Raw genomic sequence first — 144,179 nt, 5'->3', positions numbered from 1 at the left:
AAGACCCTAAGCAACAACACGGCTGTAAGAGGAAAGGGCTGTGTGAGGGAGGGTCAGGAGAGAGGGAGGGGCTGTGGGGGGAGGGTCATGTGAGAGGGGGTTCCCTGATGGGGGCTCTGGGAGGGAGGGGTGACAGTGAGATGAGACAAGATAGCTGCTGCTTGGGTTTGTATCTTCAGGGGACTCTATTTCTGGCTCATTTAATTTATATTATTATTATTATTATTATTTATTATTATTATTATTATTATTATTATTATTATTATCTGGGGATGGAACATAGATAGATCTCTGTCCATGCTATGCCAGTGCTCCACCACCCCACAACATGCCTAGCCCTCTTTGTACAGTTTATTTGAGACAGGGTCACACCCTCTGCCCACAGTGACCTTGAACTCACTTCGTACAGACAGGCTTCAAACTTGCTACCCTGCTTCGCCTTCCAGGTAGCTGAGATGACAGGGTCTGTACCACCATGCCTAGCTCATGTCTGGCTTCGTCTGTCTCCCTGCTCTGAGGTTACCCTGGTTACAGTTTACATGTGGCATTTATCCATCCCGCTGGAACTGTCCAAAAGCAGCTTTTGCCTGTTCTCAGGAATTTACATCAAAGCACACCTGTGGAGATCTGTGTCCCTCAGAGGCTCAGTGAACAGTTCAGTCTTAAAGGTCATGACAAGTCCTGCAGGGGAGATGCTTGCTGTTCTTAGGTGACTCCCCCTTTAGACTAAGATTTTCCTGGATAAAGAGCACTCAGAGGCTGATGAGACAGTGTGGCCTGCAATGTGCTTGTCCAGAAAGCATGGGGACCTGAGTTAGATGCCAGCACCTGCATAAAAGTCCAGGATCACTGCCTCATCTTGTGATCCAGTCCTGAGAGTGACAGATAAGACTACCCCAGGGCTTGTGGTGAGCGAGTCTAGCCTAACTGGTGAGCTCCAGATAAATGAGATGCAAGCCTCGGAACATAAGATGTGGAGTGACCCAAGAAGACACCTGCTGTTGCCCTCTGCAATCTACACACACCCCAGAGTACACATATATCACACACACCACACACAAACACCATGTACACATGTATCACACACCACACACACCACACACACACTCACACACACACCACACATACACTCACACACACACCACACATACACTCACACACACACCACACATACACTCACACGCACACCACACATACACTCACACACACATACACATATATAACACACACCTATATATCACACATACCATACACACACCACACATGTACACACATATCACACATACCATACACATATATCAAACCACACACACCCCACATACACATATCTCACACACACACACACACACACACACACACACACACACACACACAAACTACCCAGGAACTACTGGGCCCACATCAGAAGCCCATCTTCAAAAAGAAGGAGTCCTACTGTGTGTATAAAAAAGTGAGAAACTCAAAGCAAGTGAAAACTCTACCCAACTTCACACTGCCTGCCAAGCAAGCGTGCGCTGGAGCTGAATCTGAAGATGGATCAAAGTCTGAGATATTGACGGCCAGACAGCACCACGCCGTCCTTCCTGCTCCACTCTCTCTTGGGGACACCAGCTTGCAATGTTCAGTCGATCGTGAAGCTGTCTACACTAACTGCAGCCTGCCCTGCTCTGTGCTCTGCCTCCTGTAATGAGTCCCTCTGTGGGAGGCTGTGCCCTTAACCCCGTCTCTGCCAGCTGATGCAGACTCTTCAGGGCTCCAATGCAACCTGTGCCCACTGTCTCTGAGCAGTCAGAATTGCATGGCTTCCCAGGCTCCTAGCATCCCAATTACAGGCTTTTCATATGACCAGCTTTCCGGCAGTCCTCTGGTGAGCAAGGACAGTGCTTACCTTCCCTCCAAAGAGGCCTCTCTAACTTAGAAACAGAAGAACTGCCTTGCCTTTGTCCACAACCAACTGTAAGTCAATTCCATCTCAGAATTCTCAGGCCCAGGTTCCCACCTTTAAGTTCTCATTACAACGTCTGGTCAGCAAGTTCCATGTGAGGATGTTTCCTCCCCAGGATCTCAGGCCTGCTGCCCTGAGCATCCTTCAGGAACCTCCCCATTGGCTGGGAACTGCAGATGTATCCCAGAGGGAATGGGTCAAGGATTTCTTGCTCCCACATTTGGGATGTGAACCCTGGAACTGTTGCTTAGCTATGTGGCCGCTGGGGCTGGGAGGCTTTGATGAGAGTCTGTGGCTCCCAGAGAGTGGCTGACATGTCTTAGCCCAATTCCAGGGTCTGCACAGAAAATCTCACACAGCCTCTTCACCCACCTGCCTCATCTCCAGTTTGAACTTAACTTCTAGACATGGACCTCCAATCCTCACCATGGAGAAGAATCTGTCCAATACGAAAATGTGTTGCCTAAGGTTTTCTAAGCAGCTGCTGCATGCGGGATGCCTGGTCAGTGATATAAGAGGCAGACACATTGCTCCCAGGTCTAGAAAGAAGCCGCAAGAGGTGAGCTGTAAACACACATGGCCACATGTACTAGTGGGACTGTGCCAAGGCTGTGGTTGATCTTGTTTGCCACAGCTTGTGTTTGGAGAGCTGTCCCTTCTAAGTCCACTTGGTTCTTCAAGACCCATGAATCCTAGTAGGCTATGGAAATGGTCATGTGACCCAGTTCTGGTCCACTGTAGTTCTCTGTGTGACACAGACAGGTGTCTGCCTGAGCTGGAGTTGATTTATGCTCTTGATGGTGTGAGAACAGACTTCTTGCTGGAAATGAGGAGCTGTGGGATTGCTTGTACAGAGCCAATAAAGAAGCGAGGTCTCGAGCTGAGCAAACACAGACCATAGTCCCTTGCAAGCCTAGAGGGTCTTCGTCTTACACTGAATTGGTTTGTCACTTCCATTGGTCACAGCCCTGACTCTGTCCTTTGCTGTCACTTTCTCTCTCTGCCACATGGAAGAGCCCTAAGTGAAAAGTGAGGGAAGAGAATGCATACAGAGGGTGACAACAAAGAGAACCCCCAAACCTTATGGGGCTCCTGAGCCCAGCCGTGCCTGCAGCATGGTTTTCAAGTATGAAGCTAATATGGTGAATTGACTTTCTGTCCCTGTGCTGGGTAGTTTCTGTCAACTTGAAACAAACCGGGGTCATTCTGGAAGAGGAAACCCCTGTGGAGAAAATGCCTCTGCCAGATTGGTCTGTGGATAAATCTTCAATGCATTTTCCTGATTAATGGTTGATGTGGGAGGGCCCGCTTAGTGTGGTGATGTCACCCCTGGGCTGGTCATCCTGCATGCTATAAAAAAGCAGCATGACCATGAGGAGGGAGCCAGTAAGCAGCATCCTTCCGTGGCCTCTGTGTCATTTACTGACTCCCGGTTCCTGTTTATGGTGGTATTTTGCTTATGATCTAATAACACTTGCCTGAGGATCAGAGTGCAGAGCTAAGCCACTGGTTAGCCACACACACCTTAGCCACTATTTAGCCATAGAAGACAGGCGGTGGTGGCCACACCTTTAATGCCATCACTCTGGAGACAGAGGCAGATGGATCTCTGTGAGTTCAAGGCAACCCTGGGCTACTTGAGATTGAGCCATTCTAAAAGAGAAACGAAGCTCACACAAAGGTGATCCCAGCACTTGGGACCACAGGCCTTTAATCCCAGCACTTGAGAGGAATATAAGGCAGGGGCAGTCTAGGAAGTCTGAGGTTTGGTGAGAAACAGTGCAGTTGGGATTGGGATTCAGTCTGAGGATTCATGGAGACAGGATCACTGTTTCATCTGTCTGAGGCAGAGGCAACAGCTAGTGGTTGGCCAATTTGCTGACCTTCAGCTTGAACCCCAAATCTGTCTCTGGTTTTTAGTCATCCATGCTGCACCTGCTCTTTTTGCATTTCTGTCCTGACGTCCCTTAACAGAGGAGTGTGATCCAAGAGTTGTAAGTGGAAATGAACCCTTTCCTCCCCAACTTATTTATAATCATGATGTTTTACCACAGGAACAGAAAACCTAAAAGAGACCTAATCATGCCTAGGCAGAAGCTGGTAACTTTATGTGAGATGAGGTGTTGGCTAAAGTAAGGGGAAGAGTGGGTTCCCATGGGGTGGATGGTGGCTGTGACGCACAGGTTTCACTGTTGTGAGCTCTATCTGGGGGGCGGTAACCCATGAGTCCCTGTGGGTGTTAATGAGGCTTCATAGAGCTCTGTGGGTTGATCAGCCAGGCCTCAGAACAAGGAGGGCTCTGCAAGCTGACCGACCTCAGGACCAGAGCAGACAAAAGTTTTCTTCCTGAGTATTTGTCTAGAGAGTGCACTGGATTTAGCTGCACTGGATTTAGCTGCACTGGATTTAGCTGCACTGGATTCAGCTGCACTGGATTCAGTTGCTCTGGATTCAGCTACACTGGATTCAGTTGCTCTGGATTTAGCTGCACTGGATTCAGCTGCACTGGATTCAGCTGCTCTGGATTCAGCTGCACTGGATTCAGCTCTACTGGATTCAGCTGCACTGGATTCAGCTCTACTGGATTCAGCTGCTCTGGATTCAGCTGCACTGGATTCAGCTGCACTGGATTCAGCTGCACTGGATTCAGCTGCTCTGGATTCAGCTGCACTGGATTCAGCTGCACTGGATTCAGCTGCTCTGGATTCAGCTGCTCTGGATTCAGCTGCACTGGGTTCAGCTGCACTGGATTCAGCTGCTCTGGATTCAGCTGCTCTGGATTCAGCTGCACTGGGTTCAGCTGCTCTGGATTCAGCTGCACTGGTTGGCACCCATGAAGATCAATCACCCTCATCAGTATGTTGCCTTTTTCTTGGGTTATTTCAAGGTAGATAACAGCCATTGAAACCAGGGAGTTCTGCTGAAGAGGATGGGAATCCAATGTAACACAGGCTGAGAACTCAGCTCCTTGGGGCCAGGTGTCTGTCCCCAGAGCTAGAATGGCCTGACCATGTTAGGCCCCAGCCAGCTGTGAAGAAATGACGAAGGGTATGCGCAGACTTCCTCCTGTCAGACATTGTTGTGGAATATTTAACAATATAAAAATGTGTTACATTTGTTTATGCTGCATTTGTTTAGTTAGATAAAGATGTGTTGCTGCTTGACCTTGTCTGCCTAAGGGAAAGCCGTATGGCCAATAGCTAGGCAGTGAAGGGATAGTTGGTGCAGGAGGGCAGAGAGAATAAGTAGGAGGACGAATATAGGCTTGAGATGGACTTTTGGAGCCTCTGTGGAAAGCACAAAGGGAAGGCTGGGTCTCCAGGGGTCTGTCTCCTCTTAGCTGTGTGTCCTGAATCCCTGAGTGGTTTGCTGGGGTGAAAGTGGTGGTGACTTCTGGTTTACCTTTGTCAATTGTTTCCACTCCTGCTTTTGTTCCCAAGACAACCCTTGATGTTGTTCCCCTCAGGCTCTCTGGGAGACCTCTTCTCTGTGATGTAATGTCCTCAGCTATCTTAGGTGTCATTAAATAGTGAGTGAATGAGACACTCTGTCTCCCTCCCTCAGTTATGTTAAATTATACATTACCCGAGATCATCCCCCATTACTCCATTATTTAAGTAGGAAGAGCTAAATAAAGGAGACCCCTATTCTTCATTCTGAATTCATGGAAAAGCACAAATACGATGACTTTTTTCAGAGCCTCGGAACCAAAGATCCACTAGCACAGGGATAGTCAGCTCCCTTTGTGTAGAAATGGATTTCAAAGCCCCAAACTTGTAACAAAGATTATTCCTGGTGCATGCTGTGCTATGTTTGGGAGAATCCCTCACCCAGGCATTCTCTGGTGGCTGTCACTGAAAAGCCTAGGTGGAGCCTGCAGAAGGTAGCATCTTCCTTCTCCGGGTGACCCTTGTATGTGGCCCTAGAGCTGGTGACCACCCAGGAAGTGTCCATACCATGCATCTTGGCAATGCACACAGACATTGTGCTCACACACTGGCCTTCAGCAGGTCCAGCGTGAGCTTCTCTCTGGGCTTTGAATGAGTCCCTCCCTACTCATGGATCTCCTTGCTGACCTCAGGGACTTTCTAGTTGAGTGGTAACTCAACCAAAGGGAAAGGCCACGGCTCCAAAAAGCAATCAGTGTCCACTGAAACCTACATTCAGTTCAGTAACAGATTAGAGCGTGCAATAAGAGCGAAACACAGCAGGAAAGTCGTGTAGCTCAGTCATTAGAGCAGAGTGCTTGCCTAGCCTAGCCTGAAATAAACCAGGTCTGGTGGCACACACCTGTCATCTCAGTTTGGAAGCTAGAGACAAGAGGGTCCAAGGTTCAAGGTTATTTTTGGTCACATAGTGAATTAGAGACCAGCCCATGCTACAGCAAACTCAGTCCTAAGCATGAAACAAAAATAAAAACTTAAGAAACCAAAGATAAACAACCACTGTGCAACATGAATAATAAAAACTCACAGAAAGATATTGGGGTTCAAGCTGAAAATCAGAAAAGCAAAGCAGCCAGCCACTAGCCCTTACCTCTACCTCAGACCGAAATGGGTGATCCTGTCTCCACTAATTTTCAGAATGCAATGTTCCTCAAACTGCACTGCACTCCACCAAGCCTCAGACTGCAATCTTCTCAGGTTCTATCTCTTCCCGCCTTATATTCCTCTCTGAAATTTTGCTAGTCTTGTGAATCATAGTGTAAATATCTGATAAGTGAACCTCAAAGGGGTCTCCACCCACAGGTTAAGATCCTCTGACTTAGGGAAAAGCTAAGCCTTGATGAAGGCTTCGTGAATGTCACTGTAACTGCTTTGGAAATATGGGTCTTATACAGGCAGCCAGCACAGGTCGTCCTGATTCCATCCACTTGCTGATTCACTCATACCCTATGCTGGCTTTGTGTCTGTGCTCTGGGGGCAGTGCCACGTGTGGGTGTGGCTGTCTTGTGGAGTCCTTCCTTTGAAAAAGCTCAGCTTCCCTCATCCAGATGAGACTGGAAGAAAGTCTTCTTCCACCTTTGAGCTGTTTGTCTGTCTCCTGCCATGCACACAGCTCCAGAGTTGCAATTCCCATAGCTATGATCCAGGGGTGACTTTGCATGATTTGACCTTGGAAGTAGCCACATTTATGCAAATATCTCCAATAAAATCACCAAGTTGTACTTTAGTAGCATCTGTACTTTGGTCTGTTGTTGGTTCTCTACCTGAGGTCAGTAAACATTTGTTCACATCTCTCCAAGAACAGTGCCACACAACAGCACCAAAGATAGGAGGTCAGTTAAAGGAGAAAGGGGACACAGGTGTCTGGGAAGAGTGGGTGTTTCGCTGTTCACAGCCTTTCCAGACCTTTTAAAATCTCAGCAGCCCTGGGTCTTCTGCAACTGAAATTGATGAAGGACAGACTCAGGGTTTAGTCATTACAGCATAACAAGTGCACTGTGGACACCATGAAGGTTTGGGAGGGCAGCATGCGACATAAACAGGAATGTGTTTTCTTCTCAGCAGCAGTATGAAGTTCCTATCTGGGGGCAGGGAGATGGGGCTTCACAGCTGTGGTGATGCTAGCTACTAGGAACACATCCCCAAGAAAGCAGCCAGGGAGGAAAAGATGTGGCCAGCATCACCTGGACACTGTCTCTGACTTCCCTCGCCATTGCAGACACTGGCTCTGTGGCTGTGGCTGAACAATTGTTTTTATGATACGTGACGGAGATTTCCCCCTGTAAGAAAATAGGATCAGCGATGCTACACCCACTTGGTGCAGATAATCAAATTACATGTTTCCTTTCTTCTTGAAATTTAATCAGGGCATCATCCATCTGCCCAGGAAGAGACAGCCCTGTTAGCACCACCCTCCAAGCAAAGGCATCCCTCCTGACTCACCGAGGATTTCAGAGCACTAATTAATTATCCCATCCTTCTAAAGCAGTGTCCTGAGATGACAGACACCACGTGCTGCAGGGGAAGCAGGATGCAGGGGAGACAATAGAATGCATTAAGAAGTCTTTTCCAGGACTCGGGGACTAGCACACACATTTGACAGAGTGTGTGCATTTCTCTCAGGACCGCATAGGTTTGACCTCAGTCCTGAAAAAAAGATAATGTCATTTTGGATAGTTTTTCTCTATTAGTGCAAAAGTTTGATTAAAAAAGCAAAACAAACTAAATCAGGCATCGTCTGCCCAGAGTGTCAGGGCTGATGTGTGGATGCGTACCTTCCTTTCACTAACAAAACTGTCTCCTTGCACTACTTGAACTCTAGAATGCATGAACTTGTGTGTGCAATATGTGTGTGCAGCTACACTCAAGTGTACAGGTGCACATACAGAGGCGTGAGTGTGCCTGTGGAGGTCAGAGGTCAACCTCAGTGATGCTCCTCCCTTGTGCTTTGAGGTAGGCAAACCTTGTTGGCCTGCCAGCCTCAAGGAGATGCCTATGGGTAAGCTCTTGACTGAGTGTCATGCCAGCCCTGACTGCTCAAACTCCCAGTGCCATTAACATAGGCAGAGTTGGGGGGAGCATTTGAGTGCAGCCACTGTCACATCTTGACTTGCTAAGCCATCTCATAAACAATGGGGAAGAATTTAAAGCAATGACATCACAGCCATTGGTTGTGTCATAAACATAAGGATAGTTTTTATAAACATAGACAGTAACTGTGCACTGAACATTTACTGCTTCCTGTCCAATGGGGCAGCAGTCTGTGGTAGCTGTGGGAGCAATGATGCCATGCTTTGGTTCTAGGGCATAGGACATGTCCAGATGGACACACACTGCAGAGAATATGATCCAAATATGGCTGTTGGCATTTTGTGTTAGTTTTGGAAACCACAGGGCTCCATTATCAGGTTAGAAAAACACACCAGAAGAAAAGAGGTGTTCACAAGGTCCTCCAGCCATCAGCCACACAGCCAAGGTGTTCACAAGGTCCTCCAGCCATCAGCCACACAGCCAAGGTGTTCACAGGGTCCTCTAGCAGTCAGCCACATAGATAGGGTATTCACAGGGACCTCCAGCAGTGTTCTACATAGCCAAAGTGGTCACTGTGTCCTCTAACAGACAGCTGAATATCCAAAGTGTCCACAGACTCTGCAAAAAGTCAGCTGCAGGGCCAAGGTGTTTGCAGTGTCCTCAAACAGGCAGCTGCATTGCCAAGTGTCCTCTGGCAGTCAGCTGTATAGCCCAGATGTTCAGTGTCCTTCATCAGTCAGCTGCATAGCCAAGGTGTTCACAGGGTCTTCTAACAGGCAACCACATAGCTAAGCTACTCCAGTAGCCAGTCAAATAGCCAGGGTGTTCACAGCATGTTCTCCAGCAGTCAGCTCTATAGCCCAGGTGTTCACAAGGTCCTCCAACAGTCAGCTCCACAACCAAGGTGTTAATGGGGTCCCCCAGCAGTCAGCCCTGTAGCCAAGGTGTTTAAAGAGCAGTGGTAAGCTCTATAGCCAAGGCGTTCATAGTGTCCTCCAGCAGTCAGCCACATAGCCAAGGATGGAAACAACCCCTTGTCCCTTCTCACCCACATTCTGCAAACAATCAAGTTTGCAGGTTTTTCCAGCCCTGCCTTCTGGGGTCTAAGTTAAGGCAGCAGGCACTCTTGTCAGTCCAAGTGTTCCTCAGGTGGATTTATGTAAGAAAGATAATTAGGTCACTTGATTCCACATGAGCCTCACTCAAAGTCATTTTTTTTCCAGCCATGAGACGCCAAAGGTCAGGGGGAGTGGCTGGCTTCTGTGGTTTCCAAGGTGTGTTGTGGCATAATCTTTTTGTACATTGTGAAGGTCTGTTATTCTGATTGGCTTAATAAAAAGCTGAATGGCAAATAGCTAGGCAGGGTTTCCAGGCACAGGGGACACTGGGAAGAAGGGCAGAGTCGTCACGAGCAATGGAGGAAGCATGCCATGTAGGAGATGAGCCACATGGCAACACATAAATGAATAGGAAGAGGTTAAGTAATAAGAGCTAGTTAGCAAGCCTAAGCCTGAGACCTGAGTCTGTCCCTTTGGGCCTGGGGACTCATGACAGCATGCTGGGGTGCTTGGCAGAGGAAAACTACTAACATCACAGCCTGGAAACCACAGGGAAAGGGTCAGAGACCAAGGCCCACAGACTCTTCAAGAGCACCAAAATGGGCGAGTCCCAAATCCAGCCATAGAGGTCACCTCACAGCAGTGCCTCGGGAGACACAGCCTCCTACACAAGAGCCTTCAGGGGCTGCTCAAGCTCTAAGCTAAAACAATTTCTTCCTGCAGATCTCTGTGTTTTGGTACTGGTTCTGGCTCCCAGGCTGTAGGCTGGCAGAAACAGGGGAAGAGTGGAACAATAAGTTGGTGGAAGAATATGACTCCCAGATAGGGCTCTGGAATCACTCCTCGCAGCCCAGGACACATCCCGGATCCCGATATTCCTATTTAAAATATCTCTATGCTTTTGCCTGTAAAAGTGTTTGTTAAGGAGTGGGAGCCAGGCACACACATTCACACAAGGTCAGGGTGATCAGTGTCACCATTCTTCTGTCCTCATCTCGTTCCACTGCAAAGTCTTCTGGGATGAGGGTTGGGTATGCCTGGGATGGCCTGGGAGAAGCACCTGTGGAGAAGACCGTTTTCTGTAACCCTCTTGGCGGCTACCAAGGCTGCTTCAGGGCCATTATGCTTCTCTGTAGTTAATGATGAAAGCTATGGTATGTAAACCTGTAAACCACAATCTCAGCTATCTCTTGTCACATGGCTTGTAGCTGTGTGCTGAGGCCCTGCATGGCTGGCAGCCTAGCAAGGGTGCTTTCACTAGCATTACCCCAGACACGAATAGCTGGAGGATATCACATCCAGGCAGCTGTCACACTGGTAGGCAAGAGGTGTTTTCCAGAGTCCTTAGGACACCACGGGGTCCTCTTTGTATCTGTGGTCTGTGTTGGTCAAGCCATCATTCCACGGCACATGACTGTGTCTCAAGATTCATGCGGGAGTTACCTGCTCCTTCCTGGATCCTTCAAAGGAGAAAGGGGAATTAAGTAGTACAGAAACCTGGGTATCTGCAGGTCAGGAATGGTGGTCTCAGTGAAACTGCGGTCATCATAGCAGCCAGTGGGGCAGGGTTAGCTAGGGTAGAGGCAGAGGTATGCAGAGCCTGAGTGAGTCCTTTGGAGACACCATGTCACTGAGGAGAAGTCAGGCTGTGTCTCAGGGCAAGCCCTCTAGTCACAGGGTGCATGCTGGACTCAACATCCCAACCCCCATCCCCACCCTGGACTGTGTGAGAGCAAAGTTCATGACATGAAATTTGAAAACAGCCACACATGTGAGTTTTGGGGTGGCATTGGATACGAGGTACCCAGCCCAGAACCCAGCACACAGGGCCATCATCATGGTCAGCGCCCAAGCACTCTGGCATCATCAATCCCAAGTCTGTGTGTTCGAACGTCGGTCTGGTGCCAAATACTCAACAGTCATGGCCCAGGAGTCACAAGCCGAATGTGTCTGGATCTCTGCTCCGTTCCCTCTCCTCCATAGCATCCCCTACTTTGGGGGACTCACAGAAGCGTGCCCCAAATTGCCTGCCCTAATGCATTTATGTAGTTTTTCCACAGAAGGTGTTAAACACTACCGCCTCTATTTCACACTTGAAGTGCAATTCTTCAGCCTTTTAGCTCCACCGCAGTTGTGAAAATCGGGGCATGTTATCTGGCCACCAACAGAAAAAGCCAAAACAGCTCTTCTTCAGGAGTGGCGAATTCCTAGCTAATGAAATAACGGGGTGACTTGAAGTAGCCCCAGTTCTGTAATCACCCTAATTACCCAGTGTGGAAGGTTTTATCTAAGTCCTCCGGTATAAAATGCAACAATGGTGGGTGTAGTGGGCAATTAGCAACGGTGAGGTCTCAGAACACTGATTGGAAGGCAAAGAGCTCTTCAGTTATTTTTCATTTCTTAAAATAGACTCGCCACACTGCAGAGGCACAGTAAAGGAAAAGTGGGCAAACCAAAGCGACCGTGACTTGGAGATTATTATGAATGTTTTTGGGTTTCTCTCTCTCTCTCTCTCTCTCTCTCTCTCTCTCTCTCTCTCTCTCTCTCTGTGTGTGTGTGTGTGTGTGTGTGTGTGTGTGTGTGTGCACTTGCGAGTGCACACATGAGTTCAGATGTCAGGTCCCCTCCTCAATCACTTTCCAGCTTTATTGTTTTTAAATAAAAAATTCAGTTTATGTGTGTGGGGTGCTTTGTCTGCATTTTCTCTGTGCACCACTGTCATACAGATGCTGGGATTTGATCCCAGGTCCTCCAGAAGAGCAACCGGTGCTCTTAACTGCTGAGCTACCTCTTCACCTTACTTTTGGAGACAGGGTTTCTCTGAACTTGGAGCTTACTGACTTAAGTAGACCATTTGGTCCCAGAAATATTCCTGCTTCCACTTTCCCAGTGCCGAGATCACACACTGGTACAAACACATTTCATGGTTGTCTTATTTTGCTTTGTTTTGTTTTTACAAGAGTTCTGAGGCTTGAACTCATGTCCTCATGCCTGCAGAGCAAGCACTTTACCACACGAGCCATTTTCAGCTCAGCACAGTGTCTTCTTCCTTACCATGCAGTGGTTTTGCGTTTGATACCTATGGACACATGTGGGGGAAGTTGCCAGCTTAGGGGCGTGCCTGACCACGCCTGCAAGGGCATGGTCAGGATGATGTAGAGTGAGAGTTTCAGGTGGCTGGGTTTCGCTTTCGGTTTCACCTTTTCTGCTGGCTAGGTCGTTATGTAAGTAAGGCTTTTTTTCTATAAGAAACCCTTATATTTCCACCTGAATCCGTATTGGTAATTTCCCACTTTGGACACACCTCTTCTAAATCCAGAGTAATTGGCTTATTTTAGTTTATCAGTGGCTAATGCAGGTGGATTGCAAGTTTAAGTTTTTGCATAAATTCAAGACAAGCCTGGGCACTTAATGTGACCCTATCTTAAAATGAAGACCTAAGAAGATAGCTAGAAGCCACATCACTGGGTAAAGACTTTTGCCGCTGAGATTGAAGAGTTGGGTTAAACTCCTGGGTCCCCTGTGGTGGAAGGAGATAACTGACTCTTGAAAACACACACACACACACACACACACACACACACACACACACACACACACACAATTATAAAAAGAGACTGGGGTATATCTCAGCTGTGAGTGCTGGTCCAGTACATACAAGGCTACAAGGGTAGCTTAAATTTCTAGAAAAAAAAAAAGCAATAACAAAAAACTGTTTCTGACTATCCCAATGTCTGTCAGGACATTCATATATGGGAAACAGCAAAGCCACTTGGGTACTGAATGTCTGAAGCCAGGCACATGGAACAAATGTCACAATTAAAGGCGTTGTGAGGACTTCTTTTGCAAGCATGATGCCTGAAGACACAGTCTAGTCCTTAGCTGACTGATGAAGATGAACACAAGTGGTTCCACAAATGCAATGTTTTGGGAGAAATCTGAACCTTACAAATTCTCAGGTTAAGAAACCCTACTACAATCCCTTGAAATTTGGAGGAAGACCATGCCGGGGAGCCCAACATGCTTTGGGAGCTGAAAATCACTGTGGTCCATTATTTCCATCAAGGCTTGCATCATGTGGATTAGCCCTGAGTCCACAGAGAGAAGACCACTTGAGGTACTGAAGGGTTGGTTCTGAGAGATGTTCTGAAGGTCGTGGCTCTGTCCTCCTCATGGCTACCTGCCAATCTGTGCCCCTGCATTGCCTGTTTTCACCATGGGAACGAAAAGCTGTCATGAGCAAGAGTTCCCCATCCCCAAATCTGCATGCACAGAACACATTTCATGCCGTGTCAACTAACAGGAAAAGCCCTCATGCTATCTATGGGAGAGTCAAGCAAAGCACAGAAGACACACAGCAACCACCTAGAGTTCCATGTGTCTGGATGGAACCATGGGAAGAATTCTCCCCCTGAAGTGATAATGCCTGTCATCTGTCCCCAGCCTTTCCCTGTCTGTTTGCCATTTGAAATACACATTCCAGATCTGTTTACCTAGAAGAAAGGGCGATTGTAGTTTCTGTGATTAAGCAGCTCCTTCTTTAACTCCACTTGCTTGATTGCACTGCGTGCCTCCCTGGCTTTTCTGTGACTGATGGAGCCATTCACAAGGCCTGATTGCAGCAGTGGGCAGGGCGGAGAGAGAAGCCGCTTCAGTCTGATTTCAATCACTGTAAAGTGGCAATAGGTGAATTGGGGGTAAGGAATAGAGGAAAACAAATACAGGTAAATTAAGGTAGAATAAAAAGTAGTAAGACAGATAGCTAGGTTATTTAAATTGTGCCCTTTTCATTCAGTGGGATAGAAGAGAGAAAAAGAAAGTGTTCTAACCTAAAAAACAAAGTAATTTTAAGGTTCAAATACCATTGAGTGCCATGAAATATTATAAACAGAAAATAATCTGCTAACTGTGTTTGCCAGGCCTGATGTACACAGCAGTCTCTTTCATTTTTGTTTTACCTTTTCCTATTGAGTGTTTCTGCCTGTCCCTTCCATTAACTCTTTCCTAGACAATTGACACATAGAAGTAAATTGACTTTGCCCACAGCCAGATGACAGTGCTGGCTGCTTGAGTAGATAGAGACAGGGGTTCCTGGCCAAGGGATCCTGGTCAAGGGGTGTCCAGCCCATCACTGACCCATCATTATCTGAGCTCCAGTATCTCCAGAAGGATGGTCTGAACTGTGAGTCTCTTCCAGGGAGACAAACTCCCCCTCTGGCTACACCAGCTACAGCTGTTTCCTTCCACAGCATGAGACTCCTGGGCCAATTCTTTGAGGCCATTGTTTCATAAGTCTGATAGACAGAGGAAGAGTGGACACCCAAGTCTCCTCACAAGACTTTATTGCCCTGGAGCATGGTTCAAAGGTGAACACAGCAGTATCAACCCCTCCAGAATACAACTTATAATTATTCTCTGTGTTACTGTTTAATTATCTCTCTATCATTTCACAAAAAAATCAAGAAATTCTCACAATCTCTTAAATATTCCCTCTGGATTTCAAGGAAAGAGAGAGAGAGAAAAAAAACTAAACCCAGTATGTCAAAGGAAAAGATAACCAACACACCATGTGCCTTTGAGTCTGGGTGCAGAGTTTCCAAAAATATATTTCAGATTCCCGAGTACAGAACTGTCTGCTCAATGATATGTGGTTTGGAGTAAACAGTTCATTTTTCTCCTAAATGAGTACTTGGTTTACAGAGATGAGAGAGCTGTGTGGTTTTCCGCTGCCAGAAACAACCTCCGTGTGTCCGAGACCTTGCTGATGATTTTGCAGTAATAGTGTTTATCCTATTCAGACCCCAAACACCAAAATCATGGGGATTTTTTTTTTTTGGTTACTCCCTTGGGTCCTCTAGAATTTGCTTCCCCAATCTGGCTTTAAAATAAAGCTTCAGACTTAACCATAAAGTCAACAGACGGACATGTGTGTTCACCTCTGACACATGTGGTTTCCACGTACAGAGGTGGCATCCCAGGTCCTCAGAGATGGGAGAATTCCAATTCTTGTGATCACTCATTTCCCTTTCTGAAAGCCACTGCTAGCTGAAGCCCAAAGAGATGGGCAGAGGAGCAGGGTGAAGCCGTACCCAAATGCTGCTCACGATGGACCGTGCGTGTAAAGTCAGCTGTGTGCAGGGTTTGCTCACGCACTGATCTTCAGTGCCCACTCACCTGTAAGGACATCTAACTCGGGCCTAACACATGCCTGCTAGCACCAGGCCACACCCTCAGCCTTCACAGGCTTGTGTGTTTGAGCTGTGTTGGTTTTCATGCTATGGGATATTTGTTGCTTCTGTCAGCATTGGGAGTCAGGATCTGGTGTGTTCATCACGAGGCTGTGCATTGGTGGATGGCAGTCCGGGTCTTTTCACCTCTTTGTCTTCTTTCCTACAGGATTTACTCTTTACCCCACACGCCCCTCAAGCCTCGAGTCCTTCCTGGCCGGCTCATATGATCATCTTCCCTTTAAAGATTGGTTTTTATTGTTTATATGTACATGCATTTGAGTTTGTGTGTGTGTCTTTGTCACATATATGTAGGTGCCCACAAAGATCAGAAAAGGGAAGGCATCAGATCCCTAGAGGTGGAATTTTGTGTGGTTTGTGTCACCCACTATAGATGCTGGAAACTGAACTTTGAGTCCTCTGGAAGAATAGCAAGCATTTTAGTGGCTGAATCATCTCTCCAGTCCCACACAATGTATATTCTACAATTCTTTTAGTTTTAGTCTTTTCGGACCTCATGTTTTAGACTTTTCTTTTATAGCTAGTACATTGTTGACTTGTAAAAACATAAAATTTGTATTTTTAGCTTCCAAAAAGAAGGAACAATCTATTTCCCTTCTTTTTCTAAATGTAGAATTTTTTAACATAATCTTAATGTGTTTGTGATCCCTGTTCCTGTGACATATTATCCTGAGTAAGATATTTTCTTTCTCTTCATCCCTTACTTCAATCTTTTATCAAACTTGGCAATTTTACCTTCCCCCTTCCCTTTATGGGTAGTCCTGAAAAATTTAAGATATTCAACTTTCAAAGTCTAAAGTGAATAAATATTTATGTTCTCTTTTCAAAGAACACACAGACCTTAGAATCCCGGGACTCTCATCAGTCCCTCTTAGATCTTCATGTTCTCATTATGTTTAATTTCCCCCTTCTCATATGCCACCCACATTAGACAGTTCTGAGGTCCAAGTGCAAGGATTTAAGGGGTTGGAGACTAAGATGCAGGAGCTCTGAGAGTATGAGGGCAAAGCCAGGGGCTCGGCGGTGACAGAGAGAGAAGGCAGAAGTCGTAATTAGAGTTAATGCTCTGGAGTTTCGCCTCTGGAAGCCAGAGACAAGGATCCATACATCTAAGAGGCACAAGGAACCCTGAGCTGCACAAATGGTGCAACTCCCAATTAATCCTCCCAGGCACCAGCAGCCAGAGGCGACAGACACTCGGGCATCTCATCAGCAACCACAGGAAAAGCCAGCAAGAGGACCCAACAGCTCATGTCAGGAAGGTGTCGGGTCGGGTCTCCATACAGCCCAGGAGCTGTGTAGGAGTTTAAGATCACTGGCATTTGTCTACACCACACACACCATTGCCAAGAGCCTTTCGACATGAAGAAACTGATTTTTTTATATATATCATTAAATGAATTTCTCACATGAGATTTTCAGGAGAATCCAGATGTTGTTTTAATAAGAAATTAAATCTGAATTCTTAATGAAGTTACAATTTCTCACTTTGTCTTATCTTGATGCACAATATGGAGTGGAACCAACAAGATTTGATGTGTGTGTACATATGCATATATGGTCTGAACATGGGAACATATGTGTGTACACATGCACTGTGTGTACGCATGCACTGTCTGTACTCATGCACTGTGTGTACACATGCACATGTGTGTACGCATGCACTGTCTGTATGCATGCACTGTGTGGGTACACATGCACTGTCTGTACTCATGCACTGTGTGTACACATGCACATGTGTGTATGCATGCACTGTCTGTACGCATGCACTGTGTGTGTACACATGCACTGTCTGTACGCATGCACTGTGTGTACGCATGCACATGTGTGTACACATGCACTGTCTGTATGCATGCACTGTGTGTGTACTCATGCACTGTCTGTACGCATGCACTGTCTGTACGCATGCACTGTGTGTACGCATGCACTGTGTGTACTCATGCACTGTGTGTACGCATGCACTGTCTGTACGCATGCACTGTGTGTACGCATGCACTGTGTGTACGCATGCACTGTGTGTATGCATGCACATGTGTGTACGCATGCACTGTGTGTACGCATGCACTGTGTGTACTCATGCACTGTGTGTACGCATGCACTGTGTGTATGCATGCACTGTGTGTACGCATGCACTGTGTGTATGCATGCACATGTGTGTACGCATGCACTGTCTGTACGCATGCACTGTCTGTACGCATGCACTGTCCTACGCATGCACATGTGTGTATGCATGCATATGTGTGTATGCATGCACTGTCTGTACGCACGCACTGTGTGTGTACACATGCACTGTCTGTATGCATGCACTGTGTGTCTACACATGCACTGTCTGTACGCATGCACTGTATGTACGCATGCACTGTGTGTGTACACATGCACTGTCTGTACGCATGCACTGTGTGTATGCATGCACATGTGTGTACGCATGCACATGTGTGTATGCATGCACTCACTGTCTGTACGCATGCACTGTGTGTGTACACATGCACTGTCTGTACGCATGCACTGTGTGTCTACACATGCACTGTGTGTACGCATGCACTGTGTGTACACATGCACTGTGTGTGTATGCATGCACTGTGTGTGTACGCATGCACTGTCTGTACGCATGCACTGTCTGTACGCATGCACTGTCTGTACGCATGCACTGTCTGTGTATTCATGCACGTGTGTGAACACCTGCACTGTGTACATACACATTTTTGTATATTCTGGTGTACTTGTGTTCAGAGGGACATGCACGATACATGCTTGTATGTATATGTGGGGAGATTCAGAGTAAAGCCTCAGTTGTCATTTCCAGACTAAGCCCACTTTGGTCTTCTGTGTGGTTTTGTGGATCACACTGAGGTCTTTTTGTGGGGGTTTGTGGATCACACTGGTTCCTGTGTGGGTTTGTGGATCACACTGGGTCCTTCTGTGTGGGTTTGTGGATCACACTGAGGTCTTTCTGTGTGGGTTTGTGGATCACACCTAGGTCCTTCTGTGTGGGTTTGTGGATCACACTGAGGTCCTTCTGTGTGGGTTTGTGGATCACACTGAGGTCCTTCTGTGTGGGTTTGTGGATCACACTGAGGTCCTTCTGTGTGGGTTTGTGGATCACACTGAGGTCTTTCTGTATGGGTTTGTGGATCACCTTGGGTCCTTCTGTGTGGGTTTGTGGATCACACAATTCAGCAACTCAGCTGCCTCCTTGGAGCCAACAAGACTTATTTTTCTGTTCACATGTAGTTTAATGTTTGGGCCACTATTTTCCTCGGGTCATAAGAAGGAACTCTAATGAAATATTAACCGAATGAGTAACTTCTAGAATATTCCCTAGCGACTGTAACCCACGTATACAAGTATTCTGTGGATAGATATGATGGCTTATTATTCTTATAATATAAAATTTAAAGCAATTTTAGAAAATAGAGTAATTATGAAATGGACAAAATTTGTTAGACAATGTAATTCTAGAGAGCAAGGGTTAAAAATGTTTCTGTGGCCTCCAAAGTCTGAAATATCTGCTCTCTATTCCTGGAAGAGTAAGTGCCCCAGCCCTGTGTGGAGCACTTAAGATGCAGTGGTGGAGGCCCATCTAAGACTATAAAAAATTCAGGGTGGTGGGAAAGGAGAAAAGGCAAGATTCAAAAGGAGACACTCAGTGTGATCTACTATTTTAATTAAATATAAAGCATAGAATAATGACCTGGTACACACAGAAAAGAAGGCAGAAAGCATTTACGGAGGGGAGGAGGGAGGGAGGCAGAGAAGGCAGGAGGGAGAGAGAGAGAGGGGAGGCAGAGAGGGAAGGAGGGAGAGGCAGGGAGGAGAGGAGGGTGAGGGAGTTAAAGGCATCTGAACCCAGGAGGAGAGAAGGGAAGACCTGGGAGGAAGGAGTGCAATATTACTGCTGTATTTACAGGTATTTATTGCTTCCTTCCCATGTTATTTAAACTGTTCTGTGGTCCAAGCGTGCAGCTCAGTTGGTTGAGCACTTCCATGGTGCGCACAGTGCCCTGGGTTCTGTCCACAGCACTGCATAAACTGGACACAGTGGCGCACACTTGTGACCCCAGAGGTACAGGCAGGGATCAGGTATTTGGGGTAGGTCATCCTGGGCTACAGAAGGAATTTGAGGCCAGCCTGAGAATTCAAGAGACTGACTCAAAAGCAAAACAAAACAAAGGCCGTCTGTTTTGTACAGTTAAGCTGTTCCATAATTAATTCAGAATTTTTAAAAATACAAGATAAAACTGAGTAAAAAGGAAGTAACCAGACAGGAAGGAATGCTGCAAACAAGCAGAGCCCGGCAGCTACGCCAGGGCAGAATGCCTAACTTGAGCACCAAACTCTGGCTGGATTCAGGAAGGGACAGCATGTTGACATAGGAGTGATATTTGAAATAGCCTCTTGTCTGGGCAGAGGGAACAGGACCCTAGAGCTGTGCTGTATTCTACAGTACCACAGGGCTCATCTCTGTATGCCATGCCTCCTCCAACCACCACACACACGGATGACACCTAGGGCATCCTCCCAGGCCAAGCAAGGTCCCACCTGTCAACTGTATCCTGTCCTTTTGCACGGCTCTTACTCTGAGACAGAGTTTCACTCACTTTCCAGAACAGCCCTGAACTGACTCTGTGGCCCAGATTGGCCAGATAAAGATGTCTTTGTCCTTCAGCTCTCTTGTATGTTTCTACTTTTTTATTCCTGGCATCTGTCACTGTCCCTCAGAAAAGCTGGCTGTTTATCCTACCTGGGTTGAGATGAATTCAAGACTCTATGTTCTTCATGAGCTTAAAATATTGATTTGAAAAAAATGTTAGCTGTGCATAAGAAAAGTACACAGCAACCATCTGGTGCTTTTCATCCCTGAAGTTTAGAAGTCTGTTGAACCCTCAGAGCCCACAGGACTGCGTGGAAGAATAGAAATAAGATAGTTGCATCCCTACATGGCAGCACGTGTTAGGAGACATTTTAATGCCAAACAGGTCAATCAGGGCATAATTGCCTCTGATAGGCACTCTAGAAATCAGAAACATTCTTTACCTAGACCCGAGTGCCACTTGAAAAGATGACAGCCTTCCCTTCCTTTGAAAATATCAAAGACAATCAAAACCCCGAGTCCCAGGCTGAGCCTCAGAATCCAGTGACGACGAGAGCAGAATGAAGGGAGAAGTGGCCGCAGGAGGACACAGCCCGCAGCTGCTGGTCAAGTCACAGACAAGCCCATCTACGTCTCAGCGAGGTGCTCATGGGCAGACTTCAGCCTGACTCTCAAGCAAGGGAGGCCAGGCTTGGAGACAGGTGGGGTGTGTGACTGCTGCAACCACCTCTCTGGCACACGGCCTTGCTGTCCCTGATGAAATGCACACAGTGCTAGGGAGAGATGATGCCATTACGTGGGGCATTGCTGTCTAACTGGAATGTACTTTGTTGGTTACTTGGCCGGGAGCTGAATCAAAGCTGAGGGACTGTCAACAAGCAGTGCCATTCCTCCGGGTAAGCTGTGGTCACTTGCATGTGTGTGCTAGAGATGGTTCTGTCAAAGGTAAACACACAGATAATCCCAGTAAGCTTGAGCTTGCAAAGCTATGGGTACAGATTGGTAGTATCAGAATTGCCTAGTGTGTAAGAATCCCAGTTTGAGCTGCACCACTGGAAAAACTAATTTAGGTTGTTCACTTAGTCTTACAATCCAGATTTTCCAACATTGCCTTCAAAGAAGCTTAATTTCAAAAGATATGTCAAGCTGAGCACAGACATACGCTCTTGTAATTCAGAACATGGGAGGCTGAGAGTGGTGGGTTGTGAGTTCAAGGCCAGCCTGGTTTACACAGCAAGAACCTGTTTCAAGGAAACCAATGATAGGGACTGGGGTGATAGATTGATGCTCAGGTTTTGAAGTCCTTGCCTTGCCAACCTGAACATCCCAGTTCAACATTCAAGGACCCACCTGTCAATAAAACAGACATGGTGAACACATGTGCAATCGTGGAGCTGGAGAGGCAGAGACAGGCAGATCCCTGCTTCTCTCTGCCCAGGACAAAGAGAGATCATTTCAAAGAAGGAGGCAGTTGTTACTTGAGAACAATCATTGAGGTTGTACATGTATACACACACATATGCATATGTATGCCCCTGCACACACAGAACTAAACAATACTTGTACACATAGATGCATATTTAAAAATCATCGTAATAATAATTAAGTAATATGATCTGTCAATACGCTCCAGGATTTAGTTATTTTAGCATGTGCACTCCTTGCATGCATTACCGGGCGAGGCCCCAAGAGGATATTGGATCTCCTAGAATGGGATCTATAGACACTTGTGAGGCACAACCTGGATGCTGAGAACAGAACCAGCTCCTCTACAAGAGCAGCCAGTGCCCTTAACCTCTGAGCCACCTCTCCAGCCCCAGATTTTTCGATGTGTTTTTAGTTGAGTGTTTACTTTGCAGAAGCTGTGAATCCTTGTGCAAGCGTGTGTTATAACAGACTGCCTATTACAGATGCCGTGTGTCTAGGTGAGAATGCCCTATGGCACAACCACATGCTGGGTTGGCACACTGATACCGATAACTGAATCTCTCTCACCAAAATCCGTCACGTGGTCACTCACCCTTCCCTATCCCTCTCCTCAGCAGCCACAGCCACTTCTCATTTTCTAGAAGTTGCCATTTTAAGAACACCGTGCAAATGAAAATTTACTCGCAGGCCTGAGGAGCTGTGGTTTTTCCACACCCTGTAATTCCCTCCATGCTCATGCAAACTGTTGTGTCCGGAGCTTGTAAGTTTGTATTGCTGAGTAACATCCGGTAGGATAAGAGCAACTACAATGTGTTTGAGCTCTTGTTCCTGGATGGTCTGGGTTCTTTCCACTCTGGAGCCATGCAGAGGGAGGTTACTCTCAGCATCCATAGACAGGATGCAGTGTGAACTCATGCTTTCATTTTTGTCTGGAATAAATGCCCCCAAAGTGTGATGGCTGGCTGTGTGGTAGAGGAATGTTCAATTTTTATAAGAAATCACCATTCCAGATTTGATTTATGGTGTGCTGTGTTTTATGGGTTAAGAAAAATGTCCTGTGCCTTTTTACCTAGCAATCTCACTTCAGGGGACAGGCCCTAAGGTGGCAGTTTAAATTATGGAAAGAGACACGATTAAATTCTTTTGCATAGCCTACTGTCTAGCTGTTTGGAAAAACATAGGCTCATTTAGAAGCTATTTTGTACTTGAGTCTAGGAAAAAAAACAGTTAAAACTATATTTGGGGAAAAGTATTGTCAAGAGGAGAAACAGGAGGCTGGTTTGTGTTTCTCAGGCAGTAATACTTCTGAGAAGCGGGTTTTGAGCATGTGGTCAAGTTCTTCCCACCTCTGCTCATGCACACTCCAGAGAGCTCCTCAGTAAAATGCCACCGGGTGGAGAGAGACAGGACACAGCCAGGTGGTGGCCTGGAGATGGCTGAGAGGCTGTGTGACACCTCTGTCCTGATGCCCAGAGATGGCTGTATTGAGGGACAGCAGGCGCTGGAGACCTATCTTCTTTCTCACAGCCCATGGGAGAGACAGCGGCTCAGCTGCAGTAGGTGGAGGGTGACAAATTCACACTCTTCAAAGACAAACTTTAACCAACAAGATCACTTCTCAGTAGTTTTGATTTACAAAGTTTTAAAACAGTTTTTTGGTGGGTATTTGGTTTTTATTTTATTTTAATTAACACAAGTTGGAATTTATTCTTTTATTTTTAGTCCCAAATGCAGTTTCCCCTCCCTCCTCTCTTCTCATTCCCTCCCCCACCTTTACCTCCTCAATCTACTCTCCCTCTGTTTCTGTTCAGAAAGAGGCAGGCCTCCCCTGGGTGTCAACAAAGCATGGCCTATCAAATTGAGGTAGGACTAAGCTCATCCCCTTGTATTAAGGCCAGACAACCCAGTTCAAAAAATAGGTTCCTGAAAGCAGGCCAAGGCATTAGGGACAGCCCCTGCTCCCTCTGCCAGGAGTCTCACAAGCAGACCAAGCTTCACAACTGTCACACATATAGAGAGGGCATAGGTTGGTCCCATGCAGACCCCCTAGCTGTCTATCCTGAGTCTGTGGGCTCCTATGAACCCAGCTAAGTTGTTTCTGTGGTTTCCCATGTGATGACCTTGACCAAATGTATGAGTGTTTCACCTGCATGTATGTCTGTGCACCACAAGCATCCAGTGCCTGAAGAGGCCAGAAGAGGGCATCATATCCCCTGCAACCTGGGTCCTCTGGAAGAGCAGCCAGTGTTCTTACTTCCTGGCTATCTCTTCAGTCACAGTTTTATTACTTCAGAAGAATAAAACAAAACCCTAACCAGTGTTGGAGGGGTACTTTAAAATACCCACTGGGTTTTGGGGTCACATGGGGACTGTTGATTTTAAGCTGAGACCCAGTGCAGGACCTTTGGGTCCCTCACAATATGTCTAGGGAGCATTATCAAGTCTTAACTCTGAGTCTGCTCACTTAAATATGCCTCCTACAGAAAGAACCTGGGTATCAGAGAGAGCCTGGGAAGCCTGGGTGGGCTGGTAGGGAGGAGAGAGATGCAGCCTCTTCCCAGACCACATGGCACACAGGAACCTTGAAGTCTTTTAGAAGAAGGAGGTGGAGTCAGGACCTAAAAGCAGCTTCTGTCCTCAGACTCTTCCTGATCCCACAAGACTGTTTATCTATCGGGCAGCTTTTCTTCCCTGAAGAAAAAGGAAAAGCTATCTAGTTGTGTTTGGAGTGTGGTGGTTACCTTTCTTGCCTCTATGACCCAATGCATGACAACAAGTTCATCAAAAGAAGAAGGGTGTGTCTTGACTCACTGTTATAGGGGATACAGTCTATCAAGGCAGAGCATGGGGGTGGATACCTCTTAGTGTGATAGAGTGGGCGCAAGTTTGCTGTCACTTCAGGACATCAAAAAGCAGAGAGATTGGAGTCAGAAGTGGGGTGGGCTATGAGCTTTTGGGCCACCTGCCCGCATCCCACTTCTAGCCAGGCCTCCTCTCCTACAACCCCCTAAAAGGTACCACCTGCTGGGGAACAGAATGTGTTCAAACATATGAGCCAGTGGGGGCATTTCACATTCAGATTGTCACATATCAGTTAAATAAAGCTGGGCCTGTGTGGTCTCGGAAATCATAAACAAGTCTCTCTCACTGGCCTTCAGGAAACTTCTAGGAGTGAGGAGAATATTAGCCTACCTGCAAGGCTGTTCTGAGAGTCGCCTCCGTGTGTATATGGGCGTGGCTGCCTTGCTTGCATGTGTGGGTGACACTACCGTACTGGCTTCTCTCTTGCCTGGGACTTGCCCAATGGTGGTGCTGATGGCTATCCATGTTTTCCCTAAGACAAACTCATAGTATAAAAAGTGTTCTCAGCTCTTGCCATGCACCAGGTTCAGGTCAAGGAGTGAGCTCCAAGATCCCTCTGCTTACAGAAGAGAGGGCTGCAGTGGCAATCACATGCGTGCACCAGGTATGAGAGAAAGGAAACAAAACTCAGGCCCAGAAAGTGGGTGAAAGAGCCCAGCAAGGTGATGTGTAAGTGAGGGCCTGGGAAAAGCAAGATTACAAGGAGAACTGCCAGGGGCCTGTTGTGTGATGATCTGAAAACTGACCAATCTGCCAAGGAACTGGTGTCTATTGAGAAGAAACCTCACAGCCGTGTCTGTGCTACATCTGTACCTGTCTGTCTGTCCACATCTCTGACTGCAGCATAGCACCACAGGCTGGGACTTAGTCTTTCTCACTTCATCCTACTTGGTGTCTGACATGGCATTTCTTACGTCATAGACTTTTCTTCTGGAGCCGGTGTGAGTATCTTAGTCACTGTTCTATTGCTGTGAAGAGATACCATGACCAAGAAAGACAACTCTTGTGAAAGAGAGCATTTCAATGGGGGCTTGCTTACAGGTTCACAGGCTAAGTCCATTATTATCGTGGCAGGGCCATGATGGCACACTTGGTGCTAGAAAAGTCACTTGAAGCCACACCCTGAACTAGAGAGGGGGGAGGGTGCAAGGGAGAGAGACTGAGCATGGCATGGGTTTTTGAAACTTCAAAGCCCACCCCCAATAATACATGTCCTCAGAAAAATCAGACCTCCTAATCCAATTCTTCTAATCCTTTCAAATGGTGCCACTCCCTCCAGCCCTATTGGCTAAAATATTCAAATGTATGAGTCCATGGGGGGCATTCTTATTCAAACCACCACAGTGAGCCACTGAGGACAAAGAAGAAAGGGTTGACCAATCTAGCTTTTAGTCTCCAACCATCTCTTTGGTAATAGCAGACTTTTTTTCTATGACCTTTGGTGACTTTGTCAGGACAGAAATGCTCCTAACCAATGTGAGACATGGAGTAGGAAACTGACTTTAAGGTCATGGGGGATCTTCATTTGGCCTCGTGGAGAGCTGCAAATGAAAGAAACCAGGACTGGGGCTCTGTTCTCCTACAGGGCAGCCAGTGTCATCTGTTCCTATTTTTTCCTTCTGACTCCTGGTTTGTGACACTACTGGCTAGCCCTGCAAGGACATAAGCCATGGGGAAGCTTTTTGTCATATGGCTTCCTAAAGTTTTCATGGCCTCGCGTTTCCTATTTTCCTTCCAGGAGACAGACTTTGACAACTCTGGCCCCAGGACCAAGCAACTGGGTGAGCATAATTGAGCCTGAGTGAGGCTGGGTATATATAGACATTCATGGTTGGGGTTGGGTTGGCATTAGTGGGCATATGTGGGTATGGTAGGCATTGGTAGGCATGGTGGGTAATCATTAGCAAGCATGGGTGGCATCAATGGGCATGGGTGGCCATGGGAGTTCACAGACTTGCTGCTGTTCACTGCCTGTGGCCATTCTTTTTCCACGTCCCTTAGTGAGTCCATGACGTATCATGCAGAGAATCTACAAGCCCCTCAAGGGGTGATATCAAGTGGTGGCTTCCATGGTTTACATGTGGTCACAGGTAGCTCATGTGTTCAGCACTGGGTATTCAGGTTCTGGTGCTATTTTTGGAGCTTTTGAAACTTTTAGGAGATTTCTGCACTGACCTGTTAGCTGTGGCCAGCTCTGCACTGACCCCTAGCTATGGCCAGATCTATGCTGACCCACTAGCCATGGAAACCTCTGTGTTGCCCCACCTCTGGTTCAGGCATGATCTTCTTCTTCCCACATCTTAGCTGAGGGACATATGCCTATGCCTCCCTACTTGCTAAACCGGAAGACTAACATATAATGATTTGTCTAACATTCTAGATGAAGGACAACACTTGTGGTCAGTGTCCCCTAGCTGGGGTCCACTCTGAATCTATCTGATAGGAAAGAAAGAAGGGATGAACCTCCAAGAATTCTGAGGACTGGAGGGAATTATGAGACCAGAGCCTCACATGTGGTATTTACAATAACTTCTGATCCCACATCTAAGGTTGCCATCTCCTTACAAAATGCCATCGTGCCAGGCATCACCTCCATCCTGTGTACCCCCATCAAAGGCAGCATTAACTCAGACACCCTTGGACACAGCCTGTGGTGGTTTCTACAACGAGCAAATCCCATCACCCAGCTCTGTGTCTATTGTTTGAGGGGTAATGCATGAGGAAAGAACCAACGCAAACAAAAATAAAAACCACCAGGAAAAAAGTTATAAGTATGCCTGCATGACCCATGGTTGAATCTTGAGCGATACTCATTAGTTTGTGGAATCTGTGGTACCCTGGGCTCCTAGACACTATGCGAGGCCAGAGGAAGACTTGTGCTCACCTTGGAGATGAGATAAGAGGCAGGATCAAGATGAAAGACAGATTGCCTGTCACCTGGACATGGAAATTGCCCACAATTTAACTGTTCTCCGTAGTGTATGCTAGGAAGCACTAGCCAGCTTGCAAATGACAATTGAAGAAAGAGTTTTAAACAAGCATTTTCTAGAATGTTGACTTACTGGGGGAGGAAGACAATCCTTGTATCTTGTCGGATGATTGCAGCACCTGTAAAATGGTAAGGTCATCTTTCTGCTGAAATGTCAGGGTGAGATTTTTAAAATAGATTCCTGGTGCAGTTTTAATAATGCCGAGGTTAGAGATAAGGGGGAGGAAGTATTTAACAAGGAATGTGTAACAGAAATAATGCTGTTTCCAGCAAGCTTCGATGGAGCCTCTTGCTTTGTCCGTGCCACACATGACCATGTGTGCCGCTGAGGGTTTGTAATTACTGTTTTCATAATTAATAATGATCCATTCCATGGCTCTAGGCTTGGAAAACCTGTTTTGACCTTCCAACTGTACTTTATGAAATTGGTCCTCTGGGACATTGGGGAGGAAAAGGGACAGTGCTGTTGTACCCTCTGTGAGGAAGTCAATGTAAAAACCCTGGGTCTGGCGAGCAGCAGACCTTCTTCCCACTATCCACCCGCACTCCCTTGGGGGACCCCCTCCCCCGTCAATCAGAGCCTCCAGTGGTCGGGAGTGCATCACATGATCCTCTTGGTCCATGGATGCAGGTTGCTATTGGAAACCTGGGAGCCACAGAAAAGCCTTTGTTCCTTGAACCTGGGCTGTGAATAGAGCCTCTTGTTGGGAGCAGAAGTTTCCAGAAGTATCCAGAAATCTCCAGGTGCAGAGTATGAGCTGGGTTCCATGGGACTCAAAGTCCCTTTCTGGTGGAATGCCTTTTCAACCACTATGAAGGCATTCGTCAGCATACTTCCTTATCAGGCCAATCAGAAGAGAGGGTTATTTCTCCTACATGAGTGGAAGGAGGACACAGGATGGGAGCAACCACACGGGGCTGGTGAAACCCTTGCTTTGCTTTTTTAAACTCTCAAGAATTAATCTCCATGTGAACTTGACATTGCATCGACCATTGCTCACAGGGAGGGGGATCTAGCCCCTTCCTCCTTCCTCCTGTCCAAGCTGGAGGTATCCAGCTATCCTCTCCCTTGGGCAGCAGATCTGCATTCTCTAACTTCCTTTAGCTCTGGAAAGAGTTACGTAAGCATCTGGTTTGGTCCTGTTATCCACTTGATGAAAAGAGAGATTGCCAGGTGAGTCACTTTGCCTCCCACTGTATTTTGTAAAACTGATCCTCTAGGACGTTGAGGAGGGAAAGTGACAGTGTGTATGTACACTTTGCAAGGGAGTCAAAGTAAAAAAAAATCCCTGGGTCTGGCATACAGCAGACTTTCTTCCAACCATCCACTCACTCTCTCTTGGGGGGACCCCTGTGAATCAAAGCCTCCAAAGTTAGCCGCCAAATTGACTCGGAGTGACTATCGGTTAGTAAACCAGCTATCCAAGTATGGTAGCCTAAGACAGGAGACCAGAAGGCCCTTAGATCACAAGCTCACATCCTGACCTACTCTACACAAGCCTGTAAGAGGAATATGGGACTCAGATGTGTGGACCTGCCTCCTCCAGGAGACCTCTGAAATGAGCCATATTGTTGTCTTTAAATTGTTTGATTGCCCAGGAAAGAGTTACTGCTGCTAAAATACATTTGACTATAAGTGCTGCTGAATTAATCCAACTTACACATTTTAACAATGCTTTGACTTCAAAATTTAAGTCTAACAACAGACTACTTGAGTAAGGAGTTCTTGCTTATGTTTCCACTGGAAAGCTATGAATTCCTTCTAGACTAATATGATTTGATCAAGCAAAACCCCCTGAAGCAGTGGCCCAACTGATCCTATATCCAAAACAGCTGAGATGATGCAGTCATAGATGACTACAGCCAGATTTCTGTGTTTTATTGTGATCCTCATGGTATGGACATCTCCCCCAACCAGCAGGAAGCAGTTTGGAATGAACGATGCCCAAATTTCCAAATATTGTTTATAAATGTTTGTTTTCATTTAAATTGGGTTGGTAATAAATGGCAATGATCACAGTCAATCTCTTTTTAAAGGAAAAAGGGGAAATAGGATGTAGAAATGAATACTTTACATTGGTATGGCTTTTCATTTATTGATACAACTTTAAGGTTGTTTTGTGATATGTATATTTCTCCTTTTGTTTAGGTATTGTGTTATACAGATCTTTTAAAATGATATGCATAATTAAATACAGGTTATATAGTCACCTATGATAGTCAGAACTTATAATTAGGTTAGTTAGGTTTTCTTGATATTCAGAGGTGTTAAGATGGATATTCTTCAAACCTTTCAAAGACTTACAGAATATATAGCATTTAAACGGTTTAGGGTTTTTCTTGACAGTGAGACACAACTGCTCCTGGCACACCAGTTACCTCAGAAAGACGGGTGGGCATCAAAGAAACTCGTTATAGAGTTTGCCTTCAACATGGCAAGATTAGCCATTTGGGCAAGAAATTGCTCTTGCCTGGACTGTTTGTTGCTGAATAAACTGGAAATTCAGGACCCACAAGAAAGTGATTGTTGAACTTGCAAAACAAGACAGTACTGAAGGGTTCCTGCTCAAATGGAGAAGTGTGCCAGACACTCTGTGCCCTATAAGCTGAAGATGGATGCCCCACTGTTACAGAGGAACTTTGGATGACTGTCCAGGTAGTGAGATGTCTTTGTCAATTCTAGAGTTTATATATTATCCTTCTGTTGTCTTTGATGGAGTTGAAGACAGATAGTTATGGTTATAGTTTTCTTCAGTTATTATAAAAGATAAATTACCCTTCTTTTTTATTTAGACAGAAAAGAGGAGATGATGTGAAATGTCCTTCTCTGTGTAAGTTCATCTTATTGATTGTTGAATAAAGTACTGTTTGGCCAATGAGGCAGCAAGTTAGGCGGGACTGGGAGTCAAGGAGGATTCTGGGATATGTAGTAAAGAAGCCTTGAGATCCAGGCAGGAAGTGACATAGCAGGCAGACTCATATATAAGCAAGGGCAAGAAGGAAGTCTTCCTTTTCTCTCTTCCTCTTCCTCTCTGTGGAGTCACCATGTAACTGCTAGGAAGACAGGATGCAAGGCCTGCGTCCACCATAAGATAAGTCTTATGATTATGGTTGATAATTAAGACTGAGCTAGAATATAAGAAATCCTAGTCTTTGACCAAGCAGCATGTTTACCTAATATAAGTCCCCGTGTGTTACTTGGGACCTTAACGTGATGGCAGGCAGAACTTGGGCAGCAAGGCAGAAAGTGCCCACATGGCAGCAGGGGTTGGTCCACTTGCCAGAAAGACTTGTTAGTACAGTCTTTCTTATTGGTTAATGAATAAAACACTATTGGCCAATAGGGAAGCAAGATTGGTGGGACTAGGAGAGAAGGAGTAATGTAGTAAGGAGGAGGTTGCCATGTGATCCCAGGAAGAGAGGTCACATAAGGCTGGCTTCCTCGGTAAGATAAGTCCTTATAGTCATGAGGGAGCAGAAAGGTCGAGTCAGGTGTAGATTAGAAGACAGGATATGTAATAGGTAGGGTTTTAGTTGGGTGGGTGGTAGGGGAGGGAGGGAGAAGGGAACTGGGATTGTCATGTAATTCAATCTTGTTTGTAATTCAAATAAAAATTGATAAAAAAGACAAGTCCTTATAAAAATATACAGATTAGTAGTTATGGTTGATAATTAAGACTGAGATAGCAAATAAGAAATCCTAGTCATTGGCCAGCCACATTGTACCTAATATTAAGTCTCTGTGTGTTATTTGGGTCCCTGAAACAGCGGCAGAACCCAGGAGGCTGGTGGAAAGAGTTATCATTACTAGCAAGATCTTAAAAGAATTTTTTCTTTATAATTACCTTCTGTAACAAGCAGGAATGGGATCAGAGGGTAATTAAAACATTGCTTTTAAAAAATCAGAACTCATTGAAATCTTAGCCATTGTGCATGATTCAGCTAGTCTGTTCAGGTGGGAAAGATGTCAGTCTTGGCTTGACTCTGTGGTTGACTGAAGCACACTTTGAAAAGAAGCTTCCTTGCAACCTTGGGGCATTACATTTATCTTATCTGTTAGAGAAGCTTCTGGGGGTGAATGTTAGGAGCCCTGGCAGAGACAACCCATACCACTTATCCAGCATACACCTAGGGGTCAGCTTTACCAACACAGACAGGCTCTGAATCCAACACCAGTGTCCTTGTTAGAAAAACAAAAAAAAAGGATTTATGCTTCCTGGGCTACAAGACGAAGATACTCTGATAGGTCAGAACCAGAAGAGCAGGGAGGAGCCTCCCCAGAGCACCCTGGAGATCAGCCTTGTGGATCACTTCATTAGCTTGTCTGTCTTCCAGAATGTCAGGAGAATGGAATTCTGGTCTTTGAAGCCACCAACTGGCAATAATTTACTATGGAAGCCCCAGGATGATAACTTAGGTCACAGGTTGTTCCATGTTGTTACCCGTGAGTGACAAGGAACCAGGTGGTGTGTCACTGGCTTCTGTTGATAGACTGAAAACAAAAATGAAACGAAGAAAAATCTGACAGCCTAAGTCAGGGGAAGGTTGTTAGCAAGGGGACATCCTAGGGATGTGAAGAGTTTTGAGCTCAAACCAAGAAATGGGGACCATGAAGCACACTCAAGCCAGTCTATAGGCATCATGCGGTTGGTAGAGTTATGAACCACTACAATGGTTTGCCTTTTTAATGTGGATTCTGAAAAATCAAACTCAGAGCCTCATGCTTACAAGGTTAGCACTTTACTAACTGAGGAACCACTGAACTTTTAACACCCTTCAGAATCAAATCAAACAACATCAATTTCTGTGAGTTTTCCCCAGGTGTCATATTCCAGATGACACCAGCAAGTGATATATGTTCATGACATGGGGTTCCCTATGCTCTTTTGTGCCACACCTAGAACCTCATTCTCAACCCAGGTTTAGGCAATCCCAGACTGCATCTCCAGACTGCACTGCTCCTCAGACTGCACTGACTGCTGTCTCCTCCCATCTTATATTCCTCTCTGGTGCTGGGATTAAAGGCGTGGTATCCCAAGTGTTAAGATCCCTTTTGTGTGAGCTCTGTTTCTCTTTTAGACTGCATCAATTTCATGTAACTCAGGATGGCCTTCAATTAACAGAGATCTGTCTGTCTCTTGTCTCCCGAGTGCTGGGATTAAAGGTGTGTACCATCACTGCCTGGCCTCTATGGCTAACGAGGGCGGCTAGCTTTGCACTCTGATTTTCAGGCAAGCTTTATTTGTTAGATCATAAATATAATATCACCACACACACACACACACACACACACACACACACGCGCGCTCACAAGTCTGTTTGCTGACCAGAGGAGTCCCATTTCTGAGCATTCCCTCCAGGTAAGTCCTCTTTACTCAAAGCAAACTCAAGTAGATTGTGTGATTCAGGACTTTTCAGACCAGATGCCTTTCATGACACCACAGAAAAAGAACTACAGGCAGAATAGAAGATATCCATGACCTCATTGTCCAAAATGTGCCTGGGTTCTTGCACTGTCTATGCGTAGAGGCCAAAGGGAACACATCTTTACAGAAGGGAAAACAATCAGCCCATTTCCCCCAGCGTGCTGGTTGGACTTTGCATCAATCTGTAGCAGCGAGGAGCCGGGTCCTCGTTAGCTGGTTCTGTAGTGACAGTGGTGTTTGTTTCTTCCCTGACACTCCTAGTTCAAGGTGAAGATGATTAATGTGTTGCCCAAGGAATTGTACAGTAAGCTTTTCTGATCACTGTCCCCTGAGCCACCCGTGTAACTGCTCATAGTCACAGCCAAGGCTATTGACGAATAGTTTCATGACTCATTTGGGCAGATCGGCGAGGCCAATTACTTCATACGGTGGCATTCTATCACAGTCCTCTTCGATCTCAGAGTCTGGCTTATCGATTCGAGTTTGCTGAGGAAAGCAAGTGCAATAGTCAGATTCGAAACCCTGATGGCTGCATCTGGATTTTCACCACGGTGTTTCCTGCGGACTGCTCATGTTTCCTCAGCCTGTTTAATTACCCTGCCTTAAACCAAGGGCCAGCAACCTGACAGAGAGTGGCAGAGAGTCCACAGGGACACCATAGAATCTGTGGTCATGCTACTGATAGGATTCTCCTTTCCCTTTGTGTAGACTGAAAGTTGATTGTTGACACATTCATGCACCATTTGACCCCTTTGGGGAAGGGTGGTTAAATTAAATTTTCAGGTTGGAAAAAATTCACATTAGCACTTAGTTTTGACCTCCGTGGCTTAAATGCAATAGAACTGCGTTTTGTTCCATTCCAGGGGTGATGCATCGTTATTAAAAAAGAGAAAGATTTTCTGCTACTTCAGGGTCTGCGATTCCATGCAAAGATATAATTGGAAAATTAGGTGTAAATAAATACGCTTTTAAATGATGTGTTTTTTGCACAGTCCGATCTTTGCTAACCTCACACTGATGCATAATTAACCGAGAAATATACTCACTTGACCACTGACTTGGGGAGAGTGCCTGAGGCAGTTCATTCCATCTCAGAGACCCATCTGCCGTGTGACATCTGATGACATTTCTGTCACTGGGATGCAGAGCTGGGAAAGAAACTTGGCTTAAGAAGTGGGAGAGAGGGCAGGCTCCACGTCTGCCCAGATTCCTCTAGTGCAGACAGGACTGTCCCTGCAGTCAGAGCCATTTGGTTAGGTGGCAGAGGGAACCAAGCGCAGCACATACAACAAGAGCTGAAGAAATTTTATAATCATAAACTGATTTCGTTCTAAGAATTTTAAAATACAAAAGCAAACATGAAGATAGCACAGAGTCCCTACATAACCCATATTCATGCCACTCTGTCGTTTTAACAAATCGTACATGCTTCGTCTCTTACAAAACTTACTCGGGCAGAGCACAATGGTTCCTTTCTTTCAGTGGAATCCAGTCGGGTGCCAATAATACAGCCATTTCTGGACACAGACACTGCCCAAGAAGAAGCATGGTCCTGCCTCTTCCCACATGTCCTTCCACCCTAGGCCACCATTAATCTGTGCCCTAATCTCTATGGATCCTCTGTTCTGAACAAGTCATGCAAATGAAGACACACAACATACAGTACCCTGGGACCAGCTTGCTCATTCAACACAATGTTTTCCTGGTCCAGTTCTATTTCAGTATACGCCATTATTCAGTCCTTTTTGTCACCAAGTTGTTTTCCAGCATGGGACAATGACACATTTTCTTTAGGCTCCTGCTGTTTGGTAGACATTTGTGCTATTTTCCTTCAGAACTACTGCACACAACACAATGGTGGCCACTAGGGCAGAAGCTTCGTGAAGAGACATGTTTGTGTTTCTTTGGTGGAATGGCCAGGTCATCCAGCCACTCCATATAGAAACTTGGGAGATTTCTCACTGTTGTCAACATGTTTTTCAGAGGATGTCTGAGGAGAGCTCTTTCCTCCAACTCTTCATGGGTACTTCTTGCTATCTTTAATTTGCTAATTGCTAATTTCATACAGGAATACGTTTATATCATGTATACCCCTGCTTCCCCTACAACTCCTCCAGACTCACCTACAGGACCCTCCCAACTTCATCCCCCCTTTATAATCCGATGGAAGCATCCAATCAGTGCTGGCCATATGTGCATGGGTGTAGGGCAGCAACCACGGGAGCATGGGGAACCACCCTGCCCCACACTGCTAAAGAAAACTGGCTGTCACTCCTGCCGAGGTCATGCCCAGTAGCTGCCCAGTTTTTGGTTTTGTTTCCATGTTTGTTCACTTTGGATCGGTATATATTTTTTATATTCTTTATATTTGGGTTCTTCACACATGTCCAGGTCCCTCATCAGTTATTCAAGCTGCGAGTTTGTTTTTACTTTATGATGTTGCTGTACTTTGAAGCATACAAACTTAGTAGGAAGTCCAGCCTTCCCTTTGTTTCCCTGCTTTGCTTTTCTTTCCTAAAAGACTGATCACACATGTGATTTCTTCTAAGCCTTTGAAATGGTGTCTGCAGTGCTTATGTTTAGATCTTCCACTCAGTGTGGCAGAAGTGGAAGTCACCTGGCAGAGATGAAAATGACCTAAAGAGACACTGGTGTCTCTCAATCTGGCTGTCAGACACAGTGGACCCCCTAGCATGGGGATTTCCCCTAGAATCTCAACCTGACAGGAGGCGAAGGCCTCAGCTGGGAGATGGACAGACGTGTCTCCTGCACAGAGATTCCACTAAGTTCCAACAGCTTGTCAGACCACCACTGTTCAGGGCAAGACTGAAACCCAGACATGATGGGTCAGTGGTGAGTGGAGCCACACCCTGACCAGAACTGTGTAGATGTGGAGCCCCTGGGCCCTCTATGTAAACTTTGCCCTCATTTTAGGACCCTGGAGATGGACTTGGAGTGGTTCCCTGAATCTTTTTGTCCCTTTCCCCATGTGGCCACATTGAATTAAACTTTTTATGCATTTTGCTATTAATCTGACCATTTCAGTTGGCATGAGGATGGGTTACCCATAAAAGATCTTTTGTTTTAGTCCTTCTGCAATTCTTTCAAACACCTTTTTTGATTTTTTTCCTCTAGTTTCTGTGTTAGTTCATAGCCATAATTTTAAGGAAAAACCAGAAGCTGGGAGACCCATAAAGAGCAGTGTTGATTAGCTCATGGTTTGGAGTCTAAAAGTCCAAGACCAAGACCAGACTGGGGGGGTCCCTTCCACCAACTTATGTCAGGTGCATCATGGTGAGAATTCCTGTAAGAGTGTTGAGGACACTAAGAGACAGAAAAGGCTCTGAGTCATGTGGAGAGAGGTACTGAAGGTCCCAGAACTGGCTGAATGAGTCCCTTCTGTCGGTATGACCCCAGTGACTCAAAGATCTTCCAATAGACCCCACACGACACAGACCACAGTTGTCTGAGGTAGTCTTATTTGGGTAATTGCCTCCATGGGATTGGTGTGTAGGAATGCATGTCGGGCATTTTCTTGATTGCTAACTGATGGAGAAGGGTCCAACTCACTGCTGGTGAAGCCACCACTGAGAAGGCATGCCTGGAATGTGTAAGACAGGTAACTCATCCATCCCTCCATGGTTTCTATTTCAGCTACAGCCTCAAGTTCCTGCCTTGGCTTCCCAAGCTGATGAACTATAACCTGCAATGTGCGAAATAAACACTTTCCTCCCCTAAGTTGCTTCTGGTTATCATGTCTAATCACAGGAGTGGGAAGAAAAACTAGATATGCCTCTCAACTTTGCCACAGTAGGGACCAACCCTCTAACCTGCTAGGCCTTCAGGGACATACTTATGACATAGCCAGAGCACAATATTTTGTTAAGCATTTCATTGTTGTTTTGTTTCTAATATACATTTAATTTTGTTGATTTCATTCAGGGATTATTTATTCCTAATGCAAAACAATAAAGATTGAGTTTTGCATGTTAATCTTACACTCTGTGATTTGCTAAAGTTAGTTATACTATCTGAGAATGCTTTGGTGGATCAATCAGGCTTTGCTCTATGCTACTATACACATCACTGTCTTTATATGGAGATCATTTTATTCTTCGTTTCCAACCTGCATTCTTTTTGCTTCCTTCCTGGCTAATTGTTCTCAGGAGAACTTCGTTAATACCCCAGATGAGGAAGAGCCTATGTTTGGTTCATGACCTAATGAAAATAACTCAGTATTTATCACTAGGTTTGAAGCTAGCTGTGCGTTTTTATGTATGTCCTTTGACGAACAAAGCTCCTTTCCATTCCTTGATTGTCAAATCTTTTGACAAGAACTTCATCAGTTTCCTTGTGTCAGCTAAAGTAACCAAACCAATGTTCTGTTTCATTCCTTCATTCTGTTAAAATGCTGTGGTGTGTCAATTACTCTGGAGGCTGAACCAACCTTGTAATTTTAGCAGAATATCACTTAGTCACACAATTGTTTTTAAACTTTCCTGGATTTGAGGAGTGTTTTGTCAAATGTTTCCAGGTCTATATTGTAAGAGATAATGGTCTCTAGTTTTCTTTTATGAAGTGGTTACTTTGTTTTGTTTTGTTTTGTTTTAATCAAGGAAGCCTTAGCACTTCAGACTTATCTGAGAAATGTTTCCTCCTATTCTCGTTTGTTTTCCTTCATGTGATAAAGATCATGACCAAACACAACTTGAAAGAGGACAGGATTCATTTAGACTTACACTGTTGGCCATGGTCCATCACATAGGAAAGGAGGGGCAGGAAACCAAGCTGGAACTGAGGCAGAGTCCACGGAGAATGGTGCTGGCTGGTTTGCTGGCTCCCTTGCTTGTGTGTTCTTATATAACTCGTGACTATCTTATATGACCCACCATGGTCTGGGCAATACCCCACAGACATGGCCACAGGCCATTCTGATCCGGGAAACCCTTCAATGGTGACTCTCTCTTTCCAGGTGACTCTTGATTGTGCCAGGTTGACAATAAGAAATGACCAGGACACTCCCAGTTCCATTTTTGGAGGATTTGGTAAATAACAGATTTGTGGCTAATATCATCATATTTACATTTTTTGGTGGAATTCATCACTGAAATGTTTGGGTCTAGGCTCCTTCTTATTGCAGGAAATGATTGTACTTCTTTTGCTGTTTCTAATTTTAGTAAACAGTATTGTTACTTTTGTATATACAGAAATAGTATGAAGATGGCAAATCCTATAAGCTCCATGCCTAGTTTCTCTTTCTGTTAGCATGTAACTAATAAACCACCATTGATTTATTTTTAACTATCTCTTCACCAGTTAGTTTTTATTGTTAACTAGGCACAATGTAGAGTTGCCTGGGAAGAAGGACCATCAATTTAAGAATTACACCAAGCAGAGTGGGCCTGTGGGTATGTCTGTGAGCTGTTTTCTTTTTTATGGTTGATGTGGGAAGTCGCTGCCCACTATGGGTGGTACCAGGCCTAGGCTGATGGGCTTCAGCTGCATAGCAAAACATCTTAGTTAGGGTTTCTATTGCTGTGAAGAGACACCATGACCATAGCAACTCTTATAAGAAAAATATTTCATTGAGGGGACTCACAGTCTCAGAGATTCAGTCCGTTATCATCATGGTGGGGAGCATGCTGGCACGTAGGCAGATGCAGTGCTGGAGGAATAGCTGAGAGTCCTACAATTTGCAGACCACGGGAAGACAACTGGTAGTCATGGAGGGAAGTTTGAGCAAAAGAGACCTCAAAGCCTGCCCTCATTGTGACACACTTCCTCCAACAAGGCCACACCTCCTAATAGTGACACTCCCTTTGGGAGCCATTTTCTTTCAAACCACCACAGAAAGCAAGCTGAGCCTGGGTCAGGTGATGAGTCAGAGAGCAAGACAGCAAGCAGGGTTGCTTCACAGTTTCTGCTCCATGTTCTTGCCTTGAATCCCTACCACGTCTCCCCTCAGTGAGGGACTATTACCTTACAGGATAAACGAAAATAAACTCACTTCTCCCCAAGTTGTTTCAATCATAGTGTTTATCATAGCAACAGAAAGCAAAATATAGCAACCTCACACTCCACTCTGTTGAGCCTTGTGGTTTGGCTCAACCAATGCCTCCTGCAGGGAACCAAATGAAACACTAGTCAGAAATAAAATTTACATGGATAAAATATTTGGTTATAAGCTTACATTGTTTTATCGAGTGGTCACCACCAACGTCAAAGCACCGAGGACCTCTGAATAGTAAAATAATTGTGGAGAACCACACTACCCATTCCTGTTCAAGTTGTCTGAGGAAGACATTCTTTACCTGGCTTCAGAATTCTCTGAAGAGCCCCATCCCCACTGTCTGTACTTTTCATTTCTTTGAATGTGCTTTGGGAGAGCATACTGTATTCCAAGCCGTGTCTCTCCATCTACTCTCCCTATTCTTTTCTATATTTGAGTAGACTATACAGTGTAAATATCACAGACTCAAAGATACTTGATTGCGCCTTTATTGTGACATTCGCTCTGATATTGTTCAGAGATCTTAGATGTTTATTTTAGTCTCTTCCTTGTATATTTTACCTATATACTCTCTAAACTTATGGGGCAAAATAAAAGCATTCAGTACCTTTTAGCGGTGTTCACAAAGGCTCTGGTCCTACGGAAAGAAAATGTGCCCTCTTCCCATGCAGCAAATGTCTCAAGTGCCCAGGATGTGTCACACACAGCTCTGAACGCTGTGCTTCAACACGGGGCACACACACCCTTGCCCTACATGATTTCATATTCTGAGTCACCTGCCTGTCGTGCAGCCTCTCCTCAGAGATGCACTGCCATGGGTTGGGGCTGATGCTGGGTTTTAGGGCCCTGGTGCCCTGTGGACTGCACAGTGTCTCCAGGAGCAGATCATCTGTGACGCATACTGGGAAGAAATGGCAATGTGCTTCTTCACAGAGACAACTGTGACATGCCATGGCCAGTTAATCTATGCATTACCCCATGAAAATTTCTTAAACTCGGTTTTTGGGGACCTCTCAGAAATGTGACCTGTCAAACGTCACATTTGGGGAAATGCTTTTTCTTCCCTAGGGACATGAGAAAGCCTGATGTACTCTTAAGAGACACCTATATGAAATATGTTGACTTTAGAAGATCCAAAACCAAAAGGAAAACTCGAAATCTCAAAGGAGGTGGTCAAAATTAGAATTCTGAGTATCTGAAACCCAAATTCACTTTATATATTCAAAAGCACTAAGACACACGCACACACTCACACACACACACACACAGACACACACACACACACCACAGTCACACACACACACACACACACAGACACACATTCACACACACACACCACAGTCACACACACACACACTCACACACACACACACACTCACACACACACACACACTCACACACACACACATGCACACACACGCACACACACTCACACACACACACACTCACACACACACACTCACACCACACGCACACTCACATGCACACACACACACACACGCACACACGCGCGCACACACACACTCACACACACACATGCACACTCACACACACGCACACACGTGCGCACACACACACTCACACAACACTCTCACACACACACACACACTCACACAACACTCACACACACCAACACTCTCAACACACACACCACCGGCACACACACATACAGCACAAGCACAGATCTCCCCCGGCGCCCTCTCACACACACACACACATCTCCACACACACTCACATTCACAACACTCCACACACACACATACACACACACACACCACACACACACACACACACACACACACACACACACACACCCCACCACCACCACCACCACCATCAACAACAACAACTGGAAGAAATGAACCTAATTTCACTTCAACTTGGAAACATAATCACATATCATAATTACACCGAGTAATCTTTGAAAGCAGTCTTGGTTACATCGGGGGCTGAAAAGAAACAATAGAGAAATCTCAGCATTCGCCCCCGAGCTCTTGTTGCTACTGGTAAATTGAATACTGTAAATTTGACACCAGTTAATGTGTCTTTTAGAACAAATCACTGTTAAATGCTATTAGGAATATCTACAGATACATTCATATATAATCTTGCAAAAGATAAGAAACTAAAACTTACATTGAAAACTCGAACTGGAGATAGTAATAGTCATTACTTAAAATGTGCACACGTGTTCTCTCTCTCTCTCTCTCTCTCTCTCTCTGTCTCTCTCTCTCTCCTCTCTCTCTCTCTGTGTGTGTGTTCTTCTTTCTCTCTAACACACACACACACACACACACACACACACACACACACACACTTCCATCTCCAGCTTGGCTTTCTGAGGGGGTCAGTGGAAATGTCCCCTCAGTACAATAACACACAAAAAAACATCTTTCATGCTCATACATTTTTTTCCATGAAAAGGAAAGAGAATTTAAAGGCTTTGGAGGTGTGCCCATGACAGTTTCATTGGCTAAGCTTGGAATGACTTCAATAGCCCCTCTCACAAAACCACAGTATTTGCTACTCTGAAAGTTCAGATTTGAAAAGAAAAAGTCCACAGTGTTACTAAAATATAAAGCAACACTCAACAACAACAACAAAAACAGCAATCCCTCAGGGTGCGTAAGCTGTGGGGATGCTGGCCACTCTACCTCAAAACTGGGTATGAAATACAAACGTTATAGGGAGGGCAGTCTGCAGACACCAGGGGTCAGCTTCCCTTCTGCACCAAGAACCAGGGGCGGATGTCAAGCTCCTGCCTGGGCAGCAGAAGAGCGAAGTGACTATTTCAAAAACTTTGAGTTCTTACTGGTGCTGCATCAGTGGCCATGCAGGCCATCATTCTCAACTCCACTCAGTCAGTAAACCTCCAGTGAGTTTCTTCCCTCCCCACACCTCACTCCCTCTCATCATTGTGTGGTATGGAGCCAAAATTGTGACAGGGTAAAGGGAAATGAAACTCATTTACCTCCATGGAAAATGACAATTGCAAGCATTATCACCCTGGAGATTGGTGGCTGGGTTCCACAGCCCACACGTGGCATCTCCTTGCTATTGCAATGGGGAAAGCATAACACCGGGGGAAATCTGGTGTGGCTCTGTTTGGGACCATTGTGCTTCCTGATGAAAACCAGGAATATGACAGGTTCTTGCTGAATAGATTTTAATCTAGAGTTCTCTGGCTCAATACTGATGCACAAAGAGCCAAAGGATGAAGGATTAACTGTTAACTCTAACAAGAAGTTCACCATCAGACATCCCAGTGTGTGGTGGTGGTGGTCTGCAGGAGATCTGACTGTGGTAGTTAATTTCAATTGTCAACCAAACTGCTTTAGAGTCATCCAGGAGTAGACCCCAGTATGTCACACAGTCCCAGGAAGGTCTAGTTGAGGAAGGAAGAGCAGGAGACAAGGAAGCATGGAATCACTATCCCATGGAGGAGGGATCCAACCAAAGGGGAAAAGGACCCAGTATCATCTCTGCCTGCTTCCCGACTGTGGATGAAATGTGACCAGATGCCTCACACTTCCACTGCCAGGCCTTCCTGGCCATGTTATATGTACCCTCAAACTGTGAGCTGGAAAAACTCTTTCTTAAGTTGCTTTCCTTAGCAATTTTGTCATGGCGGTACAGGCCTCACACCAGGATGGGACTCATGTGAGAACTGAAGCCTGTGCAGGCAGAACAGCTCCAGCGAGAGGGGAGACACAATTCTTATGGCCTCTGAATCCAATCAGGACTGAAGGCAACCTCAGAACTTTCCAGAAACAGGATCCAGAGCTCCTGGTTTTGCTCAAGCTAGCTGGAGTTGAGTTTCTTTTCCTTTCAGATATAGAAAGTGCTGAATAAAATAGATGTCACAATTTAAAAAAATGGAACCAAATTTAGCAATGGATGTGTAGGAATCTTTTATTTAGTAGGAAAAAAAAGACATGTGAATGCTCATTTTTACATTTTAATCGTGAAGCATTTGAAATAAGCACTAAAAGCACAGAGCAGAACAGCTTGGACGATCCCCACGCCCATCCCGCCCCCCAGCTCTCAGCAGGGTCGTGCTGGCCTGGGGCTCTGGACTGAAATGTCTGCAGGGTGTGAAGGGGAAGGTGGGAAGGTATCTTGTGTTCTCACTGCTCCATCTCCCAGGTGCCAGCTCCGTTCTCTCACACTTTCCCTATATTAGCAGGTTTTCATATGCATTCTTAGAAATACAGGGATGTATACTCTGGCTCTACATTTTATCATGAACAACAAGGGATGTAACAACATGCTTCTATGACAGAATACTCGAGGAGAGCAACCTCAAAGAAGGGACTGCTTCTTTCAGCTCACAGCTCCAGAGCCGTCCTTTCAGGGCTACTGGTCTCTGTTGCTTTGGGACCTCATGAGGCTGTGCAACGTGGCTGAATTATGAAGTCTGGCTCCTGGAGGCAGGCCTGTGAAAACCCTGTCTCTGCAGCCAAACCTCATCTCTGTCACCTCCCAATCAGATTATGAGGTCATCAATGAATTAATCGATCAGTGGAGGCAGAAACCTCATGCTCTGACTGCTACCCTGGAGACCCAAAGCTGAGCATGGCAGCCTTGGTGACGAAGCCTTCAACTCATGAGTCTTTAGGGTACATTTTAGATCCAACTACAACAGATAAGATCACAAACCCTAAATCTGCTTTTGCTTTTTCCAAATAATTCGGACTAGAATAATTATGTCTCATCATGTATATAGAACCCCCCCCCATTTCCTCAACAGCATGAGGTTTCCAAGAAAGCGGCTGGGATGCTTCTTCAACATTTTGCTACAATTCACAAGGATGTCTCAGACGACCTTCTAGTGGGGTCTGTCACCCAGGCAGGTCTTTTTAGCAGACGCTGATAGGGGTGAAATGTCCGAGTCAAAGGTTTGACACATTGTAATTTTGCTGCATGTTACAAAATGTCCAACATAGAACTCATATCTGTTTACACCCTCAGTAGAAGTTTAAAAAACAAATCCATTCTAGGGGCCTGGCAGTGTGGGGCAGCGAGCCTTTGCTGAGCAGTTGCTGAGGAGAAGGAAGCTTCATCCAAGGAGGCAGTGATTATGGAGCCTCCATCGTTCTGCTAAGTACTGAGGCAGCAGCATTATTTTAGTTCCCCGAGAGATTTGTGTCCACCTTTCTCCTTGAAGTTATTTCAAAACAAGTCTGGGGTTTATAATGGTGTACATGCACATGCTTGTACGAGTGTGTGTGTGTGTGTGTGTGTGTGTGTATGTGTGTGTGTGTGTATGTGTGTGTGTGTGTAGGTGTGTATGTATGTGTGTATGTGTAGGTGTGTGTGTGTGTATGTGTGTGTGTGTGTGTGTGTAGGTGTGTGTGTGTGTGTAGGTGTGTATGTATGTGTGGATGTGTAGGTGTGTGTGTGTGTGTTTATGTGTAGGTGTGTGTGTGTATGTGTGTGTAGGTGTGTATGTGTAGGTGTGTGTGTATGTGTGTGTGTGTAGGTGTGTGTGTGTATGTGTGTGTATGTGTGTGTGTGTGTATGTGTGTGTGTATGTGTGTGTGTGTGTGTGTGTGTGTGTAGGTGTGTCTGTGCGTGCGCACGTGCGATGCATGCATGTGGTACGAGTGGATGATATATCAATGCATATATGTATGTATGTATGTGTGTATATATGTGCATGCATGTGTGTCTGTCTGACCACAATTAACCTGTTGTGACAGAGCAAGTTCATGCCTCCCGGCTGTCATTCTGCTTTTAAATTTTCATTGTGATTTCAATCATGCAGAATTTTTTAAATTTTATTTTTGTTTGGATTTTTATACAGCTATTTTGGGAATTCGCTTTCCTTTTGGAAAAGTATCTGAGGCTTAATTTTCTCTGGCAGCTCTAACTCCTGCTGCTCGATTGTGACTCTGTCTTAAGACTTGACCTTTGAGGAGGTCACTGGGTCATCCTGAGATGGGTCTTAATAAAACAGGCCTGCAGTCCTTGTAAGGTAATCAGCTTGGACACAGACACACACACAGGGATGGTGCCCTGGGTGTGAGCGAATGGGCAGCAGCCTCACACCAGAGAGAATAGCCTGAGTCCTCCCTCCTCAAAGGCACACCAAGTCAGGCCTGCTGAGGGGTGGACCTGGGACTCAGCCCCTGGACCCCTGAGAGGGAGTTCCAGTTGCCAGAGTCCTGGCTTTGTTAAGGCAGATGCAGAAAGGAATAGGAAGAGTCTGACCAAGGAGCCCCTGAAAATGAGAATGTCCCATTGTTCAGTCTTTGCCTGCTCCTTCCTCTGTGAGGTTCTGCTGCCAGGGAGTTCTGCATCCGGGAAAGAAGGAGGAGGGCAGATGATTCCAGGCCCAGGCCCTGTCTGCCTCTGCTCCCCTCACACTGTAGTTACCCCCTGTCTGCCTCTGCTCCCCTCACACTGTAGCTTCCCCCCTGTCTGCCTCTGCTCCCCTCACACTGTAGCTTCCCCCCTGTCTGCCTCTGCTCCCCTCACACTGTAGCTTCCCCCCTGTCTGCCTCTGCTCCCCTCACACTGTAGCTTCCCCCCTGTCTGCCTCTGCTCCCCTCACACTGTAGCTTCCCCCCTGTCTGCCTCTGCTCCCCTCACACTGTACTTCCCCCTGTCTGCCTCTGCTCCCGTCCATGGAGCTCTGATCACAAGTACCAAAGTTGCTCTGTGGCAAGCCACAAGCATGACTCTTCTCCAAGAGAGGATGCAGAGTGTGTTTGTATGGGAGTGGAGGCATTCTCTACACTTCTCCATCACCACACAGCTTGCCCAACCCAGTGGCCACCTCCCCTCAGGCATTACAAAGAATGCTTCTCTGGTTAGAGGGCATCTGCCTCCTCCCAGCTCACACACCAGCAGCTTCCCCAGACACAGGAATATTGCACCCTTTCTCAGGCTCTGCCCAGAGCTCCGAATCCTCAGGGGTTGGTGTCTTACCTGGCATACTGGTTGCAGCCCCTGAGGAGGAAGGTGGAGCCTCTGGGGATTTTGGTCCACTCCCTACAGTTGGTATGGATCTGATTTTGTTTTCTGCTCCAGCCCTGGGTATTTATTCAGTTTATCCTGACGGCCAACTCATCTCGTAGCTTTTAAGTGGGAGAAAGCGCCCCTCTTCATTGTGAGTTGATATTGAAAGTGTGAGATAAAACAGCCAATTTGTCCCTTTCCCCACTGGATTCAGATCCGACTTAACGGAAAGTCACCACTGAAGTAGTTGGTCGTACATCAAAGAGCTGGGTCTAATAGGCCTTTGAAGTGCTGTATAAACACGTGGGAATACATTTCCAAGGCAGCCAGACTGCTCGCACCACGAAGCCTTTGTGACAATGAGCACTGTTTAAATTTTAAATGGCTCTTAAGCTTTCTCCACATCTGCCTTTATTTCCTCTTGCATAGCTGGTCTGTAAGCATGGCTGGCCAGCACACTTTAGAGCATGGCCACATGCAGCTGTGTTGCAGGGAGGCAGGAGCATGCACAGACACTCTGTGAGCCTCACTCTGATGTGAAGAAGAACACGCTGCATGCAGATTCCCACACCTCTTCAGGCCCCTCCCTCACTGACTTGTCAGGTGGCTGGTTCTGCAGTCATGATGGTAGGCGCCATGGCCATTTCAGATGTGACACTCTCTAGCAGACTAAAGAGAAGTCATGAGATGTAGGCGAGGCTCTCTCTCTCCAGTTTGCCATTTACTCTCATGCAAGTGGCATAGTACCTGGTGCACAGGACTCCTTAGCAAATGTTTATTTGACCATAAATGACCCTCCTCAAGACAGTGCAGAAGGTAAATGAACCCAAGGCTCAAGGTGAGGACCGCAAGAAAAAAAGGATACAACTTCTGCAACAGCACCATGGGGAGCAGACATGACCATGGATGTGACAAGAAACAGTGAGGAAGGGGCTGCTCCTGCATGTAGAGGAGCCGGTGGAGAAAGCAAGACACAGGCCGACTACAGTTCAGCTTTCCACTGATCCCACTGTGAACAATGGTCAGAGGAGAGTTGAGACTCTGCCCCAAGCCATTTCTGCAGGCAACTGTACAGAGTACCCAGGACCTCCTGTAAAGCCCACAGAGTCATAGGGACCCAGGGGCGGACCAGTCCTCTACTTACAAATAAGCAAATACAAAACCAAACAAACCCAAACCTGCCGTTGCCATCTACATCAAGGAAGTAGATGCCACCACAAAATGCTATGAAGAATGGACTGTAGTTTAAAAAAGAATTACTTGGTTCTCATAGGATGGGAAGAAGCAAACGCACATGGAGCCTGATCAAAAGATGTAACACACAAACTCTTGTAGAAAGATTAGTGAAGGGAAGGAAAGATGAGATGTCAAGGTCAAGATGGAACCATGGGGTGAAATCTGGTTAGAACTCTAGAAGACAGCAGAGTGGGCAGGAGCAGTGTTGCATTGGTACGGGGCTTCCCAAACTACTGGGAGACAAAAGACACAGATCTCAGAACCTCCGCAAAGCCACCTGTAGTAAATATACAATTACACAGGCAGTTGTCACAGAGAGTCTTCCCCAAATGGAAGGCAAAACAAATATTAAACATGCTCAAAATTCACCAGAGGAAAGGATCCTGGTGCCTTCGAAGGAGCAGTGTTAACTGAAATTGACAAGTCTCTTCTCGGCGGAAGAGATGTGTACCAGAAGAAAGGGAGATTAAAAACACGTTGGGGGTGGAAAGAAAATAGCTGCCAAGGTGGGATTGTGTCCATCACAACAAATCTCCATCAATGTGAGGAAATAAAAATGTTTTCAGGCAGAGTGACTGTATTATCGCCAGCCAGCTCTAGAGAGGACACACTAAGGTCCCTCAGAGATAGAGAGGGCTTGAGCAAAGGCACGGGTCAGAGAACACAGCGGGGGAGGGGGAGGGGGAAGCCAGAAAGCAGCAGAGATGAGGCCAAGCCCAGACATACTCCAATGTAGAATACCATAGTGACAGCTATTTGAAGGACGCCTCTCAGCCAGTTATGGTGGCACGAGCTTAATCACAGACTGCAACAGGAGGATGGCAGGTCACAGGCCAACCTGAGTGAAAGAGCAAGTTCAAGGCTGGTCTGGGCAGCCTTTCTCTTCAAAAAAAGAAAATCCAGTATGGGATAAGTCACCTGGGATGTCAGACACTGGGCTCAGTCTCAAAGGCAACAGAAAGAAATGACAATAATGACCACAATAACAGTGGCAACATGTCTTCCATGAGGACACACTCTAGGTCAAGCTTACAGCATTTCGCAGTGTGGCTATGTGTTCTGGTCTCAACCAAATCCCTAAGGCCACTGCTAGGCAGATATCTGGAACTCTTCTGTGCTCTGCCCTCAAATCCTCCATGAACTTGACTTTGCTCAATAGACCCAACAGGATCATCCGGCCCCTTCTATGCTACCACCTGGAAGTGCTTTTGGTGGAGAGCCTGGGCCATGCCTCTTATCTTACTCCCGTGTTCCCTCCCTTTAGTTCTCTCGTTCTGACTCATCTACTGTACAGCCTCATGCCCCACCCCTCCACTCAGGAGGGATGGACTCTGTCTTCCATGCAGAGAAAACCATCTGGGAGCAGGCAATATCTGTTCCTTCCCCCCACCCCCAGCAAGGCAAAGGCCTCCTCACTGGCTGCCTCTGCTCATCTCCCCCACGAATAAGCCACTTGGCTCACCTATGCTTTAATAACCTTAAGTGTTGAGCGATAATAAGGCATTACCAGGCATCTAATGGGGAAAATGAGTTGGCAATCCAGGAGAAGGGGCTGCCATGGAAACAGTCTTTGCATGTCAGATGGGGCTTCTGCATCAGGATGCTGATGAAGCCATTGTCCCCACACAGCAGTGGAAACAGAGTGAGGAGAGAAACCCCTAAAATCCCCCGATTTTAGGGCTGAATAACTGATTCACCGTAGGAAGCAATGCAGAGGGGAAGCTTGAGATCAATTGCCGGGCAATGATTGTGTGTCCACATGGGAAGAGAAGAAAGAATGACTTCCATATGGTACCACGCTGGTTTCTTTTCTCATTGCACCCACAAAACGCTTGACAAAGGCTGTTGAAAAGGGTTCCTAGCCTAAGGGTGTAGTCCATCTTCCAGGCAGGGAAGGCGCTGTGGCAGCAGTGTGAGGCACCTGGTCGCACTACTTCTCCAGTCAGGAAGCAGAGAGGGACGGATGCTCATCTCCTTTCTCTTTTTGTTCAGTTCTGTACTCCAGCTATGGGGTGCTGCCGCCCACCCTTGGGATGGGCCTGCCCTCCTTAGATAACAGTTTCTGGAAAACCCGAAACACACCAGGGATGTGTTCCCACGGTGAACTTCAGTCGGCGAAGTGGGCGGCGATCGTTGGCTTTGAAACGTGGGCAGCCAGGGTGGAGCTGCTCACGGTACAGAACCTGCTCATGACTGCAGCCAGACCCAGGAAACCATTTTCAAAAATCCAGAATATTTAAAAGCTCTAAGTGTGTTGGATGACACTGATATTAAGTACTCCATGGCCTCAAAAGACACAGTTAAATTAGAAAGGCCACTAAGAGAAACATTTATCATTCATCTGACCTCTGAAGGGCTCCTCTCTAGAATTCATAGGCAGCACCCCCAAATCAGTAACTAAGGGGATGCCCAATGGGCAGCACAGGCAAGCAGAAGGCTGGAAGAGACCCTTGAAGGAAACAAATGAAATAACTCCAGAAGATGCCCCAGCCTCCAGGAATAAGACATGAGCCACCACGAGCTTCTTCCTGAACTCGGCAGTCAGTCTAGAAGCCAGGACACCAGGTAAAGGGACACAAGCACACTGGTGCTCATGAACCAAGCTGAAATAAACCCCCGGGGAAAGGACTTGGCCCAGGAAGCTGTTACTATTGCTGTTTCCCTCCTTGTCAGTTCGTATCATTTATACATAAACTAAACATGAAGGGAGGGGTGACTCCCACATCAACACACAGAGAAAGGAGCTGGGTGTGAGGAACACAAAGGAAGCAAGACTTTATCGCACACCTTAGTAAAAAGCAAAGCTCAGCCCTCACAGTTGCATATGTAATGCTGACCCCACAAAGCTAAGGGGGAAAGGGAGGATGATAAAAGTTTCAAGAACCAATGCTGTCTGGGATGGAGAGGAAGGAGTATAGGTCGTGCACAAGGATGTATGGGACACAGATGGCTCCGTCTTATCATCTGAATGGGCTTGTCCCAGGAGCGCCTTTGGTGACCTTTCACTGAGGTGTCTCTGATTAAACTGCTGTGTTTTCATTCTTTTCTGTCCGTGTCCATAACAGTGGCAATGTTACAGAAGTTAAAGGAAAGAAAAACAACTCCAATTTATGTTTCGTACTGATCCTTTCAGGCAAACAGTGCCATCAAAGGAAAGTCGTAAATGAAAGAGACCAAAGGAGCATCAGAGACATCGCAAGGTGGCAGAGCAGAGTGTGTGCTCAGGACAGATCCCACTGGGCTCCCAGGACAAGGTCGGATGCAGAAAGTGCTGGAACATGTCAATAGAGACGGTCGTTAAAGCCCTTTGTGATACAAGATAGACAGACAAGGATGGATGAATGGTTAATTTACAGATGACTATAGATATATGGATAAAGAGACAGATGGACAGATGCTAGGTAATAGACAGACAGGGCAGATAAATTTGAAGATGTATGTTGTAAAGATTTATGTGTGTGTGTGTGTGTGTGTGTGTGTGTGTGTGTGTGTGTGTGTAAGCACCCTCAGAAGCTAGAGGCATCAGATTTCCCTGGGGCTAAGTTATAGGAGGTTATATGGGTGCTGGAATCAAACTTGTATTGTTTTGAAACAAGGTCTCACTCTGTAGCCCATGTTGGCCTTGCTCTCTTGGCAATTCTCCCTTAAATGAAAGGGATAAGCACTTGCAACCCCACCAGGGAGATGCCCTCACTTAATTCTGTGGTACCTACTCTGTATCTTCATGCTGGTTTAAAAAATACCTTTTCATCTTCACGGACACAATGCCAGGCATACGGCAAGTGTTCGGATAAATGCTACTTTTCCCCTTCCCTTCATCATAGGAAGTTGGTTTTATTATGTGGGTTGGAACGGTGATTCTGATCCAATCTTCTCATAAACCGCAAAACAAAAGAAGAACACGTCCCTTTGTTTTTTGTTTTTCTTTCTTTTTTTTTTTTTATTCTACAACTTTGACTTTATGGAATTCAATAGCGGCTGGTTTTCTGGCAGAGCTGCTGAACAGTGTGCACAATTATTACCACCTCGCGTTTATCGAGCCCTCACCTGGGGAAGGGAGAGGCACTAGACACCGTGTGAGAGATATTTAAAAGACAGGCAGCTATGGCAACCCTCAGACAAGAATTATCGATAGAAACAACTTGGCTTTCTTTGGGAAATACTTAATCACATCTGGACATATTTGCATATTTTCTTTGTGGCACTCATTTTTTTAAAGAACAAGGAGAGACATATGAAAGAATCAAAAGCTAGAAGAGAAAAGGGAAAAAACACATTTTTTTTCAGTTTAGGGGAAAACACAGGAGGGCAGGACTCCCTCCATTCCTCATCTGGATTGGGAAGCTGCCATGTTTGCAGACGCCCAAACTCAGTAACTATGGTGCTAACTTCTGGCTGACACCCTTGCTTTCCACCTGGACCTCACACAGGAAGAGCCTACCTCCTGCTGCTCCCCACATCCTCACCTTGAGGGGCGTCTTTGACATGGCTCCTCTTCTCCACCCACACCTCCTGAGTCAGCAGCACACGTGGGCAGCCACCTCAGCGTCTCCACACACCTCTCCAACTTCCTTCCCCCACTGACTCAACCTCTTCCCCGCTGCCACTGGGAGCTGTCTGTTGAGCACTTGCTGCGTGCAAGACTGAGCCATTACCCCAGTGTCATCTCACCATGGTAATCAGAGAATGGGATGGTTCCCAGCACCTCAAGGCCAATGCCAATATTCCAAGCAAGGCATTCCGCCCCCAGTGGCATAACCATCCTGCTCTCCCTGGTGGGGGTGCACATGCCCCGGGTGGCACAACCATCCTGCTCTCCCTGGTGGGGGTGCACATGCCCCGGGTGGGAAATTCTCTCGCCAAGCCTTTGCACTTCATGTCTCTGTCTGGGCATTTCAGGACTCTGTTGACCTGAAATGTCTTTCATTTCAGCAATCTTCTGTTTGTCTTCCAAACCTTGGAAGTGTATACATCTCATCTTCAGGTTCCCTCTGTCCCTGCAGATGTAACTCCAGACCTCCCTGCTGTGGTTCAGATCAGCTCTGTCCCCATCCACACACAGCCATCTCCCGGACCCTGTGTCTGCTCATCAGTCAGTAAGGCAACAGGCGCGTGTGGATTGTCTCCACATACTGAGCTCCAAGGACAGGTGGTGGAAAGAACATGCCCCCCTCAGGTCTTCCTTGCTCCTGTCGGGCAACGGAAACGAAGCTGATGCACAGGAGTGCTTCAGGGAGCCAGTCCTCAGAAGCATGAGGAGCAAGGTTGGGCAGGGATAACGCCAGCCTCTGCAGGGTGGGGGGACCCCAGGGGAGAGGAGGGTGGGGGGCCCTCAGGGGAGAGGAGGGGGGGGGGGAGAGGAGGGGGGGGCCCTCCCTCAGGGGAGGGGGCCCTCAGGGAGAGGAGGGTGGGGGGGCCTCAGGGTCAGGGGAGAGGAGGGGGGGGGGCTCTGGGGAGAGGAGGTGGGGGGCCCTCAGGGGAGAGGAGGTGGGGGGCGAGGAGGGTGGGGGGGGCTCAGGGGAGAGGAGGGTGGGGGCCCTCAGGGAGAGAGGTGGGGGCCTGGGGAGAGGAGGTTGGGGGACCTCAGGGGAGAGGAGGGTGGGACCTCTGGGGGTCCTCGGGACCTCAGGGAGAGGAGGGTGGGGAGGGGGGAGAGAGGGTGGGGGGACCCTCAGGGAGAGGAGGGTGGGGGTCAGGGAGAGGAGGGTGGGGGGTGGGGGCCTGGAGAGGAGAGGGAGGGACCCTCAGGGGGAGGGGAGAGACCAGGGGAGAGGAGGTGGGGGGCCCTCAGGGAGAGAGGGTGGGGACCTCAGGGGAGAGGAGGGTGGGGGGGCCCTCAGGAGAGGAGGGGGGGGGCCTCAGGGGAGAGAGGGGGGGGGCCTCAGGGAGAGGAGGGTGGGGGCCCTCAGGGAGAGGAGGTGGGGGGCCCTCAGGGGAGAGGAGGGGGGGGTCAGGGGAGAGGAGGTGGGCTCAGGGGAGAGGAGGGGGGGGGGCTCAGGGACCTCAGAGAGGAGGTGGGGGGGAGAGGAGGGGGGGGCTCAGGGAGAGGAGGGGGGGGGCCCTCAGGGGAGAGGAGGGTGGGGGGACCCTCTGGGGAGAGGAGGGGGGGGGGTGGGGGGCCCTCAGGGGAGAGGAGGGTGGGGACCTCAGGGGAGAGGAGGGTGGGGACCTCAGGGGAGAGGAGGGTGGGGGGCCCTCAGGGGAGAGGAACAATGTTTTGAAGACCTGAACAAGGAACAAACCTGTGTTGCCCACGGAAGACAGAGAGGAGTGGAACTGGATTCAGAAGAGAAAGACAGGTGCTGGAATTAGGCCACAGACTTTAGTGGTCCCTGGAGTTCAGGGGCTTTCAACTTTCAACTGACAGCTGTAATAATATCATGACACTCCACACACATGTCAAACACAAACTGCAGACCGCTGTGGTTTCACTGTCTCCCTTCATCTTGGCATTGCTGTTGGACAGTTGGCGAGCCAGGATGCGCTGCCATCGTCTTCATTTCTGACAGACAATTCTCTCTTAAGTGACTAAAACTGAGAATCAATGTCTCCCGTTTCCCTTCATTTGACCAACTTAGAGCTATGTCCCTTCCTGTAGGTTTCTAATCCTGCTCCCCTCCCACCCAGCAGGATGACTGAGCAAAACTGCTTTACTACAAGAGAGCCGATAATCAGTTCTCCGAGTGTTTGTGCGGCTTTCCTGGGGAAAATGTATTAGGTTTTATTTCTCAAAAAAAAAAATCCAGATTGACACATCTTCTCCCAAATTAATTTTTTACTTTATTGTCTTCTGACTTGATAATTTCTAATGAGTTGTCTTTTTTCCCTTGTTCCTTTCTACATCAGGCATGATTTTCCTTTGGATTCTTTCAAGCTTTTCTGTTTCTATTTTGGATTTTAGCTTTAAAATTTTTTATTATTTGTATTTATGCATGTTGTGATGCTCATGGCGGGGGGGGGGGGTTGCTGAGCTCCGTGGCTGTATAGGTTTGTGTCTGTAACTATTTTGGAAACTTACAATCGTAACCCTTCAGGAATTTCTCATGCTGATCTCCATTCTTCCTTTTAGCACTGAGTTTATTTGTTAGCTAGCTGGCCTGTCTTCACATCTCTGCAGTTTGCTGGGTTCTGAGTTTTTATAATTTTTTTAGTTTAAATTTAGATTATTTCTTTGACCTAATTTCACTATGTTCCCTGTACACCTAAGTCCACTGATAGATCCATCTGAGGAGTTCTTTGTCTCTGCTACTCTAATGTGTCTTTCTAACCACCCCCCCCACCAAAACTCCCTACATGTTCCAGAAATTCTGTCTTTCCCAACGAACGTTTGACACAATGACCATGCTTATGTTAAATCTCCATTAAGTTACTGCATTATCCATGTGTCTTGTTGCGGTGACCAAATATCCGATAGAAAGACTCGAGGGGAGATGGGCTCATTTTGGTTCACCCTAGAGTGGAAGGGTGTGGCTGCAGGATCATGAGGCGTCTCTCCACAGGTGCCAGCTGTCAGGAAGCAGAGAGAGATGGGAGCTGGTGCCTACCTTTCTCTCCCCTTTCCAATTATTCAACAGGCAACCCCAGGCATGGGATAGCAGAGCCTGCACTCAGAGTGGACCTCCTCTCCTCAGCCAGGCCTTTTTGGATGCATCCTTGTACACATGCAGAGGTGTGGCTTCTAGGTCACTCTAAACCAGTCCAGTTGACTGTGGAGACTGCCTGCCGTAGGTGTTCCCAGAGTGAGTCATTCTGTTTTTGGTGGTGCTCTTGGTACTTGGAAGCTTCAGGTCACACCTGCACAGCATTTGCCCATGGCTGCCATATGGGCTGATGCAAACGGCCTTGTGCCTGCTTATTTATGCCCAGCCCGTTCTCACATGCATCTCCCTCAGATTTGCTTTTCTGACCAGAGGGTTCTGAGCCTTTGTGACCTTCAGCCTGACTCCTCTAATGGACTTCGGTAAGGTAATGGTTCTGAGATAGATGCTGGGCTCTCCGTATGACAGTCTTGTGGACAATCCTACCAGATTTCCACTCTCTAGGTGAAAGCTGACAGTGTTGTATAGTCTATTTAACTATGTCAGGGTATAGGCCTGGCTTATATCCAGGGCCTAGGAAAGATGGAAGGATTCCACTCAATGTTCAGGAATCCTTTGTTGTGAGAGTACCCCAAAGTCATCGGTGTTCCTCGTGCATCCCCTGGACACTGCAGATGCGGGTCCTGCCCCCTCCTCACTCAGCATGCTGTCATTTGCCTAATCAGAGATAGCAAAGTCTTCCCCTTTGCAAGTTCTCCAGCATGCCTGTCACCGGGTTGGTTTCTCCTCTCCTCTTCTCAAGTGTCACTTCTGTAGAGAAGCCTTCCTTAAATAGAATCTCCTCCGTGACCTAATGCACAGTCCTGGATTGATTGTTCCCACACTGACACACACCCACCTGTGCTCCCAGAACTTGAACACAAGTATGTGTTTGTGGCAGTCGCTTTGGGAAGTGGGAGTTGCGTGGAAGGACAAAATTAGTCCACTTTCCTGATATGCCCGCAGTACCCAGCCCTTCTCAGGCATGGAATACATCAAGAAAGCCTTTGAAATGTTCACAAAATGCTTTAAATCAGTTTCCCCCAAAGCAGACTACAGAAGCTCCCTGACCGAGGAGCAATTCAGTAGCAAGGCTCAGGCTACAGCAAGGGATATCTGGGTTTCCACTTTTATAAACCCACATTGACTATGTCTACAGTAGGTTGGGGCTCACTCACCAGTTCACAGTGACTCCAGCTCTCTTAGTGTCCAGCAGAGGCCACCTAATTGGCTGTTTTGGGAGCCGGAGGGCTATGAAGTCATAACCACTCAATCTTGTGATAAGACATAAAATCAGTCACAGACAATGTACAGATGAATGGCCGTGCATATATGTTCCCCTGTAACTACTCAGGGAGACCAGAAGCTGCAGCTGTCTAGGCTGCATCCTGCAGATCCCACTGGCTTGGATTAGCACTGCCTTCCTTTGCCTCCACCCAGTCTACAGCTGACTTCCAACCCTGTTCCAAACCTGCTTCTTAAAGGTGCTAGAAAGTGTTCAGCTGCAGTGGTGGTTGACTTTGGTTATCAACTTGATTGGATCTGGGTTCCACTAAGACAGGTTCTCAACTTGTAGGTCATAACCAGTTTGGGGTCAAAGAACCTTTTTTCCCCCAGGGTCACTTAAGAACATCTGCTCAGCAGATATTTACATTATGATTCATAACAGAAGCAAAATTGCAATTATGAAGTAGCAGTGAAAATAATTTTGTGGCCAGGGGTCACCACCACACGAGGAACTGAATTAAAAGGGTTACAGCCTTACGAAGTTTGAGAACTATTACACTAACATGGACCTTTGGATGGATCTGTGAGATTAACACAGCCCCAAAACAAAGCAGTCTGAGGGCCATGCTTTTGCCTGTCTGTCTTTGCTTCCTGCTGGTGAGCAGGGAGCAAAGCATCTGCTCTATTGCTTGACGGGGGATGTCCTTCTGTAAATGTGTTTCTCTTTTTGGTTGATGAATAAAACACTGTTTGGCCAATAGAGGCAGGAAGATATGCATGACTAGGAGAGAGGAGAACTCGGGGAAAGGTAGGCAGAAAGAGACCCTACAAGGGGACACCTTGTAGCAGCCAAAGGAGTAATAGGTCTGGGCATTCTCTGGTAAGCCAAGGCCATGTGGAAATACATAGATTTATAGAAATGGATTAATAACTAAGACAATTCTAGCCAATAGGAAGCCCTAGTCATCAGCCAACAGTTTAATAATTAATATAGTGTCTGTGTGTTTCTTTGGGGCTGAACGGCTGTGGGATCAGGCTGCAAAGAAAAACTCCAACAACAACTGCTGTTCTGATCAGTACCACCCTTCACTGACATCTAGTTTCAAACATAGACTGGAGAGCACCAGCTCTTCAGCAACCTTCTAGGCCTCTAATACAGAACTGTGACTAATGAGGCACCCAGCCTCCTGGGTTGAGCAGCAACTGGGTTCTCATCCTCCCCGGTGTGCAGACAGCCATTGCTGGATAACCATTGCAGACAGACCCTATCGTGCAAGCAAATCTAATAAATCCCCTTTGCAGCATTGGTTCCTTCAGTTCTCCTCCTGGAGACAACCCTGTCTAACATATTCTGTCTGCAGGCTGAACCACTGGATGAGGAGCTTCACTTCTCTATTTCCACAGCCTTTGGGTTCTGGCCAGGCATTGTGGGTCTTGCTGCTGCCCATCTGTGTTCTCATTTTGGACTTCCTGATGGTCCTGTACTGAGCACCCTCATCCGAGTTTGGCTGTGAGGAAACTGGTCCTAGTGTGGAGTTCAAGTCTTCCCTGGGACTTACAATGGACCCTGTATGACCAGAGCAGGCCCTTTTATTTCTGTCCCCTGTGGGCTAGTCTGAGCTTGCTAGAGGCAAGCTGAAATAGACCACAAAGCATTGGTGCATATTCCATAAGTACAGTTCCTATTGTGTATCTGTATAGCTACTGTCCCAGAGTCAGTGTTTGCTCAGCTCTCCTCTCCCCCAGGGATAGTCTGCTCCCAGAGCAGATGAAAGCTGTGTGAAGGCCCTGGAGATGTCCATCCCAGGAGTGTCTCTTATTTCCACACAGAGGATAGCTGAAAGGATCTCAGTGCCCAAGCAGCTTTGGGATTCAGCCAACCTCTGCTGGGCTGTGGATCTGTATGCAGCAGTGTTTCCAAGCAGCCAGGGCAGGCAAAGGACTGGGGACACAGCAGCTTCTGTCTCACTAGCAGAAGACACACATTGATGTGGGAATCTGACAATTTACGGACAAGTGTCCGATGGGTGGGCATCACTCAGGGTTCCAGCATCTTTTATCACTGTCCGTCTCAAGTTTACCAAGGAGACATGAGAACACCACTTGGGAACATGGCGTTGAGTGTTCTGATGTCCAAGGGAACTCAATGTGACTCACACAGGCTACCCCAGATGCAAGCACAGAGAGTGGGTTCAGACGCTCCACGTTCCCTTCCCTGGGAAAGACTACATATTACATCAGGGCCTTGACTGTCCTTGCAAAGAAACATGAAGTACTCCAAACTAGTGTACAGAGGACAGCCATCAGGCAGTCATCTGTCAGCATCAGGCCAGCTTGCTTTAGCTCCCTCAATGATCATGGGCACTTCTGTTTATATCTACGACAATGGTCTCCATCGTATTCAACAAAATACAGCGAGGTGTGCTCTGAATGCCCACCTTTCCAGTTGGCCGTGCCTTGTCCTGCTTTAAGACCCCTTTATACTTGGAGATGCTGGACCCAAAAGCACAGAGCCATCCATCCCTCAATGGCAGGGATTAGAGGAATTAACAGCTGAAGTTGCTAAATTGTGCGCTGGAAGAAAAGCTACAGTCACCCCTCCACTCTGACTAGAAGCTGGATGGGCTGCCCCCCCATCCCGCCATGTCCAGTCACAGAAATGGGGCTGGGTGAGCATGGGGCAGGAGGAGAACTCAGATTCTCCTTGCTGTCTCTGAAACCCTCCATGCATGCTTGCAGAAAGACGGAACAGCTTTCCTATGATTGGAGCCCTGAGAAATCAATTTCTGCACAGCTCATGGGCCCTCTAGTTGGCCAGTCTTGAGAGACTTCTCCTTCTCCCGAAGGAGAGGCAAGCCTCAGGCAGCGTTTGAGCTCTGCTGGGAAGGCAGGTTGATGGACAGCAATGCTGAATAGAAAAGCACTCAACCCCAGAAGGATGCTCCCCAAACCTGGAGATGCTCTCTCCTCTACTAAATGAGACCTGAGGGACTACAAACTTTCTGCAGCCTCAGAACTTCCCACCAAACAGCTCGGAAAACCCCCCTTTATCTTCCTGCCCTCAATTGGAAGTGGGGTTTGCAAATCTAAAAAAAAAAATAAAAAGACAACCTCAAACAGATGTGACTCTAGGGATGCGCTCAGACTACTTTTTAATTAATTATTATTAATGTTTGTGTTTGATGTGTATGCAAGCATGGGAATACACTTGCCACAGCCTCCAGGTGGGGACCACAGGATAATTTTTGGGAGTCAGTTCTCTTCTTCCTTCCATCTTGGTGAGACAGTCTTTTTTGCCTTGATGCCTACACCAGGGTAGATGGCCTGTGAGCTTCTGGATCCATCACAGTAAGAGTACAGGAAATCAGTTGGCTCTTTATTGGTTCTTTATGTTGGTTCCGGGGATCAAACTAAGGTCCTTAGCTTTATGTGGCAATCCCTTTAAGCCAGTGAGCCACCTAAATGCACATTTATTACCCACATACCCAAGGCTACCTTGGAATTTTCCCCTAACAATTCTTACTTTAAATATTCTATCTCTTTGCTCATGCATGTAAACTCAGACTCGAATATATTTCCTGGTGTGGATGGCTGGACCTGGTCTCTGTTGCTTTCAGGGGTTGACCATTAACACTCACCCCTTGTCCTCAGAATGTGCCCTGTCTGGTTGAAGAAGAGCCTTACATCTATGAGAGGGCATGTTCCTCAAGCCATATTTGCCCACAGGTTGGGATTCAGGGTGAAGGAGGACACACGAGGACTGAGCAGAGCCTTCCAAGGCTTTTTCCTGAGGCTTTTTCTGCCCTGGGAAGCATGTCTCATGTGTGGAGAAAGCTCGACTTTCTATGACATTCTGTAGAGACAGAAGGCTCTTGGTCCTCCCTCATGCAATCAGCATTGTAGATGTTCTGGTTCCTCAGGCCCTGGCCTCTCAGAAGTTCACTTTATTTTATATCCAGTGCCTGGATGACATGGGAACACATTCCAAATATTGCCACAGGAAGATAAATTCATATCCTGGAGGACGATGGGGGAATGAACCCCAAGTGAATCCCTGAGGTCTCTGTATTGCATCTTAGCAGGCCCTTCTCTTGAGTTTGATGTTCACTCTCTTTCCTTTGTTGATTTCTACTGAGTTCTGCATCATGCTTCTAGGACACGGTCACACACTTTTTCCCCTACACTACTTCATACTAGTGACCACACCTTCTTTTCTGCTGCCCAAGCCTGCCATGGCTGGAGTAGCATCTGCAAAGATGCCAGACTCCGGGAAGCAGCTTCCTCTGGGTCATTCTCCGCAAGGTCCAGCTGTTCCTCCTTTGGTTCATTGCAGCTCGTAAAGCAGCCTTGGAAGCCTCTGAAGCACAAAGCCTCGATGATGTCCTCCTTGTTGCTAAATAACATCAACAAAAGTAGCTCAGAGCCTCAGACCGCAGGGGCCATAGCTTCTCCAGTTTAGAAAGACATCATTCAGAGTTGGCCATTTCCACTTTGGCAGCTCAGACATTCTTTGCTCAAACGTCTGGTGACTGAAGAAGACACTCAGCAGAGCCCATGTCCCTACACCATGAGGACAACACCTGCATAAATGCAACCTGGCTTCCCTACCCTGCATGGGCTGTGAACTGCAGCTGCATTTTTCCTACAGGCACCTCTTCAGCCTGATGAGGTGGCTTTTACCACTGATCAATTGGAGGGAGGACAAACCAGAGCTTTTCAGGATCTGTGAAGGATGCCCATGACTACCAAGGGTGAGCTGCACTCTCACTAACATGGAATCCAGGCCGATAGCCTAAATCAACACACACACACACACACACACACACACACACACACACACACACACACACCACAGACACACACACACACACACACACACACACACACACACACACACACACACACACACACACACACACACACACACACACACACACACACACACACACACACACACACACACACACACACACACACACACACACACACACTGCCCCTTAGGGAGACATTAGTGTCTGGTGTGTCCCATTGCTGTGTTCTTTTAACTCCTAGGGGGAAAAAAATCCCAGGAGATGCTTAAATATATTTAGGCAAAACCAGAGTGAAGAATCTGCTGAGTGCAGGATTTTTTAGCACTTCAGCATGCTTCGTGTGTTAGAAACATCCAGGAAGGAGGTCTTACTTTACACTTGTCCAGAGCATGTCACCATGGGACTGTTACGTGTTCATGGCAGGATTCGATAGACTATACTCTGAGAAACGCTGATGGCCAAAAGAATATAAACTGATCCCCATTATTCATGGAGCTTCCTTCCTGCTCTAAAGTCCCTGGGAATATTGGCTTTGTGAGTATGAAGCAATTACTAAAAAGGGACCATATATAGATGGAATACATTATGTATAGAGGATTTTAAATATGTACATAAATACAATATATGCATAAATGCATCAATATGTGATACATACATGTTCTGTATAAAATATACATGTGGAATGTATTTATATCCACATATATATGGACATTTTAGGAATATATATATATATATTATATATATATATATATATATATATATTCCTAAAATAACCCATCCATGCTGGTAGATTTTTTTTAAATAAAATGGTTCTGAGGTTTGTTCCTTGCCCAAGGCTGCATGGTCTAGTGCCTGTGTCTCCCCAGCTCCTGTGCTTGCAGTTCATTGCTGGGCTCTTCAAGGGCTCTCCCAGGACCATGGGTGGGGCCTCTGCAGGAACATTCAGCCCTCAGTGTCTTCACCAGCATCTTCTTGCTTGGGAACAGCACTGGAAATAGCCCGAGCATTGATTACTGACAAATATTGGCAAGCAGGCAAATCCTCAACACAGAAACGGTGAATAGTGAAGATGGGTCATGATTCATCCCATCCTCAGGTGGCTGTGTTACGGAGCAGAACGACATACGTGCTCCCATCTCTAACTTAGTCCTCTCTAGTGCAGAAAGAACATTTACTGAGGGGAAGGGCTAGCGAGTTTATTTCAGTGAGAAGTGTTTTAATTTGTTCTGAGATTCCCTGAATCCCATACTCAGTCTCTCACGGACGTATACAGAACAAAAGCCAAGTTGTAGGAAACAGTCAAGAGCTCACATCTCATTTCACAGAAGTCACCCACAGTGATTATAGATATGTAGTTTGGTGGAAATAAAAGCTCATGCAACTGAAAAACATCCAGAGAGAAAGGGACAGATTCTCTGTTGCTCTGTGAAGCCTTTGGAGCTATTTACAGTCTCTACTGTCTTTCGGGTGATGAGTACAGCAGTCTTTGAGTGCTGACCAGAGAAGCTGGTGACACTCTGCCCAGAGACATAGACTCACCTGCCCCACCACTGTGACCTTCTTTCTACCCCTGGGCCCCCCACATTCCACTCAGCCTCTCTGAAAAGGTGGACAGAGTTTAGAGAGCAGATGGGCAAGGGGAAGACACTTGCATTTCCCTGGCAGTGCCTCACTCTTTGTGAGGGAAATAGGTGGACTCTAGGTCTGTGGAGAAACCCACAGGGCTTCCTTACCCCACCCCACCCCCACCCCCCACTGCCTGCCATTTCTCTCACAGGATGGGAAAGGAAGCACTGCTCAGCCCTGGTACACAAAGTGTGGTCGGGAAGCAGGCATAGAGCAGGACATGGAGCCAGGTTATAAACAGCAAGACCAGCCCACTGGCAACCCACCCCCAGTAACTAGCTGTGTCTTATAAGAATCAGAAACCTCAAACAATGCCAACAACTGGAGAGCAGGTATCCACATACAGGGATCTGCAGGGGGTGTTTCCTATTCAACTTGTAACAGTCCACTCTCAACAGCAGCAGTGTAGTCCTGGCCTCCACTCGGGCAGATCTCAGGGTGCTGAGGGCCCTTGGGATTGCGTACACATGATGCGGATCGGGAAGTGCAGTGGGTGCCTGGATGCTACCCAGAGCAAAGATCTTTGTCTCTGGGTGAATGGTGTTATAAGGCCAAGTTAACATTTCCCTTGTCTGAACAAAAAACGTACATTATCAGCAACAAAAGTTGGCATGTGTCTCAAAGGCTATGTTACAGAGGAGCGGCATTGCTGAGCCTCCCTTTGAGGGGAGAAACTGTCACCTATGAAGGCACAGGCTTCTTGCTGTTCCCTCTCAGGTCTCTGTAACCAACAGGAATCCTTTACCTGGGTATCCCCTCATCCCAAATCTTGCCTGTTCAGTGTCAAGAGTGAGGTCTAGGCACAGGTGTCATTTAAATACTCCAGTGACTCTAACTCATCCCAGAGCTCAGAACCACTGGCCAGTGGTGGTGTCTGGAGGAAGTGAGTTTAAAGGTATTTGAGCCTGACAGAATCCAGAGTCACCTGGGAGACAGACAGGCCTCTGTGTATGCTGTGGGGGACTGCGGTGACTATGTTAATTGATGTGGGACCATCCATGTCATTTGTGGGTGGGGTCATTTCCTATGCAGGGATCCTGCACTGTATCAAAAGTAAGAAGCAAGATTAGCCATGGCATGGGACTCTCGCTCTCTTCTGGCTTTGGACACCCTGTGACCAGCGGCTTCAAGCTCCTGCCACTGCTGCCTGACTTCCTAGCTGGCATGGATGATGCACCCTGAACTGTGAGCTAAAGTAAACATTTTCTCCCTTAAGTTGATTTTGCTGGGGTGCTTTATCACAGTAAGAGAGAAAGAGTTAAAAAAATAAGGGGTACCCTGAAAGAGAAGGCAACCTTCCCTAACCTTCAAGGCAACTATTACGGCTTAGGTAAAAAATGCCCCAAAGGGCAGGTGTGTTTGGATACTGGGTTCACAGCAGGTGGCACTATTTGGGGGAGTTATGGGTCACTTAGGAAGGGAGAGCTAGTTAGAAGGAATGGGCCAGGCGCTGAGGGGCGGGCCTTGGTGCTTACAGCTTCTGATCTGCAGGAGTGTGAGCAGCAAGCACTTCATGTTCCTGTCCTGTGGCCACAGACACGGCCACTCTGCACACCATATGACCCACCAGGAGGGAGATGACCCTTTGAACCATGAGTCAGAGTAAACCCTTTATCCCTGAAGCTGGCCCCAGAGACGAGGCGGGGATCTAATAGATGACCCGGATTCATTGGTAATCCTGGTATGAGAGACAGGTAGGATGACCTGCACATTGGATTCCACGCCTTGTGTTTCCAGATATGTGAGTGAACACATGTGCACACACACACACATACAATCCTGTGAGTGAACACATGTGCACACACACATACAGTCATGTGAGTGAACACATGTGTACACACACACATACAGTCATGTGAGTGAACACATGTGCACACACACATACAATCCTGTGAGTGAACACATGTGCACACACACACATACAGTCATGTGAGTGAACACATGTGCACACACACATACAATCCTGTGAGTGAACACATGTGCACACACACACATACAGTCATGTGAGTGAACACATGTGCACACACACATACAATCCTGTGAGTGAACACATGTGCACACACACATACAGTCATGTGAGTGAACACATGTGCACACACACACATACAATCCTGTGAGTGAACACATGTGCACACTCACATACAATCCTGTGGGTGAACACATGTGCACACACATACAATCTCGTGAGTGAACACATGTGCACACACACGTACAATCGCGTGAGTGAACACATGTGCACACACACAATCCTTTGTGAGAATACATGTGTCTGAGTGAGCACGTGGACACATAGAAGAGTGAGCACGTGTGTGCACACATGCACACATGCACACACGCACACACACAATCACATGAGAGAATGCACATGCAGGCACACACATAATCTCCTTTTCCAACCCAGACTTGAATTGTCGTCCCCTCCAGCCTCCCCACACAGCATGTAAGTCACATTCCTCACCTGACCTGGGTCGTCCCCAATTAAAATATTAATGAAAGATTGGCTGGCTGACTCCATGAAGTGCTTTTAGAGCTCTGCTATGCTGCTTCATTTAAAAATTCATGCATATTTAATTTTCTCTTCACTGGGAATGCATTTATAAAAATAATAATAATAAGCAAAACCCTCAGAGGATAAAGGAGGAAGACAGATGCCATCGGCAGGGGGACATCAAAGCTGTCATTTGCGAGGCGGTGACCCATGTCTCTTTATTACTGCGAGCTGCGTGTGCTCTTCGGGGTGCTACGTACCTGTACCCAGTTGCACAAGAAGTGTCCCCACAAAGGAGCAGCTTCCCGGCATGCCTCTGGCTACAGCGAGCTGCAGGACACTGCTCCTGTGCAGGTCTGCAGATGCTCAGCCCACTGTTCCCTGGATGTGCAGGCCTTGCTCATCAGACAGGAATTGGGGGGCCGGCTCTTCTCCTTTTCCTCTGGTTGCAGTGGATGCCAGCACCAAGCCACTGACACATCCAGGTGGCAGGAGAGCCATCCTGGCATGTCAGCGGGCACTGCCATGCCACCTGGCGAGTACTGTGGGGGTCAAAGTCCAGCCCACAGCAGAGGGCACCTTTACTTTGATCCTCGTGGCCCTTGGCCACAGAGCCACACTGTCCCCGTGTGGCTGTGACACAGTAAGGTAACTTTTACCAGAGCAGGGGTGGGGTCTCTCTGGCTGCCTCATCTGGTGCTGTCCCCTCTATGCAGAAAATTTGGTGTCTCCCAAGAGCCCCCTTTCCCTTCTCCCCGTTGCCTCTCTCTTCATTGCTCTTTCTCTCCCTCTTCCTGGAAGTTGCTCCCTATTGTCTGATGTTCTGCACTCTGGAAGACACTTGGGCAATTCAAGCTTTAATAAGAGCAGGGAGGCCTTCTTCTCAGGAACTTCTGTGTGGATCTACAGGTCACTCTCGGGTCACCCTAAGAGGTGGGGTTTCAGGAGGAAGAGTGGCAAAGAAATAGCAAGGTGGGGTATGAGTTGTGTTTACAGAACTAGTTGCAGGCTTCAAAACCACCAGGTAAGGATGTGTCCTGGGGCGACATGGAGCCTGATGCACTGTGTGTGCCAGCTCAGGAATCTGGAATCTGACTGCAGACAGCTTATCCTCTGTGGGCATCTTGTCAGTGAACTTGTAATGGTGGCCACACCTCCTTGGGCGTGGCCTCAGGTAGATGGAAGCAGGAAGAGGGAAGCTTGAGGCATGGCTTCCCTTGGCACTCTTTCTGGCGGGTCAGCAGATCGGCTCCTGTGGTTCTTTGTATTTTTCTGTGTAATTGTTTCCCAGGAAACACCATTTATCACTCATCTTGGGTTGAGTCACATCATTACATCCTGGCCTTCAGTCCTCTGCCACCCTGCCACCCTATCCTTGGCTTCTCTTTTGCACCACACAGCCTGGGTGCTGAGGCTCAGGGGGCAGCCATGGCCCCAGCTTGTGACTGTAAAGTGCATAAAAAGTGAGCAGAAAAGCAGACAGTGTGGCATGGGGAGCGGTGTGTCTGGAATTGTTCTTGCTGGGCGTGGTGAATCCCTGGATACTCCAGGGAGAAGCTGGCAGGGAACCCTTGTTAAGGGACTCACCACTGAACACCCTGAACAGCAAGCCTGATGTGATGGATTTGCCGAAACTGGGCTACAAGCATCCTGGGAGATTTAGCCACTTGCTCTGAACTGTCGCCACATTATGAGAAAATTCATGGCTGGTGGGATAGACACCCTCAGAAGTAACCATCTCAGGGAAATACTCACCAACTAGCTCAGGCTGGCTGCTGACTCATGGTCCTCCTGTCTCAACCCTCCAAGTTCTGGATCTACAGATGTGTGTGGCTGTGCCTGGCCGGGGTCACAGATGTGTGTGGCTGTGCCTGGCCGGGGTCACAGATGTGTGTGGCTGTGCCTGGCCGGGGTCACAGATGTGTGTGGCTGTGCCTGGCCGGGGTCACAGATGTGTGTGGCTGTGCCTGGCTACAGGAAGAAATCTTTCAGCAGTGAACCTTCTGCGAAGTAGAAACAATGCTCGAGAGGAAGGAAGTAGCTCTATCAAAAGCAGACACATCCATCGTCTCCACAGTTCTGCAAGCAAGTTTTATCACCAGCATACCAGACCTCTACTTTCACCCGCTGTACCCCTTCAAATGAGCATTGCCCATACTTGTCACGTTTCAGATCAGCACTGTCTGGTTTTGAACTTACAAACAGACCCCTGAGGTGTTCACTTCATACGTCTAACTCTGGCTTGGTGTTTGCAGGGCTCCCCTGTGACCTGTTACATGCCCTCGTGTTTGTAGAAATGTGGCGCTCATTGATTTCACTGTAGCTGGCTTGGCCTCAGAAGAACAGTGGATAAAGCTAATGTACACCTTTTTTTTGTATGAGTATTTTGGAATTCTATGTGTATGTGTTTACCTTGAGAGTATATGCAGGAGAGAAATTACAGGCAGACACAGCCAAACTACTGAGGTGATTTACATTTCCACCCAGTGTGAGTTTTAAGTGACATCTACCTTGTTAGTAAGTAACTCTTTTAAATCAGTGGATACAGACGGTGAATCACTGGGGCCAGAGACTGAACCTCCCTGCTGGGTAATAACACTAAGCACCTTCCATGCTTATGGTCTGGGCAATATAGGCTCATCAGATCTGTGGTTATTGAATCTATTTTTGTACTTTTTATTGGTGTTCTTTCTATCGGATCTATACTACTAGTGCCTGCATTTCTGGTGTCTTTTCTATTATGTAGTTTTATTGTTATTTTCTCAGTGGTGTCCTTTAATAAACTGAAATTTTCAGTAAAAAATCTTATTTATCTCTTTATTTCCTCCATAGTTAGAAGTGTGTGTGTGTGTGTGTGTGTGTGTGTGTGTGTGTGTGTGATTGTGTGGTGTGTGTGGTGTGTGTGTGTGTGACTGTGGTGTGTGTGTGTGTGTGTGTGTGTGTGTGTGTGTGTGTGTGTGTGTGTGTGTGTGTGTGTGTGTGTGTGTGTGGTGTGTGTGTGTGTGTGTGTGTGTGTGTGTGTGTGTGTGTGTGTGTGTGTGTGTGTGTGTGTGTGTGTGTGTGTGTGTGTGTGTGTATGCATGCACGCGCTCATGCTCCTCTGTACATCTATGCCTCTGTGTATCTTTTACATGTGTGTTCTGTTTAAAAATCTTGTGGCTACATAAAGGTTGTAAAATGCTCTCTTCCGCTATGTTTTCAGGCTGGTTTTTATATTTATTTTCATATCTGCAATCCAGATGGAGTTGGTTCTTTTGTAGATGAGCTGGAAACTCAAGATGCAATTTGTTGAAGTCAAGTTTATTGAGGCGTGGTACACATGGCTCAGAACCAGCTGCTTGCAGGTGTGCTGTTTGGTGGGTTCTGGCCAGTGCGCATGCCTACATAATGATCACAAACCAAGGTACTTCACAATGTTTCCATCACTTCCCAGAGCTTGCTTGGCACCTGATAGCCCATCTCTGCACACCCAACAACACTCACATATCATCCTGCCTCGATTTCTCCCCAGAAGATCACATCAACAGAGAGCAGAATGCCCAGGTTGAGTGCAGACTCTCTCATCCAGGATCAGGGACTCTGAGAGCTATTGCTGCCAACATTCCGCTGTGTGAACATGTGATGGACCCATGATGCCCCTACATCACCAACAGTACCGATATCGTGTTTTGTTTTTTTTTTCCAGTTTAAGGGTGTGACGAACAAAACTGATGTAAAGTGACACACATCCTTCTTTGTGTGAACATTTGTCTGAAATTTTCTTGGGTAGAAACCTAAAAGAGAAACCGTTTGATATCCTAGGTCTAACTTTATTTCGTTAAAAACGCCTGCTTGCTTTCAACAGCCTCTCTCATTGTCTTCTCCCAGCAGCGAATACGAGTTTTTCCCAACCCCCTTTCAGGACACCCCATTCAAATCCTTCTTTGTTTCTGCCCCGGCTGTGGTAGGTGCACAACCAACTGGCACCTCTGTGGCATCAATCTGCATTTCTCTAATGAGGGTGATGTGGGTTTCTTTTATCCACTTAAGTATCTGTGGAGGTGTTTGGTGGATTTCTCACCGCCTGTTTTAAGCTATGATTTAAGATATAAAGGTGACTTACACATACTGGATGCACACATACTGTCAGGTACTTGCTGCAAGTATCTTACTGTTCTGTGTTCTGTCTTTTATGCCTTTGTGGTGGTGAGTGCTAATTGTCAACTTGACAGCATCTAAACTCACTTGGGAGACTGGCCTCTGGGCAGGAGTGGTGGGGATTATTTTAATTTAATTAACTGAATCACCACCGAGACCTGCCCACTGCGAGTGGCACTGTTCCCTGGCTGCGATTGTGTACATGGAGACAGGGAAGTCAACAGCAGTATGCATCTCTTTCTGCCTCCTGACTGAATGTGATGTAACCGATTACCTCAGCATGAACTGTACCCTTGAACTTCGAGCCAGAGTCCACCCTTTGTCCCTGTTGCTTTTGTTTGGGTGATTTTATCACAGCAACAGGAAAATAACGAAGACCACCTTTCAACAATGCCTTGTGTAGAGCAGCTTTTAACTTGGATTAAGTCCAATTTAGGAATCGTGGTTAAACCACATGGTTTACGCCTGTTTTGAATCCTAGGATTTCAGACCCAACAAGATGAAAAGATCTTTCCTTGAGCATTTTATTATTTGAGAGCACTTGTGTTTGAGGACTTTGCAGTTAAGTCTCGGTCTGCATCTGGTCGATTTCCACATGTTTCAAGGTAGGGATCAGCTTCAGACAGCCTAACCATTGATGTCTAACTGTTAAAGCAGCGTTGGCTGAAATGTATGACTGTTCTTTATTGAAGTCCTGGCATTTTTATTGAAAGCCAATCGGCATGCAGTCGAGCTGTCTTTGTACATTGCTCGTGCCTGTTACTATGAATTGTCTTTACTTGAAAATTTGACTGCGATGTATTGTCCCTAGCTGAGGAGCTGCTGATTTGAAGCATATGGGTTGGTGGCTTCTAGTGTAGCCAGGCCAAGCACACTCTAATTTTAGAGCATTCTTGAAACCCTAAAAGAACCTCGATAAGGATCAATGGCATAGCTGTTGTTCTCCGTATTCCTGCCCAATTGTTGTCAGCCACTTATCTATTCTCTGTCTCCATGAAACTCGTAGAGATTACACAGAAGCAAATTATACCCCATGTGGACATTTGCACCAGACTTCTTTCATTTAGCATGCTGTTTCAAGATTGTCAGCCCTTTGTCCCCTGTCTGCCTGGTTAGTACTTTCTATTCCTTGGTCGTCAGTGGTTTAGGGTTCTTGTGTAGGCTGGTGGGAACAGTGGTGCTATGAGCTATTTACAAGGTTTGGTGTGGAGAGCCACATTCGTTCTCCTGGATATACAACAGAGAGGACACTAGAGGACCGTGAAGACATCTTATCAGTGTGTCCTAATTAGCTTTACTGTCTACTTGACACTAACCTAGAGTCATCTGGGAAGAGGGACTCTCCACCAAGGAACTGAATAGATCAGATTGGCCTGTGGGGTATTGTCTTGATTGTTAATTGATAAAGGAGGGCCCAGACCACTGTGGACCACACATCCCTAGACAGGTGGTCCTGGGATGTATAAGAAAGCTAGCTGAGCACAGGCTGTAAGCAGGACCACCAGCAAACAGTGTCCTTCCATGGGTACTGAGTCCCTGTCCTGACTTCCTCCAGTGATGGACTAGGACCCGGAAGTGTAGACTGAAATAAACCTTTTCTTTACCAGGTTGCTTCTGTATAGAGTGTTTTGTTGTAGCAACAGAATAGAAACTAGACAGAGGCTTTGTCTGGTTACTCATGATCCAGTGTCCAGATCCTCCATGCCTCAACAAATGAGCTAACACACAGAGGGGCTGCAGGGTAGGCACACTTTTTTCATGTGGTGGAAAACCTAGAGCAGACTTCAGCTCGCTTTGACTCTATTACTGGAAACAAATAATACCCATGGATTTTCCCATGGGTATTATTGAATCTACTTCATTAGGTGTTACTGGCTTTTACTTTATGCATTTGGGGACTGTGTTGTTTGGGGTTTACCTGTTTATTGTTGTTATGTCCCCATGGTTTACTGCTTTTAACATTATAAGATACTCTTGTCTCCAGGATTTAGTTTTTCTTAAGGCCTAATTCATTTCCTATTAATATGATCAGTGGGGCTCTTTTAAAGTTACGGCATGAAACCTCCCATCAATCTGTCTCGCTCTATGCCTCCATCCACAAGCCGTCCTGTCTCTGAAACCCCAGTGTGTACCTTCAACAACATCTAGATGTATGACGTGGATTCCCCCAATCTCTTCAACTCTTCCTGTTGACGGGGTTTTTTTTTAACTGGCTTGCACAGAAAGCAATCACCAAGGGGACTTGTGGCTTCCACCTTGCTGCACACTCTCTAGATGTCTCCTCATCTTCTACTCCACGATCCCTGTCTTTTGCTTTTCAAACTCCCCTGAACATCTTTTTAATCCTTTGGCAGCCTCTTACTGTTGTGTGTGTGCAGCCTTCACAACCCACCCAGTGGTTACACCCAGACAGCGTGTGCTTTAGACAACCTAGCTCATACTGATACTTAATTCCAGCACTGTTACCCACTTTGTTCACACACCTCTCAGTTTCTCTTTGCTCTTTTGTCTGATCACTGTCACACTGTCATACAAACTAAGGCTTCATGCTTTATGCAGCCATCGGTATGGGTTTGGAATTATTGGTTTACCAGATTGGCTTTTAAAACAGATGGGAGAAGGAGAGTATTAGAGACAAATCAATAGTTATCTTGGATTTCTCATTGTTTTGTTGTCTGGTTCAGAGTCCTTTCCCGGTAGCCTTCTCCCTTAGCATCTCACTGAGACCAGATTCTCATTTAAGGCCAATTTAGGAGCCTCTCTCTTTTCTCTCTCTCTATTCTCCCCTCTGCTCATGCGTGTGTTTCATGTGTGTGCATGTATGTATGGGGGTGCACTTACATGCATGTCTGTGGCTGTGTGCACATAGAAGTCAACAATGGAGGCCAGGAGTCTTCCTCAGTCATCTGATCCTCGTTCGTTAAGACAGGGTCTCTCACTGAACCTAGAACCTCCTTGATTTGACTGGACTAACTGAGCAACAGGCCCCTGAGATCTCCTGGTCTCTCCTTTCCCAGCATGAGGATTCCAGGTGTGTGCTGCCACAGCCAGCTTTTGACAGGGGTGCTGGAGCTACAATCCCACTCACTTAGCTTTCTTTCTGTTCTGTAGAGATTCAGCTCTTTCCCTTGACATTGAGGGAGGGTTAACTGGAAGGTTTCCTGGTTGATAATCTTTTACTCTTCATCTCTGAGGACATCCCCTAGTGTAGTGGCATCTTGCCTTGCCAGTGAACTTGTGGTGGTGGCCACATCTTTTGGGCATGGTTTCAGGTGCAGACTACCATTGTAAGGTAGAGGAGGGGCTGGCTCTCGCTCTCTTGGGTTGCAGAGAGCATCGGAAGGGCAGAGACTGCATTTTGTGGAGCAGGAAGACCATGGCGGTTATTTACTGTTATCTGTGTAAGTGCTTCCCTAATAAACACCTACTTACCATTTATCTTGTGTCCGGTGGACTCATTTAAACCCTGCCTTCATCCTTGTGGTCTCTGGCTTGCCTGTTTTCAAGGCTCTGAGGAGAGGACATCCCCTGTTGTCTCTTCCTTGCCTGTTTTCAGCTTAGTCAGCACTTTCCCCTCCCACGACCCCTCTGTTTGGTCCTAGTAGCAATTTTGTGGAGGAACATGGTCCTCCCAGCATGGGAAAGAGAGGATGAGCGAGCAGCCAGAAGTCTCACATTGCACAGTGATGCCCAGATCCCCTGCCTGCAAGTCCCCAGGCTGGATGGACAGTCTGAACCTCAGCCACCTCCTGGTGAAGCAATGCTCAGCCTAGAGCAGACTTCTGCATTGCCCTCTGAGAGACCCAGGGACATCATGGAAGAGGGGCCAAGGGGCCTGGAATACTGGAGGAGCCAGAGAATGAGAAATCTGTAAAATGCTGCCTTTTGGGAGTGATCAAGACTGCACAGTCTGCGACCACCTGCACAAGGTTTGTACATATCTGAGTACACACACACACACACACACACACACACACACACACACACACACACACACACAGTAGGGCTAATCGTTAGGAAGAAGGGGTCAGCAGGTATGGGAGATGTAAGTGAATGCAGAGAGGGAGGGGAGTGTTATCACAATACATTGTGGGCAAGTAAGAAACTGTCAAGATTTTTAATTAAAGGGACAAAAGCTTATGTACAACAATAACAGAAAAGCATTGCTGGTATCAGCAAGACATTTTGTTTCCATGTCTTTTAGTCTGAACCAGATGAAAATTTATCTCCTTAGACAATGGCTGGTTAAATGAACCCTTGCCATTTGCTTCCAACCTCAAGCCAATTTCAGGTTTTGTCGAGATACTCCCCAGCTACCATGGGGTCCTGCTGATGTATCCAGCCTGAGGAGACCATGGTAAGTCGGTTCCACAACCCCTCTCCTCATCTCCCGGGACACCACAGGTCAGCATAGTAGCCAGTTCCTCCCACTGGCTGTCACGATGGCTTGGGGACACACAGGCTTCTGTCATCCCTTCACAAAAGAGAACTGTGGATTGCCAGCCCTGGAGATCAGATCAACATTCATCACTGGAGCAGGGCTCAGCTGACTAGCTGACTACCAGCCCACATAATTATAGGGTGCATTGAAGAACAGGGAGGAATGGGTGTGGTCAGTCTGCTCAGGCCACACCCCTCTGTCCCTTCAGGTCCTCATCTTCCCCCCTTTCTTCCTGATCCTCTCCTGGGCTCACTTTGCTTTATTCTGAATTACATTTTCAGTTTTGTGCGCATGAAACATTTTCCCTTTGCTGTCATCCTTGAGAAATGGTGTATATTATTCTCTTTATCAGATTCAAATAGCTTTTGTTGTTTGTTTGTTTAATGAGACAGGGTCTGACCTCAGAGTTTCTATGTAGTCAAGGCTAGCCCGGAGCTCCTGACTCTCCTGCTGCACCTCAGGAGTGCTGGGATTATCCCCACCTTTGGCCTTGCTTTGGGTAATCCTCATCTTGTTTTATATGCAAAATAAGATGTCTCCCAGTTTTTCTTTCTCTCTCCCACAGCAAGACATCCCCACTCCACCCCCTCGGTCTCCACCCTTTTCATATTCTCCATCCTGTGGTTTTGGTTTTTTTTTTTTATTATTCTGAGTTTTAATCTTTCGAAGCACCCTCTTCCTCTTAGTAATCTCCCTTTTGCTGTAATCTAATGGGATGATTTTATCCCATGAGTTTTTAATCTTAATTATATGCCGTGTGTGTGTGTGTGTGTGTGTGTGTGTGTGTGTCTGTGTGTCTGTGTGTGTGTGTCTGTGTGTCTGTGTGTCTGTGTGTCTGTGTGTGTTATTTGTGGCCATTCTACTTATTTCTTTTCTGTGCAACTATTTTGGAGCCATCCAGCTTTATCTTCGTATTTTCGATCTTGCATCATTGGTTCAAGCACACACAGTGCAGACAACCTCCATATCTAATCCTCCAGGGTCTGGCATGTTGAGCAGACCATCTCCTTCTGACTTTTAGCTGCAGACTTCTGTTACTTGAATCACGTTTTAGACAGTGTGCTAGACAGGTCCCCTGGAGGGGACATGGGTTTGTCCCACACTGAGGGGACATGGTTTTGACCCAAACTGAGCCACAGCCTTTTAGGAGCACCCTAAACTGACTTCACAGCCCAGGTCGGTGAGTGAAGATGTTCACCTGTCTGTAGACCTGCTCGGAGATGCTTGCATAGCAACTTGTCAGGACATAGCCTCCTCTTCCTCTCTGGCTTCGGTGACAGGCCCCCCAGTCCCCCTTAACTAGCATGTCACCTGCTCTATTTCCTACAGTGCTGTTGATAAACTCCCTTCACCACCAGATCCACTAGGCCTGGACTTCTGGCTTGTTGATTGTTTTATTTTACTTCTTGGGGGGGGTAAAACTTTAAATATGTGAAAAGGAAAGACATGAAAACTACCCCATGCACCATGGTTCAGAAGAGCAGTCATTAACTCACTAACCAAACTCTGTGAACTGAACTTCCCTGGAAAAGCCACACACATGTTGAGGAGTCCAAATTGCTGACTGACTGGTCATGATGTCACGATGTCACAATTGCACAGAGCTGGGGGGCTGCAGATGCAGCACCAAACTATCTTGGGTTATCATTCTTCCCTTAATTGCCACTTGTTGCCCGCCTTATTGTTTGCCTTTGACTCTCAGGCAAAACCTCTGCAATGCATTCTTAGCAGTCTTCTGGCTTCCACCAACCAAAAGTTAGAGCCTCATCAGACAGCAGCACCAGTTCTACAGCCTCCAGCAGAAGATCCAAGCTTCGAGGAGCTGCCCACCTCATGTTCCCAGCAGTGCATGTGGCAAATGCCTGGATCTGTCTTTTGTTCTGCAACTACACAAAGTCCGTGACGCTGCCTCTGTATTGGGACATTTTACTCGGAACACCCCAATCCTTTATTCTTGGGCCGAGGTGACTCATGTTCAGCTTAGAGTGAACTCTCTTCTTCCCTTCCAGGCCAGGGTTGAATTTCACATCAATGTTCCACAATCATAGGCAGAATTCAGGTCTGACCTCTGTCCACAAACATATCCATGTCATCCTCCTCTCAGGCCCTTGGTGGAGCCATCATGTTCCCATCCTTTCTATGACAGAAAGACACAGATGAAGGGAAGCTGGATGGCCTGGAGGAGAATTCTGAGAAACTTAGGAAAAGACAAAATGGAAGGCAGAGAGAAGAGACACTAGGGGTCCTTCCAACCACCTGCATGAGGAAGAGAGGATTCTGAAAGACAGGATTTAGAGATTCTGTGGGAGAAATATGTTGAAGCTTTTATGCAGAATTAAAGTAGATGATTGGAAAAAGACAGACAAATCTCACAGAAGCTGGGGACAGGGTGTCCAGCAGAAGGGACAGAGTGGGATGAAGTCAGCTGCATCTATCAAGGAAATCCCAGAGTGTGCAGCTGGCCTTACTCAGGCACCATTCCGAGATCTCGCCTCTGCCTTTTACTGCCTCTTGGTGTGTATCATCAAGGGCTAGCCTCGGCCCTCTATGTCTGCACTGCAGCCTTCTCTGACTCCTCTCTGGTTCTGGGTGTTCAGATTCCCTCCCTCCTCCTGCTGACTTTTGCTTTCTCCTTCCAGACATCTGAACATGGATCTCCAACACAGCATCATCTCCCCTCAAAGTTAAATCGCTTCCCAGTTAAGCCATCTGCAGTGACTGGTTTCCTCCTGTGTGGACCAGTGATGGACAGTCACTCACTCACTCACTTGGTTCCAGCCAGCAATCACCAGTGGGAGGAGCCGTGCTTAGGAGTTTAGAAGAGTCTTCATGGGGAGAGGGGTCTCTGTAGAGGCAGGGGATGTGGGCTAGACAGAAATGCCACCAGGAAGAACCCTGGTGTTACCATGGGAACCAGCAGATGCCAAGTGACCATGTGAAGTCTTGGAACTCTTGGTTTAGTTCCAGAGCTGTTACGATAAATCTTTCCGCCAAATGTCGCCTGAGCCCCACCGCCACGTGTGAGCTTTATGCCTGCAGCCCGCATGAGTTAGGCCCAAATGAATACACAGAAACTTATATTAGGTTCAAAGCTGCTTGGCCAATGACTAGGACTTCTCATCTGATAGCTCAGTCTTAACTATCATAAATCTATATATTTTATAAGACTTATCTTATTGGACGCCTTATTGGCGTCCCTCCTTGCTGGTGGATCACATCCTGCCGCTGGAGGAGGAAGGGGAAAAAGGGACACTTCCTGTTTCTCCTTCGCTTAAATATGAGTCTCCTTGCTATGTCACTTCCTGCCTGGATCAGCACTTCTCTACTACATTTCCCAGAATCCTCTTTGACTCCTAGTCCCGTCTACTTGCTGTCTCATTGGCCAAACAGTATTTTATTTAACAATCAATAAGATAAGCATACACAGTACATTCCCCATCACAGAGCATCTTATTCTGACCTGGTTGCTCTGTGAGTTGCTTTACCCAGCAACTGTGACAAAGGACATTTCCCCAAAGAGAACAATCACAGTGGCAGTGGTAAATTACAGTCCTTGTCACTGCCAAACACTCCAGCACATTCTTTACAGCTAGGTCCCAAATTCCAGGGGCCAAGGTGGTCAGAAAGCAGCCCTCCTGGTCACAGCCTTTTCAAAGTAAGTTTCCAGAGTGTGGAGGACCCTGGTTAGACTCCAGAAGCCCAGGGAAGGGTGGACTCAGGGGAGGGTGGGCTCAAGCCCCCTCCCAGACTCCTCCATACCTGCTCTGTTCCACCCCTCCCCAACTTTCCTATGGGTTGGGTACCAATTGGGTCTCAAGGCTGGCGAGTATGTGTAGGAGCAGATGGTTTCATAGTGTGAGTGGAACAAATATTTTTAAAATAATATTTAACAGAAGGTAAGAAGGAGGCCTCACCACAGTGAAAACCCCATAGCGCCAGGCTGGTTCCTGTGCTTCCTGCAGCTAAGTCCTCCCACTTTACCACACGTACACACACACACACACACACACACACACACACACGTGCACGCACGCACGCACGCACGCACGCACGCACGCACGCACCCACATGCACATGCACACAGAAGAGGGGGCTCTCTAAGTCCTCCCCACACACACATGGAGAAGGGAGGCTGCACTCTGCTAAATTCAGACAGGACCCTGAGGCTGCACCTGCTGCTGGCTCCTCCTGGCACCCCAGCACTTACCTAGACACCGCCCAGACATGTCCTGTTCCCTCTCATCTCTGAACGCCACTCACACTCCTGTCAGGGTCTCTTTGGGCTTCACCGTCCCTCACTGTCCCATCACGGGCTCCTTGGACCCCAGGCTCTGCATCTGGGAACTGGGAAATGACTGAATGCTCCATGCTGATAAAGATGGAGCTTTGTGTGTGTTTGATCTTCTGATCTTTTACTTAAAAGAGAAAAGGGAGGAAAACTGCCCGCAGCCTTCGCAAGTTCAGCAACTTGCATAGTGAGCCAAAGCTCCTTCAGAGTCTAAGGCTGCAAATGGTGCACGGGGTTCTTGGTGTCACAGCCTTAGTGGCAAACCAGTCTCCCTTTGACACACAAGAAATTAAGCCTGTGACAGACCCTGAGGGACAGGACTATTTTACAATTAAACCCTGTACACTGACTGAGGAGGTGGCTGAGTCAAGGGCTTGCCTTATAAGCATGAGGGCATGAGTTTGATTCCCAGAACCCATGTAAAAAAATCTGGGTGTGTTCATGCTTGTAACCCCATAACATGAAAGATGGAAAGAGATGGCCTTGATGCTCACTGGCCAGCCAGTCTAGGTAGTTGGTGAGTTCCAAGTCAGCAAGAGATCTATGTTAAAAGGAGGCGAGTAGTTCCCTGAGTATCATGCCAGAGGTTGGTCTCTGGGCCCTACATGCACAACCATGCACCCATACATACAATACAAACATACCCAGCCTCATTGCACACCCATGCAGCCTCAGTGCACACCCATGCAGCCTACACACTGTACAAACATACCCAGCCTCAGTGTACACCCATGCACACTGTAAAACATACCCAGCCTCACTGCACACCCATGCACACTGTACAAACAAACCCAGCCTCAGGGCACACCCATGCACACTGTACAAACAAACCCAGCCTCAGGGCACACCCATGCAGCCTCAGTGCACACCCACGCAGCCTCAGTGCACACTAGTGCACCCTACACATGTTGTGGAATGTTTGTTTACACTGTGAAGATGTGTCTCTGCCAAGGTGTCTTCTGATGGGTTTAATAAAGATCTGAGTGGCCAATAGCTAGGAGACAGAGAGGACTCTGGGAAGAAGAAAATTGGGGCTACCAGCCAGATGCAAGATGGGCAGTACAGAATAAAGGTAACTGAGCCACATCAAAGTACATAGACTAAAAGATACAGGTTAATTTAAGTTGTAAGAACTAGTTAGGAACAAGCCGAAGCTAAGGTTGAGCTCTCATAATTAGTAAGTCTTCATGTCATTATTTGGGAGCTGGCACCACAGAGAAAAACTTCTACAAGACACTGTACAGACAAACCCAGCCTCAGAGACAACCAGAAAAACTCTGACCCTGGGTCACTAGGCCCCCATGGAAGGGAACTTCCTGGGACTGCTCACAGAAATCGAAGTCATTTCCTCTTGATCTCACTCTTGCCTGCACTCACTCCAGCTTCCATTGCTGGTTTTCTCCAAAGCCAGTAGGCAGTGACCCTGAAAAACAGAGCTGAAAGAGCCCAATCTTTTCATTTCACACCTTCAACAGCATGGCCCAGAGAAGTCAAGGGCTAGGGCCCAGCTCTCACAGGTCCTTAGCACTGGGGTGAGTGTTGCAGAGGTTGAATTTCTAACTCTGGTGTCCTCAGGTACAGATGACTGTCATTTACACTTTTGGAACATCAGGTTTGTGGCCAATACTCAAGTGGCCCGACTTTCAGTACTTTCTGTGCCTTGCCCTGAAGTCCAGGATCTGGAGGCTTGCAGCCAGCTCATCTCTCCATTTGACCAGGAAGGGGAGAAGGGTTCACTTCATTACCACATAATTGGAAGCCTTATGAGGGGATTGGTACAGTCCTGCTCCCTAGCAACCTGAGGGGCCTGAGAATGAGAGCCAAGTGCACCAAAGAGTGCTAGGAAGAAAGAAGACCTCTCACACTCTCACACTCTTCCAACCCTGTGCTATTGATTTGGGGACCAATGCTCACTGCCATTGGCTCCCATCTCACTGTGCAGTGCACAGCTCCACAGTGTAGGTTGGAAGACTGAAGAAGAACCCAGAATCCCAGCCATGAGTTTGGCCTCAAACAAAATTAAACTATCTTTTGATACAGACAAGTGCACAGGGAAATGGAAGTTCCCAGGAAGAAGCCCCACCCGAAAGCCTTCTGCAAGGCTGATTAACTGACCAGAACACCAGAGTTTGGAGATACTTTTGAGTGTTGCAACTTCAGAGACGAATTACACTGTATCTCTGGCTGTCTTTAGTGTTCTTAACAGCCAACAGTTGTCCAACTGAACCTTTTGAAATCTATTAATGGATCACTGACCTCCACCAGAAGCTAAGATTGTCTCCAATGTGGCCTCTTTCCTCTGGGAAGTTGTAATCTCCATAGAAGACAATAAGGTTCCCGACCTCTGCTGTTTTCTTTAGAGCCATCAGAGTCACAGCTGGCCCACTGGAACAGTTCCCTTTGGACAGGACAAATCAAAAGCTCGTTTATTGGGAGTCAGTTCCTCCACTCTATATCTTCATCTTGACAAAAAGGTATGAAGTAGGGGTTTTTTTAGAAACAATTTTGTCAGCTGCTCTCCCCTCCCTACTCCTGCTAAAGTTCTAAACAATGTTATCTGTCTTGCTGTGAAAACTGGTCAATATAGACTAACTGGAGGAAGAAACTGCATGGGATATCATTGGTTAGCCCAGGAGTTCTCTGGGCTTTGCCGCTCAGGAGGAGTAACACAAGTAGTTTCCACGGTGATAGGGGACACATCTAGATCCTAAAAGCTCTGCAGCCCTGAGTCCTTCCCAGCCACCCCTTAGCTTACCAAGTGCTCAACTGTCATGCCAGGGAGGAAAGGGGGAGACAGTGCAGGAAACCCAAGATCATCCCTGGATCTGAGAAGCTGGAGAAGCAAAGAGCCCTCTCAAACATGTGGCTACAGTTTTCTCCAGGGGCAGTGTCTGATGGTCTCTGCTAGGTTTATTGTGTCCCCAGAAATTCTCCAGGGGCAGTGTCTGATGGTCTCTGCCAGTTTTATTGTGTCCCCAGAAATTCTCCACACAGTTTACAGAAGGGTGTCCAGAGATGGCAAACAGGGCTCCGGAAATGAGTTTGATGGTTTCATTTGGCCTCTTTGACCTCTGGCCTTTGTGACAGGAATGTGGGCATCGGAGGCTTCAGTGGTCCTCTTGGACACGAACTTCCTTGAAGGAGGGGCGCCCTGAGCCATCTCCTGATGTTGTGGAAAGAGGAAATGAACCCTGGGGTCGGAACTTATAACAATGAAGCACAGCAGCACAGAGCTGTGTCCCATAAACATCATTAATATTTTAGCTTTCCTGATGTACAGGTTCTGTGTATCTACACATAATCTAGTAAGCAGAAATGAAAGAGAACACATTTGTCTTTCTGAAATTGGTTTAATTCACTTAACGTGACTGTCTCCAATTGCATCCTTTTCCCTACAAACAACTCTCTCTCTCTCTCTCTCTGTGTGTGTGTGTGTGTGTGTGTATGCGCGCGCGCGCGCGTGCGCGCGCACAGACTTACGTTCAGGCAAATACACACACACACAAATAAATGAATATATAAACATTTAAAATATAAGCTAAATAAACATATTGACACTGGACTTGTAGCCACACAGTAAAAGCATGAAAGCCTCCAGATGAGAGGAGGCACAAAGCCAAGAGTCAAGCAGACACACAGAATGTAATTATTTAGTCTCCACATCCTAGAAATGTCCTCTGCACTATGTGTGACATTTGCTAGGCTGTGGCTTCAGCCTATTGGTCTCTGACAATATTTTTTATAGCTGTCTTTTCATTAATCTTTCATATAATCAGGGGATGAATTTTCCCTTCAGAATCTAGCTGCCATTTATTTCACTCATTGGAAGAAACTCCAAAGCAGAGTCACCAGTGAGCCCCCGTGTCCTGCTCAGAGTCCTCCTAGCTGGGAGGCAGCAGGGAGTTGGGGAGAGGCTGTAAAGACTGTGCACATACATGTCACTCTTTGCTGATTCGTGTCATTAGGAGACTCGGGAAACTACCAGAAAAGATCCTACCTGGAGCCACAGATGTGGCTCAATGGGTAGGGTACTTGCATCTCAAGCAGAAGTTGCTGAGCTTGTTGATTTTTGTAGCGACTTTTAGTTTGACATAATTCTAAGTTTGCTTATTTTTGCATTTGTTGATGCTGGACTTGTGATCAAGAGGAATCACACAAAAGAAGAAATAAAAGGCATATATTGGAATGAGGCGATCCCTGTATATAGAAAACCCTAAAACCTCCACCCAAGATGTAAGAGCTGGTGAACAAAGGCAGTAAAGTTGCAGAATTAAAAATAAAATGTGCAAAAATTTGAGTTTATTTATACTGGTGATATAGAATAATCCAATCTGTGATGATATTGAAAACGGTTAAATACTTAGGAATAAATACATTTAACCAAGAAGGTGCAAGACCTATACATTGAAAAATCACAAAATATAATCAAAGAAACTAAACAAGACAGAAATAAATGGAGAGCTATTCCACATTCAGGAATGGGAAGAACTTGTTTGGCAAAATGCCCATGAGCTCTATACATTCAATGTACATGGCACCAGAACTGTAACGACAAAATTCAATGACACAGAAACAACTCCAAAACTCTCATGGGAGCTCTGACACCCAAGCAACCCCAGAAGAAAGGGGGAGATGCCTCGTCCTGCCCTGCTTAGACTTACACAGAGCAGCAGCATCCACAAGGATGAGAACAGACACATAGACTGCAGGACAGAATAGACAGCCAGTATTGCACCCAGATGGACACAGCCATCTTCTGGTCTTGGCAAGGGCTGGGATAAAATTCTTAGTGTGAAAGGGGGAGGGTTTCACACAGACCTCAAGGGCTCAGAGCTCCAATGGAAGAGAATGAACTGTCCAGACTCCAAAGTCAGCACAAAATCAACCGAATCCCTCAGAGTAAGACCTGGAGCCCTTAGACTGCTAGATGTGCACAACGTGGAATGCTGGGCCTTGGCCTTGGCCAGGGATCTGGATACCACAGGGAATGGATTCTTGATCCCCTTCATTTCTGAGCCATTTGCTCAGTTTCACCTCCCAGATGTTCTGAGAAACTGTTGCTGATCCCTGAACTGTTCATTGGACATTATGAGCTAAGAAGAGCTTAATTGAGTCTCTTGTCTTCAAAATGCTTTCCAATGTGTGGACGTGCTTGGATAAGTGTTCAGATGCATATACCGAAAATCTAAGCTTGATTTCCTCTGGCTGGGTCTCTCTGCACACTTCCCTCACTATGCAGGTGGAGAAGTGTAACAAATTATCTCAAGACTCCATGGCTTTAGACAATAAACCTACCATTACACAAGGTGTAAATGCTAGGAATTAGAGGGTCCTGGGGAAACTGAGGTAATGCTTTCTTACTGTCTTGGTGGCAGTGAGGAAGCCACTTTCTTCATTCAAGGAAACTACTGAACCACAAATGTTCTAAGCATAGAAGAGAAACCACCTGACTCCAGCCTATCTCTCCTCCCCAGTTCCACTGTTAATCCCGTTGCTCATGCTGCCATGGAGAGATGCGATTTTTTTTTATTGCTGCACTGGTCTTGTACAAAATAAGCCTCTCTCATCTCCCACCAGCACATGGATACACCAGTATTTGCTGAAGAAATCTCTCAGTGAAAGAGAACTTTGAAGGAAACAATTACAGGAGACATACTGTTTTCAGAACCTCCTCTCTGGCCCCCTTAAGGGTGCCAAGTCAACCCTTTGCAGGGGAGATTTAAACACCACCCAGCCCTGCTCACTCTCAGGATGAAGCCCATGACTCCCCAAATCTGCTGCATGTGCCTTGCTTGATCTGATGAGATCTGGGGGCCTGATTCTAACCTTAGTCATCACTGCTTGATCCTCTTATTGGCTGTGGTCCTTGCTGATCCCTGCTGCAGGTCACCTGTCTATGGCTATGGAGATTTTGTACAGGGTTCTTCACCACCAGCAAGGGTGTCCCACAAGGGACACTAGGCAATGCTTATAAGCAATTTCAGCTACCTGCAGGGGCCAGGACACTAGTGATGAGCTCTCTATGATGTACAGGCTGGCTCCCACCACCACCACCAGGCAGTGACTCCTGGGGACACATTGCTGGGAAACTGGGAAGAACTGCTTAGATCATAGATAAAATTGTCTCCAACATCCCTTCCTCAGTAAGCTGAGCGCCTGATCCTGTGATGTGCTGAGAGGGTAGGGTTGAGCTTTCCCCTCAGGCACATGCTATGTCCAGCACCACATCCCAGGGCAAGGCTTAGTCAATAACCTCTGAAAACAAAACCTTAGCAGAGGGGTGATAAAATTAATGAATGCACACAGGTATTTTTGATACATGCATGTATTCAGTTGAATGTGTGAATGTGTGTGCTTGTATGTGTGTCTGAGTGTATATGTATATCAGAGCTCAACATCCAGTATCTTCTTCAATTGCTCTCCACCTTATTTTTTGAGAGAGGGTCTTTCACTGAAACTGGAGCCCACACATTAAGCTAGGTAGCTAGGCTGACTAGCCAGAGAGCTTCAGAGATCCTAGTTCCCCCAGTACCATGATTATAGACAGATATATGACACAATGATTATAGACACATGACACCATGCCCAGACATGATTATGGACATATGACACCATGCCTAGCCATAATTACAGACACATGACATCATGCCCAACCATGGTTATAGACAGATATATGATACCATGTCCATACATGATTATACACACATGACACAATGCCCAGTCACAATTATAGACAGACACATGACACCATGCCCAGCCAAAATTATAGGACAGACACATTACACCAAGCCCAGCACTTTACATGACTGTTGAGGTTCCAAACTCGTCCTCATTCCAGCACTTTACTGCCTGAGCCTTCTCCTCAGCCCAATCTGGGAATTCCTGAGGGAGAGAGCAGGTACAGTCACACAGCTGTGATGTCACGCGGATGTTTTTAACGGGAGATGGACAGATGCACGGAGGGAAAGCTGACATGGGGCACCTCCATATCTCTAGGAGTGTTTCAGGGGGGTGACTGTCACACCAAAGTCATGAGAGTTAGCAGTTTATAGATCCCAGAGGGTAAGGCAGGGCCAAGGCCAGTGTGATCCTATGGGCTTGGGGAACTTGTGTCATTTGTCACTAAATCATGTCTCCTAAAGCTAACTGACAGCAAAGGGAATGGGCAGCTGCCCCATGACCTGCACCTGACACACAGTCCTGCAGGAGCAGAGCCAGGGCAGAGAAGCTCCACCCAGGCTGTTTCTGTTTATCACTAACCCCAGAAATGCTTCAATCTTTTTTAAAGAGTCTTATTCAAGGGCAGAAACAGGAGTCAGGGTGTGCTGTCAGTCCTCTGAGGCTTCCCAGCACAGAGGATGGAAGATGGTCTCTGAAGGGAAAATGCTGTGCTGGAGTCAGAACTTAAGTCCTCCCCAGCGTCTCTGCAGGTGCCCAAGCACAGAGCTAACCCAGATGGTTTAGAATTCAGCTGTCAAATGCCAGGGCCTCACCTACTGGACAGTACCAGCTGGAACACCCTGGGCGGAGTAATACAAGCCCTGACTACCATAGTGGCTCAGACTACCACTTACTCAACTGTTGTCAAGAGGTGGCCAGTGGCAGTTTAGCCTCACTGACTAAGGATGCTGTCACTCAGGCATTTCTGGTCTTCTTGCTCTGTCCACACTCCTGGCACAGTGACGTCAGTCAGGCTTGCTGGGCATCATCACAAGATGGCTGCCATGACTGCATCGTGCTGTCACATCAATGTCCCTGTCGCGGGCAGGAGTTTTGAATGCTGGCTGCTTCTTTGACAGAGCAGTAAAAGCCCTTCTTGAATCTGCATTATCCTGGGTGGGGGGGCCCTGGAGGATAAGGTAGCAGAGATGTCAGGCAGGGGGAGGTCCTGCTTCACCATCTTTCAGCTTCTTCCACTTTGGAAGGAACATCTGTACAGATGCCAGGGATCTTTTGGGTGTTTGTTTCATTTTTTTATTTATAATTTTGTTTCATCTTTAATGCCTTGTGTTCATTAATGATCCCTATTTGTCATCATTTGAGCCATTTGTTGCTTCAGCAAAAGACACAATTACTTGCATTTTTAATAAAACTAATATGCAGAAATACATGTTTCATTGGGAATGATGGCACACACCTTTAATCCCAGCACTCAGGAGGCAGAGGCAGATGGATGGATCTCTGTGAGTTCCAGGCTAGCCTGGTCCACATAGTGAGCTCTAGGCCAGCCAAGACTACACAGTGAGACAGTGTCTAAACAGACAAATGAATGAATGAATGAATGAATGAATGAGTAAACAAATATTTTTTTTTAAAAAAAGAAAGAAAAGTGAAATAGGTGTTCTGTGGTTCTCTCTAGAAAAGTCATGGGGATACCTGTCTGATCAGCTGATCAGGGTTCTCTAGCTCACTCCCCTGCTTCTTCAGTTCCTGCTGCTCTCTTTTTGCAGTTTTTGCAATGCTGAGCAATGCTCCCGCACCATCCACTTACTTGGTCAGGCTGGCCTTTGTTCACTCCTGGCCTTATACACATTGACTTGGAGGGGGGGTTGCTGCCTAGGCCTGTTCTGGAAAACGGGGCTACAGAAAACAGGTCTGGTGTCATGCCCTCCATCCTGAAGTCAAACATTTACATGGAAACCACAACAGCACAGGAAAGATGCATGTGGACTTGTGAAAAACCTACCGAGTCAGGAGGGGCTTCCTGAGAGGAGGTGAGGTCCAAGCAAAGGTTAAAAACCCAGGTCAAATGGGATCGGGTGGTACAAAGGCCACCACAATCCCTGCACCTATTATAGAGTCTGCCTGGCGGGATAGGGGCACCAGCAGGATGATTTACAGATGACAGGTGTGGTCAGGCACACCTGTAGCCAGCCTCTAACAGGCATGCCTTACTGTCCCCTACAAGTGGCTCTCACCAAAGCCTGGATAAAGGAATGAGTGACTGAATGGCTGAATGTGTGAATGAATGAATGAGCTGATAAATGAATGAGTGACTGACTGACTGGGTGAGGGAGTGACTTGGACTTCGACCACTTTCTCTATCTCTGTCTCAGGTGTGTCCTAATGATGCAGGGGGACTCCTGAAGTTTAAGTTCTTTCTCCCGTGTCAGGTACAGAGGGTGTGCGTTTGTGTGACTTGTTAGATTTTCACACAAACTCACTCACGTGATCAGGATCCATATCTGATTAACACATGGATCCCTGCATCTTCTGCACCCTTTAGAAGCTCTGTACACGTGGGGGGAGGGGCGCACAGATGAAGGAAGCCACCCTGTGTCCAGCTCCCAAGCTGACTCCTCCACCACTGGCAGCCCCTCCTGTACAGAAAGGAGAGCTGGGCTGCCCTTCAGCCCATGCTGACTCACCCAGTCCTTCTGACAGGGACCCCTTGGAAGAAACCATTAGGCATGAGCTCTGATTAATGACTGTCTTAGCATGCAGCAGCAGCCTCCCCTGCTATTTCCAGTTCCCTGCCAAAACACGACAATTTGCTAGAAGCCAATTTGTTTTAAATAACCAAACTACAAGTTGCAATTAATGAAAAGACCATTGTAGAGGTTGTGAATCTGTGTCTGCACGTGCAGAGGGAGGCTACACCCACGGCTGTGTCCACACTGGTATTTTACGCAACCTCATTTCAGAAAGACGAGGGAGGCTGTTCCATTAAGCGAAGGCTTGGGCTAATCACAGGGGAACTGACAGAAAGCTCCAATAGACTCTAGATTGCCCTGCTCCACAGGGAAGAGTGGTAGGGCTGGGCCGGGGCCCACCTGCTGGCTCCTGATGGTGGAATACTGGAGGCTGCTTGGGTCTCCGGCTATGTTGATGCTGGTGGATGCCACCCCGGCTGGACATTGATGGTTCTGACATCAAGTAACACTGTCCTCCAAGCCCAGCCACTGCAGCAGGCAGCCGTAGTGTCATAAGCCTGTGTTTCTCTTCTCAAAGACAAGCGTGGGCCACACAGCAATGGGAGGGGGTTCTGAGTTAAGCAAGTTGGAGTACTGGGGTGGAATTCATGCCAGTTCTGTGGGCACCATCCCCCTTCTCGAGATCTCTTCAGCCTCAGAACACCCATGCTTTCAAGGACCAACCCTACACACACACACACACACACACACACACACACACACACACACACACACACGCGCGCGCACACACACACACGCACACACACACAGACACACACACACGAGAGAGAGAGAGAGAGAGAGAGAGAGAGAGAGAGAGAGAGAGAGAGAGAGAGAGGCACACCTGTCCCAGTATGCAGAGCAGTTACCAGGAGCAAATTCGAGTTTGGTGGGGCTTAGAGTTGTCAGTACCACTCGCAAAGTCCTCTTTAAAAGGGAAAATGAGGTCTGGAAATGAGAACGCTCATCTGGAAGCAGAAAGTAGGTCAGGTTCTGCAATCACAGTCCTGAGAGTCCGGCTCTGTCTTCTGAGATCTCCATGGTCTTTTCATTATGGATGTGATGCTCAACAGCAGCCCAGCTTTCTCTCCCCAGGGGAACTTCCTGTGATGTCCAGTTTGCCATGACCTGGGTCCAGGCAGGTGGCAGACCTGGACACTTCAGCTCATTAGTGTCCTTATAGATTCAGGCCCTCGGTCCTTCCTCGCCTGAAAGAGGGTCCCTATGGAAGAGGATTTCCTTATGTTACACAGAGTATAGCTCCCTCATGGACGCCCCCTCCCTACTTCTTCCCTCCTCCCCCTCCTCCCCTCCCTTCCCCTCCCTTCCCCTCTGCCTCCTCCTTTCCCTCTCCCCTCCCCCTTCTAAATGTGAACAACCTTCAGATATGAGTTCAAGCTGACCAGATAGAAATACATGACACACAAGCCAGTTTCAGCGACACTGGGGATATTCTTCCCACAAAGTTCAGAGTGTAACGAATTCTACAGGAAAATTATCTGGATCCCCCCCCCCATGAGTCAACACCAGGAGCCGAAGGGGGCCAAGGCCATGGACAGATGGAGACACAAGAGGAAGTGCAGCCAGAGGCAGAACAGACAATCCTGAATCTTGATTCAAACAAATTAAATATAGATGCATTTCCGAAAGCGTCTGGAGTCTTGACCGTTTGATAAATATTTGAAGCTGTAGGGAAGTGTATTAGTTATTTTTCTGCTTTTGTGAGAAAATCAATGTAGGAGGCAAGGTTTTATTTCTGTGTATGGTTGCAGAGGGAGAGAGTCCATTGGGAAGGGAAGGCACAGCAATGGACAGGAACGCATGGTGGCAGGAGCAAGAAGCTAGATAAGGTTTCATCCACACAGAGAATCAGAGAGAGAGGGAGAGAGGGGGGGAGAGAGAGGGGGGAGGGAGAGAGGGAGAGGGGAGAGAGAGAGGGGGAGGGAGAGAGAGGGGGGAGAGGGGGAGGGAGAGGGAGGGAGAGAGAGAGAAAGGGAGGGAGAAAGAAGAGAGGGGAGAGAGGGAGAGGGAGGAGAGAGGAGAGGGAGAGAGGGGGAGGGAGAGGGATGGAGAGAGAGAGAAAGGGAGGGAGAGAGAGAGAGAAAGGGAGGGAGAGAGAGAGAGAGAGAGAGAGAGAGAGAGAGAGAGAGAGAGAGAGGGAGGGAGAGGGAGAGGGAGAGGGAGAGGGAGAGGGAGAGGGAGAGAGCTTGGAGTGGGATAAGGTTTTAAACACTCAAGCCTACCTCGGCACATCCCCCCTCCAGCCTCTACCTCCTAAAATATTCCATAACCTTCACAAGCAGCCTGCCAACTGGGGACCAAGTGTCCAAATCCATGCCTGGCATCCTAAAGCCACTGGCCCCCATACACTCATGACCATATCCTAAGGCAAAATGTATCTAGTCCACTTTAAAATGGGTATAGTCTTCCTGTCTTGCACTGTCCACAGGTGTCCAAAGTCTCTTCTTAGACTCACTACAGTCTCTTAACAGCAATACGATGATGCAAACCATGTACTTCCAGCACACATTGACATAGAATGTTCATTGTCATTCTAATATGGAGGAATGAGGGCGTGTTTTTACAGAAATAATACCTAATGGTATTAGCACTGTGGACTGAAGGATTTCAGTGGGAAAGTGAACTGTGTGGTGTTTATCTGGGGTCTACTGAGGAGGGATGGAATGAGGAGGAATGTGGCTTCCTGTTCTCGATTAATGAGGTTAGGAAAGTTTTCTTCTTGTTCTTTTTTGAAAACATCCCTAGTAAATATGAAAACACCAAGGAGGGCTGCAGTGCCTGTGGCCTCCTTCCAGTCTGCGGTGGGATCACAGAGAGGGCAGGTGGTTGGCAGAGAGAAGGGCTGAGGGACACGAGAAGGATCAGGACACAGGCACATCCACTCCTGTGACCAGGGCTGGTAATCACAGGGTCTTTCTTGGAATGACATGTCTGCAACATAAACACATCTCACAAGTGCTTGCTCAGGAGTCAAATGGGCGACCAGACATGGTGAGTAAGGGTGGGCCCATGGACAGTTTAGTGACTCTTTATCTGTTCCACCAGCCAGCTGCCAAATAAACACATGGAGACTTATTATTAATTATGAAAGCTTGGCTGATAGCTTAGGCTTGTTTTTTTCCTTTTATAACTCAACCATTTTTATTAATCTGTATTTTACCTCATCTACTACTGCCATTCTGCCTTTTTGCTTCCTTCGCATCTCCAACCTTCTTCCCAGTGTTCTTTCTGCTGCTAAAATCCTGCTTAGTGATTGGCCATCAGCTTTTATTGGACCAATCCTAGTGACACATCTTCACAGTATACCCAAAATTATTCTACAACACGACAGTGCCTTCCCAGATGTCCAGACTACATCTGGTGAGTGTGCAGCTCTGTGTGGGCACGTCACACCATCAGGAAGCCTGTGGTGAAAGTCACAGGTGAGGACCCAAGGCAGAGTGGGACCCAGGGTGTGGCGGATACTCAGCTTTCCCTGATGAGAAGCTGCTCCTACCTGAGCAGAGTCAGTTGCTGTAGCAGGGGTTGGAAGAGCCTGGATGAGAGGCACCAGAGCAAGCACAGAGGGACAGAGACTTACCCAGTATGGTGGGGTGAGTGGGGGATGCAAGACGGGGTGTGGGCTCAGGAAGGAAGAAAGAAAGAACATGTCCTAACTGGGGATGAAGCACGAGGCAGGCAACAGCGATGTCCTTCTGGATGTCTGGGGCGGGGTACTCACTTCAAGAATGTGCCTGTGTTGGTCGTTCTTCATCATGGGTCCTTCCCTGGGGGGTCAGAGTACAGCCAGTGAGAGCCAGATAACGACACACAGAATGGGAGGGGCACGCGTGAGCCAGAAGGAGTCCTGGGTAACGAGATCAGGGAAGATGATGCCCATGCTGGGTATGACAGGAGGTGACTCTGGTGTCTTTGAAAAGGTTCAGTCGTCAGCACAAGTGACCCGCTGGAGCATGCTGTGGAAAGCAGGTGGGTTTCTCAATAAAGGCGTGTCTGGCACTGTTAGTTTTCTGTTTTGCTCTTTGAGTGTGTAAGACTTTTGAGAAAGGTTTAAAGAGGGATATGTTTACCCCAAAGATTAAAAGAACAAAACACCATGATTTTGCCAGCACAATGAAGCCCAGCTAGATAGCTAAAACAGAGGGCCTCAGGCACCTCCTGACTCTGTCCCTGACAACCCCCAATCTCTTGAAATAGTCATTCAATACTAGGTGGATTTATTGGGCTGGAGGTGTATCTATGCTCCCGCTAACAACATTCAGGGGGTTCTCTATGCTCTTACAATAACCTAAGAGCAATCTTATACTTTCTTTTGCAAAGTACTTTTTACATTTTAATATCATTGATACATGTTGATATTATTTATTTTTCCAGCATACCATATCACACTGTAAATAAATCCCCTATTCTTACAGATATCTATTTTCTGAAACCAATTTTCTTTTCTTTATTTTTTTCTGCTTCAAAGGGTGTTTTGTGAATGCTCTTTTACTTGTTTTTATGATAGTGTCCCCTGAACAAATCCAAGAGGTTGAACTGTGTACATATTTCCAAAGTTGCAAAATGTTGCAAAGTTGCAAGAGGCTATGATGTTTTAAGATGTGTGGGAAATCCTGCTGCCTGGCGTCTTCCCAAAGCATGTGTAGTGGGCTAAACCATGACCCAGATGTGATATGCTCATTCCCTAATATCTTAGAGTTCATTAGGTGTGTGTGTGTGTGTGTGTGTGTGTGTGTGTGTGTAAAAGAGGAGGGGAGAGAGATTATGTGTGACTGTGTAAGAGTGTATATGTGAGTGTGTGTATGTGTGTGTGTGAGAGAGTGTGAGTGTGAATGGTGTGAATGTGTGTGTGTGAGAGAGAGAAGGGGATGGGAGATTGTATGTGTGAGTGTGTGAGAGTGTATATGTGAGTGTATGTGTGTGTGTAAAAGAGGAGGGGAGGGAGAGAGATTGTGTGTGTGTGAGAGAGAGTGTATATGTGTGTGTGTGTGTGTGTGAGAGAGAGAGAGAGAGAGAGAGAGAGTGTGTGTGTGTGTGTGTGTGTATGTGTGTGTGTGAGAGTGTGAGTGTGAATGGTGTGAATGTGTGTGTGTGAGAGAGAGAAGGGGATGGGAGATTGTATGTGTGAGTGTGTGAGAGTGGATATGTGAGTGTATGTGTGTGTGTAAAAGAGGAGGGGAGGGAGAGAGATTGTGTGTGTGTGAGAGAGAGTGTATATGTGTGTGTGTGTGTGTGTGTGTGAGAGAGAGAGAGAGAGAGAGAGAGAGAGAGAGAGAGAGTGTGTGTGTGTGTGTGTGTGTGTGTGTGTGTGTGTGTACGTATATATGTGTAGAGGCAAGAAGTTGAAATCAGGTGTCTTCCTCAATTAATCTCCTCTCCATGCCATTTTGGGCAGGTTGTCTTGACAACCTAGAGACTCTTCCTATTGTTTAGACTGGAATCCTGTATATCCTTGTGTTTCGGCCTCCCAGTACCAGGCATTGGATGCTCCACCCAGCTCTTTTTTTCTTTTTGTTTGTTTGTTTGTTTGTTTTTTGAGACATGGTTTTTCTGTGTAACAGTCTTGGCTGTCTTGTAACTCTCTCTCTCTCTCTCTCTCTCTCTCTCTCTGTGGACTAGGCTGGCCTAGAACTCACAGAGATCTGCCTGCCTCTACTTCCTGAGTACAGGGATTAAAGGTGGTATGTATGTGTGCCATACATAACCACCATACCACCAGGCTTCTACCCAGCTTTTAAACAAGAGCTGAGTATCCAAATCCAGGTCGCCATGCTCAGACACCGGACACTCTACCAGCTGTGTTGTCTGCCCAGCTTCTCTGGGAAGTCTGAATGGAACTTGGAAGCTGGGATTCTGTGAAGGACCCTGAGTGGGGTGATCGGACCCTGCTCTCCGGTGAGTCTGCTCTTGGGTCCCTGTGACAAAGGTTGGAGACTGGGAGATAGGGGATATGATGCAGGCCAGGAAAGCCTTGGGGATGCTGGGCTGCTGAACCCATGAATTGAGGCTTCACCTGGTGCCAGGCAACAATGTAAGGTTGTGCGTGTAGCAGAGCATTCTCCCTCAGGGCCTCTCGGAGAGGGCCCTGAAACAGCACCACTCTATCCCAGGGACAATGAGGCCACCTTCTGAGTCCTAGGACTGCAGATTCATAAAGACCAAGGACCATTTCAAGGATGGGCGGATGGCAGTTGTAGCTGCAGCAAATGGGGAGGGGGGGTTTACTCCTGTGGCCAGTCCAGACCATGGTAATGCTTTCTTTTGTGTTTTTCCCTTTCTTTCCAAGTCAAGGGTTTTGATATTTTCCCCCTCTACATTTCTGTTGAAGTGCTTCTAGTGTTTCCTTTCCCACTGTCATTCTGAACATCATTTTCCTATTTCTGATACTCTGGATATCCAATTTTGCAACTGGTGCCATTGGAAACACTTCTCCCTGATCTGTGGTGGAACTGATTTTGCCCATTTAAGCAGTCTACATTTTCCTGGGTTCAAATTTTAATTTTCTATTTTCTTGATGAATTATTTACTATCACACAGAAATAAAGTTATTATCTTAGATTTTCCTTAAAACAGTCGCCTCTCACATCCAGGCAGCTTAGTCCATCTGGAATATATTTTTGCATATGTGTTATGAGAAGACCTAAAATTATCTGTTTCCACATGTCTGGCCAATTGTCTCCACACCCATTGTTAAACAGCCTGCCCCTCCCTTCCAGGCTAAGTGCTGCTTCATTCAAACTGGAATCTTCTACCATGATTATGAGTTCCACAGAAATTAATCCCACACTCCAATTTCTCACAACTGTCAGATCCATCCATAGCCCCTTTTGCTGTGAGAGGACTCTTTGAGTCAGCTGTCAAGCTCTGTTAACTTCTAAGATTTTGTTTGGGATTGCATTAAGTCAAGGCATTTGTCTGCAGCAGACATCCATCTTCTTAGCGTGACTTCATGTGTTTTCTTTTCCTCCTTCTTAGGAGGTTCTTCCTCACGTCTGTGTCCTGCCCTCTGAGCCAGTTCCGCTCCCAGGACTCAGATTAAGAACAACTCTCCTTCCATGGGGAGTCAGCAGGGCTGGCCTGCTGCCAACTGCCCCACGGGCTCCTCACCATGCCTGCCTTAACACAGCCAGCCTGAAGCTGGGTCCCAGGACCCGCACTTGTAACAGATGGTGCTGCTGGTCCTGGACCACGATTTAAAGAGCTTCCTTGCATTTTTGTAGAGTTGCCTGTGCAGCTATCTTCAGTATGAAGATACAGTCCAGATATTTACGCTCATCTTAGACTCCACCCACTGCTTCTGACTCCAGAATCCATAACCAGCTAACAATACCATCACTCAAATCTTCCCCGAACCTTTCAGCATGCCAAAGCAAACGCCTCCTACCTATCATCAGCATGGTCCTTCCACCCCTCTCCATTTCAGAGAGTGAAATCTCCTTCCCGTGGTGCTGGCCCAAGCTGGAAGTCATCCTGTTCCTTTCTTTGACTTCCACAGTTGGGCAAACTGTCAAATTGTCCCCAGAGTTGGGTTCTTGTTGCCATCTGCACTGTGACCCTCTTGAATGATGGTCACTTGGGTAATAGCAGTCACCTCACATTTGTGTTTCAGGCCCAGCATCACTGCTCCCTTTGGATTTCTTGGCTCAGCTCAGTCAGTGTCTCTCCCTTGAATCAAAGGTGACTTCTTACAGCAGCGAGCTAGCAGGGACCACCTGACCCACACCTACCTGCTTCTCCTGCTTGGAATTTGATACCCCAAAACATGCATGAGCAGACATGTGCTCAGAGTCCAGTGAGGTCAGCACACCAGGGGCACGCCTTCACGTGGCATGGTCAATGCTTTCCCTTCTGTGGTGTGATCTGTTCTGGGAAAGTGAACAAATATCGATTCACCCCAAATGGGGAACCAAAATACAATTCCACCAGAGTTCAACTTGATGAACCAGGGACCTTACTGGAGTTACTTATAAAAGCATGTAAAAGGATGTATAGGATTTGAGCCTATGGGAAGAAATAGAAGATGAGACTCTAGATGACCTTAAGCAGCTCAAAACATTTATTCTGAAAGAAGTGGAGGTCTCCAGATTGGCTGTTCTGCGATCAGGACACAGGACGCAGAAGAACAAAGGCTACCTGCTTCAAGCTGAGCTGTAGGCAGCTGAGGATAGGAGTGGGGACAGGGCTTCCCGAGGGGCAGGATGGGGAGGTGGCCTGATTTTGATAAGCTGCCTTTAACTCGTGGTGTCTGTTGTCTCTTTTTGCAGCAACTGGGTGATTGGGATCTGTGTCACCGGCTTTTCATCTGCAGTCCCCAAAAGATGGCTTCCTGAAATTCTGGTTTAGTTTCAAGGCCTTGTCTTGAAGATCAGGGTTCCTCTAGTGCTGTAGGGAGAGATCTGTATGGACCTTGGCGCTGACCGCGCCCCGCCCCTCTCTTCAGAACTTTGTTCCCCACGCCCCATATGCATCTGTGGCCACTCCCCAGCGGGCGTGGTCACACAGATCTCTCCCTACATAGTGCAGGTGACAGAAAGGCACGTCTGAAGAGCCAAGGCCAGCATGGCTCAGGAAGGCTGAATCCTGGAGCTCTCCACAAGATTTACAGGCTGCTCTGGAGCCTGGAGAATGTCCTCTCTGCAGCAGGCTTTATATAACCAGGGACAGGAGCCTCGTGGGCCCTTAGTTGTTTACTTCCTGAATCTTAAGGAGCCTTCCTCCAGGACAGGATGTTTGAAATCACCTTCTCCCTAGAACAGGCCTCCATCCCACCCTCTGGCTTCTTTCGGGCTTTGCTCAAATGTAGCATAATAAATAAGCTGTGGGATCAGAAGGGTGCGCTTTCTGGTCCTTTCTACTCCTTGGTTTCCAGCGTCCCTTCCCTTTTCTGTCCGGATGGACACCTTCTCACATGGTAAGCACACTGAAGCAGGAGTGTCTCTCACAGTGAGATCTGACCACTCCAAGTTGCTAAATATGGATTTGCTGAACTAATCAAAGCATTGTCTTTTGTCCATGAACATAGTGTACCTCACCATGTAATATTTTTACTTTTGCTTTCTAATGAACATTTTATAATTTCCTCTTCAAAAAGCATTCTTATTTTTTTACATTTTATTTACATGCATGATGCATACAAAACAATAGGTTCATCATGGCATTTTTGTGTATTGTGCATAATGTATTTTTAACTTATTTACCCCTGTTACCCTTACCAATCTCCATTCCTGATAAATCCCTGTCTGGCTAGAGTCCCCTTGCTATACTGAGGTTTTGATTTTTGGATTTGGTTTTCTGCTAGGTTGATTCTTCACAATCTTCTGGGATTTGGGTTTATGAATAGTATTTTAAATACAACATGATATAATTATGTGCTCTAGTGTTCAGAAAAACCAGTTTTAATGCTCAGTGTCTTGTTGTTTCGTTTTGTAAAAGCTAGCTTTCATAGATTGTTGTCACTGTGTAATTGCTAGATGTTCTGTGCAGTTATACCATAGGCATTTAATCTTCTCTCTCCTAACCCTTCTTGTTTTTTTTTCATTTTCTCTGCCTTTTTACCTTCTTCCTCCCTCTTTTCTCTCCCTCCCCCTTCCTCCCTTCCTCGTCTTGCTGCCCTGGTTAGGGCAACCCTGAAAATATGTACAAATTCAGCACTCTTGTTTTGTTTCAGAATTGAATATGAGAATTGGAATCCATAGTCCCACATCAACCTGTCTCCATATCAGAATCACTGGTGGGGACACTGATGCCCAGGCCCTGTCCACAAAGATACTTAACTGGGCATGGGAGAGACTGGGCATTAGTAGGGGTTAAGATCTTCCAGGGCAAGTTCACCATTTGTAGCCCAAATGAAGACCTTCAACCCTGGGTCCAGAGCCCTGCCTTCCTCTTCAATAGTGGTGATTTCTTTCTTTTACAAGTTAGTTAATTTAAGCCGAGTGTTGGTGGCGCACACCTTTAATCCCAGCACTCGGGAGGCAGAGGCAGGAGGATTTCTGTGAGTTTGAGGCCAGCCTGGTCTCCAGAGCGAGTGCAAGAATAGGCTCCAAAGCTACACAGAGAAACCCTGTCTCGAAAACCAAAAAAAAGTTAATTTAATGTATGTGGATGTTTTGCCTGCATACATGTCTGCATGTGATGCCCACAGAGGCCAGAAGATCCCAAAGGACTGGACTTATAGATGGTGGTGAGCCACCATGCATTTTCTTTCCTCAAGATCAACTATACATTGACACACACCCTGTGATGGGTATAAGGTTTCTAAGTTTTGTGTGAGAGGTTTAGGAAGCTCTATAAAGATTATGGAGATGAAACATATCTCCATAATCTTTCCCAGACTCAGTCCAGGGTGAGTGATGCCCTGGGCTGCAGCCCTCATCAGAGGCCATTGAGAATCTCCTGTTGCTCTTGGTGAACTTGCCACAACAGTTCTCAAACGTTTGTCCCTGTGCATCCAAACCATTCCAAGACCATTTGAGCATCCGCATGCCCAGGTCATATCCCACACACATCTCACCGGGATTCCTGTGAGTATGTCTTTAGATTTCTGGTTGGAACAATGTTAGGACAAGCTTGAATGAAAATCAAGGTACCCAGGAGGAGGCAGAGTCACACAGGATCTCTGAGGCCAGCACTGAGGAAAAAAAACACACTTTGTAGACCCAGAGGAAGAATGCCATGGCTCCAGAGGCTTAGGACTCTGTTCTATGGGCCAAATTCATTAGAACTGAGAGTCAGTCTATAACGCTGAAAGTATGCACTCTGGCTGCATCGAGGACATCCTAGATTATTCTTTGAAGGCTCCATCAAACACCTGGAAAACTGGGCAGCCATGTGCAGTTAAACAGCATGGAAGCTCACATGACCAAGCAGGCATTCATTGAGCTCCCACCCCTCCTACACACTGTAGTCCTCTTTCTTATTTTGTTTTCAGTGTCTTTGCCTCAAATAAGAAGAGTTGAATTATTAATTTTCCAGCTCTCCCTATCCAAAGCTGCTATACTCATTGCTGAAAAACAAAGCTAATTCAATATCAAAGCAAATTAGAATTTTTCAAATATCTGTAGCCAACAGAAGAAGAAAAAAAAAACAGGAGTCAGGATCGCTTTCCTGTTTTACATGGTGCTGCCATCTGAGTGCTACTGGAACAAATGATGTCGTCTTTTGTGGATCTCACTGCCTGTTCACAGGGGCAAGATAAAAGATAAACGGCCTCATAAATAGAGAAACAGCCCCCCAGGCAACAGAGGAGTTCCTGCTTTGATTTGCAAGGCTTCATTCTGTAAGTAACCTGCTGCAAGTGTGTATTCTCAGGACTCAGCTGCAGGTTGGTGAGTGGTCTGGGCGAGGATTGGGAACTCACCCTCTGTGGAAGTGAAGTTCAGAATCTCGAGGTTGGGCCCCAGTGATGAAAGGTTTCCCCCTCCCCCTTTTTTTTGGAATCTAGGTTTCTCTGTGTAGCTTTGTACACCAGGCTGGACTCAAACTCACAGAGATCTGCCTCATGAGTGCTGGGATTAAAGGCATGCGCTACCAACACCGGACAAAAGATTTTTTGAGTTTAGCAAAAAACATCAACAGAGCCTTGGAGCAGACATGGTAGCTGGAGTGTGTGCAGAAAGCTCACTGCTCAGCAGCCTTTCCCTGGACATGGGAAGTGAGACAGATGATCTACAGAGTCACAAAAGGCCCAAATTCTTGGTTCAGGGTGCAGTGCAGACTCGGTGGCTTAGCACGAGATGATGTGGACAGAGTCAGTCACAGGTGGCGATTGCTATTTAGAAATTGGTGCGTCTATGATTACCCTTAGGAGGCCCATCATGCCTTAGTGGAGAGAAGGGAAGGCTTGAAAGATACACAAGGCTGTACTCACTAGACACCTGAAGCCCCACCACACCCCCCAAAAGGCAGGGCAGACAGACATCTCTTTGTCAGGGCAACCTTTCATAAATGCATTTGCTCCAGAAAGTTATCTGATAAACTCATTTTCTCACCAAGCCAGGTGAGCCAAGCTTAGACAGAACTGTTTCTTGATTCTGTGAAATGTCAGGGACAGTCCCGAGAAGCCCCCAGATTACCTTGCACTGCCATCCCTGTTAGAAGCAGCCTGTGCTATGGTTTGGGTCAACAGCTATAGTATCATTCTTTACCCCCACTGCAAGTCCAGTCTTGTCTGGGAATCAAGGAGGTAGATACGGGCACAGTGATTCCCCCTCAGGAAGCCCACAGCCTGAATAGAAGAATGGAGAATCCAGGAGGAGTGCCAGCAATGCCTGTGTATGGGAGCAGCTTTGGAAAGGGCCAGTGAGATGGCTGAGCAGGCAAAGGGGCTTGTGGCCAAGCCGGATGACTTGACTGTGACCCTTGGGACCCACATGAAGGAAGAAAACTCTTGCAAGTTGTCCTTGGAACCACACACAAGTGTACACGCAGAAAAGTGTACACACACACACACACACACACACACACACACACACACACAGCACACATGCACATACATGCACACATGTAGTAATTTAAAAAAAAAAGAAGAGGGAGGACCAATCACGTTTTAAGGTGCTGTGTAGGGGAAGCTGTAGCCACGCCTTCTTAGGGGCTGGCTACAAGAGTACCTGAGGGCTTGTGAGGGCGTGGTCAGAGTGAGTAGGGGGACTGAGTTTTCGGTTTCGGTTTCTCTTTGCTGCTTGCTGTACAGACTACCACCGGCTGGCTGGTTCGCTCTGTAAGTAAGGCTTTTCCCTATTAAATACCCTTATATTTCTACCTGACTCCGTACTGGTAATTTCTTACTATAGTGCTGGCTATGATAGCAATGCTGTTTTGTTTTCTTTCTCCAAAACCCTCTGAGGGGACTTAGGTGTGACAGGTTTGGAGTCAGCTGTCAAGGGAACTGGAACTAGAGACTGAGGGACAGTTATTCTTGACACTTCCTCTGCTTGCTGGGAGTGGGGATCTGGGATGGAAAGGCAAAGAAAAAACAAGAACATGGGCTGTGCCAGAGCTTCAGAGGGGGGCTCCCCAGCGTAAGCTCGGACCCCTCCCACTCTGTCAACCTCACTTGGCTCCACACCTCCTGCATCACTAGGAGGTCTAAGGATGCACACATAATTAATGGGGATAACTCATTAGCTTACAGGCCAGGTAATCAATACACGGGTTAATCTACTTGGGTGTCTGAAGCGACCTGGAGATCTGTTTGCTTTGCTATTTAGTGTTGTTCCACGTCGCCGGTGTTTCTGTCCTCACAGTTCTTAAGCTAACAGCCCTGGTCAGAGAGAAAGCTGATAGATGAATGCACAGTCTCACTGACTCTTTACATGGGAAAAGGCTTTCCACAGCTCACGAGATAGGGGCTCTATGAACAAGAAAAAATATATATCTATCTCCATTGCAGAATTTTTTCTAAATTTTGCTGTGAGATGTCCATTCTTTTTTCTGGGCAAATTTCTTGTGTTTCTAACACAAGAGAAAAAGACAAGCCTGCATTTTAAAAATAATTAACTAAGCTGGGTGTTTTTGGTGCACGCCTGTAATCCCAGCACTCGGGAGGCAGAGACAGGCACATCTCTGTGAGTTCGAGGCCAGCCTGGTCTCAGAGTGAGTTCCAGGACAGGATCCAAAGCAATACAGAGAAACCCTGTCTCGAATAATAAAATAATAATAATAATAATAATAATAATAATAATAATAATAATAAATATTTAATAATTAACTATATCAGCTAGAGGATAAGGCTTTTTGTTGGTGGTGGTGGCTGTCCAAAAAGGAAGACATATTTAAAAAGCACCTAGAACATCGTTACTCTCCTGTGTACCACATGAAGGGGCTTTCCTGCCCAAGGGATTTTGCTCAGACTGGAGCACAGGTGTCAAAGGGAACCAAGCACTAGCAGAGGATTAAGCCAGGCAGGTATTGTGTGTGGCTCAGTGGTCAGCATGTGGCCCTTCCCACTGCAGGAGGCTCAGGTGGGCAGTGCCTTCTGGATCTTTTCTTGGTTTTAAACATGTCCACTTTCCACAAGAACACCTGGTGATTCCATGAGAGAAGAGATCTTAGACAAATCAACAGTCCCCTGCAGCTGGTGTCCACAGACTTGGACCTGTTAGACACTCATAGGTCCTATCTAGTATTCCTAGGAAGGCTGTGGCATTGAGCGTGGAAGCCACAAAGCAGGGCACTGTCACCTGGGAGTGAGTCAGTCACACTGGCAGTTTGGTCCCCATCCTGTGACTCAGCACCCCACATTCCTGGAACACCAGAGGCCAGAGTGTTACCTCAGCCCCGAGTGATTAGTCACAGCTTCTGCTGGCCTCTCCCCTGCGCTCCCTCCCCCTCTTCAGTAGATATGTTTTCCCTTCCCAGCTGCTCTGCTGGGAAGAAGGTTTGAAAGGGGTTGCAGTGTCTTGAGTGAGACTGCAGTCTGTGTCTACCTCAGTAACTAAACAAAGCAGCAGATGTATTTGTCTGTGCAGATGGAACCACAGTTCTGGAGGTCCGAGCTGCCTGTTTGGCAAACTGAGCAGGGATCCCATTGGCTCATCTGGTGTCTAGGGTCTGGGGAAGGAGGTACCCAGAAGCAAGTCTTGATTGGAAACTTTGCCCTATCTTGTGTCCTATACCATCCTGCCCTCACAGCTGTCTCCTGCCCTCACAGCTGTCTCCTGCCCTCACAGCTGTCTCCTGCCCTCACAGCTGAGCTCTTTGCAGACATTTTCTGCTAGATCTATGTGACAGGCTCAGGAGTCGTTTTATCAGAGAAGAACAAATTTGCATAGAGATGTTTCCATTTATGAACTCCTTAGGAGATACTGGCCACAGTCACCTGGAAATGAGGGAGACAGTGAAGTTGGAAGCTTCGAGAATCTTCTAAATCTATCTGGGCACAGCTTTGCTTCTTCTTCATATCTGAGTATCCCAATGTTTGGAAAATTACCTGTGCTGGATAAAAGTTTGATGGAAAATTTAACGGCAAATGACTCCATGGGCTGGGCTTTGTGTTGTTTGGTTGATTTTCTTGTGTCCCACCAACTCATTTTTGGAGGGAATAGGGTATATCACTCAGGTTAGCATACAATAGAAACCATCCCGTTGGTTTCTGGGTCCCCAGTCTCCACAGACATGAATCCAGCCTGGAGGCTTTTCTGAGCCCCCATCCTCATCAGAGATGAAGAGAGAATATTGCTCCTGGTTGCCATGGCTACATCCTGCATCCCCTGAGTTACGATGTACTGCTTCTTCATGACTGCTCTTGAGTCCTGCCATGACACTTGAGATGTTCTCAGAGGTATGAGAGAAGCTGATACTGCCTCCCACAACACAGGACAGACACACTGGGTCACAGGGTCCATCTGGGACACACAGCCTCATCCCTGTCCAAGGCCAGGTCTGGGCCACCCAGGTAAGTGGGTGGTGGTCTTAACAATGCCCTGTTTTCCACATGAAGTGGGGAGGGTGACAAGTCCCCACATCTCATCATAAACATGGCTTTCTGCAATCCTCAGCCCAGGACAGGAGCCAGGATCTCCCAGCCTTGGAACCACCCCTCTCCAGCTCTCCTTTTTTCTACGTCCTGTTCTCCCCCATCCCAGTTCAATACCCTGAAAGTAGTAAAGCTGAGGTCTAGCCGGCACACATCCTGCTTGGCCCTTTTCATTGATTCATTCCTCAGCTGTCTCTGGGAGGTCATTCTTCTTGTGCTGGGTGCTGGGGACAGGTGGGCTTGCAGCGTGGAAAAAGGCACTGCCCTGTATGCTGTTACTTTTGCATCAGTGTGACCAAATGCCTGACAAAAATAACTTAAGGGAGAAAAAACTTATGAGCCTGTGGGGAAAATTTCAGATTCAAACCGTAACACTTGCCCACGGACCCCCAAGGCTCACGGCAGTCTTCTAATGCAAACTGCATTTGTTCCAACTCGAATGGTCCCCATAGTCTTCACAATTCCAACACTGTTCAAAACTGTCCAAAGTTCAAAGTCTCTTCTGAGACTCAAGGCAAACTCTCAGCTGTGAGCCCCAGCAAAATGAAAATGAAAATTGCATACTTCTAATATATAATGGCACAGAATAAATATCCCCATACCCAAAGGGGGGGGGGAATGTGGAGTGTAGAAAAAAAAAGGCTTTGTTTAAAGCAAGACCCAGAGCCTAACAAGGTAAATCCTGAAGCTTCAAGTCCCTAATTCAGGGCAAGTGTTGTTAGAAGCGAGCTCCAGTGGGCTCGGACAAACCCACCCTGTGGGCTTTCCCTGAGGCCGCATGCGTGCCCTCTCTCTTGGGCTAGCTCTACTTGGTGACTGCAGCTTTCTTTGGCCAGCAGCCCACACACCTATCATTTGCAGAATCCATTGCTATTTCCATAGTGCCTTCAGATTCACCCTCAGCACCTCAAGCACAGACTCCTGGAGGATGCTCTCAGGAAGTCTGAATGTTACACATTGCCTGGCCTCATGTGGTTCCTTTAAAAATTGTGTTGCAAGGTTCCACAGCCTTATGTCACTTTATCCTCACACCTGGAAGGCCAGGGCTGTGTGGACAATGCCAGGTTCTGCTACCAGCTGAAGTCCCCTTGGACCATGGCCTCAGTGGCTCTGAATGCATGTATGACATGGTGAGCCCTTTCTCCAGGCATCCTGGTCCAGTAGCACATGCCGTTACCCTCATGGTTTAAAAGAGAGTTTTCAAATGGGTTTCAGGTTTTTACCTTGGAGCCTTCTGTGGGTTGAGTCTCAGCCCAAGACCCATTTCCTCTTGTCATGGTGTGTAGTGCACTTCTACTTTAATGGTACCAATCTGTTAATAACTACAGCAATTTTGTCTGCAACTTCAACCATGCCTTTACTTAGTTGTAGCCAAGTTGCACATTTCCCAAATACTTCTGCCTCTTAGTTCCCACATTCGCTGCAGCCCAAACCAGACTTCCCATAGCTGAACAAACACCACACTCTCTCAAGACTTCCCCATCAAACACAGTAGCCCATTACTATTGAATTCAGTCATGCTCAAAGCCTCAAGGCACAGGTAGAACACTGTTTTTTGTTTTGTTTTGCCAGAATGTAGCACTCTTCCATCAGCATTCTTGCCTACCAGAATCAACCACCCCGAGGCACTATCCTAGGGTCTCTCCAGATGGCATCTGCCGTTGCCTCTGAATTCTACTCTGTAAGTCAGCTCCAAAGGCTCAGGAACCACTTACTCAGGGTTAGTCACCGAAAAAGACCCATTCCTTTGGTTCTGATCTCTTTCATTAATTTATATCATGTGACCAAATATCTGATAGAAACAATTTAATGGGATAGAGGTCCACTCTGCTCTTGGATTAAGTTCGCTGTAGCAGCAGACATGGCAGGAAACTCTCTACCCATGCAGTGCAATGTGAGCCACTGACTCTACAAACGGTGGGAGGTCAGAGGGCAGCAAGAGCCACCGGTGCCAAGGGCACGGATAATGCTCTGAGTGCCAGTGTCCATCGGGTATGCAGCGTGATTAGCTCCTGTTGCTGTGGCTTCCCCACCCATGATGGACTGTGCCCTGGAACAGCGGGCCCCAAACCCCTTCCATCCTTAGGTTGTTTTGGTTAGGATATTTTATTACAGCAACAGGAAAAGCAACAAAGACAAAGTTAGGGGGAAGGGGAGACAGTAGAGATGTGGGGCTTGGAGGACTTTCAAGTGTTCAGAGTTTAAGGCTGAGACATGACATGCATTGAGTTATTTTAAAACAGCCTAATTGAAACAGGTTTACATAAAACCAAGTGCATGGATCTGGAGCACACAGCTCAGTGAGGACGGTAGTAGGTGTGTGTAGAGTGCTGTGCCTGCAGTCAAGACAAAGAGCTGACCACCATCAAGCTTATCACCTCCCATGCCCCATGAAACCATTATCTGGCATGTGGCGACAGGGCTGGGGCAGCTTCGGCGGAAAGACTTATTGTTACACCCAACTGAGACGGCCATCAAAATGCCGATGCCGCCACAGATTGGTCTTCCAGGTTGCAGAGCAGAGATGGACAGCACCACGTGGTGTGTGTTTGCTGAGTCCAGATGCTTCTCTTCAGCGAATCACTTGTGTCTTACCTGCCATTATTTTGTTCTTACAGCTGAAGAAACCTCTATGGGATAGCATTTGGGAAAGACGTTAGGATGTACTCATCCTGCTGTCCCTGTGCTTATCTCTCCGCTAGCACTGTGGGTATGTTTCCAGTGACCTTCAGCCTTGGCAAGTCTGGGTGGTGAGGGGTGTGCCCCAGAAACCACCTTGCAAGGTCACAGGGTCCATGATGACTCATTTTGCTTGTGGGGCACCAGCACTCTGATCTGGTGGCTTTGAGGCCAGGGCCAGTGGACCTGAGGGCCAGGCATGCCTGTTCTTTCCTGGGAAGGTCAGTTGCATCAGACACTGAACATGTCCCATGGTACCGGACTGATGGGGCTCACCTGACTTCTCTTTGCAGGACACAGATGACGTTGAGGAGATTGCACTGGTCTCTAGCGTTGCTGTGACACACATTGGCCTCCTGTTAAAGCCACACATTTTACAGGCTGGGAATATGGCTCAGTCAGTCATGTTCTAGCCACACAAAGACGGGAGCTCCACCTCCAGCAGCCATGTGAAAATACTGAGTGTGCAGTGCACACGTGTAATCCCAGCACCTGGGAAGTGGAGTCAGGTAGTTCTGCAAAGCTCTCTGGCCAAACAGACTAGCTGAATTATGAGCTCTGGGTTGGTCATGTGACCTTGTCTCAAAAAGACATTTGACATTGACATCTACCCGCCATATATGTGATCACACACACACACACACACACACACACACACACACACACACACACCCCAAAACCACACATAGATACACAATACACACATGCCACATATACATACACACAAAAGTACACATACAGGCACAGACACATACATACATACACACACAAACACCACACTCATACATAAACCACCCCCCAAACACACACACATCACACACATATAGACACACAAGTGCACACATACACACACAAACACACATACACACACAAACACATATGTATATACACAAACACATATACACACACACAAACACATAAACACACACAAATACACATAGATACATACATATACACATACACACAAAAACACATACAGGCACAGACACATACACACATACACACATACACACACACACACACACACACACACAAACACCACACTCATACATAAACCACCCCCAAACACACATACACATCACACACACACAAACATCACACACACACACACATATATACACACAAACACTACACACACACATCACACATATACTATACACACAAGTGCACACACACCCCAAACATACATATGAACACACACACACACACACACACACACACACACACACACACGCACGCACGCACGCACGCACGCACGCACGCGCGCACACACACACACACAGTTATGTTTTACTTTGAAGTAGTGATGATCTCACTAGACAGATCCCCATGCCCAGCACCCACCTGCCCCAGTCATGCTTCCCTATGGTGTACAGTTGCCCCGCCCTCCTGTAGTCTGAGATCCAGCCTTGTGTTGTGAGCATTAGCCATACAGTCAGAATTCAATTGAGAGGTGCTTTGTTCTTTGTTTTATTTTATTGTATGTAGCTCCAAGGATTCCTACTTACTACAGTAGACAGGAAGCCCATTTGGCTTCCCATTTACCATAATGATAAAAGTTTTATTACTGAATAAATTGATTTGTGCTTAAAAATCATGTTATTTTAAGGAATTTATTAAACAAACAGCTGAACTAGTGGGATGGAGACACGGAGACTCGTTAGTGTTGGTATGTAATTGAATTTAAGAAAACACAGGAGCTGTGTTATCAGCAGCTTGTGCTCCACACCTTACTTTTCCTAAACTGAAGGACTCCTGGAAGGCTGCCACATTGTGAACATATGCATTAATTCACTCCACTTATTCATTTCTACAGAACCTTAGGAAGGCGAAGCTTCCCTGGTCCTACTCTGTGACACTGAACTAAATCTACCCTAGACTTAATAATTCACAGTACTGAACAAAAGACGGTCATTGATCTTTGAAGATTTATGAGCCCTGTAGGTGCCGGGTGGTCTAAAAGTCCAGGGCTCGGCCATTCGGAGTTTGTGTGTCATGGGTGAGATGGTCAGGGAGCAGGTTCAGCACCACTTTCTATGATAGCCATATAAGAGAAGGGGACATGGAGAGGAGCTACAGGGAGGACTTGCTACTCAGAGGATCAGAGATGCTCCACCTGGGGAGGGGCAGGAAGCAGAAGCTGAAACAAGAGAAGTCAAATATACAAAGAGATGGAGGGAAAGCAAAAAGGCCACAAGTGGGCATTGGGTCAGGCACCCACTGTTGGAACACACGGGAGATGAGCCCAGTATTGCAGTGGTCCAGGGACTGAGGAAAGAGAGGAATGTAATCAGCCGTGCAGACAAGGAGGGGCTGGAGAGTCCCAGACCAAACCACAGCCGGGCTGACCCATCCTGAGCTTGGAAAACAAAGATGACATTTAAAAAGCTATTTGCAAAATGCCTCGGACATGAACGCCATTTCCCAAGCACAACTCCCTGTCCTGAGTTGATTGCATCTGCTCAAGAGATATGGTCCATCCTAACCCTGGTGTCTGAATGTGACCTTTCAAAATACACTCTTTGCAGATGTCATCAAATTAGATATCATACCCAATCAGAAATGAACACAAAGTACATATTAAAAAACCCAATCCCTTTATAAAAACAGGTGGGGGTGGGGAGATGGCTCATTTGGTAATGTGTCTGCCACACAATTGGTAGGACCTAAGAAGCTGGGCATGTGGGACAGGTACATAGAAACACACAGATCCATGAGACTCATTGATTGACCAGCCAGCCTAGCCAGATCAATAATCTTCAGTTTCTATGAGAGAGAGACAGGACTCTCAGAAAATAAAGGTGTCTAGCTCTGGTCTCCACATGTACACATGTGCACACCAACACATACAAGTACATGTACAGCAATATACACACACTACAAATAATAAATAAACAAAAATTAATGCATGAAATAACAGAGACCTAGAAAGGATGTCACATGTCAGATAGGTCCCTTGGAGTATGCTGGGCAGTGTAAGATATGAACAGCATCCCTGACCTCCTCCCATCAGGTGGCCACAGCACTTGTCCCTGGTGACAACCCCCAGTGCCCTATGGGAAGAGGTCAGGTGGTAACCTTGTTACAGGTTTGAATTGGTGATTTTTAAACACCAGTGTTTTTATCGAAACAAAGAAACACAAGATTGTAGTTATCTATAGGAACATGTAGCTAGATCTGAAGGTTACTTTGAAATCCCATAGTTGCATAATGTCAGGAAGAGAGAAAGGTGTGAGGTGATGGTAATGGGGATTCCCCATTTTCACTCACCCCACTCTTGCAACATGAGTGTTCAATGAGTGTGTCCTCATGCACTGATTGTGTCTTCTGAAAAGTTTACAAAGACACCACTCTCATGGTCAAGGCTGTTTACTACCCAATCATGTTACCAATGGCTGTTAAGATCATTACAACAAAGACACAAGTTTCTAAAGGTGTGTGAGGTTCTTAACCATTTCATCTCCAAGTCATTCTCCACCTTCCACCACCAGAACCTCACACAAGCACAGAAACAACTTGGGAAAATAATTTCATTGTGTTCTCAAATATGTTTGGTTTAGGCTCTGGAATAAAGGGTCCCTCCCATAACACAAGAAGCAAAATGAGAATAAATGAAAGAAACAATGTAGCATCCTTCATTCATTTCCTATCTAATGGGAAGGGTCTTGATTCTAGACCAGGAGGGTTGAAGACCAGACTCTGCCTCCAGCTCACTTAGACTTAGAAAGCCCATCTTACCTGTCTGCCCTTAAATGAAAGACTTGTTATTCAAGGTCCCTAGGGTAGATACTCAGAGCCCCAACTTTCAGCTAGTCTCAATACCTGGCAACAAGTCCTTCAGCCAGGCCTAGAGCCTTGTGCAGAAAAGAAGAAACCTGTTACGATAAATCTTTCTGCCAAAGCCGATTAACCCCACCGCCATGTGTGGGCTTTACGCCAGCTGCCTGCCTGAGTTAAGGCCCAAATGAATACACAGGGAGATTCATATTAGGTTCAAATGTTGCTTGGCCAATGACTAGGATTCTCATCTGTCAGCTCCGTCTTAATTATCATAAATCTATATATTTTATAAGACTTATCTTATCGGATGGATGCTTTATTGGCGTCCCTCCTTGCCGGTGGCTCACATCCGGCCACTGGAGGAGGAGAACGGGAAAAGGGACCCTTCCTGTTTCTCCTTTGCTTAAATATGAGTCTCATTGCTATGTCACTTCCTGCCAGGACCACCACTTCTCTACTATATTTCCCAGAATCCTCTTTGACTCCTAGTCCCGTCTAACTTGCTGTCTCATTGGCCAAACGGTATTTTATTTAACAATCAATAAGATAAACATACACAGTATATTCCCTATCATCTCCTCTTTTCTGTCTAAATAAAAGAATAACTTATCTTTTATAATAACTAAAGAAAACTATAACCATAACTATTTGTCTTCAACTCTATCAAAGACCACAGAAGGATAATATATAAACTCTAGAACTGACAGGACATCTCGCTACCTGGACAGTCAACCACAGTTCCTCTGTAACTTTGGGGCATCCATCTTCAGCCCATAGGCCACAGTGTGTCTGGCACACTTCTCCATTTCAGCAGGAACCCTTCAGTATTGTTTGTTTTGTAAGTTTAGCGGTCACTTTCTTGTGGGTCCTGCATGTCCAGTTTATACAGCAACAAACAGTCTGGGCAAGAGCAGTTTCTTGCCCAAATGGCTAATCTTGCCATGTTGAAAGCAAACTCCATAAGGAGTTTCTTCAATGCCCATCCTCCTTTCTGATGTAATTGGTGTGCCAGGAGCAGTTGTGTCTCACTGCCAAGAAAAACCCTAAACCATTTAAATGCCATATTTCTGTAGGTCTTTGAAAGGTTTGAAGAATACCTAACCATCTCAAATACATCTCTATATCTAGAAAACCTAACTAACCTAATTATAAGTTCTGACTATTATAGGTAAAAGAGCTGTATAAACACAATACCTAAACAAGAGGAGACATATACATATTACAAAATTGACCTTAAAGTTGTATCAATAAATAAAAATCTATACCAATGTAAAGTATTTATTCCTATATCCTAGTCCCCTTCTTTTCTTTAAAAATTGACTATGTTCATTATCATTTATAACCCACTCCATTTAAATTAAAACAAACATTTATAAACAATATTTGGGGATATGGGCATCGCTCATTCCAAACTGCTTCCTGCTGATTGGGGGCAATGTCCACTCCATATGGATCATGATAAAACATAGAAACCTGACCAAGTCCTTGTTTTTGTAGTCTGTAAGGCTGTATCATCTCAGCTTCAGGGGGTCTTGCTTGATCAAACCATATTAGTCTGGAAGGAATCCACAGCTTTTCATTTTCTGTGGAAATACAAGCAAAACCTTTATTTCTAAGTAGCCTGTCCTTAAACTTAAATTTTGAAGTTAGAGCATTTTTAAAATGTATATAAATTGGATTAATTTAGCAGCATTTATAATCAAATGTATTTTAGTAGCAGTAAGAATTTAAAGACAATAATATGGCATTTAGTATCCAGATTTTCTGTGTATTTTTCATCTTTATGTGGCCTTTTTATTACTTTATTTTTATTTTCTTTTGTTTCTTTTTTCCCATCAGAAACCTGGCTGTATCCCTGGGGGCAAGTGAGACAGGAGCTTGAAAATAGGCCCCCAAAATGGATGGGGAAGTAGGACATTCACACAGAGCAACAGGACCCCTCTCCCTGCTTCTCAGCTGTAGACATATGCCTGCCTCTGCCCCTGCACAGGCTCCAGGAGCTACAGCCTCCAAATTCTATAGCTGAGACAATTTGGTGGCCACAAACCTGGTTCTGGCTCTCCTTTTTGGACTTTCTCTCTCTTGAAACTTAATGTCCCAGAAAACCATTGGTTCTTTCAAGACAGATGCTGAGTTCTGTGTCCCTATGTTCTGGGTTGATTCTCTGTCAACAGGTACAGAGCAATCCAGTGACACAGCAGGGTTCACAGAAAGGCTCCAAGTCCCACTGCCATCTCGAGGGCCTCATCTCCGCAGCGTCATACAATTATCACTCATAAAATCATCACAGAGACTAGGAGGAACTGTGAATGAGGCCATTCAACTGTGAAGAAGCAGGTGATTTTCTTGTTCACAAGAATATAACAACACAAACATGCTCCCAATTAATTTTACAATGCTAGGACAACCCTGTGGCCAACATAGGGTAATGACCGAACAAGATGGAGGAATTTAGCTGAATCGCACCTACGAGCAGAGGTGTAAAATGCCCTCATAAAATATCTATCAGTTCTGTTTAGCATTAGCAAGTGTAAGAAACACAACAGCCAACAGGTTTCAATTCAGTTATGAGATGTCATCTCACACCTTGTAGAATCACACCTGTGTGAGCCACAGCAATGATGGCATGCGGGGGAGCAGAGCTGACACTGAGAAAGACCAACAGGAAAGACTGGACAAAATCAGTTATTCTCTGCTCCCTAGGGTGTTGGTGGAAGTGAACATCTTCGGTGGAACATGCGTGAGATCACACCTGTCTCCTGGCGGGGCATCAGGAGAACCAACCCCAGGGAAAATGGACAGAGCCTGTCAACCTCATGACATCACCTGTTTGGGGTGATGCTACTTAAGACATTATATAGGAAAAAATGTCACCTATAAATACTATAAATGTAAAGAAGTGGACTTTCTCAGCTACCTGTTGAGAGCTGCTATAATTGCTAAGAAAGACTTCAGGGAGGTGCAAGATGATTCAATGTGAAAGGTCCCCACAAGCTTGTGTGCTTGGATACTGAAGCCCCAGTAGGCGATGCCGTTTGGAGGGGTTGTGAGGTCTCTAACAGGAGCAGCCTCTCTGGAAGGATCAGGATGGGAATACCTCCAGGTTTTCAGTCCACTTCCTTCCCAGTCTACTGATCATTAGCCAACCTAAACCTCCCCTGTCTTAAGTGGCTTTTGCTTGGTGTGTCATTACAGGGACCCTGAGTAAATGTGTGTACTTAGGTGTGGGTATGTGGGGGTTCTCTGTAGGTGTTGATGGTAACCACGGTATGATGTCTAGAAGGCAAATGGAAGTTGGTTGGCATTAAGGAAAGCCTGCCTGATCATCCCATTTGCTGGATAGCACATGCCCTGTAGCCCTGGCTATTTTGTATGGGAGCCAGATCCATCCTTGCCGGGTCTCTGTGGAAAGCCATGACTACCTTGGGACAGCCACAGCTTTACCCTGACCCAGCTGGTGCTCTTGATCCATGGAGGAACACAGAGTAAACAGCCTTCCATTGGTTGGCTGGCTGGCTGGCTGGCTGGCTGGGTGGGAGCAGGTGCTGGGCTGCATTGCAGTATGGATCTTGGTCTGTTTTAGGACACAGAGCAAGATCCATGTGGGAGATGCTCCCTAGCAGCCAGAAGGCAAGAAGAAGGGTAAAATACACCCTCACTCTCATCCCAGGAGCAACTGCCGTGCAGAAACGGGGACTGGCCCAGTGCAGCTCATCCCTTTAAATCATAAACCTGTGGCCTGGCAAGCCAAGAACAAAGATAGGCCACCATTCACTGGATAACTGGTAGATGGAAAAGAGCTTCACCTGTGCTTGGGTCTCATGTGAAGCTAGGGAGAGAGCAGAGCCCCTGAGGTGGTGGAAAGAACCTCAGAGGAATGATGCTGTGACAGAAAACTCAGATCACTTGTGGGTCAGGACAGGGGTGAGAGAGCCCAAGGGAGGGGAAGAGAAAGGGGGAGGGAGAGACAGAGACTCAAGGAAGGCAGGAGACAAAGACAGAAAGAGCCTGAGGACGCAGGGAGATAGGTGGAAAGTGGGGACAGGGAAGACAGACAGAGCCAGAAGCCAGAGGAAGATACCAGGAGACAGATGAAGAGAGGGAGAGCAGGTTTGGAAGACAGAGAGAGCCACAGACAAGGGGGAGAGAAGCAGCAATGGAGGGAGATTGCAGTCCTATATGCTACCAGGCTTTCTTATCTCTCATTCACAACCAAACATAACACACATAAGAACAACATAGGGACAGCCCAAACCCTGTGCTTGCTGTCCCTCAGGGATCACACTTGCCAGAATCTTTGGATGACGGTGTCCTCCTCATCAGTTGGGATGAAACCCTCATTAGTTGGGTTTCTACTTAAAGCTTCCCTCTGGCTTCCTTTTCTCTGGGTGTCTTCACAGACATGGCTGCCACAGAAGTTCTCATCAGAAGCTGGTATGTTAGAACATGCTTGCTCAGCATTCAGGGAACTCAACATGAAGGAGGCAGTCTTAAGTATTTTTGGATGGATGGATGGATGGATGGATGGATGGATGGATGGATGGATGGAAGGAGGTGATGAACTGAGTTTTTAAGATTCATTTTCGTTTTGCTATGTATGAGCGTATATCTGTGTTATATATATGCAGATGAGTGCAGGTGCCCACAGTGGCCAGAAAAGGGAGCCACGTTCCCTAGAACTGGAGTTACAGACATATAAGCTGCCCAGTGTGGGTGCTGGAACCAAACTCAAGTGCTCTGGAAAAGCTGCATGTACTTGTAAGCTTTGCACGATGTCTCTATTCCCAATAAACTTCATTATTTTTAACCTGCAAATTCTACTCAGTGTTGCTCTGGGAAATATGAGGAGTAGGCAGACCATATCTAGAAGGTTCTTTAAGGATGCCACTGGAAAGCCATATTGCTATCACAGTGAGAAGCTGTCCCTCACTGAATTCACACCCACACATTAAATCTGCTGTTTGCTTCCATTCTCCCCACCCAGACCCACATACTCAATGTAATAGTATGAAGTATGAGCCAAGAGCACAAGTCACAACAGCGACCTTCAATGTGGAATTTGTGTTAAATCTTGTGATTAAGATACAATAAAATAAGTCAGGTGGCCCTTGCCTATAATCCCTGCTTGGGAGACTGAGGTAGGATTGCTGAGTTTGAGGCTAGCTTATGGTACAGAATGACACCCTGTCTAACATATTAATAATAATAATAATAATAATAATAATAATAATAATAATAATAATAATTAATAATAATAACAATGGTGATGATTATGGGGGTATCACAGGAGTAAATAAAAAAACATTAAGTTTCCTTCCTGGAAGCACAGGTATAAGAACATCATGTAGATTCTTTTATAAAAGACAAAGAGAGATGTTTATTCTATGACCTGCCTCTTAGCCTCTGAACTTGCAAAATCCTGACATCAGTAAGGACAAACAGCTAAGGATAAGTGCTCACCTGAATAGCCATAGTGAAAGCTTATCAAATAGCTGTCACAGGCTGGGCACACCCACACCTTATCCACCTGCAGAGAAGGGGCGTCTGTTAGTTACTGCACTCCACCGAGGCCAGGATTCAAGCTCCAATGTGTTAGTTGTCTTTTTCCAGACCTCCTCATGGCAATATGCACAGCTGAAATTCAACCCAAGCAGTGTGACCCTTCTTCCTCCTCAGCTGTAGTGCAATAAAATGCTCTGGAGGATTCCATAATGGAGCAAAGAAAAGTTATGTGGGGTATTTTAAGAGCAGGACATTTTCTTGGAGAAAAAAATCCAGGTGGCTATTAATTTTATTTATTTCTAAACACCAGGATGTAGAGGCAAAAGCAAGTGGGGTATTGGGCTCTGTCATCTGGACCCTGATGACTCTTTTCATAACACCTACACCTTATGAACTTGAGTGTGTTTCAGTGCTGCCCATGGGACAGATCTGGGTGTCCCTTCCTTCCTTGCCTGGATCTAAAAAGAGCCCCAAAGCTGTGAACTTCCTTAGGACAGGAAGTGGGAGCCTGTGAGGGGCTCTGGGGAGTCATTTATGATTCTGGACATGTCTAGCTGTCTCTGTTGACAATAAATTAAGCTTCCTGAGTTTTATAGGTATTTTAAGTAATTTTCGAAAGTCAGACAAGGAGGTGCGAAATCGAACTTGAGAGAAATAAAGATCATATGTTTAGGAGTTTAATGAGAAATCAGTGGGTTCTGAAGAGAGGGTGTGGGAATACTTACAAGCCAAACCAGGTCCAAGGGTCACAGCTGTGTGGTATTTTCCTGGGGTGTGGGTATTTTCCTGGGATGTGGTATGTCCAGGATAGGAGTTTAATCATCCAGCCATTCATCCTGGAAAATGAGATTCCTGACTTTGCTGCGGTGTCTCTGGCATGTGATTCATTGGGCAGCCATTCTGTTCTTTCCAGAAGGGTTACCAAACATCCTCCTAGAACCTAAATCCATTTGGTAATAATGAGATCACGTCAGAACCTCGATCTGATGTTTCAGATAACAGTGCCCAGGGCTTAGGGTAACATGGTGGGTTTGAGCAGGATATCTGCATACACTATAGAGACTGTGGTCTTAGTATGTCTCATTGTCTGCCCAGTGCCATCTTGAACTCATTTTCATCTCAGTGGGACACAGGCCATGACTTTGATTCTAAAGCAAGACATAAAACTGAGATCTCTCTCTCTCTCTCTCTCTCTCTCTCTCTCTCTCTCTCTCTCTCTCTCTCTCTCTCTCTCCTTTTCTTCATTTCTTTCCTTTGCTAGGAAAACTGCTTAAATCACTTTTATTGAAAATCTCTTCCCAAGAGGTCTCATTTACTACTAAGAAAATTTATCTTGGTTTCAGAGCTGAAGGAAATGTCAACACAAGTGAGATTTTAATGATCACCTGGTTGTGCTTAACATTCACCAGAAGAGAAAAAAAAAGAGGCTCTTGTTTGGGACACTCACAGTAATTGAAAATATATGGTTTTTAAATTATGCATTGCTTCTGATGCTGCTACAGGAGAGACAGCAGCCCCTGGAATGCTTTTCTTTTGCAAAGACCCCCCAAAGCATTTGGCTTTCTAGAACTTTTCAGACTGTTGTGGAATCTCTGTGTGTAGGCACTATGTCATGTCTGGCCTGTGGGGCTAGCCCTGCACCAGCAGGTGCATATGAACACACAATCACATGCTGATCACACAGCAGAGGATCTAGGGCCCATTCTACAGAAACAAGACACACATCCACCTCACCTTCAGCTGTCTTTCTAGAAGAACTCAAATCCGGGAGGTAAGAGGTGTCAACCCCCAGACAGGAGGATGACTCAGTGCTTGGTGCTTTTCCGGAAGACCCCAGAGCTCTAACTCCATGGGCCTTTTCTGACTCTATGGACATCCATTCACATTTGATGCATAACCATACAAGTAATATTAAGAAATTTTCAAGATATGTGTGCCAAGCCTTGGCCTCCTCCCTTTGCTATGTGTTCAATCTGTGACTGTGACTTACATGTAAAGTGAGCACAAACCTGGACAGTGGTGACTCAGCATCCTGACTTAGTCCTGGGACATAGTACTTGCTCATGGTGGGTACTTACTAAGAGTTGCTGTTTCCATTCAATAATACTCTGTGACGTTTCCCATATGCAGGACCTTGTGTCGAGTACTGTCAGAGTCTCTCCTAAAACTGAGTCTGGAAAAGACTAACCCAGCATCTTGTCTCATGGAAGAAAGAGTGGGTAGGATGTGGATGGACCCTTCAGCTCGCCCTTCACCACAGCTGCTGGGGATGGATGCTCTGTCTGCATCCCTGTCTGATATCCAGCACCCAGAGCATAAGTGGCTGGTCTCACATTCCAGAGCTGCATGCTTACATAGTGGGTGGTCCAGGCTTTCAGTGAGACACTGCTCTCTTCCATGCCCTGTACAGAAAGCATTTCCAGGGTGTAGGCTAAAAGTCCAAAGCATGCAGGCACCCCCTCCTCTCAAGAATCCCTGCCACAGAACAGTGCTTCTGGGGAAACTTGATCCCATTCATAGTGTGAGCAGGCAAAGGGGCTGAGGACCTCACCACATCAGCCTCACTTCTGGTTTTATAGGGTGGGGGTACCCCTTCTCACCTTCTTCATCCTAAGGCACTCTTAAGTTCCTCCTGTCTCCAAGCTCTACCAACCTCCCTGGTTCCTTCCAGAATACACTGCAGATCTGTAATCACACGTGGCCTTAAAGAAATGTATCCATGTAGCATCCCTTCGTGGGACTGAGGAGAAATTAGCCCTAAGTGCAGCTGGTAAAGTGGTTTCTGATGTATGAAATCTGATACTTTTTCAGTAAATATGTCAAGCTTAATTGCAACAGAAGACAGGAACTCAAAACAGAAGTCATCTTTGTTCCTCCATGATATGTTCACACCCATGACAACGCAGAAGGGGATTTGTTCCCCTTCGCAGGTTTCCATGCTCCCATAGCCATGGAGCTGACAAGCTGTACCTCGAAGCTGGTTGTGACCAGATGCATCAGGGGATCTGAGTGGCAGGCTATTGCTGACTAACCTTCTTTTGCCTCCTTTCTTGTCTTCTTTCCTTCTTGTGGAAGCATACACACCCCCACGAGAAAAAGACAATCTTCTCTTTATTGGCAAAGTAGCACCAGTCCAGGGAGACCCTGTCTCACACACCAAAGTGGACAGTGCCTGAGTCCCGAGTCACACAGTCAAGGTGTCCTCTGGCCTCCAAATACATGCACCTGCATACATACTACAGGCACACTCATGCATGCACGCTCATGCATCCACATACACACATGTGAAAACACCAAAAAATAAAAAATAAAAATAAAAACTCTTGGAAACCTGCTGCTATGTCTAAATCTTGTTTTTCAGCTCTGCAGTCAGAGCAGCAGCTGGGAGCCTTGGGGAGAAACCCACCAGGCCACATCACAGCCTCCTAGGACTTGCCTCCACCAGGCAGCCAGTGGATTGCCCTCCCTCTCTGGAAATGAACACCACACAGCTCCAGCCCCGGCTGATGCACCTCCTTTGCATTCAGTTTGCAGTAGGATGAGTAGAACTTGAAATCACTGTGAGGCTTTGTAGCCTTTGAATTGCTGGGGAATCCTGCTGCTTGCCAGCAGTGGCCAATGAGAGATAAAGCTGTGAAAGGGACACCATCCCTGTTCCCCCAGGGAACTCACAGCCTCAGGGAAGAAAACCTCCTGAAACCCTGCTTGCCTGGGCAGACCACTCTCATCAGATCCCACAATGCCCTACACACTCCCCACTAATCCCAAGCAGGAGGCCCTGGGTGTGCCACACCACATAGGCCGATACCAGACAGCACACCTGGGAATCACCTTTCTCAGCAGAGGGGCCCAGCTCACATCTGCCCCCTGAGCCTGGACACTTGAACTGTGTGTTTAACCTTCCTGGACCTGGCTTTTCCTCACGTATGCCAAGTACTCACCAAACAAGTGCGAAGTGCTAGCTATGACCTGTGTGTAGGCTGTGGCCACAGATGGCGGCTCATAGAAGTTCCTACAAGTGCAGCAGGTGCTCAGTAAACAAGTCACTCTGGAGGTCGACACCCATGCTGGCACCCTGTGACGCTGTGACTGGAGGCCATGGGGAAGTCGTATTTGAACTGAAGGTTTAAAACTGGGCAGCAGTGTGAGCTTGCCAGTGGAAATCTTGGAATGAGGGAAGAACAAGTACTGCCCTGTGCAGCTGTGAAAACCAGGGAAGCACAGCAGAGGACTGCATCCCTGCCCACAGCAGCTGGCTTGGATTCCCTGGGGATAGCTATCCACTATCTTGTCTCTTGGTAACCAGACTTTGAGGCAGGTGTAAGGAGGTGGCTTAGGGATGGCAGCCACCTCTGAAATAGCGATGCTTCGCCTGTCCCAGAAAACAGTGCACACTTGCCTCCTGGGAGGAAGCTCAGTCTGGGCTCACCACGATGTCAGAATTCGGGCATTGTGATGGTGCTGGTGGGCATTCATCTCTGTCTTTGAGCTTAAATTTCCTCAGCCTCAGCTCTGTTTTCATGTTAGGTGGCTGCAGCAATAGAGGCTACATCCCGCAGCTGAGTGCCCCACCTGAGAGGAGCGCATACGCAGTCTCATCAACCCATAATACAGGGGTCCCAATGCTGGCCCTGAGCAGCTAACGGCCAACTGCAGCCAAGTGGGCACTGGACTGACTGCCCAAGCCTGAGTCCCTCTTACCTGGGAGTAACTGATGCTGTACCATCCACATACAGCCAGATCTGGGGTGGGGGTCTGCAGAGAGGACGAATATGTGTCTTGAAGGTACAGCAGGCATAACCACAAGAATGCATTGGTGCTGAGAGTGTGGATTGGCCACAGTTGCTCCATTGTCATGCATTGTTGCTGAAGTGATGGTAACAAGTGCAGTGTGGGAGCAAAGCTGAACTGGGAACAACGAACCTCAACTTATAAACAATGATGAGAAAAGTATCTTACAATGCTCCTCAGAGCCTGGGAGGTGTGTTTTGTACAGCCGGGGAATGGTGTACCATAGCCATACTTAAGGTTTGGAATGAGCCAGTTTGTTGAGTATATAGCAAGCCAAGTAAAAGAATAGAGCTAGATGACATGTAGATAAACAGATAGTTGGCCATGATGAAGATAGATAGAAAGATGATAGATTATAGGTAGATAGAGAGAGGTAATTGATAAATAGATGGATAGATGACTGACAATAGATGATAGATGATAGACAGATAGACAGGTGGGTGATAGATACAGATAGATGGATGGATAGCAATACATCATCAAATTGGCTAACTAACATCCAGTAAAAACCTACTGGGAAAACCCTGTTGAGTCCGTGGCTGAAGTTCTGGTCTGAGAGTCTGAGCAGAGCACCCCTTCCAGTCAAGCTTCCAACTGAGAGAACCACATCAGCAGACAGTGCTCACAACACCAGGAGGCAACCAGCCCAGGACTCTGAGGCCATCAATTGTCCCCTAGACCTTTCTTGCCGTGGCTGAACTTCAGGCTTGTCTTTCCCTCTGTAGGCACTTTCATGTTGTTGGACAAGCATTGGAAACCTTCCATCTGTTCTCAAGGACCCTCTGTTTCTGCTATGAGCTTCCCTCTCTGACACAGAATTTGGTGGTCACTCCAAAGGCAAGTGGCCTTGGAAGACACTTTGAGACAACCATGCTGGCGTCTCATATAGGGGAGGGGTGCAGCCCTGCCTTTAGAGCCAGCTCTCAGTGAGCTCAAAAGGCCTTTATTAATATACAGAATATCACAGGAGAGTGTGGAAGGGCATCACATGGACAGGGTGATGTCATGTGGATAGGGTGGTGTCACGTGGGCACAGTGACACTAGAAGGAAGCCTCATTGGCAGGAGGTAAAAGAATGAGCTCTGAGGTATGAACAATTTCCACAAGAGCAAATCCACCACTGTCCTCTGGATTGATCAGGATTTCCTACTGCCTCTGTGCAGTGCAGTTCTGAGCCTCAGCTTTTAGCAGAGCCTTGATTCTGGGCCTTGTATGGAGGGGACACTTGGGAGGAAAAGGGTCATGGAGGGGATACTGGGGTGGGGAAAAGGGTTGTGGAGGGGACACTCGGGAGGAAGAGGAATTTTTAGATCAGGTTGGCCAGTGGGCCTCTCTGTAGTGGATTGGCTTGATCACATAGATTGAAATTGGAAGACTCCAGATATGGTCAGCATCATTCCCCTGTCTGGACCTTGGCCTGGTTGCAAAGGAGAGAACCAGCTGTGAGGTTGTATGTGAACGTTCACTGCTCTTTGCTCCCAGTTGGAAGTAATGTGACCAGCCTTCTAGGGCTCCCATCCCATGACTTCACCACAGTGATGGACTGTAACCTCAAGTTGTGCATCATATAAACCCTTCCTTCCTTAAGTTGGCTTTACAGCATATTTATCACCATGGTAGGAAACGGAAGTAAGACAGCACCTTCTACTTGGTTGCATGCTCTGTCCCCTTTGAAACTGGTCTCCATATCCTAACAGGTTCTGAGGAGTAGAATGTGGACATCTCTGGGGGTTGTTTTCCTGCCTCCCCAGCGTACCTCGGGTCTAGTGTCCATTTTTGAGAAATGACCATCCTGTGCTGGACAGAGAATAGCCCCATGGGGTTTGGATGAGTCCCCAGGGTTACCTATTAAATGATGTCATGGACTCAATTCCGCCACGGTCCACCGCCCATGATGCAGTGCCAGGACTGACATCACGTGATTTCTCTCTGGTCAGAGGAGACTAGATAGGTCCCAAGTAGGAGAGATGGGCTCCCAACCCACCTCTGCCTTCAGGCTGTCATAGTGCTGATTGGTTCAGTGAGGCAGCCTCTTCATCAATCCCAAATGCAGCTAAAGGGTAAGAACACACCGATTTAATTTTTAATGAGGACAAGCATAAAAATTCAAACTAAGAGAGCCCAGGGTGAGCATTCCAGGCACCAACTGCCCCTGGCACCTGCCTCTCAAACAAAACCCACTGCCCTCACCCTGAATTCACTCCCCAAACTTTCCAGTTCTAATTGGAACGAGGACTGCTCTGGCTCGTGAGTCTGAAGACACACAGGGTGAGGTGCAGATGTCCCCTGCTTACAGGGCTGGTAGGCCTGAGCATTTGTTTATCATGAGGTCACTCGTAATGGTTTTAATTTTAAATTTTTCATGCTTTTCTTCATGAAAAATTGAAAACCTTTGTATTAGAGGTCACATTAAAGGCATTCTGAAGATTAAGTGTTGACCTGGCCCTGCCTGGAGGACCCCAAGTGTCTGCAGTGCCAACGCTGTGTGGGGCTGCCTCCTGGAGACTCTGATTTTCTCCTGCTGAGAACCTGGAGAAGAGCATACAGCTCTGTCCCTGCCCTGCTTGGCAGAGACTTCCGGCTTTCCCTGAGCTGTGGCAGGACTAGAGGCTGGGTAGCTGATTCCTCTCTCCAAGCTTTCATTCAGTCTCTCATCACATGGACCTCATCCTTATTCCCTGACTTACACAGGGGACGTCACAGTGTGGACACAGGACTTCATAAAGCTCCTAGAACATCAAGCAGGTGACTCTGGATGCCACCCAGTATGGGCAGTGGTGCTTTGGGCTGTGGACCCACCTTGCATAACATTTGTGGCTCAGGAGAGAGAGAGAGAGAGAGAGAGAGAGAGAGAGAGAGAGAGAGAGAGAGAGACCTCTAGGCACAGAAAAGGAACCAGGCTGATAAAGCGCTAAGGCGGCCCTTGTGGGGGACCATGGTGGATTCCATGGCAGGTGAGGGTGACCGAAGCGGAAAGACAAACACGCCAGGCAGACAGAGCTTAAGTGAGACGTTTTATTAGAAAGGGGAGGGAGGGGAAGGAAAGAGAAAAGGGGTAAAGAGACATGAGAGAGAGAGGACAGAAGAGGAGACAGGGAAAGCCCTGTCTGCCCCAGGGGAACGGCAGAAAGAGAGAGGGGGAAAGAGCAGAAACTGAGGAGAGTGGAGAGAGGAGCTGGAAAGACAGCATAAGTGGGTGGGGTCTGTCTTTTAAAGCACCCATGGAACCCTGGGCTGACCAGAGTACTGAGTCCTAGAGTACTATAGTACTGACTAGAGTACTGAATCCTAGAGTACTATAGTACTGACCAGAGTACTGAATCCTATAGTCCTATAGTACTGACCAGAGTACTGAGTCCTAGAGTACTATAGTACTGACTAGAGTACTGAATCCTATAGTACTATAGTACTGACCAGAGTACTGGATCCTATAGTACTATAGTACTGACTAGAGTACTGAGTCCTATAGTCCTATAGTACTGACCAGAGTACTGAGTCCTAGAGTACTATAGTACTGACTAGAGTACTGAATCCTATAGTACTATAGTACTGACTAGAGTACTGAGTCCTATAGTCCTATAGTACTGACCAGAGTACTGAGTTCTATAGTACTATAGTACTGACCAGAGTACTGAGTCCTAAAGAACTGAATCCTATAGTACTAACCAGAGTACTGAGTCCTATAGTACTATAGTACTGACTAGAGTACTGAGTACTATAGCCTGAGTGTGTGCATTCTGCCAGGTGGCAGGCCAGCATCCTTACACTGATGCCCACAGGACATTCCCAGTGGGCTCTTCCCTTACACTCCCCAGTCTGACCCAGTATGGGCAATCTCTGCACCTCTTCTAACCGCCCAGGTCAGACTTGTATCTGGAACAAAGCCACAGTGTGTATTGCAGACCAGCTGCCTTAGCACAATAGCCCAGGCATCTTGTCTTGGGCTCCTGGTCATCCCCCTGACCCCACATTGCATGGAAGGGCTACAGCTATTTATCCAACTCTTTGGCCTAGAGACCTGGGTTCTTTCTATTTGAGATGGTAGGGAATCGGGCTAGTATAGTTACCCCATGTAATCGCTAAGAAGACACACTGTTTATGTCCGAAGGTGGGGACATGAAAGGCTCATTCTTACAGTGAGCACTGACTTTATAGGAAACTAGCACCCGGCTAGAGGAAGTTAAAGAGAGATAAGAGGGGAAACCCAGGTGGATGCCAGCTGCAGTGTGGACACTAGGCTGTACAGAAGAGTTGTGTAGTATAGCTAGGAGATGAGAGCAGAACTGACCACTGGAGGGTACGGATGAGTGAGAGAGCTGGTGCAGCTGACTCGAGGTAAGGGAAGAGGAAGTGGACTCTGAAGGAGTGAGAGCAACAAGGTGACGGTGGGGAAATGGAGTCACAGGAGGTGGGGTGGAAGAGAGCCAGAGAGGTGAGGACAGAGGGAGAGGCAGGGTCAGAGAAGGTGACAATGGGGAGTTCAGACATGGATGGACTAGAGCTGAGAAACCCACCAGGTGCACATACCTGTGCAGAATCCAGGGAGAGCTTTGGGCAGGTTGACATGGTCCTGGACACCAACCTTTAGGTCCTTCAGAAGATGCTGTGGAGAGGCTCCCAGGCCTAGAGAAGTTGCCTGTGGTTCCCATGGTAATGGAGAATCCACAGGGCACCAAAGATCGTGATCGCAACTGCCATCATCATTCATTAGGGAAGGGAGTACTCCACATGGGTTAGTGGCTGGTGAGATTCATTGGACACCATACGAGCCTGCAGGTTCCTTATCCCACTCCACTGGCCACCCTGGGGTGCCAGTGGGCAGCAGACTAAGGAGAACGCCTCACCTCACTGAATGTAAGACCTTCAATTTGGTTCAATTTGCTGCTGGGTCAGGACCTTAGGGAGTGGTCTAATTCTTTCTTGGCATTGCAACTAAGCTCTGAGAATGTGCTGTTGTTCATACAAATTCCACAGAGAGGAAAGATCTGCAAGAATGGTGAAAATTACTTGCACAAAACCCCCGAGTTCCTGATTAATCCAAGCCCTGGAGCGAGCAGAGAGCCCTGAATGGGAAGATCAGCTTGGATCTGAGCTGGGCATGATTTATTCATCTCAAGACTTTGAGGAAGTGTACAGCTGAGATGAAAGAGGCAGGACCCACACACACTTCAAAGGGGAAACTGTCTAGAGCCCAGGATGGAAAACACTGAACACAACTACATATGCCACCTGTGTCCACTCAGTGGTCACCTGGGAAGGGAGAACTGCAAATGACAAGCAATGTGTGGGCCTGTGGGCAGAAACTTCAGCCGTGCACACTTGCGAAATATTGCACACCCAGCCCCTTCGCATGGGGAGTGCATAGGAAACGCCCATGTGCCACAGCAGCACAAAGAAGCCAGCACGCTCATGAAGAGCATCCCTGCATGCATTTGCAGTAACGGTAGGAGCTATCGTTGAGTGGGTGTGAGCTGCCAATTGTTCCCTGCTCCTTCCTTCCACTGAGTCATCTCAGGGCTTCGCCAGCCCTCTGTTCCTCAGAGGCAAGCCACAAGAGCATGCACGTGGGATCCTTCTGTTTGTCTCGGACTTTACTGGCATTGGCTTGAAAATTCTTCATTTCCGCTCTTCATAAAGCCCCTGAAATTGCAGCTACCCTTGCACAGCCTTATGTGGACCACGTCCGTACCCCTCATGACAAATCAGTATCACTCACAGACACCGTCAGCTCTTAAGGTGGAGTTGTGTCCTCCCCGACTCAGATGTTACTGTTCTAATCTTTCATGCCTCAAGATTGGGCATCAGATCATCAAGGCAGATAAGCCAGGTCATGAAGCACAGTAGAGTGGGTCCGGTGCCTGTTAGCTTTCATTGTCAACTTGAGACAACCTGGAATTATCTGGAAAGAGAGTCTCAGTGAGCGGTTGGTTAGACCAATCTGGCAGCCTGTGGGTATGTCTGTGGGGTACTGTCTTGATTGCATATTAATTGATGTGGGAAGACCCAGCACACTGTGGGTGACACCATTCCCTAGGAGGGGATCCTTAACTGTGCAACCTTGAATCTTCAGAGGGAGCCATGTCATGGGCCCTGCTGATATCCTGCCTTTGGTGCTGGCATCTGGAGCTGTACAACTGTGGTGATATATTTCTTGCACAAACAAAGCCTATCTGGGGGGTCAGAGAATGGAGCTTGCTACTGGAGGTCTGCACAGACAGACAGGAAGTGAGGTAGCTGGGCAGAAACAGGATATAAGCAGGGACAAACAGGTAATCACTCTCTTGTCTGCTGAGATGCTAAGGAGGTGAGGTGGCAGTGGATTGCTCTTTCTCTCTGATTTTCATCATTTCCCTCTATATCTGACTCTGGCCTTTTATTATCTAGACCAATTAAGAACTTCATTTACATATGATACTGTACCAATGTTGTTCAGATCTGGACCTGCAGTGCTGTGCCTTGGCAGCTTTAGGAAACTGATATGCAGGCTTTCATTCTTGATGGACATCAGTCCTCAGGGCTCTGGCTGCCACTAGAGGTGACAGCTGAGCATCTAAGACAGTGGATCTGCCAGGCACTCCTGCCTGTTACTGCTTAAAGGCTCAACGCCTATAATAAGAGAGCACCACTTCCATGAAGTCTATGAGGGTGCAATGCCTGTACTAAGGGAGCACTGTTTCCACGAAATCTGTCGTTGCCTAGTTCTAGCTTCTGAGCCTGAGATGAGGCACAGCATCATAAAGAGGAAACCCACCTACCCCACGACAGTCAGGAAGCACAGAAAGAGACAGGAAAGGGCGCCCCCAGGACACACTTTTGGTGACCTACTTACTCCAGCCAGTCCCCACCTCCAGAACTTGCCACTGCTTTTTAATGCCATCGGTTTACAAATCTGATTAGGTTGAGGCACATATAATCCAGTGACATTCAGTAACTGGACCCAGGAGCTTCGGACCAAGCCTTTCACACGCTGTGTTTTCAAGAGGACACTTCATACCCAAACCATAACACTACTACAGTTCTGTCTGTAACTGAGCTGAAAGCGCACATTTAACCACATAAAAGAAATATCTAAATTCACACAAACATGCATTTATTACAGTAAAGTCAGGAAGAGACAAGGCACTATAAGGTGTCTGTCCTGAGTAATTCTGGGTTACTACTACGCCTGCTACACCAGGGGCAGAGCCTTTCCCTGCCAAGGGAAAGCAAGTGCATCGTGGGGGTAGCAGGGTTGTTTACCTAAACACTAGAAAGACTAAGAACAACACAGTGTTAATTGTCTGCAAGGACACCAGCAATGGGACACGGGTCATTGTCAGTGGGGATTGTGAGACATTTCGGACACACTGCAGGGGGGTTGGACGGTCCCTTACAAGGCTGAACGACACCTTCAGAGACCCAGGATCTGGGTTCAGAGGTGTTCACTGCACACATGTGAAACTTGGTCCAAGTGACACCTAGTCATACAGGCAGTATCTTGTAAGCGCTCTTTCTGGCTTGTAGACAAGGATACCGATATGGGAACAATTAGGAGAAGTGACTTGGTGGGCCTCACCTTCGGAAACCTGACACCAGTGAAGGTGTGAATACTCTTCCCCTGGGGTGAGTTTGGGTGTTTGGATTCGAGGCTCAGAGCCATGCTTCCTCTGGTGGCAATTTTTTTCTTCCCTTCTTTTTTGTTTGTTTTCTTTTGTCCTTTGTTCTATTTTCCAGACAGGGTTTCTCTGTGTAGTTCTGGCTGTCCTGGAACTCACTCTGTAGACCAGGCTGGTCTGAAACTCAGAGATCCACCTGCCTCCGTTTTCCATATCCTGAATTTGTGGTGATTTCCTCAGGACCTCCTTTTCCATCGTGCTGGAAAAGTGCTAAAACATCGTTCTTACACTCTATCACTTCCTACCCTGCTCCTACCCAGCCTCCATCTCTCTAGTGGTCCTCAAGCTTTTCAGATGAGTCCTGAGTTATTTTTATCTAGAGAGATCTCATCCAGGATTAGAGATTCAGGCTAGAATTATCTAGAATGTATGATCTCTTTTTTTTTTTTTGTCCTCTCCTCTATAACTCATTCAAGATTGACTGCCTTTTGTCTCTAGTTCACTGAAATCATGGGCTGTGATTAATGTGGTCCAGGCACTCTGCCAGGTCAGAGAGGCAAGACCTAGCAGGGAATGTGCCGTCTCTGAGGGAGGATGAGCTGCTGGGAGAATTCATGGATGTGGGACTGGGGAGTTGGCTCAGGGGGACTGGGGAGGTGGCTCCCTAGGTACAGGGCTTGCTGAATGATCAGTGAGTCCCTGATCCTAGTGAAAGACCTTGTCTCAAAAAACAAGGCAAACACTCCTGAGGAATGACTCTCAAGGTTAACCCATGTCCTCCACACACAAGTGTACATATGTATAAGAGTACCTATATACACATGTGTACACACCCGTAAGTGTGGTGTAATATATTTATGATTTATTAAAGCTTGCCTGAGGATACAGAAAGCAAAGCTAGCCACAAGTCATAGAGCCAAGCAATGGTGATACACACACCATTAATCACAGCAGCCATACTAGCTAGCCATAGAGCCAGGTGGTGATGGCAATTACCTTTAATCCCAGGACTCAAGAGACAAGCAGATGGATCTCTGCTAGTTCAAGGCCACACTGAGCTACATGAAATTGATCCAGTCCTAAAGAGAAACAGCTGACACAAAGATGATCTCAACACTTGGGATCCCATGCCTTTAATACCGGGATTTGAGAGGTATGAAAGGAAGAGGCAGCAGTCTGGGATTGCAGTCTGAGGTTTGGTGGGGAATGTACTGTGTATGTTTATCTTATTGATTGTTAAATAAAATACTGTTTGGCCAATGAGACAGCAAGTTAGACAGGACTAGGAGTCAAAGAGGATTCTGGGAAATGTAGTAGAGAAGTGGTGATCCAGACAGGAAGTGACACAGCAAAGAGACTCATATTTAAGCAAGGAGAAACAGGAAGGGTCCCCTTTTTCCCTTTCCTCCTCCAGAGGCAGGATGTGATCCACCAGCAAGGAGGGACATCAATAAGGTGTCCTATAAGATAAGAGTTATAAAATATATAGATTTATAATAATTGAGCTAATAGATAAGAAATCCTAGTCATTGGCCAAGCAGCTTTGAACCTAATACAAGTTTCTATGTATTCATTTGGGCCTAATTCAGGCAGGTGGCTGGCGTAAAGCTCACACATGGCAGTGGGGCTCAGGCAGCTTTTGGCAGAAAGATTTATCTTAACAGAGGTTTGGTGGAGAGATTTATTCTCCAACCACATTGAAAAGGCAGCTGTCTAGGATTACAGTCTGAGAATTCATGGAGGCAGGATTGTTTTACAGCCTGAGGTAGAGGTAAGAGCTAGTGACTGTCTGCTTTGCTTTTCTGATCTTCATCTTGAAGCTTGAACCCCAGTATCAGTCTCTGGGTTTTTATTCTGTGTGTGTGTGTGTGTGTGTGTGTGTGTGTGTGTGTGTGTGTGTGTGTGTTACACATAAGAACGCCTACACACGTGTGCACACGCATTAGAATACCTACATACACATTTATTCCAATATATCACTGTACACACACTGATCATGCAAAAATAAAATTTAAGCACTACATGATCTTGACTAACCCCTGTGTCAAAGCCCAACATACCATACTATGTTGTAGAGAAGGACAAATGCAGAGATGGACCTTGAAGATGAATGATTCCCTTTCTTCTCTTTTTGGTTAGCTCCCTGTACTGACCAGCCTGACTGAGCCCTCTTGGTCTAGAGAAATCTCATGGGGCTAGTTGGGAACTGCCTACTCCATTTCACTAACGTAGGCTACTGTATTATTCTACAAGCAATTATAGAATGAATTAACCCAAAGAAGATTATTGTAAAACAAAACTCAGGAGGAAAAGGTTTAACGTTACTGAATAAAACATAGCCTCCTTATCCTGACAGTGCGTGTAAGATCTGATCGAACCCATTCCTTTCCATATCATGCGATCCCACAAAACACACAAAATGAAAAAGGCTCGTGTTCTCCGCTGCCAATCACACCCCATCCCTTTCTCCCATGAACCACTGCTCTTGGTGCTCTTGAGCCAGCCTGTGCCCCCTCCAGTCTAGCCGTCATCCTTCCACAAGCCTCTCGTCCCTTGGGTATTGCCTGGTGCGTCCATGTGTCTGTCCTTCAGCAGCAGTTGGCTGGCGCTCCAGGCCGGGTTTTCTCAGCCTGATAATTGCCTTTTCTGTTGAACTGTGCTCTTATTATGGGACTTGTTTCCATCATGAGCTCTCATAAAAGTCTGGACTCTGGTCCTCTACATTGTAGGACATCCTCCCACAATGCCTGGCAGATGGAGATACAAACCCACAACAGAGGATTTGTTAGTTGGGGTGCATGTCTGGAACATATTGATTGCCCAGATAAAGAAAAGGGCCAGGATGGCTTCTCGAATCCTCCCTTTCTCTGTCTGTCATCATGACCAGCAGTAGCTACAGAGGTTGAATTCCACCCAGGTTGCTGGAAACCTAATCTCTCCAGCATGGAGAAGACACAGTTGGCTGATCCTGGCATTTAAGCTGAGCCTGCAGGTTCAGAGGATGGTTTTCTGCTTGTGCTGAACATTGCTGGAGGATGAAGGAGATTGGTGCATACAAGGACGCATGGCTGAGCGATTCCTAGTCTCAGATAAGACCTGGTCCTTTGTCATACAAGTTTCCCTGAAGTTTGGGATGTTAATTTTCAAGCCAGCCATGTCTGTGTGGTGTTCTCACAAGCTCACGATTGTGGCCTTTTGCATTTGTTTTTACTTCCAGGCCTTGAGACGATCACAGCACATCTGTTTTCCCATTAAGAAAATGGAGGAAATATAACAAATTGTAACTGCCTGCTGCATGGGGTGACTGAGTGTTAAATGAACGAAGACTTACAGACAGAGCAGAAGCTTGCCCTAAGACATACACAGGAAAGCTGGCTAAGACTGTGGCCATCTTCACAGTCACCCAGGGCCCACAGGTGCTGAGGGACTGGGATAAGATAGTGTGGGCAGTGCTGGAGGCACAGCACAGAGTGTAGGTGTATTAGTGTCATGAGGTGTGACAATGTACCCGACAGACACAATGTAGGAAGGAGAGATTCACTTTATTTTTGCTCATAAGCTCCAGAGGGTCTCAGTTATCAAGGAAACAAAGGCATGGCAATGTTCACAGAGGCCAGCGTGTGAGAATGGTGAGGGAGGGGAAGGTCTCCCGTCATGGCTGACCATGACAGAGCCAGAAGTGGTCCTAACTTTCAAAGACCCATGCCTAGGAACTTATGTCCCCCAGCTAAACCCCAACTCACAAATGTCCCCAAATAGCACCATTATCAAAGGAGTAAGAGCCCTATGTGGGACAGCTTAGGCTCAAGCCATAACAGAGATCCAGGAGGTGGGTGGGCAGACCACTATTCCTTTGAGAATATCTGAGACTCACATCCTACACCAGGAAGGCTGGGATGGAACAGAGGCTACTGGTGGCGCGGCTCAGCATCCAGACCCTTCCAGCCCACCACAGACCAAGGCCTCCTTCCTTGATGCATCTGTGCTGTGACCAGCATGCTGGCTGTGCAATTTGAAGGTTGCTGACATAGGCCCAAACGAAGAGGCTGGCTTTGTGACGCACTTGGGAAACAGATCCAGATGAAGGCTTTGTATGTTCCATCTGGGACTCAAAACATCTAAGGAAAATACATCTTGGGCAGAGCAAAGCCTGATCCACAGACAGGTCTGAACTGGCACCAGGAAACCTCAGTCTCCCTTGTGTCCCTCCACACAGTAGTGACTACGTTCCCTAGACATTGTTTCTCCTAGTGTGTCTTTATTGCTTTCCAGACTCCAGGGCCAACCACGGCCTTGGTACACCACACATCCCTCTCTCAGGGAGGAGGTTGTGACCCACCCGGTCTGAGTTCAGAGATTCTTACACACTCGCACCCCCCTGGGCTCTGAGGGACCATCCCATGGGTCAAAAGAAGAAGAGCCATTTCTGCTAAGCTGCTGCTCCCCAAATATTGATTCTTCATGCACAGAGGGCACAGGTGACAACAGATATACCATGAGAATTTAAGTTTTTGATGATGGTTATATTTTATTTACAACTGTATTGGGACATCTGCACACCTGTCAGAGTGTGTATGGGGAGGTCAGAGGACGATTTGTGGGAGTTGGCTCTCTCCTTACACCACGCAGTTCTCAGGCATTGAACTAGGGTCTTCCGGCTTGGCAGGAAGTGCTCTACCCACGGAAGCCGTCTCACCTGCCCTCCCACAGGCTTCTACATCCTTCTTTCCCTTTGCCTCACCTGTGTGTCTTATTGACAAGGGACTTTAGCACTTGTCTTTGCAGCAGCTTGGAGTCACAGGCCAAGCTAAAATCCCAGGAGCTTGGTGGGGACAAACCTGAAGAGGACACATTCCTGGGGATGTCTGTGCATCCCACTGCTAATTTCCATGACACCTTGAGGAGAGGCTGCAGGAAGAAAGTGCAAGCCCCAGCTTCACCTCCCCCATGCTGTGCCTGATTGGAGTGGACAGTGCTGTCTGATGTCATTTACTGTTTTGGTGTTTTGTTTTGTTTTGTTTTCATGGCTGGACCTAAAACTCGGCTTTGCACTTGTAGATCTGGACTCCACAGTCACATCAGGAATCTCTCCTCTGAGTTCTTAAATGGCAACAAGGTTAATTTAAAAAGACACCTGCTTGTCATCTCCTGTTTGTGGCCACCCCACTCCAAGGAAGGCATGACCCTTGAGGTCTGGTTGTGGGTTCTCATGGTGGCTGATTTTCTAGGATAGCAGATGAGAGGTCAGAGGGAGCCTGGAGACTTGAGACTCCTCTCCCCACCCCCATGCACTTGCTCTAGACACATAGGCTGCCCAGCTCCTCTCCAAATCAATAACTGTGCAGCTTTGGTGGTGTGGGGATGACAGAGCCCGTGTGACTTGGAGATAAGTTGTCATTTACTTTAACAGATGAGAAATCTGTCCTTGAACAGTGCTCTCTGCACCCCTCCCTGACTACTATGCTGAGCTGGAAGGGGGTGCACAAGGAAGAGGCTGGTCTGAGAATGGCTTCTATTTCTTTTGTACTTTTCTAGGGGTAAAACAAATTGCATTGCCATAGAAACTTCATTTTCTATATATTTTTCAAGAAGTTTCTCAGCCACTCGGAAACTGTATGGAGATAGGATCAGACACAGAGCACAATTTAAACCTAGTTAAATAGAATCTGATTTATATTCCTGAACCCAGAGACCAGACCGTGTATTAATAAACCATCTCTGGGGGAAAAGCGAAGTTAACATTCCAAAACTTATCCCAGGCTGCATCCTCCGCCATTTATCATGGACGTTCAAATTCCCCACGGCGCTCAGAAAAGAACATTTGCTTTGCAGAAAGTCGGATAATATCAAGTCCGAGAGCTTCATTTCTCTGCGGGGAGGATGCACACACCAGACGATGTCTTTGGGCTACAAAACCAGCGAGGTGTGCTGCTGGCTTCCACGCTGGTCCTGGCTGAAGACCCAGCAGGGGTCTCTACCCTACTGCAATTGTAGCTACCATCCACTGGGACCGATGGACTTCTGCTAAAATGCAAGCCTGTATGCTCAGGTGTGTGGCTTCAAACACTTTCCCTTGCACACACGGCAGTGGTGTTCGAGGAAATTCATGCAATTGTCTCACACAAGCATTGTGCAGTATCTAATCTATATTTTAATAGCTGAGCAAGACATGGCAACAAGAACAATGTCCAATACCCATCATGCAGTGGGCCCCCACATGCTTGGCAACTGATTCATCATCAAGCAGTGTAATCTGCTTTCCCAGTCTCCCCTGCTGGCGGGGAAGGAGGTAGAAATGCCTCACAGCAAGGGGAAAGTCTGCTTGAAGAGGAGGAAGCAGCATTGTTTCCTGGAGGAATAGCCTCTTCTTCATCTTCTGCATCAAAGAGACAGTTGTTTCAATCAAAATGATCTTGGAGCCAGCAGCACCAGCACAATGGGCATGCTTTCTCACTGGCTCTAGGGTGGCCTTTGAGAGTCATGTGTTTGTGGCCAGGTTCAGCCTGACCATCCGTCACATGGAGACCTCCACTGGGGGAGGCTGTCCTTTAAAATCGGAAGTAACTGGGATTATTGAGAGATGGAGTCCCCCAATGCTCTGTCATGAGAAAGAGGGCCCACCAGTCCTGCCCCACCCTGAGGACAGACAGACAGACAGACAAACAGACGGACAGACAGTCAGACAGACAGACAGAAGCTAAGGGTTGATGGGCAAGAGAGTCTTCTTAGGAGGATAGCTCTTCATAAGCTGACCATGCCCTATAAGCAAACCCTTTCCGATGCCCTTGTTAGGAACCACAATTAAACTCACTGGTTCTCCCAGATATGCTTGGGTGAATCTTGTCTTTGGTCTGCAGTTGGTGCTCAATCCAGGCTAAGAAGATATTTGTTCAGGTCTCCTAAGGGAAAAATTATTGCAACACTAACACAATATTTCCAGAAATGAAGACCGTCCAAGGTAGCTCTGATGCCTCCTATAAGTCATTTCTCCAGCTCTCTTCTCTTCCAAATGGATGTAACCTCAAAGGAATGGCAGCCATTCAAACTGACTGTCTCTATTAGACATTATTATCAACGTCTTAATTTAGTGTAGTAAATCCGTCAAAACCAACCGATGCTACTATATCAATTCGTGAGCATGACTATGTCCGCACTTACTCCAAGGTCCCTGGTGTTAATAGAGCTTTGCGCCAATTCCAGGATCCAACTAAGATATGGCGTGGCAGGTGTTGGTTATTCCTCCATGTCCTGGCTGTGACTATTTCTCAGCTCTCAAGATGAAGTTTTGTCCTTGACCACCAGGCTTACAGTGATGCTGATGACCTTGGCCATTGGGCTTACGATGAATTTGGTCAGGCTGTCAGCTCACTGGTGCTGCCTTTCCCATACAGTCTGTCTCCTTTGTCCGCAGTTAGAGAGGAAAGTGTGTTCTATGCATTGCAAATGGATTACCTTAATCATTCAGGGTTCTTCTACACACAGATCCATCTGTCTATTGACATCAGTGTGGACTCACATAAATTATTCTATTTCAGACTGCTATTAGATATGATTTTGTATATTTTGTTCCAGTTGCTCTATATTTTGCTATTGGTGACCTCCAGTGGCTCCTGAATTATTTCCTCATTATTCATATTGAAGCCTTCATTGGGCAAATGTGTTTAAGGGACGCTCTCATTTCCAGACCTTACAAGATGCCTCAGGCTCATCACTGCCTTTTCTTGCCCCTGTTTCTCCAGTCTCAGAATTGGTCATTTCTCTCTAACCATGAGGAATAGCCACAGGATTGTGTGGAGAATGGTGTTAGAGTATAGGATGTCCTTTATTCTGGAGGAAGCTTCACAAGACTCCAGACCATGCCACACTTGATTTTCAATTTCACTGAAGACTTAGCGGTATGCTAAGTCACCCCAGGTGTCATGTTGCCCGGGTGGCCTAGGGAGAAGCTGGGGAAGGAAAGAAGCAGACCTTGGCAATTGGGGTGTCCTCTTCCTTTGCATTCTGCTTTGCGATTCCATGTGTTATCTGCCATGAACACAGATATCAAGACTGAATATCAGCCAAGCCTCTGCTGCAGTGCAGTGAGGTGCCAGGACACACTGTGGTCTGAGCCTCTGGTGCACTGCAGTGTGGGCTGAGGCACTGTGGTTAGCAGGTGGTGATGAAGGCAGTAGGATTACCTGTTGTCTCAGTCTCTGTGACCTTGGGCACATTTCAGGGTGTCTTCAGACCGTTTGAACGTCCCATGTGCATTGAGATCTCCAATCAGAGGTCACCCGGCCTGCCCATGCCTGCATCTCAGCATCGTCACAGCTCCCATCCAGTGTCTCTGCAGAAGCCCTCCATGTTCAACTAAACTAACTCAGCAGACAGCGGGGCTGGTGCTTTGCACACTGGTGGGGCTGGTTTAGAGCCATCGCCATTAGCCTTAAATGAGGCCCTGAAGGAAAATTTAATTCACATCCCAAATACTGCTACGCTGTAGACTCAGGGGTGTGATTCCAGGGGAAGGTGAATGCAGAGGGTTAGAAATGAGTCCAGTTCCATCCATCTTCCTGCAGACAACGTGAGTTTATTCTTTTCTATAGGTGGGCCACACACCTCACACCAACCACATCTTCACCACCTGCTGATAGACACCTTCACTGGTTCTATAAATCAGTGCTGTGAACAGGGTGTACTCCGCAGGGATGTCCAGGCATCGCTGTGCTGTGTTGACTTAGAGCCCTTCAGGGACATACATAGGAGTGGTAGAGCTTGGTGGTCCTGTTACCAAATAAGCCACACTCAGAAAGTTGAGTGTGTTTTTTCCCTCATTGTGAATCCTATGGTGTACATAAATACAGACCGGAGGCAGGGAGGGCATCAGCAGGAGGGGAGGACCAGTGGGGAGGCAGGGGAAGATTTGAAGGGCTGAATATGGGCAGGAGGGGAAAAGGCTGAATGTGGGCAGGAGGGGAAAAGGCTGAATGTGGGCATCCTTGAGAGGAACGGGCTCTGGGAAACCCATCCTTAGGTACAACCAATTCACAGTGACGATGTTTTATCAAGTGTTTGCTCCCTTCTGAGGTGAGAGCTGCTTCACCCCATCACTGAGGGTCTCTTTGCAGGATCAGACAGGTTCAGTTTAAACAATACTAGGGATTTAAAGTAACCCGAAGCCCCAATGCTTATGTTTCAGCTCCAACTTGCCTTTAGTCCGTCCCACTCACCTCCTGTTCTAGCTTGGATTGCCTTGTCATAAATATGTCACAAGAGGAGTGGGGATGTCTTCCTGCACTGTGAACACTCGAACAAAGAGTGAGAGGAAGGGAGAGAAGGAATTGCATCACAAGTGTTAGGCAAATAACCAAGACGTGCTTTGGAATATGTGATGTTTTATGAAATGGTGTCTCTCTCTCTCTCTCTCTCTCTCTCTCTCTCTCTCTCTCTCTCTCTCTCTCTCTCTCTCTCTCTCTCTCTCCTTCCTTCTCTTTCTCCCTCCCCTTTTCCTTTCCTTCTCTCCTCTGACATAATGAGATGGTGGTATCTAAACACAATGAAGGAAGTTTGGAACAAGTTGTATGAACACACACACGCCATTTAGGATTAATTTGGGGGAAGGATTGTATGTGTGGCCCTGCAGGAAATATTCATGTGCACGTGTCCGTGCAGGTGTTTGTAGATGCCAGAGACTGACTTCAGTTATCACCTCCTGTCTCCCCCCATCTTATTTCTGAGACAGGTACTCACACTGCGCTTGGAGCTTGCATTTGGCTCAACTGGCAGGCCAGCCAGCCTCTAGGACCCATGATCTTTTGGGTGCTTCTGTCTCTGTCCCAGCACAAGAATTACAGATGAGCAGAGCCTCACCTAGAATTTCTGTGCATTCTAGGGATGCGATTCAGACTCTCCAGCTTGCATCCTAGGAGCCATCTCTCCAGCCCCTATTGGAATTTTTAATGTGAAATGAAGATCATTGTTTTTCCATTGCTTGCTCATTTTGAAACAAGTGTGCAGAATTAGGAAATCAGAAGTGAAAGAACTCTTAAGCAAAAATAAAAAGGTAAAACACACTGTATAGAAGTAGATACATATTCTAAAATTCTAAATTTTGTATATGTATAAATATGAAAATACAGATTCACAAATATGATATATTCTACCACGAACTAACAAAAAATGATAGATGGACAGGGAAGGCTGGAGTAGTCATTACAGGCTTCTCATCACTTAGCTATTTTCATGCCCCAACTCTCCTGATGTAGATGTCCCAGTGGGAGAATCTCTGAAACTAAACTGTTTTCTATGACGTGAATCATGCAGGCTCCTGGGGGAGGGAGCCTTTGGAGACGAGAACCAAGTTCTGCCAAACCGAGGTGCAAGGGGCCCTGGATATTTCCCTATGTGCAGCAAGCAAGATATGCAGCCTTGCCATGGCCCTCTGTGCACTGCTGCAATGACCATGAAGCCAAAGCCCTAGTTTCTTGTCTATCACCCTGATGAAACAGCATGACCAAGAAAAATTATAAAAGACAGATTTTAATTTGGGACTCGTGGTTGCAGAGGGTTAGAGTCTAGGATCCTTACGGCAGGGAGCATGACAACAGAGAAGCAGACATGGTTATGGAGAACTAGCTGAGGGCTTACCTTTCATTCACAAATAAGAGGCAGAAAGCTGGCTGTGAACAGTGTGTCCCTCTGAAAACTCAGTGCCCACCCACAGTGACACACCTTCTCCAAAAAGGCCACACCTCCTAATCCTTCCCAAGCATTTCCACCAACTGGGGACCAAGTAATCAATCATATGAGCCAATTGGGGGCCATTCTCATTCAAACCACCACAGTTGTGTTACCTTACTACTTACAAGACCCTGGAACTGTAGCACTGATTAACATGAGGCCCCGTTAGGTTCAGGTGCTTGAGATCAAGATGTAAGCAGAAGCTGACATCCCACCTAAGGTTAAACAGAAGCAGCAGTCATTTCCTTGCTGGTGGAAGGCTCTGGGTGGTTAAACTCAGTGCCAGAAAGGAGAATGTCTCTAATGCCATTGAGCTCTGTCCATGTGACCCTTTCCAAAGACCCATCAAAGTAGATTGTGCCCTGCCCAGATGAGTTGATGCAGGGGTTCACATTGGTTGCCAGTATGACAGGATCTAGAGTCACCTGGAAGGCAAGCTCTTGGGCATGCCTGTGCGGAAGTTCCTAGATCAGGAATGGCATCCATCTTCTCTTGGGCTGCTGACATTCAGAGCAGGTACAGACACCAGCCCCATAGAGAATGGAGCAGCTTCAGGTCCCCAGTACATCACCCCTTGGGCTGCTGCAAAGACAGTGAAAACCCACTCACTGAAAGAAAGTGTGAAAGGAGGGCTGCTGCCTCAGGCTCTGGCCACAGAAGCTTACCAATGAGGCCACTGTCTGGGCGCCATGATTCTCACTGCAGAGGCCCTGTTGCTGATGGACTTACTGTCCATTTGGTAAGGAGACCATGCCCCCCTGAGCCAGGGAGCATTAGTTACCCATATTCTTGCCAGTTGCCTCTACTTCTAGACTCTTCTGTGTATGTTTGTACCCTTCTTTTTAAAAAATACAATGTACATGAGAGTCCTCTGACAGTTCTTGGGTGGCCTGGTGAGTGTTTAGAAGGAGAGCTCCTAAGATTGTTTTCTTCCTTTCTGCTATTAAGCAAAGAAAGCAATTTGGGGTTCCCAGGGCATCTTCCAGAAGCTGTATGGGGTTCAGGAGAGAGTGTGCAGCACCAAGAGTTGATCAGAACTGGAAGGACAACTTCTCTGTCGTCTTTCTTAGGAGCGCTGGGCTATGTGAGAACTCGGGCAAGACAACCTTCTTCAGGTTCTTCTCCTGCACAAGAGTCCCAAGGGCTTCAGACAGAGAATCCAGGCCTCAGTGTCCACATCATGCAGAAACTTGTCACCACAGAGGCTATGCCAGAACACGCTTGAACAGCACAGATCAAAACAGAGATGAGGGACCCTGCTTTCTGCTGCTCTTCTGTTCAAACTTCAGATCACAGCTCCAGAGAAGAAGTGGCACAGGGGTGTTTCACTAGTTTACTTTAGTTTTTGCTTGTATAGTCATCCACCTCTGTTTTAGAAATAAAAGTAAAATGCTCATATTTTTGAAATGGGAATAATCGACACTCCAAGTGTTAGGGCCCAGAGATGACTGTGGTCTTGGGAGATCTCTCTCTGCACTTTCCCATTTCCAAATGTATATGAGGAAAAGAGGGCAGAGCCAGGCTGTGAGATTCAGCTGTGATTCCAACACTTTGAAGGCAGAGGCAGGAGGATCATGAGTTCAAGGCCTGGGATGTATCCCACCATGATTCACAAAACAAAATGATAGAAACAGGAAGCCTGTGGCTATCTTTACTACATACAACGTGTGCTATGAGAGACTGACTCAAGCACTGTCTTGAGTGGAAACTTCACCATTCAGAAAACAAGAGGACAGGAAGGTGGAACAAAGATGGGAGAATGTGATGAAGTCTAGAGAACTCCAAAGCCCAGGAGAGCAATGAGAACCGGGCTGCTAAAAACACAACTGCAAGCAACACACACACACACACACACACATACACATACACACAAGCACATACACATGCACAATGCACACAGAAAAACACTTACAAAACGTGCACACACAAACATAGCAAAGCATGCAAATACACGAAATGCACATTATGTACGACGCCTACACACCTCCACCATCATCATCATAAAAATTGCAGATAGAGGGAAGTGGTGCAGGGCAGGAAGATGGCTCAATTGGTAAAGCTTGCCTTGTAAGCCCAAGAATCAACAACAACAAAAGAAACAGCTGGCCATCCCTGCACTAGGGTGAGTTGGAGGCCACAAAGGATCCCAGCAGCATGCTGACCAGACAAATCTAGCCTAATGGGTGATCCATGAGCCAATGAGGGACCTGACTCCAATTTCGTGGCAGAGAGCATGGAGCAACAGTTGAGATTGCCCTCCGACCTCTGCAGGCACACACATATGAACACAAAGATGTTTTAAAACAACAAGGAAAGAAAGATAGAACCCCATATCGTGACCCACCCTCCACGGTAAAAGTCCTGGAGTTCTGCCAAGGTCAAGAGGGAGACAGTGGTGGCAGGTCAAGGCTTCAACACGACAAAACAGGAAGACCCAGTCTGAGCCACTGGGTAAGCCCATCGGAAAGAGTCAATTAGACAGGAGCTTTGTGAACATGCTCTGGTAGGAACAAAACTTTCAGAGATTCTGTCCTCCAAAGGTGAGACCTAATAAAAGGAGTCAGTAAAATACGGAGATAACAGCGCATTCCTATCCACTAATGAGGCACCATCTAAAAAGGAAATTACAAAAGCAATTCTGCCCACAACAGCATCACAGAGAATAAAGTACTTAGGAATTAGCTTAACTGAGGAGCTGAAAGACGCGAAGAGAAAAACCATGGAACACTACAGAAGCTTGCTCTATTGTGATAAAATACTTAAGACTATAAAATTTGCCTTTTCAACCATTTTTAATGCACAGCTCAGTAGCCTTAAAAACATTCTTATTGTTGTCTAACCAACTTCCAGAATGATCCCTCCCTCCTCCCACTCTCTCCTCCCTCTTGCCCTCCTTCCTCCTCCTCCTCCTCTTCATCTATACCTGCTCCCCCTTCTTCTCTCCTCTAACGCCTTCCCCCCTTCCTATTCTCCTTCTCCCCCACCCCTCCTTACCTCTAGTCCAGCTGTTCTCAACCTATGGCCACAACCCCTTTGGGAGTTGAATGACCCTTTTACAGGGGTCTCCTAAGACCACATGAAAACACAAAGATTTACATTACAATTCATAATGGCAGAAAAATTACAGTTATGAAGTAGCAACAAAAACAATTTCATGGTTGAGGTCCCCGCAATCTGAGGGTCCACATTCAAGGTGCCGACCTTAGGAAGGCTGAGAGCTGCTTTCCCAGCTGACCCTGCTTCTTCTCCCTGTTCACACTCCTTCTGTTGTTCCCCGTCACTCCTTCCTCCTTTCCTTCTCCATCCCCTCTCCTTGTGTAGCACAAACACTGGAGAACACTGGGGCTGGACACTGGACACTCCTTTTTGTTTGTTTGTTTGTTTTTTGAGACAGGGTTAATCTGTGGCTTTGGGGCCTGTCCTGGAACTCACTCTGTAGACCAGGCTGGTCTCGAACTCACAGAGATCCACCTGCCTCTGCCTCCCTAGTGCTGGGATTAAAGGCATGCGCCACCAAGCCTGGCTTTCTTTCTTTTTTTTTTGGACACTCCTTTATTCTGCAGCCTGTGACCCCTTTAGCAACAATCAGGACCAGTGAGAGCTGGACACTGGAGGGCATGTCACCCCCCTGCTCTACGGATAAAGCAGGACATCTAGACTACCCTCAGTTCTTGATCTGAGTCCTTCCTTACCCTGCCAGACCCCCAGTGCTCAGTTTCATCCTTGGCATGCCCTGCTCTCCCTTTGTGTCCTCATGCCTCAGATAGCTAGAATCTCTGTCTGTTCAATCTCTGCTCAAAGGCCACCTCCTCTGGCATGCCCTCCTGCCACTCTCAAAGCACTGGGCACAACCGTCTCAACTGAGCTGACCATCCATGTAGCTGAAGCTATTTTTTCTATTGCTTTGAAGGGTGCAATCCCTCACCTAGCCCCCTGCTTTGGCAGCCATGACAGACTTCAGAGAAGACCCAGCAAGATGTAAGCTCTGAGGCAGTAACATGTGCTGAGCCCCCAACCTTGCCTGACCTTGTGCTAATCACTAAGAAGCAACTGCCAGATACCCTCCATGTGGCAAGGAACCAATCAGAAGTTAGCTGGCGGGCTCTGGATGAGCTTTACTGATAACAGAGCATAGCAACCGCCCTGGGAGGGCCTCTAGGCATAGCAACCTATCTGCAGCTACAGCTGACCAATCAGCTCAGGACAGGCCGTCCAAGCCTGGTGGTACACCAATCCTAAGACTGTCGCTATGAAACTAACAGGACCCCCAGACAGACACTCCCCTTGTTCTACCCCAATAAATGCCCTGCCCCACTGCTGCTTAGGGTCCATCCTGCTCCACCTCCTGCATAGGACAGAGGGCCCCAGTTAACTCCAGTTTCCTCATTAATTATAAAGATTCTTTGCTTTTGCATGGGATCTGGTCTCTTGGTGGTTTCGGGGTTCAGAGCCTGGGCACAACAGCTTCACACAGACAACAGTGCTTCCTTCCCCCAGCAGCCTCCCAAGGACAGAGGATGTCAAGGATTTGCTGGATGCTGACTGGTTGACTCTACATATTCTCTCAAGTTGATGAGCTTTGATGGCTCGACCAAGTCCCACTGTGATGGGTGTATGCACTCAGCTCAAAACAGGCATTCTAGCTTCCTCCTCCACTTCTCTAATCACGTGACTCGGCAAGCCTACAAACTGCCTGGATTTGACTGTCTCAGGCTCTTAACAAACCCAAAGACGGCTCCTCCAACCCACCTGCACCTCATGTGCCTTCTGCCTACAGCAGCCTCCCTGCCTTGCTAGTACAGCAATGGATGCTCAGAGTTTGAACTTCCGTGAAGAAAGCCTTCCCTCTTAAAGACCCCGCCTTTAGCCCTGCTGTGAAATGGCCTAAGAAGGCTAAAGCTGCCTCTTGGAATATCTACCGAAGCTGGCTGCCTGCCACACATGATCATTTGGAGAATGTCCCCATGGCAGGATGGCACAGCACAGGGTTCAGGTTCAGGATGGACACACTAAGTGTGTGAGGCCAGGTCACAGTCTTGGGTTAAGTCTACAGCGGGGTGCTTGATCACCGCGGGCGAGGGAGACACTAATGTTTGTAATGATCCCGAGCTTTTCTTTCTACAGAAGAACATACACACAAGAGGGTAGGGAAAGGCAAGTTCAAAGGAAACCAGCTGCTTGGTTTGATAAATTAATCACAGATCTAGAGGACTATTGCTGTCACGTGTCGCCCTAGGCCAAGGCTCTCAATAGATGCAGACTCTGTCTGTGTTGCACTGCACACCTGGCTGGCTGGGCCTCTTCCTGGACCTCATTTAATGATTCATTCAGCTCCTGGCAGACAGTCGCTTTTCCTCACACTACAGAATAAACACTCGGGGCTCGTGGAAAGAGCTGTCTATTTCTGTCCACTCAACACGACTCAAACAAGAGAAAAAAATAAGCTCATTATTAGCCCTCCTCGGGTTGTGCAATAAGGAACGAGGAAACAGGCTAAGCCTTCCAGGTGTGATTAGTTAAATCAGACCCGGCCTCCTTCGTGTCAACTCTCTTCACAGTGGGCTGGGAAGAAGAATCGTGGCCTCCGGTGATCAGAACATCTGAGTGAAAGAGTCTTCAGCTCACATCAGTGTGGAACACACCACAGTCCAGAAAGATGCTTAGGACATCTAGGAACTGGCTCACCCTTGGGACTCAGACTCTAGTGCCTGCTCAGCCATGTTTCCAGGAAGGAAGGAGTGTGACAGAGACAAGGGCAAAGCAGTGGAGTGAACTCAGGGTCATGTCTCTCCTCATAGGGAAACAGTTGTCTCAGTCAAGAGCAAAACAAACCAGGCAAGGTCTCCCAGTCCTAGGTCCTAAACCAGCTCTACCTCTCAGAGGATGTCTGTCCTCCTGAAACACCCTTAATTGCTCTGAGTTTTTGTTAAATTGGTACAGAACAATTTATCACTCTCACTATATGAACTGAATACATTGGGATCCATTAACTTGGGGTGGACAAGCATTTATTGATTTCCATGACAAAATGCCTCATTACATTGTCCTGGAGGCATCTTCAACAATTACAAACGTTAATAAGAAAATCACCACTCCCTGGCCCTAAAATACTCATCTCTGGTCAGTGTCAGCTACAGCAGAGGGTTCTAATGTTCACCCCTAAAAACCGGTTTTCATCCTCAATGAGTCATGTCCTGTGACTTTAACCTTCCTGTCCCATCTGTACCCACTTTAACCTGCTCATCTGTGAACTCTGCTCTGAGAGTTCGGGCTGAGCCGAGACTCTGGCTTCCAATAATAATTATTCACACTAAGCGGTGGTGGCACACACCTTTAATTCCAGCACTTGGAAGGCAGAGGTAAGTGGATCTCTG

The sequence above is a fragment of the Cricetulus griseus genome, chromosome 6, assembly GCF_003668045.3.
Source record: "Cricetulus griseus strain 17A/GY chromosome 6, alternate assembly CriGri-PICRH-1.0, whole genome shotgun sequence".
Lineage (NCBI taxonomy): Eukaryota > Metazoa > Chordata > Mammalia > Rodentia > Cricetidae > Cricetulus > Cricetulus griseus.
Note: the sequence above shows the minus strand (reverse complement) of the source record.